This window comes from Pteronotus mesoamericanus, unplaced genomic scaffold (assembly GCF_021234165.1).
Source record: "Pteronotus mesoamericanus isolate MK-2021 breed Mesoamerican mustached bat unplaced genomic scaffold, CSHL_Meso_final contig_20, whole genome shotgun sequence".
Classification (NCBI taxonomy): Eukaryota; Metazoa; Chordata; class Mammalia; order Chiroptera; family Mormoopidae; genus Pteronotus; species Pteronotus mesoamericanus.
The window spans coordinates 20593436-20715331 of record NW_026555085.1 but is presented as its reverse complement, the minus strand read 5'-3'; the positions used below and the strand labels follow the sequence as shown (position 1 = coordinate 20715331).

At 40.2% G+C, this 121896-nt stretch overlaps 2 protein-coding genes across 2 annotated transcripts; both read right to left on the bottom strand.

Moving 5' to 3' along the window:
* Positions 1-399: 399 nt before the first annotated feature.
* On the bottom strand, positions 400-64592 carry EFHC1 (EF-hand domain containing 1). The gene is made up of 11 exons (XM_054568818.1): positions 64462-64592; positions 55443-55664; positions 47692-47979; positions 40179-40328; positions 38809-39001; positions 32048-32268; positions 23927-24067; positions 17616-17829; positions 17105-17243; positions 1857-2067; positions 400-477 (listed from the first exon to the last, which is right to left on the bottom strand). The coding sequence occupies exons 1-11, from the start codon at positions 64522-64524 to the stop codon at positions 406-408; spliced, it is 1914 nt and encodes a 637-aa protein (XP_054424793.1). The 5' UTR covers positions 64525-64592; the 3' UTR covers positions 400-405.
* A 9003-nt stretch (positions 64593-73595) lies between these two features.
* Positions 73596-77969, bottom strand: PAQR8 (progestin and adipoQ receptor family member 8). Its single transcript, XM_054569477.1, has one exon. It carries the CDS (start codon positions 77940-77942, stop codon positions 76878-76880), a length of 1065 nt encoding a protein of 354 aa, XP_054425452.1. The 5' UTR covers positions 77943-77969; the 3' UTR covers positions 73596-76877.
* Between the last annotated feature and the right edge of the window lie 43927 nt (positions 77970-121896).

The following is a 121896-nucleotide window of genomic DNA, read 5'->3' as shown; positions in this document are numbered from 1 at the left end:
AGGGAAGCGTCAGCCTTTTTGTTCTATTTGGGCCTGCAATGAGTTGGATGAGGCCCACCAACACCGGGGAGGGCAGTCTGCTTTACTCAGTCTACCAGTTCAAATGTTAATCACACCCAGAAACACTCGCACAGACACCCAGAGTAATGTTGGGCCAAATATCTAGGTACCCCAACGTCCAGTCAACCTGACACAGAATGAACCATCACAACATCCCTACCCCTGCCTCCCTAAATAAGGAACCAATCTTAGCTCCTACAAGATCCAGTTTAATTTAGACTTCAGAAATATAAGAGCAAAGCTCTTTTCAAGAGCTCTGTAAATGCCTCTACAAAGAATACAAGGTATATTTCAAAGTGTAGATCCAACCTCAAAAAACTGCATTGCATTCTCTCATCAGCCAGGTCAGTCTGAGAAAGCACGAACAAAGTGATAGTAGTTGATCTTGTCTTCTCCGTGAGAGCACCTCCTGATTAGCTGTGGAAGAGAACGAGAGGAGGTGAGCGGACGCGCAGGGCTGCCTTCAGTGTAACTGCCGCAGGCACATGGCAACCACGGTCCCCGGCCTTTTGACACCAGTTCAGAGATTTTATGCTCTCAGCTGGTTCTGAAATGATCCTGTGGACCCAGTAGGTGGGTCAGATGTTATCCCCTCTTAGAGTAAATAAAATCAAACCTCAGGTGGAATAAATGGCCTGTCTGAGATTTCAGGACTAACATTTGCATTTATAAGGGCATTATAATTTTTAATTTTTTTTTAAAAAAAGGCACTTTAATTGTTTGTATATCCCAATACAAGACTTTGTCCACCCAGCCTGTGCGGGTTGCTGTCACCATGGTCTAATAGCAGGATCTAGTTAGGTCACTGCTCAGACCATGGTCTCTGGAACTCGGCTGCGAATGGCAGCGGAATGATTGGCTGTGGTTACCTCCTAAGACACGTGCAAATCCACCCCACCTCACCGTCCCTGTCCCACTTCCCACTGACTGCAAGTCCTCTCATGTCAGGTCCACACACAGTACTCATGACTTAAAAATCAAAATCCGGGTGTGCTGTCAGTCTGAGATTTGGGAAGCAAAATGGGCTTCAGCCCATGTGAACAAATACTCTCATATCTGCCTCCCTTACTCCATGCTAATGTTCCTGTCTACAAAATATCCTTGTCTCCAGCTCAGTCACTGTAGCCCTAAATTAAAGCCCTCCCTAAATGAATCTTAACTCTGAACATTCCTTTTTGCTAAAAGATCTTTAAGGTCTATAGCACCTCAGTGTTTTTAATCAATGAGAGTGTCTCTAATGGGAATGGGTCATTGGTGAGGTGGGAGAAATTTTGTCCGACTTCTGGGGGAACCTTGGCTAAAGGGATTTATAATGAAGCACCTTCTTCAGCTCACTCATGGAAATTCTAGAAGGAGAAGGTCCGTGTCACCACGTGACCCCTCCTGACAGACACCACTGTCCCTGGGCAGTGGTGATGCCTTCTCCATGCCAGTTCTATAGGTGGGCTAACAGGGCTAACATGCTTATATCTCTGTGAAGGGTGTCAAAGGCTGCCCACCAACCCATTAATCCAGTTGCCTCTGAGTTGCCTCTTGGCGGCTGCCCCTCCAGGACCATATCTCTCCAGCCTGTCGGGGCTGTCCAGTCCCATACTTCTAAAAGAGATGCCTTGCAACAGCAATTAGAAAAGAATACCAATGGCAGAACCAAGGGGAAGACCACAATCAGGGCTGAATAGGAGATCTGATTTGAACGTCCCAGATCTTCCCCCGTTAAAATATATATAACTTTCTCTAGGGAGGAATGAACAGTGCTCAGCCTCTGCAGTCAGCCTGCAAGAATAACTCACACTGACCTCCTTAATCAAGGAATCATCAGTTGGGACATTGAGAGAGCCACAGATTTTAAAGAACTCCTCCTTGTCCACATATCCTGATGCTTCCTTGTCACAGATTTGAAATGCCTCACGAATGTTGTCTCTGCATGGAAGATCTTTCAGTTGCTTCTGGATTGTGTCTATTAGTGCTTCCAGTTCTTGCACGCCTGGATCCACTTCAGCTTGTTTGCTGTAGAGAAAGGAAGGACATGACAGAACATGGGATTTATTCTTGACCAATCTTATCTCAGTGACCAAGGCTCTCACTTTGTGCAGCAGAGGAGCTTCTAATGACAAACAGCTTTGATGGTGAGCTGACCAGCTGCTGAACACTTACCTACCTGCAGTGGCTGGCTGGTGGGTGACCTCCACGTCAAGCCAGCCTGATCAAGGGCAGCGTTTGCACGGAAGCTCAGCCTCCCTTGCTGCCATCTGTTAAATCACTACCTCACCAAGAGCCAAATCTGACGCCACCACCATCCCAAGTTCCTTGTTTGTGGGAGGCTCATGATCTACATCACCTATGTTACATCCATGATCTACATCCATCCATCCATCCATCATCTAAAAATATATGTCTGAATTTAAAAAAATATTTATTGATAACTATGCAGTCAGGGACCTCTTGTACTTTTAACATTCCCTCTCCAGTTCTCCCTGAAGTTTGTGAAAGGTTATTTATGGAAGTTGAGAGACTGCTCTATGTGGTGGATTGAGAAGTTTAGGCTTAGCATTTGCTGAAATGAAGAGAGGTTAGTAACCCAGAGCATTAGGAAAGGGGAGGCGTACCCCTCAAATCACAGCCAGCATAGGCAGGAGCCCTATTTTTATTTCCTCTGAACATGAAGGTACAGTTATAAAATTAAAGAATTTTAGAGCTGGAAAAAACTCTCTGATGTTTCATCTTCACAAATCCATTTTCAAATAAATTCAGTAAGCACTCTTCCCTTTTTCAACAATGAGGAAAGTCTGGGGGACCTTGGTGCCTTACCCCCGGTCCCCTGTCAGGGGCCAGGCCAGAACCAGCATCTCACTCGAGTGCACGCATGTTCCTTCCAGGACGCCCGACCACCTCTCACTGGACAGGACTTCGCGTACCAGCCCACCACTGCTTTTTGTCCCTATTTTTTCTCGTGTATAATATTCAAATAGTCTACTGTTCCAAATAGCCTTTTATTTCTCTTTAACCTGGTGGCAACCCTTGCTGGAAGAGATATAAATTGTTTAACCTTTCAGGCACATTTTGAAAATATGAAGCAACAGCCTAGAAAAGGATTTCAAATAATTTATCCTAAGAAAGTCATCATGAGTTGTATAGAGAGCTGCTTTGAGACAGCCTAAATAAAAAAAAAAAAAATTGTCCTGAAATCAAGAATTGGTTAAATAATATACACTACAATCAGGCAATGTAGTAACAATGCAGCATTGACAATATTGCAGAATGAGTAGAAAGATATATTGTTAGCAAGAAAATCAAAGTGCAAAGGTGTATATAGAATGCTACCATTTGTGTAAAAGTTGAGCAGGAGTAAGAATATATGTTAAAATGTGCTTATATTATACAATGAAAATCTGCAAATGGATGGTAACAAGTAGGTAGAAGGAAGGTGGGGAAGATGAGGTAGGGGCAAAACTTTTCTTTGGTCCCTTCATATGTGTGTGTGTGTACATATATATCCCATATGAATATAATGTCTACTCAGAAAATTAAACTATCAGTATACCATAAAATATTTTATGATGACAGAAATGTTCATGTTACACTATCAGGTGAAAAAAGCTGATAAACAGTAGTAGAGAATTACTCCATTTTATATGCATATTAAATAAATTATTAGAATTAGTCACCTTTGGGTTTTAGGATTTTAAGAAATATTTTTGCTCATTTCTATTTGTATTTCCTAATTTTTACTACTTCAATATATATTTTTTTCTGCATGTGTTTTACTTTTGCAGTAAGACAAAAACAGTAAAGTTGTAATAAAAAATATCCCCAGTACCTAAATGCTGTCTGGAATTACTTACTATATAAGCAGGATATGTTTACCTGATGGGTTAATGCCAACATCTATACAAAATTATGAAAGACTGCCAGGGAACTATTTCAGTGTCAGAAAGCAGTCAAACCTCAATCTTCTGTCTCACCCCAGTTATAGAAGGGCCACGGCCCATAAAAATTTAAAATGTAGTCATCCAATCATTTGTGGGGAGAGAAGACAACTCTCCATTCCCCAAATGAACCAGGTACCCATACTGCTTCACACAACAAGGGAACTGGCCATGGCGTCTGCTGTTTTTGTGTAAGATGGAGTGAATGCAGAGAGCCTGCAACAGGCGATACTGTTTAAGACAGAGCGAGTTCGAGTTACAACCCCTACTTTATCGCAGGGGCCCGTCAGGAGAGCTGCAAGCCAAGGCTTGTCCCATGGGTTACCAGGAACACAGGGGCTGGCTGATTGTCCTTAACAGGAACTGCCCACTGAGGGAGGGTGTGCTCTGTGCCAAGCCCTCCAAAGCCCTACCTTTACTTTCTATAAAAGTGAATGTGATTTTATGGAGCGATTAATCTCCCATGGGTAAGAGAGACGTCATGGTTGTCGGTCTGTTCTTAGACTATTTTACTATGAGCACTCTGGCAAAGCCCTTCACTTAGCAAAAACTAAACAGAATTCATATATTTTCTTAAAAAGCAAATAGTCTGCCATCTTGTTATTTCCTTAGGTTTTTTTTTGGGGGGGGGGACAGTTTGGTGATGGGCATTCTTTGATACCAAAAATGTGTTAGAGATTTAAAGTGTGGTCATTTCAATTGCAAAGGTTCAGCAGTGACCCCTTGGCCTGACCTTAGCTCATGGTCCATGATCCCGGGCCTCCAGTCTGTCCCACTGAAGGTAAACCTACTCCCAGGGCAGGCAGTCACTTGTTCAGAGAGCTTCAGGTAGTTAGGAAGCTGAATTGAGAACATACCTTATTTCTTGGTGCTTTTCCCCAGCATGGCAGAATAAATTGTAGGTAAGAGCATGGGCTCTAGAATCTGATTTCCTGATGCAAAATCTCAGCCTTGCCACTTAAAGGCTGCATGATCTTGAGTAGATTACTTAACTGCCTTGTCTCAATTTCTTTATTCATAATATGGGAGTTTTCTTTTTAAGAGTTTATTTATTTTTAGAGGTAGGTAAGGGAGGGAGAAAGAGAGGGAGAGAAACATTGATGTGAGAGAGAAACATTGACTGGTTGCCTTTCCTACACATACCTATCAGGGACTGAACTGCAACCAAGGCATGTGCCCCGACTGCAAATCAAAATGGCTCCCTTTCCCTCCGTGGGCTGACGCCTGGCCAACTGAGCCACACTAGTCAGGGCTGTAATATGGAAGTCTCTAAGGACAGCCAACTCATAAAGATTGCTGTAAGAATTAAATGAGTTATTGCATATAAAGCACTTAATGCCTGACACAGCAGACACACTCAATGTCAGCTGCTAAAGTTCTTTTGACAGTCCTAGTATCAGTATTCATTCACTCAGCTAACAACTACTGTATGTATTGAATATGTATGGCTCAGTGTTAGCTTTTGAATAAACTGTTGAGTACAACAAGGAACGTGTCTCTAGTAAGAATCTCTGCTCTCCAGAGTTAAGACACAGACTTTAAAACCACTGACAAGGGGAGAAAATGACCATTCCATTTAAGAGAGGTGCAAACAATGAGAGGATCAGGAAGGACCACACTAGGAAATGGCATACAACCTGGGCCTTGAAGGATGTGAGAGTTTGGACCATCAGAATAAAATAAAGAAACAGTAGACAATGCAAAGAGCCTATGAAAAGGCATAAATGCCTGAGGTTAACATAATAAACCTGTTTGTCTGGAGTGCAAAGTATATAGAAAGGTAAGCTAGAACTCTAAGGTAGATGGTTATTTGGAGCCATGCTATATAGGATGTAGCAAAAGCATTTCCAAGAAAAAAGCTTATAGCAATAAATGCCCACATTAAGAAATAATACAGATCTCAAGTTAATGACCTAACTTTATACCTTAAGGAACTAGAAAAAGAAGAAAAAACTAAGTCCATAGTTAGCAGAAGGAAGCAAATAATAAAATCAGAGCATAAATAAATGAAATAAATTATAGAAAAGTGATAGAAAAGATCAAGAAAATTAAGAGCCTTTTTTTTTAAAGATAAACAAAACTGACATACTTTTAGCTACACTAATTGAGAAAAAGAGGGAAGACTCAAAAATAGAAGACATTAAAACTGGTAATCAAAGGAATACAAGGATCACAAGAGACTACTATGAATAATTATGCATCAACAAATTGGATAACCTGAAAAAAACAGATAAATTTTTAGAAGTAAACCAAACAAACAATTCATTGAAACATACAACACACAAAGACTGAATCATCAAGAAATAGAAAATCTGAACAAACCAATTGAATCAGTAACCAAAAATCTCCCAACAAAGAAAATCCAGGACCAGGTGGCTTCACTGGTGAATTCTACCAACATTTAAAAATTAATACCAATCCTTCTCAAACTCTTCCAAAAAAGTGAAGTGGAGGGAACGCTCCTAAATTATTATAATAATACAAGGCCAGCATTACTGTAAAGCCAGACAAAGACGCTACAAGAAAAGAAAATTCAGGCCAGTATTCTTGGTGAACATAGATGCAAAAATCCTCAACATAATACCAGCAAACCAAATTTGACAATACATTAAAAGGATCATACACTATGATCAAGTAGGATTTATCCTTTGTATCAAAGATGGTTCAACATACCAAAATCAATAAATGCAATATATCACATTAATAGAATGAAGGATAAAAATCATGATTATCTCAGGCACATAAAAAACATTTGACAAAATCTATCATCTTTTCATGATAAAAGCTCTCAAAAAATTAGATATAGAAGGAACGCACTTCAACACTATGAACACCACATATGACAGGTTCACAACTAAGACCATATCTCACAGTGAACAAGACAAGGATGCTCACTCTCACCACTTCTATTCAACACAGACCCAGCCATCAGAGCAATTAGGCAAGAAAAAGAAGTAAAAAATATCCAAATAGGAAAGGGAAAAATCTGTTTTATCCGTTTGCCAATGACATGATCTTATATAGAGAAAATCCAACTTCTGGCTAAGATGGAGGCATAGGTAGATACACTTTGCTTCCTCACACAACCAAAAGAAGGACAACAACAAATTTAAAAACACAGAACAACCAGAACTGTCAGAAAATTGAACTATGTGGAAGTCTGGCAACCAAGGAGTTAAAGAAGCAACATTCATCTAGATTGGTAGGAGGGGCAGAGACAGGCAGCTGGGGTGGAGAGAATGCGTTGCAAGGAGGCAGCTGGCACACCAGGTGGCCCCACACTGGCTTGCAGATAAGCCAAGAGAACAAATGGGGAGCAAAATAGACTGCACAACCCACGGTTCCAGTGTAGGGAAATAAAGCTTCAAAACCTCTGGCTGTCAAAAGCTGTAGGGGTTGTGGTGGTGGGAGAAACTCCCAGTCTCACAGGAGAGCCTGTTGGAGGGGCCCACAGGGTCCTAGAATGTACACAAACCCAAGCACCTGGGAATCAGAACCAGAAGGGCCTAATTTGCTTGTGGGTAGTGGGGTAAGTGATTGAAAGTGGGGTGAGAGCTGAGAAAGCGGCATTGTTCCTTCTCTGACCACCCCCCCAAAAAAAACAGTGAAGTGGATTCCACAAATAAAACATTCCATGACATAAAATCAATATACAAAAAAATCAGCAAACTATCTGAAAGGTAAATTAGGAAAATAATTCCATTTACAATAGCATCTAAAATAATAAAATACTTAGGAATAAATTTAACCAAAGAGATGAAAGACCTGTACACTGAAATCAGTAAGGCATTAATGAAAGAAAGTGAAGACTTATGTTCTGTGGTTAGAAGAATTAATATTGTTAAAATGTCCACACTACCCAATCTACAAATAATGCAACCCCTATCAAAATTCCAATGGCATTTTTCACAATAGAAAAAACCTAAAATTCTATGGAATCATAAAAAGACTCTAAATGGACAAAGCAATGTTGAAAAAGAGCAAGCTGGAATATCACAGCTATTGATTTGAAACTATATTACAAAGTTATAGAAATCAAAACAGTATGGTACTGGCATAAGAACAAATACATAAATCAGTGGAACAGAACAGAAAGTCCCAAAATAAGCTCATGCATACGAGTATATGGTCAATTAACCTGGAAGGCAACCAAGAATATACAATGGTAAAGGACAGACTCTTCAATAAATGGTGCTGGGAAAACTGGATATCCATGTCCAAAATAATGAAAATGAATCCCTATTTTATTGAAATCAGAAAAATTAACTGAAAATGAATTAAAGATTTAACTATAAGACCTGAAACTATAAACCTCCTAGAAAAAAAATGTTGAAGCTCCTTGACATGGGTCTTGGCAATGATTTTTTTTTTATATGACCCCCAAAGCAATGGCAACAAAAAGCGAAAATAAACAAGTAGGACTACATCAAACTAAAAAGGTCCTGTGCAGCAAAAGAAATTACTATAAATCTACCCTTGTAATTTTATTGACCAATGTCACCCCAACACATATAATAATAATAAATACATAAATACATAAGTAACAGACTAGCAAAAAAAGAAAAGAATTAACAAAATAAAAGGTAACCTAGGAATAGAAGAATTTATTTGCAAACTACTTTAATTCGTTTGGACATCTATAACACATACCGAGACTAGGTGACTTATAAACAACAGTTCTGGAGGTTGGAAGTCCTAGGTTATTGCACCGCAGATTCCATGTGGTGGCTAGTGAGAGCTTTCTTCCTGGTTCATTGCCAGAGTTCCACTTAGAGGAAAGGGGCTAGCAAGCTCTCTAGAACCTCTTTTATAAAGGCTCTAGTTATTCTATTCATGATGGATTTGCCCTCATGAGATAATCACCTCCCAAAGCCCCCATCTCTTAATACCACCACATGGAGCACCAGAATGTCAACATATGAATTTTAGAAGCACACAAACATTCAGACCATAGTACAAACCATATATCTAATGAGAGGTTAATATCTGACATATAAGTATATAAGGAACTCTTAAAACTCAACAGCAAAAAATATCTGATTTAAAAATGAGCAAAGATCTGAACAGACATTTTCCCAAAGAGGACACACTAGGCACATGATAATATACTCAATATCACTAATTGTCAAGGAAATGCAAAAATGCAAATCAAAACCACTGTATATCATCTTGTACCTGTTAAGATGTCTATTATCAAAAAGACAAGAGGTGACAAATTGGTGAGGAAATAGAGAAAAGGAACCCTGTACAAGTATACTCCCACTGTGGGTAGGAATGTATATTGGTATAACCGTTATGGAAGGCAGTATGGAGGTTACTCAAAAAATTGAAAGTAGAACTACCTACTATATAACCCAGCAGTCACACTTCTGGATATATATTTGAAGTAAATAAAATTAGTATTTCAAAGAGACATCTGTATTTTTGTGTTCAACAGCCAAAATAGGGAAACAACCTAAGTGTCCATTAATGGATTAACAATGTGATTTTATTATATATGTGTGTATATATATGAATATAAGGAATATACATATGAAATATAAGAAATATATAATGGAATATGTGGAGTATAATTCAGCCATAAAAGGAAGGAAATCATGCCATTTTTGACATAGTGAACCTGAAAAACATATGCTTAGTGAAATAGCCCAGATAAAAACAAATACTGTATGATTTCATTTATGTGCAGAAACTTAAAAATGCCAAACTTACAGAGACAGAGAGTAGAAGTATGGTTGCCAGTGGCTACGGGTTGGGGGAAAGGGGGAGATGTTGGTCAAAGGGTACAAACTAAGTTATGAGATGGAAAAGTTCTGGGGAATCTAATGTCCGGTATGGTACCTATAGTTAATAATACTCTACTGTGTACTTGAAATTTACTAAGAGAGTAGATCTTAAACATCCTCACCACACGCACACACACACACACAAAATGGTAACTATGTGACATGATGGATGGATCAATTAACTTGATTGTTGTAATCCTTTCACAATGTATGAGGATATCAAATCATCACATTGTATACTACATACAAATTAAATAAATACAATTTTATTTGTCAATTATACCTCAGTAAAATTGGCGGGTGGAGGCTACTATGAGTAGTTTGGAGCCAAATTCCAGGATGACTTGTTTGGTAACAGTGTGTGAAGTGGATTAAGGAAGAGTGTGGAGGCGGGAAGATGAGTTAGGATGCACTGGGGAAGCCTGGGAGAGCAGTAATAGGAGTATGGCAGACCCTGGGGCTTACCTGCCCACTATTCATTCTTTCCTTCTTCCCCACAGAGCCCTCAATTTGTTTGGGTAGCAGTTAGGAGTGCCCATGTGATACAGAACAGACAGTAAGATATAAGCAGAAGTTGCTAGGTGGGGTTTCTGGAGAAGCCCTCTAAAAGCAGGGAAGACATGGTGAGATTGGCTTTTCAGCATTTTACCCTTTATCCTTTCCCTTTCTCCTGGCTGGAATGCAGATGTAATGCTGGAGATGGACCATTCACTCTGTGGCTATAGAGTGACAAAGCATGAGGACAAGAAGCTATCTGCTAAGGATGTCTGAGAAGAGAAATAGAAAAAGTCAGGTGTCTGTTGCCATCATAAAGCCATCACACCAGCTCCAGACTGCTTGCCACCAGACATTGTGTTCCATGAGGAACACAATACTCCACTGGGTTAAGCTAACGTCAATCTGTCTGTTGTTAATGTTGTTGATGTTACGTGCAGACAAATGCAACTCCTAACTGATTGAGTTCTTTAAATTGAGAAATTGTAGTGAGAATGAAAAGGAAAAGTCAGAGGCAAAAGATAGGGGAAAAAAAAAGAAACTAGCAACTTATTGAATATGGTGCAAAAAGAAGAGGTCAAAGGTATCTCCAAGGTCTCAAATCAAGGCAAATGGAACTCTGTTATGTTTGGGGGAAAGAGAGGAATTCATTGTTTGCCTCCTGTGTGCCGTACACTATGCTTTAGTACTTTATATCAGTATCACAACTCATTGTTGTCACAATTTTATGCAATAGATTAACAGAAGAAAGAAGAAGGAAGAGCAGGTGTGCTAGGATGATAAAAACAACGGTTTCATTTTTACTTGCACAAGATGCTGGTGACCCAGCTGGATGAAGACACACTCAGTAGACAGAAATCGAGGAATAGAGTCAGGAGAATGGACGAAGGAGAGTAACTTATTTAGACACCCTGTAATGAGATAAGATAAGATTTCAAGACAGTTTAGAGGAAGCAAACTATAGGACCAAATACAGGACCTTGAGAAACACCAACCTAGTAAATAGAAGTAGGAAAAAAAGAGCAGTACAAAACCGACAGAGGCTCTGATTTAGTAGAACCCAAGAGAGAGGGTTTCAAAAAGCAAGTGGTAAAGAATAATATATATGTAGATGAAAAAGGCTAAACACTAGACCAGGGAGTTGACAAACTACAGCCCACAGGTCAGAGCCAGACTGCTGCCTGTTTTTCTAAGTAAAATTTAATTGTAATATAGCCATACCCATTTATTTATTTATATTTGTCTATGGCTGCTTTCACCCTACAATAGTACAGCCTCTGCTCTAACTATTCAACTATTCAGTATGGCCTACAAAACAAATTATTTACTACCTAGTTCTTCACAAAAAAGTTTGCCAACTCCTCTTCTAGACTATAAGCTCCCTATTCTTTCATATATTTGCTTAAGCATTTATTAAGGTATGGCAGATGGTACAAGCTCAAATATCTGTTGAATTAATGAATAAATGACAAGAGACCATTGGATTTGGAAACAACCAACAACCTTTCAGAAAGCAATTTATGAAGAGTTATAAGGAGTAGTGAGACAGGAGGAGTTACAAACATAAAATAGACCCTGGCCAGGTAGCTCAGTTGGTTAAAGCATTGTCCCAATATGCCAAGGTTGTAGGTTCCATTCCTGGACAGGATACATTCAAGAATCAACCAATGACTGCATAAATAAGTGGAACAACAAGTTGATGTCTCTCTCTTCCTCAGCTTCTCTCTATAAAATCAGTAAACAAAAAATTCATAAAAATATAAAATGGAAGAATGATATTTGGAGAAATGGGAGCTACTTATCTTTGACAACAAACTAAGGAGAAAATGAGTTGATCATACAGAAATATTCTAATGTGAAGAGCGGGAAAACTGAAGAAGCTCACCTTTAATCATTTGTTCTCATAATTGAGACCAACTGTAAAGTGAATGTGGAAGAGCTTGGGGCATAAAGAAAATCAGCAATGAAATGAGGATATTTGGAAATGTCTATTGAGGAAGGTGGCTGGAGGTGAAAAAGAGAATTAAAAGGATCCTTGAACAGGGCAGGAGGGTTGAAGCTGAAGAGCACAAATGGACATGCTAACAGAACAAGAATAATATATATAAATGTGTGTTTTTATGCTATTCACACATGTAGATTCCCAATAGAGGGTTAATAAAGCACTTGTTACCTATAAGTCTGAGTTCAGTATATCACAATGAGGACCCAAAACCCAAAAAGAACTTCAGATAAAGTCAATACTCAGTTACCTATGCACTGTTTTAAATTTTTAGCTCAGAAAAAGAAAATGGCTAACTCCAAATTTCACCATCCTGTAACTGACACTTGATATAAAAAGTACTTAGGCTTGATAAGTGCTTGGGATCCTCCTTTCATTACTTTTACAATATTAGCCAAATAAAGGACTTGTGCATCCTTAGAGCACATGGACTCTTTACCAGATGGGAGGCATTAGAGGCCAAGGACCTAATGGCTAGAAGACATGGAAGGCGTGACACTTGGGTCCCAAGCATTTTCTCTCTCCCTCCTCTCTGACTCATCCCAAGAGGAGAGAGAAAAGGTGAGGATCAAAATAAGAGGGAAATGGATCTCTTAATCCAGATCTTGAATTTCTCTTTATTTGTATTGGTTATCTCATTCTAAGTGCCACAGTAGCATCTTTTTATCATTACCAAATCAGATTCTACTGGAAGTATGCCAATGCAAGAAATTTTTCAATGTTGTTGGTATGTGTATAGACATGAAAAAATTACAGAAAAAATGCTGAGAAGTGCTTGAATTAAATGTATAACCATGAACCTCAACTCAGCCCTTAATGCTGCCCAGCCACCAAACTCTGCTTCTCTAGTCCAGTCACCCTCCACTTTCCTAGATAGTTGCCATATTTCATCAGTGTTGACACATTTTTTTCCCCACATTCTTTACATCTCTGGATTCAGGATGCATTTTTTTAACTGATGGTGAATATCAGTTATAATTGACATTTTTCCTTAGTAGTAGACAAAAACTGCAATATATTTATTTTCATTTTATTTTTATATTCATTTCATGTAATTATATCATCAATAGAATAGAGCATTTTACAAATTTCCTTTCTCCTGAAACCTCTGTCTCCCCAATCTTATTCTTCCTATTATACAGCTACATCAGTAACAAGGAGACAATTAGCAAAACCCCTCAACCATATCTACCCACAACCAGCATCTGTACCCACACACTCCATTTTTCTAACTGTTACCACAGATCAGACTTTTAAAGATTATTCCCAGGACATCTGGAGGTTCCCGAGACCCTTTTGGGAGTTTGTGAGATCAAAACTATTCTCATAATACTACTAACCCATCATTTGTTTTTTTACTATTTTCTCACAAATGCACAGTGGAGTTTTCCAAAGGTGGTGTGATGCATGATGTCACAGTAGGCTCATTACAGAAGCAGATGAAAATAGAGTTGTCTTCTCTTAATGAAGTCAGATATTAAAGAGATATGCAAAACAATTTGTAAAGCAATGTCACTCTTTTCACTAAATTTTTTTGTTTGGAAAATATAGTTATTTTTCCTAAAATCATGTTAGTTGCATTAAAATGAAGTCAGTTTATTACTATTTTTAAAATATTAAAAAATATTTTAAATGTCAGATATAATTTCTAACATGGTACATATTAACAGATAGAAACCACATAAACAAAACCCTTTCTGGTATTTAAGAGTATAAAGGTCTTCTGAGACCAAAAATTTGAGAACTACTGCCCAAGATGAATGGTTGATGCTTATGTCTAAAGCTGGTTCCCCCACTTGTGTGCTAAACACCACCCTCTCTCACTTCCTCCACAAATCTCTCCGCACACAGTTATCAATAGTTATCCCCTCTCCACAGAATCATTCCCATTTACATGTAAACATGCTATCTTAAAAACAAAACTCTTCTCTTAACTCCACGTCCTCCTCTATCAGCTACTGCCTCATTTTTGTTGCCCTTTGCACCAAGCTTCCTCAAACAATTTATCTATCCTTCCATTTTTGAATTCCTTTCCTCCCATTTGCTCTAAATCCACTCCCATTAGGTTTTTGGTTTTCCTATGCTCCCATTCAACTGAAACTCTTCATTAAGTTCCCAATGTTCCCTACATTGCTAAATCCCCATTTGGCAAAATGAATTAGTCCTTGATATACAGGCAATTTTCTCTTTGCACAGTCCTGAGTTTCAGTTACCACTGTTTAAATAGCCCAGTCTCTCAACAACATGGTTCAAATTTCAGTTACCACAGCTTATTAACTGTGAGTAACTGCATAAAGTACAAATTCGTGGTCAGGTTTTCAGTCCACCGAATCACTACGTAAATAACAGATGCATACATATCATGAACAGTGACCATCATATCACTTCTTTCAAAGGCTGTTGGAGATTGGTCACTGGGTATCTGTTTTTCAGTTCACACACTGACACCAAAATGTGTAGCTAAGTGGCCCCGTGGTCTCTCAATGAAGAACCCATGTGGCATTTTACAAAAGAGAAAACTGGCCAACAAAGATGAAAGTGCAACAAAGAAATAAAAAGTGATAACACTAGAAGTAAAATTTGAATCAAATCTAATGGAGTTACAGAAGAAAGAGCTAACTGTGGGGATGCTAACCCTGCTGCCATTCAAGCGACTCTGGGTGCTGATAAATGTGGGTGCTTATTGACATGCAGTGAGGAAAGTGATTGTAATGAACAGGATGGACATATCCCAGATGCCAGCAAAAAAGAAAATGGACATTAAAGACACTTTCGGAGATATTTCACTGTCATTAAAGGACTCTAGTAGATATTTCACAACACTCAAAGCAAAAATTATAAAATTTTGGAAGTTGATCCAGTCTTAGCAAGGAGTATGACAATTTGGCAAGGCATAGAAAAGATGTTTGTTCAGTATAAGTTATATGATGAGAAAAAGGCAAGTACTGTTTGAACTACTACTCTTGATAAGTTTTTTTTTTTAAGATTTTATTTATTTATTTTTAGACAGAGGGGAAAGGAGGGAGAATGAAAGGAGAGAAATATCAATGTGTGGTTGCCTTTCACATGCCCCCTGCTGGGGATCTGGCCTGCAACCCAGGCATGTGCCCTGACTGGGAATTGAACTAAAGACCCTTTGGTTCACAAGCCGGCGTTCAATCCACTAAGCCACACCAGCCAGGGCAATAAGTTTTTTTACAAAGAAATGAAACACTTTAATTTTCCATGTTGTCCATGTTTTCAATTACAGTGTACTAAATAAAAATTAGTGTTACTACTTTTTCATTTCCCTATATATTTATAACCATCAGAACTTTTCATGTTTATACAATACTTTTTACAGTAAATTTTCCCACTGATTATTAAGACTGTTTTGTGCAGCCATTTTAATAGTTCCACACTACTGTGCAAAAGGAGACTGCACTCTCCTTACTTGGTTTCCAGGATACCACACCCACTTGGTTTTCTTCCTGCCTCACTATATGTCTTACTCAGTTTCCTCTTCTCAACTCTGAGTGTTGGAGGATCCCAGGGATCAGTCCTTCGAGTGCTTCTTTTCTTTATCTACACTGACTTCCTTAGAGATTGCACCCAATTCTGTGGCTTAAAATATCATCTATATGCCAACAACTACTGCATTTACGTCTTCAGCCCAGACCTCTTGCCTGAACTCCAGATTTATATATCCAACAGCCTGTTTGATATCTCTACGTGGATATCTAATAGCTGTCTTAAACCTTGTACAGCCAAAACTGAAATCCTCCCCTCCAACAGAAACCTCCTCTACCCCAGAGGAATATTGTGCTCATCTCAGATGATGGCAACTCCTTCCTTCCAGCTGTTCAGGCCAAAACCCTCGCAGTCATCCTTAACTACTCTCTCTACTATGTCCTCTAAGTAATATACCTTTAAAATATATACATCAGACCACTTCTCCCACCATCGTTAATACTACCCTGGTCCATGTACTATCATCTCTTGCCTGGATTATGGCAATATTCTCCTAGCTAATTTCTTTGCTAATTTATTCATGACACGATAGCTCTTTAAGACATGTCAAATCTTGCCACTTCTACTCAGAACACCACAGTGGCTTTCCACCTCACCCAGAGAAAAGCCAGCATCTTTCCAAAGACTTAGTAGTTCCTAGACAACCTGGTTCCTTGTTAACCTTCTAACTCCAGCTCCCACTTCTCTGCCTCTCACTCATTCCGTTCCCACCTCTCGCACTGGCCTACTTCTTGCCAGTGTTACCTGAGTAGTCTAGGCATGCTGCTACTTAGGGCCTTGGCACGCACCATTCCCTCTTTCTGGAAAGCTCTTCCTCCAGATACCCACATGGTTAATTCCTTTACCTTCAAGTCACCTTTCCAAGGTGTGATGTCCCCTGATCAATTGCAATCCACCGCCACTCTCCAGAAACCCTTATCACCCTTATTTTGCTCCATTTTTCCATAGCATTCATCAGCTAATATACTGTATAATTTACTTGTGCTGTTTATTGGCTATCTCCCTCTGCTTAGGTTAACTCCACATGGTAAGCAACTTCTTTTCTATGTATTTTGTTTACTAAAAAAGTCTAAGAGCTAGTGATTTTCTCTGACTCATACTTGACATTCAGTAATTATTTGCTAAATAAGAGAAGTTGAAAATGTTCTAAATTGTTAATTGTTATCTTGGACCCAGAAAACCTTTTGTGTATGACCAATAACTCTGCTTGGTGAGGAAAATCTGAAAATCTAAAATGTGATTACCCAATCATTTTTATCAAGAACTATTTTCTGAATATGTCATATGTGGCAAAGTCAAAAAGGACTCTAGACAATCAAACATACTTTTCTAATTCTGGTTCTTGCTTTCGAATACGGTCCTGAATTGACAAGAGTGCTTCTGGTGAATACTGGGCAGCATTGCTCTCCATATATTTCAAAGCGTAGTCGTCTATATCGAGGATGATGAACCGGTGGCCAAACACTGGGGAGAGGGTAGAAATACACTTAGCTTGGTTATGTTTTTATGACACCATCAGGTGTAAAATAATACTGATCCTGCAATGACAAATTCACAGACATGCATTTGTGACCTGGACTAATGAACTTTCGTAGCTCCCTAAACTTACACGCAGTCATGTGCTCAGTGTTAGGAAGCTCAGGGTCTGTATTTATAGCCCAAAAATGCAACCAATTTACAGTTTAATTGATAAGATAAGGAAGGAGAATAAAACACTGGACCACATATGCAAGATTAGTTTATTTTGGCTGGAATGGAGCCTAAGCGCCTCTTACAAGGGTTAACTGAATTAATTCACTTGGCCAGTTGGAAAGCCTAAACTGTGTTTCGACCTACCCTCAATCACAGCACCAATGAAGAAGTCACTAGGGCCATAGTAGATGGGGTTTTCCACTGAAGAGTGTGGTTTGATCACTTTTGTTCTGCCAAGGTACTTGCCCCCGATGATACCAGAGTTGCGAACAGGAGGCTCAAAGATGCTGATCATGTCAGTGGCTAGAAAATAAGAGAATACAAATCGACGGTCTTTGTCTTCTGGAATAGGGGATTCCTGGAAAAGTGAAAAAAGAAAAGGGATATTCTGAATGTACGTGAACTATCCAGATGCCCCCACATTAAATAACTATGGGTCAAGTTTTCTAATCTAAATCTATTGCATAAAGAATAATACAAATGAACAGCATGGCGGTCGGGGGGAACGCTGGTGGCCTGGAAAGGACACGTCGCAGCTAATGGAGGCTGCCCATCTCAACCCCGGTTGGTTGTTGCCTTGTGAGAAGGTGGGCCCAATGTTGCTAGATCTTCCGATTTTTCATGAGAAGACAGAAATCTAGATTACTGTATAAAGCCCTGATTTAAAAATGTTGACTTCCACTTTTTTAAAGCACTATGCAGGCCAGGCAAAGCGCATGTGTCGGACACATTCTGCCCACAGGCAGCCAGTTTGAAACCTCTTGGCCAACATTATGTTCAACTTGGTGGAGACTAAGATGATTATGCAAAGTTTAGTCCTTCAAACAAGTTCACTTGTATACGTAATTTTAAAAAGAAAATTTAAGAAGAGAGGAATCATAAAGTTGAAAGTGATTCTGAGAAACCACCTTGTAGATAAGACTTTTCCTATATCAAATTGCTGAGAATGATAACATAATCCTTAAGCAACAAATTTCAGATTGAACAAGCTTAAATACAGACATGCTTATGCTTGACTAAAATCTCATATCACAACTCCTGCACATATCTTCTCAGTCAGACCATGGAGTTATTTGTCTAATAATTTCTTGTTTATTGAAAAAAGACATTGGATATCCTTTTAATAAAATAATTACCTCATACCATTCCTTAATCTAATAGTCTCCAAACTGTTTTTGATTGAACACCATCACAAAATTAAAAAAAAAAATAAACAACACCAACCACAAGACAGGTAATAAAAATCAAACCACATCACTCCTTTTTTCTCAAAACTCTAGAGAATTCCCATCACACTTAGAATAGAATATAAAGTTCTGAGCAGTGCTACAGGCAGGGGCATGCCAAGGGACTTGGGGATGCATCCTTCAGAGCTTTTGTGATGAAGGAATATGCCCTCTATTTTACTGAACAGGTCAGGGAAAAACCTTTGAAGATTCCATGACCAGAATATCACTTCTTTTTTCTTGCTCATAGGAAGATACACATCCCTTCTTTATTAATAGTCCTGTTTGTGTTCTTTTAAATAATTTTTTACTGTGAGTTTTAACACAGAGAAACTACAGAAAAACAAAATGTACAGTTCAAAATTTTTCATAAAGTGAATATCCATGTAACCACCACCTGGGTCAAGAAATACTGACAGAATCTAGAGAGCACCTCCCCGATCAATATCTTACCCCTCCCCCACCAAGAAAGTCAGTATCTTGAGTTTTATGGTTTTCACTAGTTTTATTACAAAGGAGGCATCTCTAAACCGTTTTGTTTTTTTAAAATCTTCACATAAATGAAATTATATAATATGTACATATTCTTTTGTGTCTGAATTCTTACATTCAACGTTATGTTTATGTGACTTATTCTTGTTATTCGTAGCCATAGTTCATTAATTTTCATTGCTGAACAGAATTCAAATCATTGCATAAATAAGCCGTAATTTATTCCTCCGGTCTCCTATAGATAGGCATCTAGGTTTATTTTTGGCTATCATGGATTATGCTGTTATGAACATTCTTTATCTTTAGTGTACGTATGTGTACTATTTTGACACAACCTGGTATATCTGATTTTACCAAACTATTTTCCTGAGTGTGTCACTAACAGTATGAGATTTTCTCATTGTTCCATATTCTCACCAACATATTAATCATCCTGGTAGGTGAGAAAAGGCAATGCATTTGTACTTCCCTGATCACTAGAGCAATTATTTGTACTTCCCTGATCACTAGAACGTCTAAACACCTTTTGATATGTTTATTTCACCCTCTGGATATCTCTTTTGTAAAATGCCGATTTCAAGTTTCTTGCTTATTTTTAAAAATGATTTTAGTGCTTTTTAGACATTCTGGATATGAGTTCTTAGTTGAATTCTGTAGTAACATCTTCTCCCATTCTGTCCTTTCCTTTTATTTTTTTTACTCTCTCATTGGTGTATTTTGAGAAACAAACTCTTCACTCTAATGTAGTCAAATTTATCAGGTTTTGAAACAGTTACTGCTTTTTGTGTACTGCTAAATAAATCTTTCCCTACTACAAGGTTAAAATTATATTATTATTAAGATATTTTATTGCTTTGCCTTTTATATTTAAACCTTCAATTCATCCAGAATTGATTTCTATATTCTCTTCTCTTTTCCCTTATGGATATCTAATTGTTCTTATATTATTTATTGAAAGACATTCCTTTCCCAGCTCCTCAGCAGTGCCATACTTGTCAGGTATGTTAAGTGTGTGTGGGTCTCTTTCTGGACTATCTAATCTATACTATCGGCTTAGTTTTCTGTCTTTGCACAAATACTCTATTGTATTAATTACTTTATATGACTTTTTAATAATGTATTTTGATATGTTGTTAAGCAAATCAATCAATCTTGTTCTCCAAGAATGTCTTGGCTATGCTTGGAAGCGCTTTACATTTCCACATAAATAAGAGAATCAGTTTGTCAATCTGCACAAATAAAAAGCCTCTGGGATTTTGGCTGCAATTGCTTTGAAACCACAAATGCATTTGGGGCCATTTTTAAAATAATACTGACTTTTTTAACCAGTTAACATGGAATGTCCTTTCATTTATTTAGGTCTTTAATTTCCTCTCAGTAATGTGTTAGGTACTATGTACTTTATTTGATTCACTCCTTGGAGTTTAATATTTTTTGATGCTATGGTAAATGGCATTTTTCTAACTTAATTTTTGTGGGTTTGCTATTTTTATATTGACTCTACTAACATAAAATGTAGATTCTTTTTCATTTTCTGCATATCAATCATTCATTTAGATAATGACAGTTTTATTTCTTCCTTTTCAATTCTTTACCCTTTATTTTCCTTATAGTTTTACTGCTAGGACCTCCAGTACAATGCTGAATAGAAGGTGATAGTATAGTCTTGCCTTGTTCCTAATCTCAGAGAGTTCAATCTCAGCATTTCATCTCTGAGTCTGCTGTTTGCAGATTTTCTTTTATCCTCACGCCGAGGACATTTTCATTTGCTTTTGTTTATTTTTATTTTTTTAAGCGAGAGAGAGAAAGGAAGGGAGAGAGGAAGTAAGAGAGAGAAACATGGCCTTCGCATCAATTGGTTGGCTTCCCTCCTACACACTAAAACCTGGGATCCACGCCAGGCCTGGGACCCGAGATTGTAAGTGTCCAGACCAGGGTCGAACGTGGCCTCACAGGTACACGAATCCACAACCTAGATGTGGACCCTGATGGGGAATTGGACCCACAACCGTTTGGTTAGGGGATGACGCTTCAACCACTGAGCCACACTGGTCAGGGCTGCTTGCAGTAGATTTTTGATAGTTCTCCTTTATAGGACTAAGAAAATTCCCTTTTATCCCCTATTACTAAGAATTTTGGTTTAAGTCAATATTAGATGAATTTTATCAAATGATTCTCTGAGTCTAATTTTTTTTCCTGTATTCTATTACTGTGATAATTTATCAAAATTGAATAACTTTGTTTTGTTTCTAGTTTTCTCCTGAAATTTCTAATCTTATTCTTTATCTCTTTAAACATAGTAACTATAGTTTTTTGTTTTTTTTAAGTTTGATAGCACCAGTATGCCTCTATGGATATACTTCTATTGTCTGTTGTTTCTGCTCATTTTACTTCTATCATCTTGATTTTGTCTAGATATTGTATTATTAATATTGTTTTCTTTGAATGAGTGCTATACATTGTATTAAATTGTTTATAGAAATAATTGGAAGCCTAGGATGATGCTATCCTTAGAGAATTTGGATTTGCTTCTGCTAGGCATCTGGGGGCATTAGTAATCTAGGAGCGCCTTAATCTGATTTTCTGGAGTGGAGATAATTCAAAGCCAGAAAATAGTCCCTTCATTAGCACATAAGGTTTACCAAGTGCTTCTGTCTTTAATAGGCCCTAGAGTCCCAAGTGCGCTATCACAGGTGCCAGGCTCCACTCACGGTTTTCAATATTCTCCTGGTTCTTGCTCAGTGATTCTTCACATCTTGTTAGTTGTTCAGCACCCTCAAGCAGTAGAAACACACACACACACACACACACACACACAAGCAAGCACGCACACACACCCACCAGTTTTTATAGCTGTCTGAGTAAGTGGACTGATCCAAATTATCTACTCTTCAACCTTTTGTGATATATCAGATTTGCCTAGGTTATTTGTGAGCACAAAAGACTGTAGTCAATATAAATGTGTTCTTCTCACTTAGCAATATCTAATATTACTCATCGCAATTTTTAAAATCAATCATGTACTGATAATAATTTTCCCAGGATTTTCAGGTAGGGAAAGCAAGCCTACAGCTATGTAGTTTACAAACTCATGTGCGTACTTTTCCCTTTTCATAGCCTGAGCAGTATACTGATTCTTGATCAAAAGAAAGCTGCACTAAAGATTCTCACAGCTGAAGGAGTAACACTTTTTTCTAAGTTAACTTCCCTCCTGATGGTGACTCCTCAAGTCTCCTACTTGAGGGCTTTAGTAACAATTTCTCTGTAGTAAAAATACCTATGGTGCTCTTTTCTCTATTGTCTCTCTCACACATAAGATGGCCGTATTAGATTTGTTTATACTGAATGTACTGTCGTTTTCTAAATTATTTACATTGTAAAATAAAAATATATTCTTTAAATAAAAAAAGAATACCATTGAAAGTTAGAAAGTTGAGTTCTAGCCCTACCTCTGTCTGAGCTGCACTGAGATCTCTTAGCCTCTCTGATTCTTGTTTTGAAAGATTAAATAGGTATAATATTATATTTCCTAATTCATGGAGAGTGCATCTATAACTAAATCCATGTACACATCCAACCAACAGTTACTGAGAACCTATGAAGTGTAGGAAAACATGCTCCCTGCCATCAAGGAGCTTAAAGTTACTATACCAAATTTCCATGAGCCTACTGAATTTTAATGGTAAACTCAAAGAACTTAATCAGAATATAAAACTTTCATTAACCAGAATTCTTATGGTATAGAGTGTTCTAGTTGGTATAGAACTCCCTTTTTATTTAAAGCTTTGTTCAACATTTTTCTAAAATGTATTGTGCTTTGTTCAACATTTTCTAAAATATATTACTCAACTGTTTTCATTTAATTTTTATTTTTTCACATACATGTACATACAGGCACACCTTGTTCTACTGTGCTTTGCTTCATTGCACTTCACAGGTGCTCCGATTTTTACAGCTTGAAAGCAAGACCCTCCACCAGCAAAATGAGTACAATGGACGTTATTGCGATACTGGCTTCATTGTGGTGGTCTGGCGCCGAACCCGCAGTTTCCCCAAAGCCTGCCTGCAGTTTGAAAAATCATCTGGCCCACCCTTCCCATTCCCAATTCCTAGTCCTACAAGTAACTTATTTCAATCTCTGCTATTTATGTCCAGAGTTTTAAATAAAATGCTTCTATTTATTTTTCTACACTGAAAAAAAAAAATTAAAGACATTATCCTTTGAATTCCCATCCATAATTTGCCTCTGGTAATTCAGACTGTGAGTGAAGTATTCAAATTTGAATTTATGTTCCCAGATCTATGCTCTCAGCCACTAGCCATATGACTTCTCAAAGGCAACATCAATTCAACTGATGTCAGTAAATAATTCCATTTATTATATTTAATAAATATAAAATACATCAAGCTAGATATGACAGGTAATGCTAAAAATTAGTAAGACATAAGTCCCTATCCTCAAGGAAATCACAGTACACTGGAAAGGCGCACAGATACATAGATAAGTTAAATACAAATCAGGCTTTCAAGACTACTTAATAAACAAGGCAAAAAAAAGTCTATCAGTATTTGAGGACTAGAAGGGAGGATTAAAGATCTAAGAAAGACTTTTGAAGGAGATTGGACTTGAGCTAGGTCTTGGTTCAGGGGTTCCATACTTAATTAATACCATCCAACCTGCCTGAAGGCATGGCACTGAGACAGCACAGAATCTTAGTATATAAAAATTATCCTCACCAGTGAAGCCAAATAACGAAGCACCTTGTTATCATTCATCAGCATTTTAATAACATCTTTTTTGGGAGGTTTTGGAATGAGAGCAAAGCAGTTCTGAGCGGAGTCTTCAATTAGTCCAAAGCCATTGTAGGGAGGTAATTCCTGAAGAAATACAGGAAACAAGAAGTAAAGAAGATGCTATTTGTATTAAAAGTTACAAAGTAACTATGTTTCTTTGAAAAAATCTAGAAAACATTTATTTAAAAGAAATTTCAGTATTTAGAAGAAATGTAGTCATAAAAAGTAACACGCCGCATATTCCACTCTGCTTTGTTTATACATTTTATACCTTGATCATCCTCACAGATGTGACTAATGATGCTACCAAGTGACTCTCAGGGCTACAGTGGAACTTGCCGAGGTCCACTGACCCCTTACTGCCCAGGCGGGGCCTGGCCCCTTTCCTAGGCCCAATCCTGGCCCTTGTGATCATCCGAGTGTGACTTGGTTCATTTTTCCTATTTACCTCCATATTTCTAATATTTTTATTTCTTGACTTTTGCCTCACAGAAGGATGACAGCCATACTTACTGAGAACTCAGATTCCTTGTTCATACAGAATTCTCCTTTCCTAGTGAAGGAACAAACTCAACAAATTTCAGATGCAAAGGGTATTTGGTGAGTAGCGCAGAAGTATAGGATGAGCTTATATTTCTCAGTCAGTTTCCATGAAAGTATCACTCTAGGGTGCCAGGATTTGTTTGTCAAAAAAAATTGAGTAGTTTAGAGGCCGGGTTCCTCTCTGTCGTCAACGCTAGCCAGAACGCAGCAGAGCTCTTTTCCTCTGAGTCCTTGTTGCTGTGTTTTCTTAGCAAACGCAGCTTGTACCTTGCTTTTCACTTGTGGATATCTTCTCCAAATCCTTCTATAAGTTATACTTAGGAATTTTAACAGACTAGTCTATACGTTTCCTGGTTCATCTGAAACTGGACGCTCCTTCAACCAGTGCCTCTGCTACGTTCATACAAGGTGCGGTGACTGGAACACTGGCCCCGCACCCACTTTCCAGGGCTGCAGCAATGGCACCACCATGGCTGGAATATGCCTAGTGGATCCAGTGGGTGGGCAATGACCTAATTCGCTACAAGTGCAACACCACTGCTCAATGAATATACAAGTTGCCATGGACAGAGGGACCTTGGGTGAGACACTGAATACTAATAAGCTTTGCATTACTCTGGAGGCTAGGCAGAAACGCATCTGCGTCAACACACAAGGACAGCAGCCTGGTTGGGGGATGGGGGTGGAGGTTAAGAGATTTCGAAATACAGAGGTAGCTGTAAGCCTCTGAGTGCCTTCCTCTCACATTCCTTTTGTGTCTCAACAGGCTTCTACCTGCTTTTCCTGAATTGTACCTCATTTGCCCTGCTTGGAATGAAGACCTTCCCTACATTTCAGCCCGTATGCCTGGAGTCCTGGCACCAGGCTTCTCATACCATACTCCAAGCTACTGCCTGGGTCCTGTTTCTATCTAGATGAACCACCCCTCTGACTATGAACATTATCACTCCTAGATACTCCTGTTCGTATGACCTACCCACCAGAGTTTCTGGCCAGGCTTTCTTAACAAAGCAAGTACATGCAAAGTGTGATAGTCCCACAATCCTTCACATACTGCTTTTAGGGGCCAGCTACATAGCAGGTTAGCTCTCCCAGTTCTGTTTTCTTCCTCTTCCCCACCAGCATGTCTCCTTATGGAGCCAGCCTGAGCCAGAACACCTCTGGCCCTGAGGGCCATGTTTACAAATTCCCAATCTAGAGATCAGCCTGACCTGTAAGTGTCAATGATTCTCAAACTGAGTATGTCCATCTCACACCCACTTCTGTCCCTGACGATTAGCTTGGCTCTAGCTCAGGTGTGTCCAACCTGCAGCCTGTGGGCCGCATGGGGCCTAGGACGGCTATGAATGCGGCCCACCACAAAAGCATAAATTTACTTAAAACATTATGAGATTTTTTTTTTTTTTTGTGACTATGTGTTGCAATGTATTTAATGTGGGCCCAAGACAACTCTTCTTCCAGTGTGGCCCAGAGACGCCAAAAGGTTGGACACCCCTGTGAGTTGACCTTAACCCCCCAACTGGGTTTAGCATCCCATTTCTGCTTTACAATTATGTCATTCAGGATTCAAATGACTGAAGTGTAAAGACTAAGGAGAGCTAAGCTGTCCTTGCTATCTTGTAAGTGGAGCTCTCCTGCTCATTTCCAACACAGACTTTTACGGAGGCAGAGCAAATTTATTTGTAATATAATTATTTGTCATAGAGAATTTGGTGGGAAAAAACCCTGACCAAACACTACAATTAATGTACGATGTGCATGGAGGCAGAATTAGTTTTAATACCCAGAGTGGCTGAGATAGGGCCAAACAAACAAACAGAACAAAATCCACAGTGTCCTCTTCTCTCTGGTCTCTATCCAAGCCTTCCCCTCCTTTTTCTTTCTTTCTTTGGAAGACAGGTAAAAAGAACAAAAGACTATGGTAATGAGAATGGACAGGGAGAAGTATTCTAGGACTGAAAAGCTTTTATCAGCTCAAAAGATAGATCATAGCCATTCACTAAAAAAGTTGCACCACTCTGTAGCAATCCCTCCCCATCTCACCTCCTGGTTAGGTAAAACTCCTTGATGTTTAAAAGAATCACCCTTGTACTTCGCAATATGACCTTGTGCAAATCTCTTGGACCGCTATCTTACACTATACTTATCTATGATCTAAAAAAGGTGGAACAGTTTCCTTGATGAAAATCTAGATCTGTTCCCATAGTATTTTTTCCTTGTATACTCCATCAAATGTTGCCAAAAAATTTGAGGGTGAGGCTAGGTTTTTATTATAATTCTTAATGAGAACATTCATTGGTAAGGAATTCTATCAGGAAAAAAAAACAACTGATAGCAAGAGGTACACTCATGGATCCTTTAATGGCAGGAACACATTCTGAAAAATGCATCATCAGGCGATTTCAGCACTGTGTGAACATCATAGAGTACACTTGCAGAAACCTTGATGGTATAGCCAACACAGCTACGCTATACGGTACAGTCTATTGCTCCTAGCTATAGACCTGTACAACATGTTACTGTACTGAATACTGTAGGCAATTATAACACAATGGTACCTGTGTATTTAAACATTTCTAAATATAGACAAAGTACAGTAAAAATATGGTATAAAGATAAAAAATGGTACACCTGTATAGGGCACTTACCAAGGATGGGCTTGCAGGACTGGGAGATGCTCTGGGTGAGTCAGTGAGTGGGTGCTGAGTGCCTAGGACACTACTGTACACTCCTGAAGACTTTATAAGCACTGTACCCTTAGGCTACACCATATTTATAAGAAAGTATTTTTCTTCAATGATAATCTTAAACTACTGTAACTTTTGTACTTTATAAACTTTTGAATTTTTAAGAAATTTTCAAAGTTTCATAAAATTACTTAGCTTAAAACACAAACACATTATACAGCTATACAAAAATATTTTTCTTTATATCCTATTTTATTAATATAAGCTTTTTTTATTTTTACATTTCTTCAAAACTTTTTCATTTTTTTAATTAAAAACTAAGACGCATCACACACATTAGCCTGGGCCTATGCAGGATCAGGAACATCAGGATCACTGCCTTCCCCCTCCACGTCTTGTTCCACTGGCAGGTCTTCAAGAACAATCACAGGCATGGAGCGGCCATCTGTGAGAGCAATGCCTTTTTCTAGAATCCCTTTTGAAGGACCTCCCTGAGGCTCTTCTTGAGGAGGTGTCACTCTTTTCAGAAACATGTCCATGCTGGTTTGCTTGGTTTGTTTCTTTTTTTATATCATAAATTTGCTTATAAGCAGATAATGCACCATGAACATTCCTCTTCATTAATGAAAACCTTTTGGTGTTGTGCTGCATGTTTTCCAACTTTTAAACAAGCTTATTGAGATCTGCAAAAGCTTCTTCTAAACTCTTCACTGTGATTTTTCTTGGGGGTTCTTTTTCTTCTCCTGCAGTTTCCTTTCCTTTTGCCTCTTCTTCACCTATGCATTCCAGTTCCAGTTCCAACAAGTCTTCATTAGTTAATTCTGCGGGAACTAAGTCGAGGAGCTCCTCAATGTCAGCCTCATCCACACCACAGTCTTGTTGATTTTTGTAGCCTCTTCATTCTTGACAAATCCTTTGAAGTCATAGATGACTCTCTTGAGTGTCTTCTACCAGATGCTATTCATATACCCCTTGGTGACATCACCCTAAGCTCCAGTAAGGTTCTTGATGCGCTCACAGATGCTGTAATCCCTCCAAACTGTATCAGTGTCTTCTCAGTGTCTCCCTCAGTTGCAGCAATAGCCTGGTCAAAGGTCCTCCTCAGGTAGTAGGACTTAAAAACTGCTCTAACTCCTTGATCCACTGGTTGCATCAAAAGAGGGTTTTAGAGGGAGAAACACCACTTGGATATTGGGATGAAGGTTACCAATGAAAGGAGGATGTCCAGGAACATTATCAATAAGCAACATGTTATTCACCAAACAGTACTTCTCCATTTTGCTGGCATAGGAACTATAATTCAAGAGAGCATCCTGGAAGTGGAGCTGGGTCACCCATGACCTCCTGCTGCTGCTGCAGGACACTGACAGTGTGTGCTTACTGATAGGCTGAAAGGCCCCGGGGTTCTCACTGCGCCAGATCACGAAGGGTTTCAATTCATAGCTGCAACGTTGCCCCCAAGCAAGACTGTTATCTTGTCCTTGAAAACCTCAAAACATGGCATTGACTTGGCTTCCTAATAGATGAAGGTCTTTTCAGGCATCTGCTTTCCAGAACAGGGAGGTTTCGTCCATTCTGAATATTTGCTCTGACAGGTGATTTTTTTCCACAATCAGCTTATCTAGACTTTCCAAAAATTCTTCAGCTGCATTTGCATCAGCACCCACAGACTCAACACTCACTTTCACGTTATATGATAAATAACAATACTTAAATTGAATCGTTTAAACAAACCATTGAAAGCTAGCAGTAAATTCACCTCATAGTTGGGACCAGTCTTTTCTTTCAACATCACAAACAAACTTTTTTCTTTGGCTGTGATCCTCATGGTGCTGAGAGGGATACACTTCTGTGTCTAGTCTTAAATCTGGGTCATTAGTAGTTTCTCCATGTCTATTATAGGTTCCTCTCAAATTTTTTTAGTTTCATTGCTTTGTTCTTATTCTCCAAGACTGTAGCTATGGTGGAACAGGACATGCCTGACTGGAGAGCTCTAACCACCACTAATTTTCTACCTTCGTAGTCCTTAGTCATTCTTAATTTCATTTCCAGATCACTTGACATGGCCTCTTACTGGCAACATTAGCTGTGCATTTGTATGCTTAGAGGCCACAATGAACAAAACAACACAACATTAAATTAATCACAAGAGAAAATGATGCAGTCAAGAGATGCAGTGAACACCAAATGTAACAGGCTGCTGCTGACATAATACTGTTTTATAACGAACTTTTTTAAATAGGTAGAATGACTATACTCTAAAATAACAATAAAAAGTATAGTAAATACATAAACCAGCAACATAGTAATTTATTATCAGGTATTATGTACTGTCCATAATTGTATGTGTGATACTTTTATATGACTGGCAGCACAGTAGGTTTGTGTATACCAGCATCACCACAAACACGATTATGACATCACTATTTTTTCACCTCCACTATAATTTTACAGGACCGCTGTTGTACATATTGTCCATCGCTGACCCAAACATCATCATGCTGCACATGACTGTATTATTACCACCCACACTTGCTTCCATAAGTTTTATTGCCCCTGGGAACGCAGAGCATACCAAACTCCAAATTCTTTTTATGAAACCTTGGTTCTAATGATATCTCTTGTCTTTTGGGGAAGCAAATACAGTAGTACCTGGGTACTCATTGTTACCTTGTTTCTAGAACTCGTGATGAGTGCCGAAACTGATGAGTACTGAGTGATGAAGCATTTTCTTTTGCAGGGCAGTGTTGTGACTCATACGAGTTCTAGAACATGTGATGAGTCCTGAGCAAGCGCCAAGTGCTGAAACACTTTTTCTCATTGAAATGTGATGAGTACCTGATTTGACAAGGTCTGAAGCCAAGGAGTACCAAGGTATGATTGTACATACTTCACAGGCAATCTTCTTCAGACTAGTTCAAAAGACATACTGTATACATACCTCCTGTTAGCTAGGCACTGTGTTAGGTGCTAGAAGCACAAAGGTACATAGAATATAGTCCCTGCTCTCAAGGAATTTACAGTCTACTAGAGAAGATTCATGAACAGATATTTTAATGTAATAGATAAGTGCTAGTGGAGAGAGGCACAGTGTACCCCAGGAACCCAGAGGAGACGGCCAGTCTGCTGGGAGCTTCAGAGACACCCTCTTGGAAGACAGAAAGCCTACACTGAGTCTCGAAGAATAAAAAAAGAGCCATATGAAGAACGATGGAAAATAGTTTAAGCAAGTAGAAGACAGTCAGCAAAAGTCCAGGGGAGTGAAACAGGATGCAGCACCTGCAGAACCACACAGATTCAGTACAATGGAGGCTAAGTGAACATGGCACAGGCAGCAGATGAGAAGAGGCAGGGGTGTGGGCTGGAGCAATTCAATAATTCCATCCTTCTATTCATGTCTCTTTTTTTGAAAAGAGCCCAGTGACATTGTTTTACTGTGGCAACATGGCAACAGTACATCGTGGCCAACACGGAGATGAGCCAGAGGTATTAACACCCTACTTCATATATGGGCAACAGACAAAGAGGTTATATGAGTTGCTCCCCACTCACAGAGGAAGAAAAACATCAGTGTTTTCTTTCCATGATACTGTGATACTTTAGTACTTCAGATACTTCTTGAATTTGTTGTATAAGGTGTAATTTTTAAAGCATAAAGTTCCCATTTGAAACTAAAATACATGGCTGAGCCACTCTGCAGGCTCAAGTTTACCAGTTTACTATTTCAGTGCATTAACAGCACCAGGAACTTACTCTCAGATCGGAGTGGACTTTTGTGGTGCTCAGAACTGAATTTTTCGGTTCAGTGTGATTCTAAGGAAAGCTATGTTGCAATGAAAGAAAGTCACCTTCTAACATCTTCAATTAATTGGTTTTTGCTTTGCTGTCAACCTGTTTTTAAGTCAAAGGGTTTGATAAACAGGCACAAAACAATGAAATGCCCTAGGGGTCTGGAATAAAAGACGTCTTTTTAAAAAAATTAAGATGAAAAATACTATAAAAGTAATATGGTAAAAAAGTAAAAAAGGGTTAGCATAAAAAAGAGAAATTAAAACCACATAGAGTATAAAACAAAGGTCCCTTGTCCTCTCCTAGTTCCCTCCCACATTTTAAATTAACCACTGTTAATGGTACAAGTGGATATTCATCCTGTTCTTTTCCTCAGTATATATAAGCAGATATTGTGAACAGTAATTTATAAAAATAGCACCATATCATGTATACTCATTCGCTTTAAAATGTTATGGACATTTTTTTCATGTTAATATGCATAGTTGTACTTTCTCTCTCTCTCTCTCTTTCTTTTTATCAGTCTTACAGTCTTCTAATTATATGGATGAATATACTAATTTATTCTGCCAATCTCCTCATACTTTATCAAAAATGCTACAATACAATCATTACACAACTCTTTTTATAGTCCTCAAACCAGATTTTCTGGGTCAAGAAATAGGTAATACTTTATTTTGAAAAAATTAAAATGATGACAAACTGCCCTTCAGAAAGGCTTTTCTTATTGCCTTTCCTATTAACAGCATATGAACATGACCATTTCTTCACAGCAGGGCAAACATCAGCTATCATGAGTCTTTTAAAATCAAATAGATCCCAAACCTTATTATTTCATTCTATTTTTTTGTCAGATAAGTTGAGGGTCTTTTTTTATGTGTTCATTAGACATTTGTATTTCTTCTTTTGTAAACTTCTCTATTTCATTTGCTTTGTCCATTTTTTAAAACTGGGTGTTCAAACAAGTCTCCTCCCCTGCTTTTTCTTAAACTTTTACTTCAAAAGATTAATTCTCTCATTACACCCATAATTAGTGATCCATTACCTGTTTTATAGGAGGTGGTTCCTTCTTGCTCACATCAATCCGTGGTAAATCAGAGATTCCAAACTTTTCTTTGTAGTACTGTCGAGTAAATGGATCACAATCGTAAATGAAGAAAGTTCTCCCGAGGATGGTGAGTGGTTTCCCAACGATGAAGTCTTTGGCAGTATACCATTCCAACACCTCTTGATCAGAGATTTCTAGCACACACTGAGGGAAGTTCTCTAACACAAAATAGCAGAGAAGGAGGAAAGAAGAAGGAATGAGGATGGGACACACAGCAGAAGGTTATTCTTGAGAACCTGAGGGAGTGTGGTCCAGGGTCAGGGCCTCCTCTACATTCCCAGAACATAATGCTGTGTATTCCCATCTGTTGACAGGACAGATAAACAACATTCCAGATGGTTTTTGTAAAGTCTATCTCCCAAATTCAGCTCAGAATAACACTATGGGTCACTAATCTTAGCAGAATTAATGTTCAGGGGAAATCCCTGGAGGAAAGAATAAATGTCCTTCCATAGAGTATTACATATAGGATGAATCCAAGTCATTTAGTTCAACCTCCCACCCATTTATTGCTTCATCCAACAAACTATTAGTGACCACATATATCATGTACTAGGTATGCTACTAAATACTGAGATCACAGCAATCAACAGTATCAATAACATTCCTGCTTTGATGAAGACAACGTTCTGTTTGGGGTGACAGATATTAACAATTACACAAATGATGGTTTCATTTGTGGTTTCAAATGATGGTTTAAATTGTGATCACTGCTATTAGGACAGTCTCACCTAGTCCTATGGCTGGAAGCAGGGACAGTCGGTAAGATGATCATAGTAATTTGCATATCTGGGGATCAACACAATTTTCAGATGTAACTTGAAACTTGCATTTTTGGAATAAATCCAATTTTGTCACACTGTTTTATGAGAACTAAGGATTGACTTGTTTAGGACTCACTCCTATAGCCCAGCCTCCATGGAAACCATAGGATAGTCAATCAAATCTGGAGTGTGCCACATTGTATAGCTTTAACCACAAAGCTTGGCCCCAGAACTCTGACGTCAGGGGACACGAGAAGTAGCTGGTATTCTCCTGTTAATTGCTAAGATAGGAAAATAGGAAAAGAGGCTAAGGTTTTGTTATATAGACAGAAAGGTGTGCACTCCAGCACTTCATCATGCTAAAAGAACGGCTAATATTTTCTCAGTCATGTATCTCAAAAACCCCTCCTCCCAGTGTCTAGTGCCTAACCCTGCTACATTCCTTTGAGTTACCACAGGAAGTCATCGGCAATGGGGGACACAGCTCGTGGCTCCATGAGTTTCCCTCAGTAAACAATGTTTCAGAAGATCCGGTATGTATGTGCATTGTCCACCCATTTGTCTTTGTTTGCTCAACATCCAGCATTATATGAAATTATCTTTTTCATATAATGCTGGATTTCACTTACTTGATATTATATTTAGGTTTTTTGCGTATATGTTCATGAGTGAAACACTGTAGTTCTTTTTCTCACAGTGTCTTTAATTTTACTGGTCTTTTTAAATGAGTGAATTAAGTTCTTTTTTCTTCTCTATGAAAGAGCTTATATTGAGCTTGAAATTCTATATTCTTAAAATATTTGGCAAAAATGAAAAATTATCTGGATCTGGTGTTTTATTTGTAGGAAAACTTTTAACTAATTCTATTTGTTTAATGTTAGACATTTGATTTTTTTCTTCTTGAACAAGTCAATTTTTTCTAAAAATCCGCTCATTTAACCTAAGTTTTCAAATGTATTGGGATAAGGTTGTTAGCATTATTCCCTTGTTTTCTGTTTACTTCCTATTGCCTCCTTTTTATTTTTAATACTGTATATATGTGCCTTCTTTCTTTCCTCCTTTGATAAATTTTGTCAATGGTTTGTCATTTTATCCTTTCAAAGAAACTTTTGACTTGACAAATCTGTTACATTTTATTATTTCCTCCATTTTAATTTCTTTAGATTCATTCTGTCATTCTTATTCTAACTTCTTAAGAATATCTACCTTATTTTTTCAGTCTTTCTTCTTTCTTAAATAAACATTTAAGGCTATGAATCTTCCTCCAAGTACTACTTTTGATGTATCTAAAAGACCAGAGGGAATTTTTGCTGTCATTCAGTTCTAAGTATTTTCTGAGTATATTTTTTACTCATGGACTATTTAGAAATGTGATTTTCAATTTTCAAATTATGTTTGTTTGTTATATTTCCAAAACTGAATGCTAATTTAATTGTTTTGAGATCAGAAAATATTGTATAAGATGTTCAGTCTTTAAAATTTGTTAAGAATTTGTTTAAAATTTGTTTTATTTGTACTTGAAAAAAATGGAAATTCTCCAGGTGTTGATGCATTTACATATTCATTGAATGAATATTGATAATTATATTGTTCACCTATATGCTTACTGATTTGTCTTTTTAATCTAGCTGTTATTAAAAGGCGTTAATGACTCCCACTATTTTGATGGGTTTGTTCATTCTTTGCATAATAGTGCTATACATTTTCGCTTTATATATTTTGAAGCCATGTTATTAGCTGCATACAAGTTTAGACTATTATATTTTCCTAAATACAATTCTTGCAATGTGTAATGATCCTCTTTATCTCTAGCAATGGTTTTTGTCTTAATATCTATTTGTATAATAGTAACATAATCTTATCAGTTTCTTTTGCTATTTGCGTCTTTTTTGACCTTTGTATATCCCTATATCTTAAGTATGTTCTTAAAATAACTGTTTCAAAATGCGTTTGTTTTTTCTTTTCCAAATAAACTCATAGATACAGATAACAATATAGTAGTTTCCAGAAGGGAAGTGAGGTAGGGGAGGATGAAAAGGGTTGAGGAGGTCAAATATATGGTAATGGAAGGAGACTACATTTTGGGTGGTGAGCACTCAATATGCAGAACATATATTATAGAATTGCATACCTGAAACTTACATATTGTTATTAACCAATGCGACCCCAATAAATTTAATTAAAAATGTTTTTAAATGTTATCACCTCCTCCTATGCCATTTTTGTAATGTATTTAATTCCACCTTGATATTTTTAACCTCCACAAATTCAATATTGTTACTTCAGTTTGTATATTCAATGTTCACTTAGATTTATCACACTTTGTCATTTTATTTATTTATCACTTATATCTAGATCTTACTTGTGGAGTTATTTTCTTTCAACCTGAAGTGCACTCAAGAATTTTCCTGGTAAGGAACTATTGTCAGTAAAATCTGTTTGGTTTGCCTGGAGATGCTTTTCACCATCTTCTTGAAAGGTAGTTTCTCCAGATATTAAATTCTATTTTTTCCTCACACTCTAAGGATATTATTAAACTGTGTTCTTGTGACTACTGTTGCTACTGATATGTCAGCTGTCATTATAATTGCCATTCTGTGAGGGTAACTTTGTCTTGGGGGCTGTTTTTACCATCTTTTTGAATTTGATGTTCTTAAGTTTGACTCTGATATATGTAGGCATGGACTTATATTTTTACAACTTTCATGAGGTATAATTTACTACAATAAGCTGCACATATTCAGAGTGTAAATTATGGTGTTGTTTGACATATGTGTTTATCCTGGAAAAGGGAAGATCAAAGAATAAAAGCCATTTTAAAAGATAATGACTAGATTTTCAGAGCCTACTGACTTGGATTCAACAGCTGAGAGTAGAGGGCTTCTGGAGCCAGTACACTTCTTTGGCATTACTCACCACATACTGGTAACCTGCAATTATCTTCAACAAAGAACTTCTATAATGTATAGAATTAGACCTTTTAGATATTTTAACTCTATGCATAATAAAAAATATAATTTTGATTTATCTTTACTTAAAAGAAGACTCTTGCAGAGAGAACTTTGAAAACATACTCCCATAATTTCCTATTACTGTCCAACACAAACTCTCTGCCTCGTCACTGTCTCTTGGACACCCCCAAATATACCATAATTATTCTTACTTTCCAATCTTTGCTGTTGTTGTTCTCTCTAAATTGCTCTCTTTTTTCTCTGCCATCCTCTAGCAAGGCTAGGATTGGCCCTCGATATAGACTCTGCCACAGAGTCTTCTTTATTTGTAGTAGCTCACATCTCTTCTTTTGGGCTCTGTCTAGATGACATGTCTAGTGATATAATCAGATAATCTGGTACACTTGTGTTATTGTTTAACAGTTTTTGCATACTTATGTGACTTGTCTTCCCAGTGACTAGAATTGACCTAAGAACAGGGATTTTAGGTCTGGAAGTTACATTTCCATTTTATTCTCCAGAGCACTTAGCACATGAACTAGTTCCCATAGCATATGTTTAACTGTTTATTGAATTTAACAAAAATCATCCATTGGATAAATGACTTTGAGAGTCATATAAATGTCACCTCTTTAACACCACAGTTCTAGTTAAAGGAATTATTTAGCTGATAGAAACTTAGCATTTTCTGTCCTTCTACTGTATGATTAACAATAACTTCCCCCAAAAGATATGTTTCCTATCTTTTTAAAACATTTTTTAAAAATTTATTTACTTTTAGAGAGAGGGTAAGGGAAGGAGATAGAGAGGGAAACATCAATGCGTGGTTGTCTCTCACACACCCCTACTCAGGACCTGGCCCGCAACTCAGGCATGTGTCCTGACTGCGATCAAACTTGTGACCCTTGGGTTCGCAGGCCAGCACTTAGTTCACTGAACCACACCAGCCAGGGCTCTTTCTTATCTTTTAAAAGAACCATACATATGTTACCACACTGCCTCTCCATATAACTGATGAAAATTTTGTTAAAATTTGGGAAGTTACAGAACAGGATGATAGCATATTGAAAATTTTAGATGTAGGCCACGTTGATAAAGGCAGAGACAAACAGGGAACCTGAGATTTCAAGGAATTCAGTTTTAGGACACTATTTTTTTTCATGTTACCCTGACTATATTCCCACCCTTTCTTTTAATCTACTGTAAATGTAACTTTTATTAGCTCCAGATGGCAGGGATTTCAGGCTCATTTAAGTAACATGAAAGGCCAAAATTAGTATATTAGCACCAGTGTCTTGGAATTCTCAGAGGGTTGTATAGGAGGCTAAGTATTAAGAATATGGTAGGCAGCAGCTGGATGTTGGACTAGGGTATAGATTCGGTTGTTGCTAGCTGAGACTACAAGCTGTTTTAGCGATTATTCTCATTTTTCAGAAAAAGAGATTTTTAATGTTTTTTCTCTTAATTTAAAATGCTGACAATTTTTATTCCCTTTTGTTCTTTTCCCAATCTCATTTTCCTCTACCTCACATACAACTATTCTAATATGTAGCTTTTTTATTATATGTGTATTATGTGTATTGTTTTGTATGCATTTTACTTTATGTAAATGTTATTGCATTATACATCTCTTTTTAGTTCTTTTTTTCTATACAGCACCATGTTTTTGAGATGCATCCATTTGCTTTCTTGAGCATTTTATTTATTGCTTCTAACTACTATATATCTATTAAGGTATACCTCCATCACACTTTGTTTATCCACTCTCCCAATGATAGAAACCTCCAATTCCTTGTCCCCAAATAACACTGCATATTTTTGAAAAACACTATGCAGGCCAAGAAATACATGTGGGCAGGTTGAATTTAGCCTTCAGACTGCCACTTTGTTTCTAGCCTCTAATTTCAATTTGTTTATAATCTCTAAGACAAACCTCTTGCTAAACACCTGGAATTTCTTATCTTCTAGCTACAAAAAAATAAATAAATAAAATTAAAAAAAGAGTAAAGGGGAAAAAAATCAATGAAAAATTTACAGAGTTCTGTCAGCCATTCAAGCACGAGAGTTATCATTACACGACACCAAGATGACATTTTTGTAAGAGAAAATTCTTAAACTACTTAGCAAGACTAAGTGTCCCAGGGAAATATTGATGGATGGCAGGTGTCACCTGTGTTTTGTTGCATCCTCACTCTACAATCAATTAGGTTATTTTATTCCAGCAAAGGAAGAACAAGTGTTAACACAATGAGGCTCCACCTCAATGAGTTACTGACATGGCTTTTCCAATCTTAAGTTATCCCGCACAGAAACTTCGTTTGCCACATAGTTGAGGCAAGAAGCAAAGTCAAGGAAACCCATTAGGAAGTGGTAAGCTATATCTTTGAATGAGAACAAACTTGTTTTAGAAATGCATTAAAAATCTGATATTAAGTTGCTTCAGTTTAGAAGCCTTGTTCTTTCATACTTTAATGAATCTCCCACAGCTGTTTTGGTGATGTTTTCTGATTTGGGTATCAGTCATCGCCACCTGACCATTTCACAGGCAAGCCTGGACCAAGGGGACAAGTAAAGGAGAGGAATTAAGAAAAGCAGGGGGTTTTTTTGCCCTGGCTGGTATGGCTCAGTGGATTGAGTGCAGACCTGTGAACCAAAAGGTTGCTGGTTCGATTCCCAGTCAGGGCACATGCCTGGGTTGCGGGCCAGGTCCCCAGCAGGGGGTGCGCAAGAGGCAACCACACACTGATGTTTCTCTCCCTCTCTTTCTCCCACCCTGCCCCCCTCTAAAAAGAAATAAATATAATCTTAAAAAATAAACTAATGATATTAAAAAAAGAAAGAAAGAAAAGCAGTTCTTTGAGTCCTACAAGGACACAGCAAGAGCCTCCTGAGTGTAAGGGGGAATGACCACATTGATTAAGTAACTCCTTTGAGATCCAAAAAAGGGTCCCAATTATCAGAAGGTAAATAAAATCAAACATACTTGCATTCTCCACCAAAACCTTGGGCATGCGCTGGCGGTTCATCAGGAGTGGGAAGGGATCTCGCCCATCATTTTGTTCATGGACCTCTCGAATTTCTACTGTATCATCCATAAGATAGTAATGAATGATGTAGTTCCGACATTCACCGAACATGTTGTCTGTATCATCCCAGATTGCATAGAATCGAAGAACCTTTGAGAAATCAAAAGTAGTGACTTGTAAAAGTAGTGAGTTCTACAAGTGGAGAATTTAACTTAGTTTGGCATTTATATATCAGACAATAATAAAAAGTTAGCTAGAAAAGACAATGAACAATCTCAGATGATTCATAAAAAGGAAATATTTACCAAACATACAAATATATCTGAAATTATGTATCACATGTCAAAAGCTCGAAAATATTAATAGGCTTATAAATTTGTGCTGAGAAAGAATTCAGCTTCTTCCAAAATATTAGTCAGTGGAAAAGAAGATGAATTAAAAGAGCAATGGATCCTGCATACAGTGGTTTATATGTATTAACAAAGATCCACGTGAATGGTTTATATATAATTAGTATGGAAAGAATTTTCATTGATCAGCCTTTTTTTTTTTTAGTTCCATCAACACATATCTTCTAGTAACAGTATCAGCAACATAATCTTTAAATACAATAACAGATATATGAGTGATATAAGGAACGTCCTTATACAACTGTAATTGCGCTACGTAACATTTTCTGAACTAAAAGGAATTACATTTCTGAGAGGGAAAAAAAAAAAGCAGCAAAGAAGCATTGAGGGTGATCTCTCTGTTTTCTCTTTCCCTTTAGTACACAAAGGAAGACTGAAATCTGCTTCTCTACACAAGCCCACAAGGAGGACAGTAGGATGGCTGGACAGAGTTAGAAAATACCCAGGGCATTCTGTACTCATACATTAATAGATAATTTAACAAGAAAGCATCTGCAGTGGGATAGCTTTGACATTACTATTTTAACATTAGAAAACTACATATATGCAACACCTTTGAAATTTCCCAATAATTCATTTAAGGTTTCCCAATGGATTCTATGAGATTAATTCATATTTGGGAAAAGAAGTAGCTGGTTGTAAATGTAAAGTGGGAAGCAGATGTAGCTCAGGAATGCTTTACGATTTAAAAGTTTGATGGAACTCACAAGACAACTCCACAATCTTCTTTGAACCTCTAGTACAAAACTGAGGCATTGCTATACCTCTGAGTCTAGATGAAACCAGGAAAATGGCACTGTATCCAAATGGTTACATTATAGATAGGTTTCAAAACACACATCTACCAAAATAGCTTACTAATAAACGCTGCCACATTTGGCAAGGAGTAAACTTACTAAGGTGTCTAGGTCACTTACTTGTTTGTCAAAGGTGAGAAACTGCTTGAGTTGATCAAAGTCGGAGGGAGTGACATATTTACGAAGAGGCTGTTTGCGGAGTTCAATGTAAGGATCGAGTGCCATCTTCTCAGGTGGATTTAATTCAATTCCTTGACTTTCCAAAAATACCTAAATATTTCAAAATTAATAGTGATAATCTTTCTAGGAACTTCTTAAAGTAAGTTTTAACTGATGGAGTAAAAATAAGTGTATTCATTTCTATACCACGGCCCAGGTTAACCATTAATTTGTGGTTTGAGCATGTCTTAGAAGTACTGAGTCTCCAATTGACCCAATTCAATAATGCAGGTAATAATTGTTAATTACCTTAAGTATTCTACATTATAAAATTGATAGGCAATATGATAAGCTCCAAATATGAACTCAGATCAATGACATTTAGTTAGGTGTCCAAGCCAAAGAGTAAGTCCCAGGATTACCCACATGCACCAATCTGAAACCTAAAATTTCAGACAATATGGAATTGACATCGGGTATAGGGACAGGCTGCACAATGGCAAAGTTAAGCTCAAATCAAATTCCCAATTTTCCAACTCCTTTAAAACAAGTATATAATTAAGTCTTCCCTGCAAAATGAGAAAAGAAAACATACCCACTCATTTAGACCACAAAATGTGTTAGCGAAAGAGGAAAGGCAAATTAAGTGTTCAAATATGACTAGAAAAAATTAAGGAAAGCATTTGAACTTGACATTATCTTAAATTTTATTTTGCTAATTATGAATAAATGTATTATTTTCAGTCATTATATCTTTAAATACTTGATATTTTTTTTCTTCTTAAAAGCACCACAATGAACTATGCCTTTTTTGATAATCTGAAAAAAAAAGTTAATGAGATCTGCTTACATTCTGGAACTGGAAATTAACCTGAAAACAGAGTTTCTTTTGGGAATTGTGTAGTTTGTTTTTGGAGAATTCAGTAGAAAATATACAGAACACAGGGCCAAAATATTTGGTCCTAGTATCAGCTCTGCTGCTAATTTCTTGTTATCTTAGTATTTCAAGTTTTACTAGGCAGTCTCCAATGTTCTTCAATATTAAAATATGATTTTTAATGTGTATTAAAACTACTGAGCTGGAGATAATGACTAGCAATAACAATTCTCCTCTCCCTTGAGTGTAGCAGGATGATTGATTTAAGTATTTAATGGGTGTTTTACTCCTTTCTGTTGCTTTCAACAGATAATCAGGCCCTTTGTAAACCTTACCTTAGGGATTTGGGCAGGAATGTAGAAGCTTCCTGTGGTTGACTGTTCTTCCCAGTCTCTTAGATAAAGCCTAAACCCTTTGAAGAGATTGTCCTAAAGTGTCCCAGAAGGAGGGAAGGGAATGGCTTTGAAGGCACAAGGAGAGAAAGGGGGAAATGCTCCCAGACTGGAAAGTAGACACAGGTTGGTGGGTCTCAGAAGAGCAAGACTTTACATGTGATCTGTAGGGGTGCTCTGAGCAGCCAATGAGGTGCATTCAGTCTCAGGCATCCAGGGTCCCAATGTCTTACCAAGCACCTAAACGTAAGGGGGGTGTCCTTGGTCAATGGACAACCTGTGAACCCTGCCAAATGACTCCTTTGGGTCTGGGAGTACTTCTTTGTTCTTAGATCTTGGAATCTTTGGCAAAGCTGAGGGTGAATAGAAATGCGAGCTCATTTGGATTGGGGCTCAAGTAGGTTTTAAGTCATTTTTTAAAATTGTATTTTACTGACTATGCTATTACAGTTGTCCTGACTTTTCCCCCTTTGCCCCCCTCCACCCAGCACCTCCCAGTCCCTCAGGCCATCCTCCCACCATTGTCCATGTCCATGGGTCGTGTGTGTAAGTTCTCTCTGGCTACTCCATTTCCTATATTGTACTTTGCACCCCCGTGGCTATTTTGTAACTCCCTATTTGTACTTCTTAATTCCCTTACCTCTTCACCCATTTCCCCACAACCTCCTCCTATCTGGCAACCATAAAAATACTCCCTGAATTCATGATTCTCTCTGTTCTTGTTTGCTTAGTTTCTTTTTTAGATTCATGTTGTTGATAGACTTTATTTTTTGCCATTTTATTGTTCATAGTTTTGATCCTCTTCTTTTTCTTAAATAAGTCCCTTTAACATTTTGTATAATAATGGTTTGGTGATGATGAACTCCTTTAGTTTTCTCTTGTCTGGGAAGCTCTTTATTTGCCCTTCAATTCTAAATGATATTTTTGCTGGGTAGAGCAATATTGGCTGTAGATCTCTGCTTTTCATGACCTTGAATATTTTTTGCCAGTCCCTTCTAGCCTGCAGTTTCTTCTGAGAAATCAGCTGACAGTCTTATGGGAACTCCCCTGTAGGTAACTAAGTTCTTTTCTCTTGATACTTTCAAGATTCTCTCTTTATCTTTAACCTCTGGCATTTTAATTATGATGTGTCTTGGAGTGGGCCTCTTTGCATCCATCTTGTTTGGGGCTCTCTGTGCTTCCTGGACTTGCATGTCTATTTCCTTCACCCAAATTAGGGAAGTTTTCTTTTATTATTTTTTCAAATATATTTCCAGTTCCTTGTTCTTTCTCTTCTCCTTCTGGCACCCCTATGATGTGAGTGTTGGGCGTCTTGAAATGGTCCCAGAGGCTGCTTACACTATCCTCATTTTTTTTGGATTCTCTTTCCTTCTTGTTGTTCTGATTGGTTGTTCTTGCTTCCTTATGTTCCAAATCATTTATTTGATTCTCGGCTTCATCCACTCTACTGTTGTTTCCCTGTAATTTGTTCTTTATTTAAATTGGTGTATCCTTCATCTGACTAGGTTTTTTTATGCTGCTGAGATCCCCACTAATTTCCTTGAGCATCCTTCTAACCAGTGTTTTGAACTCTGCATCTGATAGATTGCTTATCTCCATTTCATTTCGCTCTTTTTCTGGAGTTTTAATCTGTTCTTTCGTTTGGACCATATTTCTTTGTCCTCTCATTATGGCAGTCTTCCTGTGTTTGCTTCTATGTAGTAGGTAGAGCTGCATTGATTCCGTGTCTTAGTAGTGTGGCCTAATGTAGTAGATTTCCTGTAGGGTCCAGTGGCACAGCCTCCTCTATCACCCACACTGGGTACCATTCATGTGGGCTGAGTACACCCTCCTCTTGCAGTTGAGCCTTGGTTGCTGTTGGCAGATCAAAGGGAGGGATTTACCCAGGCCAGTCAGCTGCAAGGATTGGTTATTACTACTTACCACCAACCTCTGTCCTCTGTGGAAGATCAGCTGTGCAGGGGCAGGGTGGTGGTACTCTGACATCATCTGTAGCTGTCCACTGGGTGTACTGGCCCTAGGGTTTCCTGGGTGATGCAGGCCAAGTTCAACCCCAACCTGTGTTTTGCCTGGGGCCACCCTGCCTGAGCTGTAAAGCAATCTAAGATGGCTGCTACTTGTGCTGGGCTTGGAGATTCCCCGGCAAAGCCAAGCAGTGAATCTAAGCTGGCTGCTGCTAGTGCCAGGCCTGGGGCTCAGAGACCAGCTGTTGCTTGTTTGATAGGATTTAGGAAGCTGTGACGCATGAGCCATGGCCAACCATTCACGTGGAAAAGCAGCTTGAGTGGGCTCCTAAGTTGAGTGGGGTAACATTTCTAGGGATCTCCAAGGAGGGCCAAATAGTGTTAGCCAGGTTGATGGAGTCTCAGATTTGGCACTAGCTTACCGGCTCGATGGGGGAAGGGTTTAGCAAGGGACAATGGCCTCTGCTAGCCTTGATACCAGATACTTCAGTTTCTCCCTGTATACCGCTGGTGTTTTTCAAGTTGCTACCCTGGGGATGGAACTCAGAGAGAGTGAGTCTGAATAGGTGAGTCCATCTGTGTGCTCTTTAAGAGGAACTGCTTGGTGCTCCAGAAGTTTCTTCCATTGACTCAATCCCCACTGGTTTTTGCAGCTGGAAGTTGTGGAGACTTATATTCCTGGCACTGGGACCCTAGGCTGAGGGGCCTGCTGTGGGGCTGGGATTCCTTGCTCCCAAGATTTCCCTCCCAAATTTTTATCCACCATACGTGGGTGAGAGACCAGCCCATTGTGCATCTGGACCCCTTCTACCAGTCTGGATGGATGCGGTTTCTTTAATTCCGTAGTTCCATTCAACTTGGTTCTGAGTGATGGTTGTCCTATATTTTAGTTGTAATTTTGATGTGGTTGTGTGAAGAGGTGAGCTGTGTCTGCCTACTCCTCTATCTTGACCAGAAATGTTATAAGTCATTTTTAAAATTAATATTTTTGCTCCCTGGCCGGTGTTGCTTAGTGGATTGCGTGCTGGCCTGCAAACCAAAGGGTTACCAGTTTGATTCCCAGTCTAGGGCACATGCCTAGGTCATGGGCCAGGTCCCCAGTAGGGGGTTCGTGAGAGGCAACCACATTGATGTTTCTCTCCCTCTCTCCATCCCTTCCCCTCTCTAAAAATAAACAAATAAAATCTTTTAAAAAATAATATTTTTGCACACCTGTATTTATAGAGTAGGATTCACATCTGCTTTACTAGGCTTACTACTTTAGTGAAGATAATAAATTCTAGATCTCTGTTTCTGGAGCTTTATTTTTTAATATGTTCAGTTTATTCTGTGTATAGGACCAAACATTTATTTGGCGTAATGAGGAAGGGGTAAGAAGTGATGGTGGTGGTGATATATTTAAAGAGGGGTGGCTTCTTGTTCAACTTACACCCTAAAGACAGCTATCTTTGTTATTCACTCATAAGTCCAGCCTTAATGAAAACCATCAAGTTAGATAAGATGTGTACAATTTTATACTGTAAAGGAGCCAACTTCTAACCTGATAGATGAATTACTGAAAACATTAATTCAATCTAATCATCAGTGTCTGAAATACACAGCGTTAGTCTATTATCAGTCATTAAAATACAGTTGGTCCTCATTACTCACAAATTCTGTATTTGCAAATTCGACTACTTCCTAAAGTTTACCGTTAATCTGAAAATCAGCATTCGCAGTGCTTTTGAGGTCCTCCAAAGATGTGCATGGAGTGATGAAAATTTGAGTTGCCTAATGCTCACATTCCTAGCTGAGGTTGAACAGGATAACATTCTGCCATGTTTCAGCTTTTGTACTGAAAAAGTATCCTTTAGTGCCACTTTTCCTCACTTTGTGCTTTTTCTTGGTGATTTTGCTTTTAAATGGCCCCATCCTTAGCGCCAAAGTCTCATATTATACATGAAAGAAGGCTGCGATATGTACTTAATGCCACTAAACTATACATCTAAAAAGTGTTAAAATGCTAAATTTTATGGTATATATATTTTTCCACTTAAAAAAAAAAAGGCAGGTGTCACGTCCCTGAAGGAGAAAACACATGTGTTAGATAAGCTTCATTCGGGCATGAGTTACAGTTATAGTGCTGTGGCCATGAATTCAATGTTAATGAATCAACAATATATTTTAAATATTGCATCTTGAAACAAACACACATAAAATAAAGTTATATATTGATTAGTTGATAAAAATGTTGTGACCAGAGACTTATAGGAACCTAACCCTGTATTTCTTCTAGGAGCAATGGGGTAGTGTTTGCTAATTAAATGTGTGTGGGAACTATAAAGAACAATACTACCATGAATAATAAGAACTGACTTACATCAACTGCTCAGTGATCAACTTGCAAATGTTCAAATTGTCCATAAAGACACAATTGTAAAAATAATTTTAATACCTCAACTTAATGTAACATTTTATAATTTCTCATTGTTGGCACAAATCTGAAATTGCCTTTGATTAAAAGGTCCTCCAAAACCTAAACAATGACAGATCAAAACATGTTTGAAGGGGACAATATCTCAAAGATGGTCTAGCATCTGTACCTAAACAGGGATTATTTTTCCCTGTTGCTTTAGGATGACACAGATGCTGTGGCTCCTTTCCTTACTTCCTTGCGGTTTTTGTTCATGTGTCATCTTATCTCTGAGGCCTCGCTGATCAGCCTTTATATATAGCGACCTCCTCCAACTCCCATCCCCTTTACTCTGCTTTAGTTTCTTCTTAGCTCTTATCAGAATCTGACATAAATTTATTTATTTATTGTTTTCTCCTCCAACTAAAATGTAATAAAAAGCAATTCTTTATACTTGGCACCTAGAACAATGTCTGGCACATAACAGGTACTTGATAAGTATTTGCTAAATAAGTAACTTAAAAAAATAAATGAGTGAATTCATAGGAGCTCAGTGGATGGTAAAAATTAGTCTCATCTGGCATTAGGTAACATGAGATTAAAGGCAAAAATAATTCAGATACTATCTTTGTTTCTGGAAAAATTTTTAACTAAGACAAATTCTGAATTGCCTATTACCTACATTTTGTGCTAAAGAAAAAAGATCTCTCTCTCTCTCTCTTTTGCAATTTTAAGAAAATCCATATTTATAAAATAGAGAAAGTGGAGAATTTTTGTTAATATAAAAAAGTGTTTTCCTTTTAAAATTTCTTTATTTAAGGAATTCTTTAGACAGCAATTTTCCCTATTATATAACAAGTATGATTAACAGAAAAAATATAAATTGCACAACAAAAATTTTAGGCTCATATCTGCTAATAGAGGGAGTACTATTTTTGTGAACTCAGACTTCAGATAAATTGTCCAATGCCTCTTTCATAGTTCCACCCCATGAAGTGTGCTACCTCCCCTACTCTCTATTTGAAGTGGCATGTGAACTAGTTTCTTATCAAATGATGAAGCTATGATAGGAGTTCCATTTTATTTGAATGGCTATGTATCAGTATCATTGTGAAAAAATGACATCACTGCATAGTGTTGGCACATAGCACATATGAGGGGTGACCCAAAAGAACCCCTGGAATTTATTTATAAAAAATTGTCTATTGATTCTTACATGTATAAACTTCAGTCACCTTCAGAGTACTCTCCATTTGATGCAATACATATTGGGACTTTTTTCCACTGCTCAAAACAAGTTTTTGAACTCATCCATTTTGATGCCTTTTGTTGCTTCTGCCATTTTTTCTTTCAACTCTTCCACATCAGCAAAATGTTTCCCTTTGAGGACTTTTTTTCACCCAAAGAAACAAAAAAAGTCGCTCGGGGTGAAATGAGGTGAATAGGGAGGGTGGAACATGACGGTCATGGCATTTTTTATTAAAAACTGCTCAACACTCAGCACAGTGTGGGCAGGTGCACTCGTAAATCACCAATCATGAAATGGGCAAACGTGCTGAGTCTTCAAAAAAAATTCACTGAAGCCGAACATGGCCTCTTAACAACACTGCCAGCTGGCACACTGATACAGATGGGTTCCTAGAGCACTCACCTAGTGGGGGAAGCCTATACAACAAGGGGCTTACCCTCTAGGAGATAATTCTGGATTTTTTGCCCTCCCCCCTGTATACAAATACCAAACCAATCTATGTAATAATCTCTACATGACAGATTATCTAATCCTAACAAATATATCCTTCATAAATTAGAATGCCTCAGACACCACAACTTCCCAAAACATATACTATACCTGAGTGAATCGGTCACATTCAACAATGCGGAAAGTTCTGCCATAAATTGTAATGTTTATTCCTCGATTTAGGTCTTTCCAATGGTAATGGTCTCCCCGGTCATTCTTGGCTAGCCGCTGGCGTTTGATTAACTTGCCTTGAGGGATCCCAGAGTTTTCCACAATGGGCTCTATGACTGACATGCTGTCATCTTCTAGGTAGTAGTAAATGTTCACTTGACGAATCCTATAGTGTTCCTCTGTTGACATAGGAACATCTTCTTGGAAATAGGCATCAAATTTCAGTACCTATAACACGTAAAGAAAGAAGAAATCGTGTTGCATTAGTTTATCATCCAAAAAATATCAAGTACCTCCTATAAAGAGAATCACTCAGGGCGATTTCAATATTCATCATTTCTTCCTCCTAAATCAAAGAGGGCCAAACCATGGTCCAGCAGATAAATCTACCCCTGCCACCTGTTTCCGTATACAAGCTAAGAATGGTTTTTTACATATAAATGGTTTTTAAAAAATCAACAAAGTACAGTTTGACAATATATGGAAAATACATGAAATTCAAATTTCTGTATCCACAAATAAACTAATTACATAAATAATTAACACTTATTTGCTAATGGCTGCTTTCCCATTACAAGGGCAGAGTTGAGTCACTGTGACAGAGACCATTTGGGCTGCTGCTACATTCTGAATTGTGTCCCCCCAAAAATTCATGGTGAAGTCCTAACGCTCAATGTGACTATATTTGGAGATAATTACCTCTTTACAAGGTAATTAAGCTTCAATGAGGTCCTTAGAGCGGGGCCCTAATCCAATAGAAATAATGATATTCATTCTCTCTCAGCATGCACTGAGGGAAGGCCGTGTGAAGACATAGAAAGAAGTCAGCTCTCTGCAATTCAGGAAGGAGCCCTCACCAGAAACTAAGTCGGCCGGAAGCTTGACTTTGGTCTTCTAGACCCCAGAACAGTGAGAGATAAACTTCTATTGTTTAAGCCACCAGTCTGTGGTATTTTATTATAGCAGTTCAAGCAAACCAAGACAGCTGCTAAGCCCAAAATATTTTCTATTGGCCATATACAGAAAAAGTTTGCTGACTGCTACTCTAAATACTCAGACTATGTGTAGACTATTTACTAATGTGTTGCTTAATGAGATGGTTTAAAGACCTTAAGCTTCACTTCCATATCAAAAATCCCTCAGAATTTTTGGAAAGACTAAGAAATTTGGATAAGATTATGGCTTTTCAGTTAAAAATGAAAATGAAGGCTCAAGTCCATTTCTTTAGAAATTGAGTTCCTTGCAAATACATACCAATGATATAGTCGTTATTAGAAACTTTATACTAATAACTCTCAAATCATTAATCCCTCAAAGAACCCACCATTGGTGACACATAAATTGTGCTCAGAAATATGCATATATATGATCGAACAAAACCTAGGTCCTTTGGAGAGCATCAGTATCAATGTGAAGTCAAGATGGCATATCTAGAGTACATTTAAAAAACATTTAAATTATTATAAAAAGCTTATGTTGGCACGCTTTGGGATTTTTAAATTTGTTTTTATTTTAAATATTTTTTTAGAGAGAGAATGTATTAGAATGATATTAGGTATGCAAGTGTTAACCCAAACCTAACCTAGAATAAGAGCAACAAAACAAAGAGACCCTTTAGTAAAGACACAAAAATGGCTCAATGAATAAAAAGGATGAGTTAATTTTCATCCTTTTAGAGTATAGAGTCTACTGTGGAAGAATAAGATAAAAACCAAAAGAGAACCAGCAATTGCACAAGAGAAACATGAATATAATGGAGTGAAGGCCTTAAAACTCATAATAAAATAATGGAATGAGTTAATATAATAGAATGTTTGAAGGAAAAAATAATACGGTAAAAGCAAAATATAAAAATTATTTGAAAGTAATGTTTTAGATCAACTGTAAAGAACTGAAATGGGGACATGATCACTAAGTGGGGACAGAATCAGTAATTCATATATGAAATGGTCCGTATTTGAGCTGCAGGTTTATAAATACACAAAATGTTAGAGCCAGAAGAAATCAGGTATTCAAACCCTCCTCGTTTTACAAAGGAGGAGACTGGGACTCAGGGTGGTAGAGTGGCTTGTCTGAGACCACAGAAGGGGTTAGGGGTATAGCTAAGCTCAGTCACTACTACTTAGGTAATAGGTGCTATAGTGGTTCAGAAAGATGAATCTGCATGAGCTAAAGTAGTCAGAGAAAGTTTAAGTGGAGGAGACACGAGTGGGTTCCAGCAACAGAAGCACAAAAAGCAAACCCAGCAGCAGTATGCAGACTATGATGAGGAGGAAGGTGCTAGGCATGGCAATCACACTAAAAGCCCCTCTAGTAGTCCAGGTTTACAGTAGTAGACTAATCAGCAATGGAAAAACAAAGAGATTGATTGGACTGATAGTGAGGAAGTAGGAGGATGGGAGCCAGGTGAGATTGAGAAAGTGCAGTGCAGGAAATATAGTGATGATTCTCCCAGAAAGAAGATAGTTTTGTAGGGTAGATGGTGAGCTTGACTTTAGACTTGCTGAGTTTAAGCGACACCACAAGTTGATATTGCAGAGGGCAACTTGGGATGTAGCACTGAGGCTGGGAAAGAAGGCAATATTAGAGAAAAATCAGGATGACTCAAACAATTTGACCCAAACAAATGAAAGCATGGAATTGCTATCATGTTGATATGGGAAGACTAGAATGGAGCAGTTTTAGGGATGTGGAGGCAAATCAGGAGTTAAGTTTTGAACATGTTTAGTTTAAGATGTCTGTTAAACACTAAAGAGGAGATGTCAGATAGGCAATTACAAATTCCAGACACAGCACATCCTCATGTAAAGGACATTTCGAGCCATGAGTCTGGACCCAGGGAGGGAGCACAGGCAGGGGGAAAGCCCGGGCCCAAGCCCTGTGGCACACCCATGTTCCAACGCTGGCTGTTTCCTGAGGTTGGAAGGGACGAAAACGACTGCAGCAACAAGAACTTGGCCTCAGAATGGGAGGCAGGAAGGAAATACACACACACACTTTGAAGATTAAAATAACCAGAATCTCTTATAGTCTATTTAAAAATTTTAAGTAATAATAAGTTATTTAAAAACAAATCTTCTAGACTATGCCGTATGATCATTACAGGTGAATCCTAACCTTTGTCTACCTCCGTAATGAATTGTGACCACATGATCATTTTGTAAAATCTAAAAAATTCCTTTTGAAGCAAAATGACAAATTAAATCAGGTACAGCTCAGTCTTGGTTTTATATTCATTTTAGTACATTCAGACTATGTAGAGAAAAGAATTAACTGATTATGTATATTCAGATCTAATCAAAGAGACTGATTATTCAGTTAACTAGGGCACTAAATTCTCAAGTTCCCTGGTTATTTGGAAGTTTGTTGTCTGACATAAATGGTAAAAATTTTCTGTCAAAACACACTCTAGAAGTTTTTCTGTCTTCCCAATCATCTCTAATCACTTAATATGGATCAGTTTGTCCAATAAACATTTGGATTTACTCGGGCATATGATCTACACATATAGCTAAAACTACATGTTTTCCAATATATACTTCAGTGTTACAGAGAGCCAAGCTAATAATATGTGAGGTCTCAAATAAATAATACTCTAACCCCTAAAATACTTATTTATTTAATTGTTAATCAAAAAGGCATTTATTAAGAATAGAATCAAGAGTTCTGTGCTCCTCCTGTGAAGAAATGGCTGGGAAAGAATATAGGAAAGCTCTTCAGCAAGTAGTTAGGATAATATTAGCTTTCCCAGGTAGAATAGGATCATAATATATTATGTAGAAAGGAAAGAAAAAATGATATTGAGACACTGTATATAAAAATGTATTTTTCATGGAACTTTACAGTTGGATGGACACCTAGTTATCATGTAGTCTAACCTAATTTTATACATGAGGAAACTGGAGAATGTGACTCCCTATGGCTGTAACACTAGTTGGCAGAAGACCTAGAATTGGAATCGAGGTCTCCTAATACCCAGGAAGTGCTCAGAATGCCACCATAAATGTGGAAATATTTGCAATTACTTCAAGAAATGCTGAATATTTTCATATCACATACAATTATAAAAAGCCAAGTCACAGTTTTTCTATTTTTATTTTATTCTATTGTATATGTGGGTTGCATGTTAAGGTTCTCAATTTTTAGCAGTGACACAGATGATAAATTCATTTTATTTGTTAAAAAATAATTCATCTCAGTTTTAAAACTAATATTTATTGAGTACCAATCACACGAAAGCTAGTCCAGGTAGGAGGAACAGCATGTGCAAAGGCCCTGTAATGGGGGGAAATGTGTTACAGTTTTGAGAAAATCAGGAAACTAAGTGTTTTGTGATTGAAACACAGTGGGTAAAGAAAAGACAGGCCCAAGAGGAAGCTGAAGAAACTGCAGGGAGGGCCGAACCCAGCAGGTCTATGCGGCACCTGTAGAGCAGAATCTGTCTACCACTGGGAAAGTCATGGAAATATTTTTGGTTGGTATGTGACTTAATCTGATACCCATTTTTAAAATATAAGCCTGGCTGCTCTATGGAAAATTGTAAGAGTGGAGATGGAAATAAATGAACTTAGCTATACATTTTAGAGATGGAAATGAGAGACCTTGTTAAGATTGGAGATGGGTTGTGAGGGATGAGAAAAACCAAGGGTGACTTTCAAGTTGGGGGATTAGAGCAGCTAGGTAGACAGACAGTGGTAATGCTTACTGAGCTGGTTAAGACAGTATGAAGGCATTTTTGCAGAAAAAAATGACATAATGTGTTTTAGGGAATAAACTAAGCACTGGACATGTTATGAGCATAAAATTGAGCATAAAAAACAATTATGGAACTATTACAACATGTTTACATTTAACATAATGCTTGTTTGGACTATGATAGTAGGAGAGGAAATGGAAGTGGGAGCTATTTGACTTGGCAACTCACTGAAGGGGAAGGAAAGCCCAAAATGGCTTGGGTTTCAAGCTTTAGTTACCTAGTGGAGGCATACGGAAACAGCATATCTATGAGGAAAGGTGATGACTGGGGTTAAAGGCAGTCAGAACCTGAGGTGCCAACAGCTCATCCAGGGGAAGATATCCCATGGCAGTTTCAAAAAGTTCAGCATTGGGAATACTGACAGTTGTCAACACTGAGATGGTAGCTGAAACCATAAAAGTGGGTGAGATCTCTGAACAGACCCTTTAAAATGCTTACCATTAAAAGTGAGAAAAGAAAGGGAGGCCAGAAGAGAAGCAACAAGACAGAGAGGAAAACCAGGAGAGTGAAGAGTCAGTGGAGCAAAAGAAAAGCAAAGATTCAAGAAGGAAGAAAGGGTCAACAATGTCAAATACTGTAAATAGGTCAAAGAGAATGCTGGCAAAAAAAAGAAAAAAGAAGTTTGGGACTTGAGGGCAGAGGGAAGCAAATTATAAGTGGCCTGACAGTCAAGTGAGAAAGAAAGTTGCTTAAAGGGGTCACAAAGTAGAAAGGATATTTAGGACAGGATAGTATGACCCTAGTTAGAAGTACTTACTTCGATGTTTGAAATGGAAGTTAAAGATGAAAAAGATAAAAGAAAATAACATCAGGAACACAGAGAGGGACAGAAGCCTGGAAAGTAGAATATAGTAGGTGATGATGAAGAGAAATGTACAGGAGCAAAGGGAAAAGATGAGGACACTTATAGCAGATGTCCTGGTTCTTATCACCCGTGTAAGAAATAAAACTATACTCTAAAGATGGGGGATAGTATAAAGAATGTCTAAACTATGGACAGTTATGTTGGCTATTAAGTAGACTCCGGGCATTCCTAAAAAAAATTTAAACAGATTTAATTCAGAAAAACTATAACTCCATATTGTTAAAAAAAAATCTTAATTTCAAAACCATGCAATTAACGACTCTACCTCAGTATCTGCAGTAAGGATCTTTTACCTAGGAATTTTGATGATCCAAGGAAAATGAATAGAAATATTAAAATGTAAGTATACTTCTTCATGTCCACTATCTTTTAAAAAAATGAATTATGAATACTATTTTAAAAGCATAAGTTAAGTAATGACAATTAGCATAAAATAACAGAAAAAAATAAGAAGCTTCATTTCCTATTCAGGCACAATTTCTCTCTCTGCGTTTCATTAATATTTTCTCATTACATATAGGACTTTATAGACTTTACAGTTCATAATAGTCATTTACTGTTCTTTTCAATAAAAATTGAATCTGCCAGGATTTATATGTTGATAAACTGTTAAACATCTATCCCACTCCTCTCTTTCACCCTTTCCCTTATCTACTGATTTTGCAGTGTCTGTCACAGGTGTGAATGAAGAAGAAAAACAAAGTATAGAAATATTCAAAAGTGTAACTGATATTATTCAGTGGATTTTTAGATTTAGCCCATGAATCGATAACAAGAATTGTTCCTATCAAATGTGTTAATTGAGATGGGGAAGAGGGGATTATATAGATTCTGGATGATAAATTAAAAAATTGTTTAAACTAAGTGATTATTAATGGGAATGAAATAGTTCTATCACCAGACTATTTTATATCTTCAAACCTCCAGCTTCAATAGCTACTCAGTAAAGGTTGACTAGCTGGATGAAAATGGTATAGGCATTTAAAAAAATAATAAAATTAAAAGACAGAGATATTGAAATAAAGAACAAACTGAGAGTAACCGGGGGTATGGGAGAATGATAATAGGGGGCAATAGGAGAAGGGTCATCAAGGAACATGTATAAAGGACACATGGATGAAGCCAAAGAGGTAGAGATTTGAGGGTGGGAGGCGGGGATGGGTGAAGTAGGGGGAGTAGGGGCTGGAAATGGAAATAATTGTGCTTGAACAACAATAAAAAAAAAAAAGAATTAATTAATGAACAAAGAAATAAAACAAGTCTCTCCTAAAAAAAAAAAAGAAAGACAAAAAATAGGCTAGCAGTAAATTAGAAAAGGTAACTTATAAAATCTGGTCAGTAGTTCTCAGACCCAGCTATACATAAAAATCATCTGGAAATCGGAATCATTGAGGATTGGGGAAGCATCTTCAAAGGCCCATCTGTGATTCCACCGCATGGCCAGAGGTAGGACTACTTCACCTTAGTGAAAAGAGACTCACTGATGAGAAAGATCAAGGATGATGTGGACCTGCCAACAGGTGAAAATAAGGTAACTCTCCTTACAAAAGCATAAGGGTAAATGACACACACACAAAAAGGTTATACCTCACTTTGGTTATGCTATGCCAAGCCCGAAATGTTCCCTGAAAAACAAAAACTTATGAAGACAGCTGGGCGAAAACAGACAATAGACGGAGCTGTTGTCATGATGACATTTTGCATTTCATGGAGATTAAGGATTTGTCATCATTACAGAATAGAAAACTTTTAAAAAGTAGAAAACACAGAGCAGGTAAACAGAACAATATGAACTCAAGAATTCAGAATTCTTCCAATTTTTCTTTAACTGTATTTGGAAAATATTTCAGTGAAGTCTATGGGGAATTATTTTCTGTAATTGGCTTCCTGTCTAAAGAAAGGCTCTTTCAATCCTGAGTTCAGCTGTCTATGACTAAGGGTTGAGGCATTTGAGCAATTTTCTCCCTGTCGAGTACTCTGGAAAACCTGTCGTTTATTGTTGACTTTTCTGGAAACAGTTGGCTCTCAGAAATTTGAATTCACAGGGTACCCTAAAATCCCAGATGATACCTTTTTGTCAAAAGCCACATGTGCAGGAATAAAATCTGACGGTGGGGCCTGCTTAGGTTGGCCATAAGTTAGAAGTGACGCCTTACTGGCCAACTCATCCAGGTCAGCCTGGGACAGCTGGTTGAACTGAAGCCGGTCCCCGCCTATCCCAACCGTTGGACGTCGAGCGGTAGCATAGCCGTTTCTGTAGCCCAGTGTCTGGCTTCTATGAAATGCTGTTTTCTGAAGAAGAAAAGAAGTGTGTTATAAATAAAATTTGTTAGGTAAAAGGGCTAACTCTCAAAAATATTGTAACTTAAACCTTTGCTTATAAATATCACAAATCTTGTATCAAAAAGTGTACCTATATGATAAGGTTTTCGTACTTTAAGCTAAAACATTTGGCCAGAAACAAGGATGAATGCAGCATCCTGAGTTTAAAACATCAAGCCCTGCTCCAGAACACCCAATTAATTCCCAGCTCACTTCTCACAAGAAACTAAAATAATTGTAGTTTCTTAAAATAGTAATTTCTCACTAGTCTTCCCATGTTTTTCATCTTATCTAGTGGTCAGAAACCATGGAACCTAGAGGAGCTGGTTCTGTGAAAACAATTTTTAACTGAAATGAAAGACCTTTCCTATTACAATGACACTAACACGTTCACACAACTCTTTGAAAAGGAAGTAGATATTATACACGTAGAGTGCTGAGCTCAGTAATTCCACCTCATCTTTTAAGGATATAATACGAAATTATGGGAAAAAACAATATGCCTAAAGTTGACCATTATAATGTTAGTTACAACAGTAAAAACATAGGAAACAATAAAAAAGACAAACATATAAGTAAATAATGGAAAATTCACTTAGTGGAATATTACACAATCATTACAATACTGGTTTTAAAGACTATGTGACAATTTGAGGGGAAATCATTGATTTAATAAGCGCCCCAAAATAGCATATGAAATTGTATGTGCACTACAATTACAAGAATGAAAACAGGTGCTTGAAAAAAGACTAGATTTGGTGAATGCTCTCCATCTGTACTATACATTTCTGAATTATGTTGGCTTTTTTCCCAGTGGACTGTCATTCTTACTGGTAATTGGGGAAAAAAACAAATATTAAATAAAAAATAAAAAAATGTTAAGAAAATAATTTTGAAGACATAGGAGACCAAAATGGTTACATAAAAGGCCCAAGACTCCCCGTCCCTGCACAAAGATCAATGATTAGACGGCTACCATAAACAAAAAACGGCTCTGGAAGATCTCTAGAGTCTACTTAGGAGGTTTTAGCAATAGAGTGCAACAAAAAAAGTTGACAATAATCACACAAAATGAGAAGGAAGAGAACTTCATTTGGTTGCATCGTCCCATCCCCCAAGCAGGCCTTGTTCAGCGCCAAGAGGGAGTTTCCCAGACAGAAAGAGTTCCCCTCACCAGGAAAAGAAGAGATGGTGAGCAACCAGCTTCTCTAGTCTTTTAAGGCACAGCACAAAGGTCCCACTTCAGTTTCACCCCACCCAGACCAGTTGAGCTGAAGTGTACAAAGCCAGCTAGGAACAAGTAAGAAAACCAGGTCTGCTAGGAGTAGCCATAAGTGGGAATTGACTGTGGTTCACAGAGAACTGCTCAGTGGACAAACCCAGAAGATTCCACCACTTACCCGAAGCCACTAGTAAGCATAGCGGTGACCACTGTGTACTCCCCGAAGATTTCATTGGATTTCACCTGACAGGTATTGATGTTTGCTGTGACCCTTCACACTCCCCTTTTCCCTGTCCTGGCCAGAGGTAGCCAGCTCAGGCCTGAGCAGCTGCTCAAACACGAGATACCAGCACAGACTCCAGCCCGTAGCTGACCTCTACTGCTGTGCATGAGCCTGGAGCTAGCTCTTCCTGCTGTGCACCTGCATGTAACTGGCCTGACCACTATAACAGGCCCCATTACTTCAATGTGCATGCCCAGCAGGAGAGTGTGCACCTGGAGAGAATGCACAGCCACGGGAGAGCACACTGGCAACTGGGGCCTTTGTAGCTGCTAATGAGTCCATAGTTGGCCCCCGACCTTGCTGCTTGCTCTGGCCCCCACCACTTTGCGTATGTCTGCAAACAGCCCCTGCCATTACATTGCCACCTGCATCTAGCCCCCTGCAGCTGAGAAGGTGCGCACAACTGAATCTGGGTCACCAATGGTGGCCGTCCTGGTCCCTAGCTGCTGGACCTGGGGATGCCACTAAAGACCTGAACAGCCCTTGCAGCCACTGTAGAACACTTAACAGTGCTTGCCAAGGCCCACATGGTTGGCAACATTGGATACCCAGTGGCCTGAGCCCAAGAGACATCATGTCCACTCTCAACCCTGCCAGGCCCGGTACTGCTACACTACCTCTCATTTGGTGCCCTGCAGCACTAGACACAGGAATGAAGAGCCAGAAATTTCCTGATTAAAGAAAATCAAAATAACTGTCCTAAAGATTTTCAGAGGGCTACAAGAGAACACAGATAAATGATTTAACAATTATCAGGAAGACAATACAAGAACAAAATGAGAAGTTCAACAAAGAGACAGAAAATATTGAAAAGAAACAAAAATAAATTTTGGAGCTGAAGAATAAAGTGACTGAACTGAAGAATTCAATAGTAGCTTCAATGGAAGATTTGAATAAGCAGAAGGAAGAATCTGTGAGCTAGAAGGCCAATCAATTGAAATTATCCAATCAGCACAGCAAAAAGAAAAAAGAATGAAAATGAATGAATAAAGCCTAGGGAATTTATAGGATATTAATAAGAAAAATAATGTGTGCATCTTGGGAGCCCCAGAGGAGAAGGGAGGGAGAAAAGGGTAGAATGTTGACTTAAAGACATAATGGCTGAGAACTTCCCAAACCTAGGGAAGATATCCAAGCTCATGAAGCTGATAGACTACCCATAATTTTCAAACCAAAATAATTCTTCTCTAAGACACATGATAATAAAACTGTCCAAAATCAAAGACAAAGAGAGAATTTTTAAAAACAGTAAAAGAAAAAAGAAATCTTTCATACAAGGGAACCTCATAAAGCAATCATACATTTCTCAGTAGAAACCTTGCAGGCCAGGAGAGAATGAGATGATATATTCAAAGTGCTGAAAGAGAGCAACTACCAACCAAGAATATTTTACCCAAAAAAGTTAAGATTAAGAAATAAAGGCGAGATGGAAAACTTTCCCTAATAAACAAAAGAATTCATCACCACTAAACCTGAGGAGAAATACTGTAAGAAGTTCTTCAAGCTGAAATAAAAAGGCAGTAATTTGTAACATGAAAATATATAACAAACAGGTAAAGGGAAGCATATAGTTAGATTCAGAATACCTTGATACTGTGATATAGTGATGTGTTAACTACTTAAATTTAGTATAAATGTTAAAGGACAAAAGTATTAAAAAAGATATATGTTTTATGTAAGAAGCCTCATGGTAACCACAAAGCAAAAACCTACAGTGGATTCACAAAAGATAAACAGAAGGGAATCAGAGCAAACCACTACGGAAAGTCATCAGTTCACAAGGAGTGGCAGCAAGGGAGGAAAAAATAAACAAAGGAACTACAAAACAGCCAGAAAACAAAAGATGGTTTTAGTAAGTCCTTACCTATCAATAATTACACTAAATATAAATTAATTGATATCTCCAATCAAAAGGCAAGCTGGATTTTTTTTAAAGACCTAACTATATGTTGCCTACAAGATACTCACTTCATCTTTAAGGGCACACATAGGCTCTTAAATGAAGGGATAGAAAAAGATATTCCATGCAAGTGGAAACCAAAAGAAAGCCGGGGTAGCTATACTTGTGCTAGACAAAATAAACTTTAAGACAAAAATGGTAATGAGACACAAGGCGGTCATTATATAATAATAAGGGGTCAATTATTAAGAAGATATGACAATTGTAAATATATATGCACCCAATTTTAGGTGCAATTCAGAGCACCTAAATATATTAAGAAAATACTAACAGATCTGAGGAGAGAAATGTACAAAAAAACAATAATAGTAGGGAACTTCAATACTCCACTTTCAACAATGGATAGATAAGTCAGACAGAAAATCATCAAGGAAACACTGGATTTGAACTAAGATCAAATGAACTTAATACACATATAGAACAACCCATCCAACAGTAGCGGAATACCCATTTTTCCTAAGTACACATAGTAAATTCTTTTATTTTTTAATTTATTTTAATTAATTTTTTCAAATACATTTGTCTCTACCTACCCCCCTGTAAATTCTTCAGAATGGACCATATGATAGGTCACAAAACAAGTCTCAACAGATTAAAATCATATCAAGTATCTTTTCTGATTGCAATGATATGAAATAACAGAAAGCTAGAAAATTTACAAATATGTTGAAATTAAGCAAAACACTCCTTGAACAACCAATGAGTCAAAGAAATCAAAGGGAAATAAAAAAATACCTTGAACAAATAAAAGTGGAAACACAAACTATGAAAATTATGTGGATGCTGCAAAAGCAGTTCTAAGAGCGAATTTTTTATAGCAATAAATGTGTGCATTAAGAAACAAGAAAGATCTATACATATGGTGTCAGAAGGGTACTAGACTTATTGGGGTAATTATTTCATAAGGTATAGAAAGGCCTAATCATGATGTTATACATCTGTAACTAATAAAATATCATACTCCAACTGTAATTAAAAAATAAATTTTAAAAAATGAACAAAGCATCTCAAATAAACCACTTCACTTTACACCTCAAGAAACTAGAAAAAAGAAACAAGCAGAGTTAGCAGAAGGAAGGGAACAGCAAAAATCAGAGCAGTAATAAATGGAATAGAGACAGAAAAATGATAGAAAAGATCAACAAAACTAAGATCTGCTTTTCTGAAAAGATAAACAAAAGTGGAAAACCTTTAGATAAATTAAGAAAAAAAGAGGATCCAAATAAATAAAAACAGAAATGGAAGGAGCCATAACTGATACCACAGAAATACAAAGGATCATGAAAGACTACTGTTAATAGGTATACACTGACAAACTGGATAACTGAAAATAAATGGATAAGTTCCTAGAAACATGCAACCTATCAAGATTGAATCATGAAGAAATAGAAAATATGAACAGACGAATAATGAATAAGGAGATTGAATCAGTAATCAAAGATCGACCAACAAGAACAGTCCAGAACCAAACATTTTAGGAAGAATTAATCCAAATCCTTCTCAAACTCTTCCAAAAAATCGAAGAGAAAGGAACACTCCCAAATTCATTTTATAAGTCCAGCATTACCCTGACCCCAAAACCAGATAAGGATAATACAAGAAAAGAAAATGAGAGACCAATATCCCTGATGAAGTAAGTAAGCAAAAATTATCAACAAAATACTACTAAACCAAATTCAACAGCTTATTAAAAGCATCATATACCATGATCAAGTGGGATTTATCCCTGAGATACAAGGATGGTTCAACGTAGCACAAATCAATAAATGTGATACATCACATTAATAGAATGAAAGATTAAAATCACATGATCCTTTCAATAGATGAATAAAAGGCAATACGACCGACATCCACTCAGGATAAAAACTCTCAACAAATTTGATTATAGAAGGAACACACCTCAACATAGGAATGGACATATATGAAAGGACCACAGATAGTTAACATCATACTCAATGGTAAAATGTTGAAAGCTTTTCCTCTAAGATCAGGACCAACACAAGGATGCCCACTCTCAACACTCTTATTCAACATAGTTCTGGAAGTCCTAGCCAGAGTAATCAGATTAGGAAAAAAATAAATAAATAAAAGGCATCCAAATAGGAAAGCAAGAAGTAAAACTCTCTTTGTTTGCAGACAATATAATCTTACCTTTAGAAAACTCTAAAGACTAAACAAAAAAAACCCTGTTATAACTAATCAACAAATTCAGTAAATTTACAGGATACAAAATTGACATACAAAAATCATTGTGTTTCTATTCATTAACAATGAAATATATCTGAAAAATAAAAAAAAGATAACAATCCCATTCACAATAGCATGAAAAACAGTAAAATACTTAGGAATAAATTTAACCAAGGAGGTGAAAGATCTATATACTGAAAACTACAAGACTTTGATGAAAGAAATTGAAGACAGAAACAAATGAAAAGATAACTTGTGTTCATGGCTGGAAGATTTCATATTATTAAAATGTTCATAATACCCAAAGTAATCTATTTATTTAATGTAACCTCTACCAAAATTACAATGGCAGTTTTCACAGAAAAAAAATATCCTAAAATTTGTATGGTACCACAAAGGACCCGGAATAGCCAAAGCAATGCTGAGAAAGAACAACAAAACTGGGGGTATCACACATCTTGATTTCAAATTATAGTTACCCTTTAACAAAACAGGTTTGAAATTTGCAGGTCCATTTATATGTGAATTTTTTTCAGTTGACCCTGTGGTTCAAACCGGTATCGTTCAAGGGTCAATTCTGTGGTTAGGAATCCATATACGCAGAGGGCTGACTGTAATCATATGCAAATTTTCAACTGTGCAGGAGGTATGCACCCATAACCCTGAGTTGTTCAAGGTCAACTGTAGTTTGTATATTACAAAGCTATAGTAATTAAAACAGTGGTGGTAATCATTGTGCAAAATATGTGTATCAAATCAACCAGCTGTACATTTTAAACTTACACAATGTTATGTCATTATAGCTCAATAAAGCTGGAAAAGAAAATTGAAAGAAAAATTACAAGTTTATTTGATGGAATATTTTTTCCTTTTCCTGTTTTTTGTAACGGTAGGTTACTTTCAAAATCATATGTGTATGTGTGGGTGTGTGTGAGCGCGCGCGCGCGTGTGTATATATACACATATACATACACACAAATACAAATATATACACACGCATACACATAAAATTTAGGTTAAATCATAAAATATATTTTTAATGAAAGAATGGCTTATAACCTATCTACTAAATTGTTTGCAGCCCAACCTACCATTTTCATGATCTTTACTAACAAAAAAGGTACAATGGGGTAAATTTCTTTTGCTAATTTTTTTTGAGGGTCACAAATTCAGGGTCACAAGTCAGTTGACAAGAGCTGCTCCAGATGCACAACACACATGACAGAACAAAATGGGCTCAGTTGACTTCTTGACTAATTTGTATAACTTCAAGCTCCTCCTCTTCCATCTCTAAAGACAGAAGCAACATCAGCTGCTTCATTTGCTTTCCTCGTTTCAGACAGACATGGTTACCATCACTCAGCATATGGCCTTTATTAGTGGATCCTAATGGGCACCCCAGGCAAGGCAACCTAAGTCCCGCCCCCCACCCAGCCCTTCTTAGTCATTATGGTTCTTAATGCTGTGAGAGTTATACACGTGTAGTCAGTCCTTCAGTGCTGAAGACAGTGACCAGGTTTTTCAAATTTCAAGTAAGGCAAATCAGTTGATATTTGCCCAATGTATTTAAAATATGAAATATATCCAATGCATAGTTCATGTTAATTGTAGTATGGCAATATGTCTTAGAGCTTGGCACCTCCAGTCCACACCTTGGAATCAACCCTGCCTTGTGGGTAACCTGCACTCACCAAGGCCAAATGCTTGGGCTGCTCCTGCACAGGGCAGCAATGTGCCTACATGCTGAAGTGAAAAATCTATGATGCTGTGTCTTATTGCAGGAATAATTTGAAAAAGAGATTCAGAATTCAAATTTCCTCACCAAACTTTCAATTTCAATTCATTCTTATCCCACCCCAATAAATTGACTATGTATTTTATCTTACCTTTATGACCATAGAGAGGAACTTCTAGCTTAAATTATAAATTATTTAAATATAAATTGTTATCATCCCATCTATGATATCAGCCTACTGAATCTTAGTATTGATCTTCCAACATATATTTCAATAATCCTGCTAGAATTAAAACAAATACTAAATAATTTTGTCAAGGGCTAAACTATGTTAGAAGAGAAAAAGCTTTTTTCTCTCTTCAATTGTGTCTCTTCAATTTTTAAATACACTTAAGTCAAGAAGGGGCAAAACAAAATCTAAATATGAATCTTTTGTTAAAAGTTTAGATTGAAAATAATAGGACTACAAGGAGAAAAAAATTAATTGTGGTTGAAGGAACTGGAATGGAATTATCTTCTACAAAGCAGGCAAGGATGGTTTGGGGGGAAGATGGGCCTGAGTTGAGAGTTTAATTTTTGGAGAAACAATTGAGAAAGAAAATAAAATGGGAATGGGAAGAAGGTGGGACCAAACTGTGCCACCGAAAAAGCAGAAGTGCTGGACAGAAAAGGAAAGGGGCTGGGCAGAAGCATAAATGAGAAGGGTGCAGACTGCGGGAAAGGACCTGGTGGAAAGAAGAGGAGGAGTTGAAATGATATACAAGACGGAAATAGAGCTGGGGGTGTGAAAGGTTACTTGATCTAGGATTCGGGAGGAGGAAGGGAAAGAATGATTGGCCTGAGGAGAAAGGATGGGATGGGGCTGGGGTAAAGAGGAGGAGGGTGTAGAGATGCTGAGTGGGAGAAGGGGCTGAGGTTAGTGGGGAGGTGGCAAGGAGTTAAGGATGGAGCTGGGAAGAGAGGGGTACAGTGTGGGAGAATGAGCGTGGGGGAGAACCTGGAGAGAGAGCTTGGGAAGAAGGCGGGGCGGGGGCAGTGATCTAGAGGGAGAAGAAGCAGGGGCTACAGCAGCAAGGAATAGCAAGTAAGAACATGGCTAAGCCTACAGACCGAATGAACGAAAGCAGCAGACGGCCGAGGTAGAGTGGAAAAACTAGAAAGGGATGGAGCGGCGAAATACGGATAGGAGAGAGAGGGTGAGGCTGAGTCGGGGAGGACGACAAATTGCGGCGGGGAAAAGAAAACAGGGTCGGGGTAGAGGACGGGTTTGAAGGCAGAGAGAACAATCTCGGCTGGAGAAGAGAGGGCAACGAGCTCTCCGAAGCCTCCGAGGATGGAAACAGGTAGAGAAAGGTAGGAGCTGGGCGGAGAAGTCCTCACCGTGGAGTCCGTAAAGGACGTGCCCGGCAGAAAGGGCAGGCCATGCACGGGGTTGGACACCATTGCAGCCGCTATGCCACTACCACCTCGGATGGGTTTTTTTTTTTTTTGTCCTCCCTGGTTGCCCGGGAGACCAGCCGCGTTCGTCGGCCACGTGAAGCACCATGGTAACGCCAAACATTCCGAGCTTCCGCGAATGGAGGGCGGGGCCTGAGACTCCAGAGTGGCAGGTCTGCGCGTGCGCCGCTGGCGGGACTTTGTATTCTCGCGGTGAGATGACCGCAACGAAAGGGGCGCGGTTAGTGGTTATTGAGGAACTGGCCCTGACCCTCTTGTCTCCAGACGCTGGGACGTGGGAACTGGTGGGCGGGGTGGGAGGAGGTGATTGAGGGGACGCTGAAGTTCACGCAGTGAAGTCCAGTGGTCGGAGCGGGCCCTTTGATGAGTCAGAGTAGAAGGGAACTTCCTTCCTTCGCTCCGCCCCAGTCTTCACCGTGCCCACCGGCTTCCTGGGCTTGAGCGCTTTCTCTCAGCTCTGGGAAAAGGGCTCTCGTCCCAGTTCACAATGAAGTGTAAATGGACAGAATAGTCAGAGATGTAAATTACAGCATATGGAATAGTGTCAGTAGAATCATAATAACTATATATGTGGCCAGGTGGATTCTTGAAATAACGCGGGACCACTCTACAGAGTACTCGATTGTGTATGTCGTACATTTGAAACTGATGCAGAATAATATTGAATGTAAACTAAAATTTAAAAACTAAAAAAAAAAGATATTACCCACCCTGATATCTCTTCTTGGGGGCAGGGGTTAGGACTATTCATGGTTATCTCTCTGTTGCTCAAGGACGTTCAGAATGCAATCATCTTGTCCCTAATTCTTCTTCCACTACATTATCTTTTTTTCCACATTCGTTTTTCTTCTACTATCAATTCCTGCAGTTCTGCACCCTCTCAGTTCTTGCAGGAACCTAGCATGTTTGCCTCAGGATACTCAATATTTGTTGACTGAAAACCTACAGGACACTGAGGGCTGCTCTCTAGTTTGTGCCTACCTGCAGCAGCAATGAAAAGAGCATAACCACAAGGGGAAACACATCTTCAAAGAGAAAACTGTAAGTCAGAAGACTACAAATAAATGAGGTGAAATACTCTCAGAACCATAGCTATTCTCACCTTTGGTGCTTTTTACATAACTTAATTAAATTATTATTCCATAAAAGAAAATGTAACCCTCTTAAACATTTGCAAAAAGAAAAAGAAAACGATTCATCAGCACTGCAGAGCTTAAAAGAAAATTAAAAAGCAAAAAAAAAAAAAAAAAAAGAAGAAGAAGAAGAATCCAGGTGTTGGATTCATTAAGTCTGAAATGGAGCCCAGGAACCTGATTTTTATAACACCTCTTTCTGTTCATATAAAAAATAAAATAAACAGAGCCACTCTGAAATGGAGGTGGAGCTGCCACATCAGAGGAACTGCCTTGTAGTTCTTATGTCTCAGATCTTTGGAATGTTAAACATGGCAAAATAACCTTTGGACTGGGCCTAAACAACCTTGTGCCTTGCAAAAGAACTGTTTGCAAAGGTAACAAGAAAGCAATTATTACGGCTACTGAACTGCTAAACTACTGAGCTGAAAAATTAAAAACACTGTATAGGATTAGCATCACTATGTTATCTGTACTAATAGAAATGCTTTCCTTCTATTGGTGTAATTGTTCCCCTTCTCTTTCTCATAAATACCCATTGCCTTTGTCTCCTAGTTGAAACATTATTTGTGCTTCTGCGTCAATTATTGTTTCCTGAATAGCTATCTTTATTGATTTCAATAAATGCTTGTTGCATCTCACTTTGAAGGGTCTTTTTATTTTTAAGTGAACAATAATGAGCCAATTTAAGAACACGATAGAATAGCAAGCCTGGCACAGAAGGCATATCTCCGTGTCATGAGTAAGTGACTACCAATACAGACAACAGCTTTAGTTTCATTGCTGTGTGTCAGAACAAATCCCCCTGTTGGGTTTCACAAATGGGCATGAAGCTCAGGGGACCCAGGACATGAATCCATTAGTGGCACCTGAAACAGGTTTTGGTGGTTTCTGCCACACTCTGCCCTGAGAGTTTCTTTTCTACTAACTATTCCTCTCCCCTCACTATTTCTGTCTCCTGTTCTCCCTTCCCCTTTAAACCTTTTTAAGTTTTAATTTTCTATTGGTATATTACCTTAATGCAGGCATTTAATACATTTTAAAATATTAATGAATGGATTAGCATTGTTGAAGTTACTGAAAACTTTCAAGTATCTGTCCATTGCATTATATCTTAGTCACTGACCTAGGATGGAAACCAGCCACTGGGAGAATATTTCAAGTTGGCAAGTTCAAACTTCAAAGAGAAGATGCTTCTTCTGCTTTTCTCTACCTCATTGATGCTAAGTACCCAGAATCACTGAAAACTAGAATCATTGCTGGCTTTCCATGGTAATCTGAAACCATTACCACTTATATGATCCCTTTCTCTGCTCTCTTAATAAAACTAAATCCATGGCATTAGGTTATACTTTGAAGAGCCCTTCTGGCCTAAGTGTGTGGTTGCACTGGAGTCCAAATTCCCTGAGTTGGGTAGGGAAAAAAGTCCATGGGGGCTGGAAAGGGTGAGTCATGCCTAAACTTACCTTCCATTATGTCATCTCTTTGTCTTTAAGGAGTGTCCTCTGCTCAAAAGTCTTTTTTTCCCCCAGAATAGCACATCAGTTAAATGGTCAATGGAGTGCTTTTAACTACTATCGCACCCTAGAAAAGCATGGTGAAGAAAACTTCTCTCCATCTATGACATCATAAGAACGCCATCCCCTCTGTTGAGGGAAAGTCAGGCAGTGGTGAGTCAGCACTAAAAAAGCACAGGCACAGGTCTGTGAAGAATGGGGGTGAAAAAAAGACAGGGTTTTAGAAAACTGCTTAAGCCCTTGAGAAGGTTTGGCATAATTAAGAGTTTATATCCCATTTCTCCCAAACGTGACTTCTGAAGATGGATTGCACTTCAGTCTGAACTCACTATTTCCTGCTTTGTGGACCAAATAGGAGAAGACAGGAACCTGACCGCTTCTGTTAATTAAAATAGAAAGTGCCATGGTTGTAGACTGTGCATAAAGCCTGGACTCAGAAGACCACAGAAGCATTGCATGACCTTAGCAGGTTGTTTCAATGCTTCGGAAATGAAAAGTATGGAAACATCAGGCTGCCAGGAGGCCATGCCTGAACCAATGTCATGCTGAGTGACATCTCTCAGGGACTCCTGAGGAGTGGTAGAGGCAAGCAAGGACCTACTCAAAATAAACATCTCCTTTTTCAGCATTTGCCCAGAGCTGGCTTTATGCTGAATTTATTTTCAATTCTATGACATTATTCTTCAGTACCTAAAAATCACTGGACAAATATCAAATTGAATAGTGGGTGCACGTGTGTGCACACGGTCGTGTCCTATTTCTGCACTGATTTGACACTCTACCTCCCTCTGCTGGGTGAAAATGGTACACCCAGGTTTCTGAAAAACCCAATTACACACCAGCAAGTTTGAAAGGGTTGGGGGTGTGACTAGTGTTTGAATATGGAAATAAAGCTTTGCAGGGGAGTGTTCTTGAGTCTGAGTGCTCTCTACCTTTCATTTCCATCACTCTTTGGCTTATCTCTGGGATCTCTTATCTAAAAAGAGTGAGAAGTAAGTAAGTAAGTAAGTAAATAAATAAATAAATACAGTGCCCAATAAACTACTTTGATCTTTAGGAAGTATGGATTCCAAGCACATTTAGGACCCACATAAAAATCTTCATTTGACACAAAGTCACACAATTTGGATTTAGATTATTTTAGTCTTGCCATGGGCTCCAGCCAAGCATTTGAAAGCTTGTGTCTCTGCTGCTTTTTCTTCCCTTAAGTCAAACCCCCAACCTATGACTTTAGCTGATTGATTTGGAATTCCCTTCCTGCTGAAAAAGCCTATCAAATTTTACCTAAGTTTATTGTGAGAGCTGAGGAGTAGAGGCAAGAATCCAGGTGGGCTATTGCCAAGGCTGGGCCCAGGAGCACCGGCTTCAACAGGGTGGTGTCAGATAAGAAACATTTTTTTTTTTTACCACACTGAAACTGACTGCTCTGATTTTTTCCTCTGTATTTAACATCCTCCCACAGAGGTTCTACTACATTTACACATGTGATAAGCTACCCATCAGTATGTCCTCTGGGTTTATGTTTGAGGCCCACAAATCCCATTTCTCTCTTTAACGCAGTGTAGGTGAGGGGAGGAAGGTGCCCGCCAATGCCGGTGATAGTCCACAACATGCAGATAGAGTATTGAAGAAGGAATGTGGAGGAAACCAAGAAATTCCCTGCCACAACACATGAAAAACCCTGGCAAAATAAACCCATGGTAATCTGTTATGAGTGGAGAGAAATCCCTTCCAAGGGCAGAGAGCACTCACTCTGGCGAGGGACTTCCAAGAGCCCATAGAGAGGGTGCATGCATGTGTGTAGAACCCACAGTGTCCTGCTTGGAGTAAAGTGATAGAAATAATAATGGTGCCAATGATTGCCAGAGCACTTATGGAACACAAACTTTGTGCTAAGGTATATATTCCCACAGTAATATCAATCATATTTTGAGATAATTTGTTCTTGTTTGAAAAATAAAAAAGCACTGAATTGAAACGTTCGTCTTTAAGAAATTGTTTGAGCCCAAAACAGTGCTCAAATTCACTCGCATGAGGCAGAGGCTGTATTTAATATGTCCTAAAGATGAGGAAAGACTCACCAGACAAGTGTAGGGAAATAATTTGAGGATAGTTGGTCGTTTTTAAAACTGGTTTTGAGTCTTTGAAGATCTTTCAAGTGGTTACAGGTGGCTTCTGAGAACATTTGTAATGTAACTAGGTCCACATTGATTTCTAGCACAAAATACAGTTAGGAATCTCCCCGTTGGTAATATTTCACAAGTAACAGTGTAAGGATGGTTGCTTGGTAAAAAGGTCTAGAAATAAACCAAGAACTTCACCTTTAGTTTTATTTCATTTATCAGGGGAAAAAAATCGTATTACACTTCCCTCTCGTTTCTACACTTCTAATTCACACAATCAGCAATGGAGAAGTTAGACCAAAATACTTTCTATATTCACTTAATTTTGGTGCTTCAGAGTGTGGACTCTGGATTCCAAGGCCTGAGTTTCTGTTAGATTCCATGACATACTAGCTGGGCAGTCTTGGGTAAATTTTTCTATTAATTTCCCCTTTAGTAAAATTGGACAATAATAGTATCTGCTTCATAAGGTTGTATGAGGGTTAAGTGAAAGAATCTAAGGAAATAGCTCAGCTTAAGACTTGGCAAGGAGTGAGCACTAGATAATGTAAGCTGTTATTATTTTTATCCCTAGTTTACAGATGCTGCCCTGGATGTTTCAGTGCATTTTGCCCAGATAATTACCCAAAGTACAAACCAGTGCCAGCAGAACAAGGGAACATTCACTGCCTGTCAGGGAGGTGGAAGTCAGCATTCTGGGCATTTAAAAAATGATCTCTGAAAAGAATCTGGGAAGAATCCCTGAGCACAATGTGTCTGCTGGCCAGGCTCACTGATTGAATATCTTGATGATAACCTGGTTTTGTGTAGATTACATGGAAAAGAATTTGCTCTATTTTCTAAAGGAAATCTAATAATGCAGTTAATTAGTCCCATATATTGATAAATAAACAGCTATCCTGAATTTCCTTGGGCAGAACTTTTCCGCAGCATAACTTGTCCTGAAATCACAGTAAAAGCAAAAGTCCTTGTAAGGCTTTCACAGCCTGTCTCCATCTCCTCTTCTGCTTACCCTCTCTGTTCCTGCTGACCACAGACAGGCCCTTTGCATTTCTTTCTTCTGCCCGGGAGAGAGACAGCTGGCTCCATCCATAGCCTTTGTAGTCTTCCCTGATCCTGTTTAAAATTTCTTACTCACCCATCCCTCTGAACTATTTTTCCTTGTTCTGAATTCCTCCTAGGCACCATCATCTCCGAACATAGTGTATCATTTATTTGGTTCATTGTTTGTCTCACCCCCTCACCAACCCCCATGTAAGCTACCTAAGGGCAGGGATTTGTGTGTTGTGTCTGTTGTTGCATCCCTGATGCCCAGAACAGGGACTGGCAGCTGGCTGCATTCAGAGTTTGTGGACTGACTGCCAACGAATCCACACACCAACAGGCTGGGCCTTGCCTCCAGTGAAGCGCTTTCCAGTGGAGTACTCGCAGAGGGCTGAATTCAGGAGAGGCATTTCAAGGAATTCTTTCAACATGAGATAATGTTATCATTGGCTTTGTTTCCTGAGCTAGCATCTCAACCACAGCATCATTGAATTGCCTACATAATGTAATGCCAGAAGGGAGTGTAAAGTAACCATCTTGGTATTCCTGTGCACCGACAACCAAAGACTGTTGACCTTGTGCTTTATAAAGTAAAAGTATTAGGTTGCTTAAAATTTCTAGTTCTCAACTTATGGTTCGTCACTGCTAATTTACCTATCATTGACAATATTTTGACATAGACCTTCATTTCTCCTGAAGGTGTTTTAGTGATGAGTCCATAGATTATCTTTCCCCCTATTTCTGCATTTTCTTTAATAAGCATATGTTACTTAAACATGAGAAATAACCAATGACTTTTGGGAGAGGGCTTTCTACTAAGTCTGCATGACTCCATTATAAAGCAGAGAAACATTATTTTTTCTCCAAATCCCTTGTTTAAAGTCCTATCAGTTGTCAAAAATCCCTGGAGAGCCAATTGTTTGAAGAACTGACTATCATAGTGAAAGACAAGAAGGAGGGTTTACATAATCTTGGCAAGATTATTAATGCTAGATGAGTGTCTTGTCCAAGGATTTAAAAGTATTTTCAAGACACCATGACTGGAGGGTGAAATTTGACTATATAATCTAGGCCAAACAAGGGCCTCTGGCCAATGGAATTTATGGGCTTCTGAGAAGAACAAGAGGTGCAAAGAATGCTTTATCTGGCATCCAAGGAGATGATATGAAGTCACTTTTACTCAAAAAGAAATGACACAACCCTGGCTCTTCATGAGATACTTAGGATCAAAAGTTAAAATGAGATTAGGTTAAAGAATATACAATATGTAAAAGTGCTTTACATACTGAAAAGGGCTCTGCAAATATTTGGTGTTGATGTTTCTGATTAGCTGAGCCACGAATTTATCTGAAGGAAAAATGAGTTTGTGTTTAAACATTACAACTAGTTGTGTGCCTTAGAACCAGTCATTCCATTTTTTGAAAGTGTTTCTTAGTTTAATGGAGATCTTTTTGGCCTTACATCACATGATTAGTAGAAGCTCAAATGAATGTGGAAATGTTCTGGAAAGCATGATAGGATCTAAGGTGTTACTCTTTTTTTTTTTTCAAATCCTCACCCATGGAGGTGCTCACTGATTTTAGAGACAGGGAGAGAGAGAAACATTGATGTGAGAAAACATCACTCAATTGCCTTTCACACATGCCCTGACCGAGGACTGAACCTACAGCCTAGGCATGTGCACTAACTGGGAATCAAACCCACATCCTTTCAGTTTACAGGGTGATGCTCCAGCCAATTGAGCCATGTTGTCCAGGGGCTGAGGTGTTTTTCTGTAGACTTTGAGTTGGTAAAGGCCTCCTGGAGTCTAAAATACAGTGCATACCTCTTCCCATGAGAAGAATGTTAGGTAAGAAAAGCCCATGCTTTAGATAAATATGCTCCCAAAGTTAATATTAAAATTAATTTTTTAATGTGACTTCCCTTCCATATTATTTCTAAAAAAAAAATTCCTTATGGGATTAGGTGGGGTTTTGTTTGTTTTTTAAATTTAAAAAGGAGGCAACCAGAGTGCATGAAGCACTCGGTTTCCAATTTACTAAATCAGGAAGCTCTACACAGGTTGGAACCCTACATTGTTTTCCTGAAGATGGGACTTTATGTACCTGGGAAGTTTATACTACTTGTGGAAATATAGGGCTTTTCTGTGTCCGGATTATCAAGGATATCTAAGATGTAATTAAAACACTAGACAACAGTAAGAAGGGCTAGAGAAGTAGCAGAGTTAACAAGGACTGAGGTGGCTACAAGGTGTCTACTTTGCTAGGGAAGGGACCGGTGTATGGGGAAGGGATGGTTCCAGCATCTCTGTGGGGAAGTTTCTGGCCCAAAGCAGGTCCCAGCTTCCTGTGGTTTTGGCAGGCCACCTGGCCCTGGCTGTGATTGGGACCAAGACCTGGAGAAAGGAACCCTGTCTTGGCCCAACGTGCGAAGATGCTGATCCTCATTCAACAGACAGCAAACTCTGCATGCAGTTCCCTGTGTTTTTTCCTCACTGTGTAACTGCCAGAGCTAGCACAGTGCCTACCACCCACAGGTGCTTATAAATATAATACTTGATGAATCAATAAATGAAGAGTGATTAAATCATTCACGGTGACAACAGACACGTTTGCAAGCCGCCTAGTGCCCCTGCTGGTAATGAAAAGGGTTTGTTTGAGCAAGAGGGACATCCATAGTTCTACCAGTGATGCCCAGAGCCAGGGAAATGCTGTCTTCTTACTGTTATTGTGATAGTACTGCACGTAAAGCTAGAGTAGCCTAGAGAATCACCTTTTTAATAGCTATTTAAATCTAATAGTTGTGCTACAAAATCTTTTGGTTGATAGGTACCACATTTCACAATAGTACTTGTGATAGTATTATTATAATTCATACTTTTTAAATTTCAAAAATGTTGTCTATCAGTTAAAAATTTCCAAATCTTTAACACTACTGCCTGTGAAACTAGGAGCATTTATTCAATTAGAATGAAATCCTTAGGGAAATCTACTCCATAGCTTTTTTGGGGGAATATTTGATCTGCTCACAAGTGAAGATTTGGGGTGTGTGTGGTTTTGGGGAGGTTTGGAGATTTAAAAATTCCTTATACTTTCCTACTCCTAGGTGGGTATAAAGTGACATGACCTCTTCCTCCTGGCAATGATTGTGCAGATAAAACCTTTCTTTAAAATGGCCCTTGGCAAAGTAGCCCTTGCCAAGGGCTGTGTCAAAGAAACCAGATAGATGTTGACAGTACAACAATCCATATACAAAATCAGTTTAATGGTCATTTATGTAAGTAGATTTATATAAACAGAAAATAGTTCCCATTTTTTCCTTGCCAAGCAATCAAACAAAACACTAGGTTGAACACATTTAGTAGGCTGAGACCTTGAGGACAACGCCGGGCCCTCTCCGAGAAACACACGAGCGCCATCTGGAGGGCCTACTTGAAACTACAGTGCAGCAACTGAAGAACCTAATGGTTTTAAGCAGTAAGGTACAATTTGTGAAAAGGGGGGCAACACAGGCAGGCATGAATGACCTTCATCCTTCATTCTTCTTCTCATGGCCTGAGCTCCTGCTATTTTTCAAGCTTCCAGTGGAGGATTGAGAATGTTGTTATTGAATGAGGTACTTTCGGCTGAGGTGAGAAATGAAACCCTAGTATCTAAAGGGTATCAACATCAGCTTGTGAATTAAGGAGAGGTCAGGAAGTACTAGGCAAGAGGGAAACAGGCATATGTGTCCCCAGTCTGGTGCATCCTGCTCTCCCCTCACCCTACTCTGAGTAGGCCCTGGTATAAATCCACTAGAATTTTTATTCACAAGATGATAGTTTAGTTTTTTCAGAGGCATTTACATTTTAATAGGTTTAAAACATTAAAAAAAATTAGTTAAAAAAAGAAGAGAGATAAGGAGAATTTCCAGTAGATGTCAACTGTTTGCAGGGGTATAGTGGAGAAAGATAAATATCTCCTTTATCAAATACTTAATTATTCCTTTTTTAAAAAACTAGGTCTGTTCCATAACAATACACTAATTTTAATGAAAATGTTTTAAAAAGAGTATTTAATCCCTCAAAAGTCTGAGTAGTTAAAAACATCTGCATTTCCCATATTTATATATTGCTAATGATATGCTAGTATTTTTAATGAGATAGTAGTCTCCTACCCCAATGTTTCTCAAATATCTCTGGTGAAAATATTTTTTAAAAAAATTTTCAATCACTTGAGGGACTAACACTTGTGTAAATAAAACTGAAAATTTTATGACAATATCTAAAAGTTTAGTCTATCTTGTACTTATCTTGTTATAGACCATTTCATTTACAGGGCGCAGGCTGCATTGGTCTACATTTGAAGATCACTGCTCTACTTCCTGTTTTCTCTTAAAAAAGAAATCTGCATTTGGCCTAAAGATCTCTGCCACCAGTTACATTCAAGAGATGGACTTACGTCTTCCTTCCAACTTTTAAAACAACCTGGTCTTTGAATCCGTACTCATGGACATTTCAAACACTTTCTAATCCCCATTTTAAACTGATCCTCTGCTTAGAACGTGTTTGCACAACTCCTCTGTTCCCTTGCTTAGTTCAGCCCGATTCAGTTTGCTCACTGTATTTGTGATAATTTGGCCTAGACACCAGAAGATTGTGTAAGACACTTGGGCAGCACAGAAGTTCATGTATTTGAGGATTAAAGGGGAAACCTAGGAAAATATCTAGGAAAACTATGTAGCGGTCCAGATGTACATTTTCTTGATATAAAGATTATAGGAAAGCTTCCGTTGAATTTTTTCTTTTTCTTTTTTTGTTTTGCCAAAATAAGCAGGTTCAAAGAATCTTTTGATTGATAAGCAATTCTCTCATCCACTGGTTGAAAAGCAATGAATTCTTTCTTTCTTATCCCAATAACCCGAAACTGCAAATTCCACACGCACATATACATGTATACATACATATACATATACATATATATGTGGTAGTGTTCATAAATTTCCATTTATAAGGCACAAAAACCACAAATATCTCAGAGAAAGAAAGAAAACAAAGATTTGAAGACAACAAAATAATCTAGTAATAGAAGATGTTCATCAAACTGGAGTGAAAGCAAACCACTTCCCTTTTCAGGAAATAGGAACCTTATACTACTGATAGGAATTGCAGCCTCTGAGAAGGCCTCCATGGCTCAGCTCCTCTGTCAACGCAGCCCCTTTCACTGGATTAGTGTGAAGTCAGTCCTCAGAGGGGCTGCGTGGCCAGAACACATCAGTGCCAAGAACCACCTATCCCATAGCAGCTGCCGACAGTGATGCCCTAAACAGAAAATTCTAGCTACAGGGTGTGCTGTTCACCATTCTTACCCAAAGGAGCCATTAGGGACCAACCCAGAGTGAGCACACACACTCACCTCTCCTGGGGCTTGATTATTTGAAGGGTTCAGCTCTAAGTTGAGGCATAAATGCCTGTCTGAGGACCCTGAACTAGCGTAGTTATGTGGGTCCTTTGTGGGGTGGCATATATTTAAAAGGCTGGACCTTGGCCTCCTCTTGAAATAATTAGATCACTAGAGGGACCCTTAGAACCAATTCACTCTACCAGGGGCTTTTTGAACATGCTCGTCAAAATTTGGAGATTTCCTGGAGCTAACCCCAGATCTTCTGGCCTCTAAGGCAGCCCTAAGAGATCTCAAGTAATCTTCCAGTCCACAGGTATAAAACAGAAGGTCCCCTGATACCCAGGAGCATCCATGCTTGTTGGCTGGGCTCCTGGTGGCTCTTGGCACTGTACTTTCTAGTACCATTTCTAGTATTATATGAGAATAAGCTTCCTGGATTTTCACACGGATCTAAGCAACTACTGAAAATATGACTACTCCACAGTCCTGTATATTACCAAGGTATGGATGGGAGTGAACAGCACTGCAGAGAAAATAGCCAGGGGATGGCCTCCTGAGAAGAGGATCAGGGTTAGAGTAGATGACAGAGGTGGGACCATAAGTTGTATGAAATGAATAATTCATTGTCTAAGGGTTTCACTGAATCTTGAAGATTCTGAATTCTCCACCCTGGACAAGCTGAAATCCAAAGGAGATTGGGTCCTTGGGTCAATTTACCAATCACCAAAGACCAGCATAGGAGGATGGCCATTCCAACATGGTGTGGACTAGCCACCTACTTGTTTTCCAGGCCAAGTTTACCACCCCTTCAGCTCCAGGACGTGCCCCTGGAGGCCACACTCAGAATTCTGCTGAATTTTCAGGTATGAAGATGATCCCTAATTCAGTGTCCCATGAATCTTAGCCAAGGTCCCTTCTTTTCCTGTGCCTTGAAAGGCTATGTCTAGACGAAAAAGGAACATTCTTTTTATTAACAACTATAACATAACTCTCAAGTCTTTTGGCTTCCCAAGGCCATAGCCTTGGAAATATGTCTTACTGCAAAAGCCAACTCTTAAAAATAAAGTCAGCCTCTAATTTTGCATCGCATTTTCCCCGAATCAGAATGGGGTGCCTCCAACCTCGCCCCACCTGCCAGCCTCAGGACTCTTTCTTCATCAGTCTGGCCTTGACTTTGTGCCTCAGGAGAGCTGCAGTGGTGGCGCTGCAGGCGGTCAAGAAGAAGAAAGACAGACAGGCCATGTAGACAGACAGGGAACTGTGGCGCTGCAGGAAAATCTCTTGCCGCCCCTGGTAGTCCAGGAGGATGGCCTCTAGCTGGGAGAGTGTGCAAATAGACAGAAACACGTGGAAGAGCTGATGCCCATGGCCTACAATATCGCAGGAGCCTGGGAAGTACTTCTCAGGAACTGGGCAAGAGAAGAAGTAGGCGCTGACCAGGAAGAAGAGGATCTGGAGGGTGTGGTACCAGGCAGCCTGTTCCTGGCAGCCAGCCAGGTGGCACAGGGCCACTCGGTGCGCCACGGGGCTGATGTCTAGAATGAAGGCCAGCCCCGAGGGCACCACTTGACATATCTTCTTCATGACTGGGTAAGGCCTCTGGTAACGATACTTGGCATAACAACAGCCAGCGCAAGACAACCAGCCACAGAAGGCAGCCGCTGGCAAGAAGAAAAGCCAGAAGCGCTCGTACCAGGCCTGGTCAGAGGTGTAGAAGAAGTGAACCAAGGCACTGCCATACTGATAAACGCTTACGCCAATGTAGTCCACAAAGTAGAAAGTGTAGTGGGAGAGCTCCGACTTGGACTGCAGCAGGTGGGCCAGAACGCTGAACATGAGGTAAGTGATGGAGGACAGGACATAGAGGAGCAGGGGCAGGGTGCTGGCCGAGGTCCATGGCAAGGCCTCGGCCTCAGCAAAGGCCCAGAATCGCAAGAGGACGGCCAGAGCGGCCAACAAATGGGTCCAGACGTTGACCACCTCATTGTGTTTCTGAAAGAGGCTGAAGAAGTAGTAGCGCCACTTGTGTCCCGTGGGGCGGTAGCCGGTGCGGATGTAAGGCTCCCGGAAAAGCTGAGGCACATCTGTCTCTGGGACGGTGCAAGGCATCTTGGGAAGCCCATTCTCCAGAATCTTGGGCAGGCGACGCAGCTGCTGCCCACTGACAGACAGGGTGCTCAGGTGCTCCAGGATGGCCGTCGTCATGGTTGCCCAGCACAGCCGGACAAGGGGTGCGACCTAAAGAAAAGAAAGAAAAATCAGCAAAAATGTAATGAGAGAGGGACTGAGCTAAGAGAGCAAAGGAACTATGGGTTTTCTTAATGAAACATAGCTTTCTAGTGCAATAGGGGAGGCAGGGAGCTGCAGGCAGCTTCTTTGAGCCCTTTTTCCCATCGGCAGAATGACAGAGTTGGACAAAGTTCCCTTACAACCACAAGCACCCTGATTTCATCCCTACTCCCCACCACAGTATAAGGCCAAGTCACACTTATAAAATGGGAGTGTTAGCCACCCTGTTAAAATGATATTTAGAAAATAAGTAAGGGTAACTTTAAAGGCTTTGGAGTTTTCTAGATGCTATTAAAATGTAACTGTCAGACAGGCTTTAATAGTATGAAATATTATAATTACAAATACTGAGATTACTAATGATGGCCTACATTTCCTAAGCACCTAATCTTAAATTATTCACTGATTTCACTAGTAACTTGAAAATCTGAGACAAGCAATAGTAACTTGAACCTCCAAGTAAAGGCAAACAAATGAACATTAATTAGGTTGGCAGAGACACCTGTATATTCGGGGAAATAGTTTAACAGTTAAACAAAATTAACACATGGCCTAAATTTAACACAAACTCTAATTGCAAAGATCGGGTTTTTGTTTTTATTTTGTTGTTCTTGTTTTTAAATTATGCTCTGGAAAGGAGGTGGAGTTTTGGATTTGTCTCTTCTGGGTACCTAAATCTGTGATCAAGGAATTTCAGGCCTTAAAAATGCTGAACTTAATACTTGGAATCTTTGGTTGGCAGGTGAGCCACATAAGCACAGTGATTATTTCATAGAATATTTCATAAAATAGCTGCAAAGTTTCATGTAAATTATTGAGTCAACAAATGGATTTTTAGCATGTCTACAGCTACCTTCTATACTTCATATTTCCCAGACCCTTTTCCTGAGAAAGGTGCAAAACCTGAGTTACTGAAACGGTCCCCTGCCTTCGGAGCCCTTCTGCTGGGAGAGAGGCAGCAAGTGCTTCTCGGGGCAACACTGATTTTAATCTTCCTACTCACACATCTTAATCAACATCGAAAATGTAGATTAGACCGTATGTAATCAGGTCTAAAATGTAGGGCATGAAAATTAATAAAATGTGCAAAAAATTCAGGGAGACTTAGAGTCAAGTCCTGGTTTTTGGCCACTTATTGGGTAACCTTGGGCAGCTTACAGAACTCACTAAGTTTCAGTTTCCTCATCTGTAAGATGGGAATAATAATTTTATGTTGTCATATAGGTGGTTGTGATGGCTAAATGAAAGAATCTAAAATAAAGTGCTTAGCGCTCTGCCCGGTCCAAGATGGGTGTTCAGTAAATATTAAGTTATTGCTGTTATTTTTTATTACTCTGAACTGGGCTCTGTCTTAGGGATGCAAAGACCAATAAGCTATGATATCAGCTTTTCAAGGTCAGAGTCTGCTGAGGCAGACAAGTGGGGAAGTCATGACCAAAACCTGGGATGAGTGCTCCACTGGGGGCGGGCACTGGTTCACAGCATCTCTGCAAACACAAGCAAAACAGACAGCGGGACAGGGAGGGCTGTGCAGTCTTCTCCAAGTGACCCCTGAACTGAGGCTTGAAGGACAATCCAAACCTCCAAGAGAAGATGAGGGGAAAAGAGACCTCTAGGCACAGAGCAAAGTCAAAGGATGTACGCCAAAATAAGGACCCATAAAGCCTGGAGCACCCGAGGAGGGAGGTCGCACTGTGTGATCTGAAGGAGGACACTGGCATCAAAGACCTGTGGGCTCCAGCCCCGAGCCCCACCCTCAATGAGCCATGAACTCCAGCCTGGGCTTTGTCATCGGAGAAGCGGGGCTAATGATAAGGAGAAGCTGCCTCACAAGGCTGATGTAGGCCTATCATGACTATAATGCCTGTGAAGTGTTAAACGAAGTGTTTGGTTCCAGCTCTGCAAAAACATCTGCCATTATTATGACCATCACCGGTGGTAGAGGTGGGGGCACTTCATAGTGGATGGCCTAATGCCCTCTCCGTTCCTTGTACCTACTTGCACGGCACCCTCTGTAACCCTGGACTGAGCCCTTGGTTTAGCCAGGACTGACCAGTGGTTCCCTACCAGGAACGGGCCATCAACTAGTGCTCAATATAAAAATTAGAGAAACTTACTAAGAATTATGGTGTCAGTCAGAAAGACAGAAAAATAAGGGGAGAGAGAAAGAAAACTGTCATTAGAATACCTTAATTCATTTAGAAAGGAACAAAAAAGAAAAAACTAAGTAGTGCTTTTGCTGTCAGCCAGCAGGGGGATCCAAGAGCCTGGGTGATCTGTTTTGGACAAGGACTAACTGCCCTAGGTGGCAGTTGGTGACAGAGCACAGCAGGGGTAATGGGGGAGGACACCAAAGGTGGGAACAGGTGGGGTGCCCTGGTCCCAGGACAAGGGGGACCCACTGTGGGGCTGGGCTTGGGGCATGGGACATTTCAAATTGTCCTGTTGCTGGTGGCTGAAGAGCATGTAGTCTAGTGGGGCTGGGCTTGCAGGAGCTCTGGGGAATTAAACGTCTGTGTTCTTTAGACAAAGCCTTCTACCATCTCTTGTGAAACATATAGGGAAATCAGGTGAAAATATCATTCTGATTTTGTGGTTGAGTGAAATAGAGGTGAGTCCCTGGAGATACGAGCTGTAGACGACACTTCCCAGAATGCCCCACCTGCATCGACCAAGGGTGTTTCCATCATCTCTGGGCCCCCAAAGCAACTGGAGACAATTCTGCATCCAAAATTAAATGATATATGACTGCACAACTTCTGTTCACCTCTGCATCCTCAAAAATAGGGTGCCTAGCACAACAGCGGGCTCTTACAAACTGATGACACAGCTGAATCTCTAAAGAGAAAACCTTGGGTTTGGGTTGTCCATTGGTTGGAACCAAGCCCAGTTCAGACCAGGGAGCCAACTAGCATCTGTGTGTTTTAAGGAAGAAAGGACAGATCATGATGCTGCTTTATTGTCAATTTCCAGAAAACCCAGGAGGCAGAGCTCTGACCCCGAGTTCCTTCAGCCCTTGTATCACCAACCGAGCCTCATGGTTTTATGTTGACAAGCACTTTTCAGAAACTTACTTCCACTTTTATCTTAATTAGGAAGAGGTTTATAGAACTAAGAAGCAGAGAAATATAAAGCCAAAATGATATACACTTTAACTTCAAAGGAAAAGGTGCACAGGAAAAAAAGTTGGCAGAATCTACATTTCCCTTGTAAACGAGACTTCCTTTTTCAAGGATCCTTAAGATCACACCAGTCTCAGGGTCTCCCTAGCTCCATCCTCTGGAGTGTGTAACCCAATATCTACAGGGTGACCTTGAAGTTCCAGGGACGTGCACTCCATGGCCTTCTACTCAGGACATGATCTCTTATCTCCTTCAGCAATGTGGGTGATAAAAAAGGATGTAGATACTCTATCTGTGGGAGAAAACGACCTCAATTTCCCTTTGGAAGTCTAGGGTCAAAAAATTCTGAACCAATGATCAGAAAGAGGGGATTTTTTTTTTTAAATCCTCACATGGGGACATTTTTCCATCGCTGAGAGAGGCAGGGAGAGAAGCATCAATTGGTCGCCTCCCATACCTGCCCCGACCCAAAAATCTAGGTTTGTGTCTTGACCAGGAATTGAACCCATAACCATTTGGTTACAGGACAACACTGTAGCTGAGCCACAGCAGCCAGGGTGAGTGGATTAATTCTTAGTCCTTTGCTCAGCAACTACCTCTTCCACTGCCATAAAATTCTCCCTTTGTTTGAGAGCAGCCACCACAGCCACGATGATGGTAATAAATTATCATTCTTTATCATCATTAACTTCAGAACCTGCTGTCTAGCGGGGTCTGGCCACCCCCCCTGGACAGGCCTTACTTTCACCAAATCAGAGTGAGCAGTGCTTGCAGATGGACTCAAAAGGCCAGCTGCAAAGTTTGAGAGCCTATTTTGGAGAAGGCATGTATTAGCATCACGATGTTGGTGCAGAAACACATCCCTCAGCCTTCCCAGGCAGGCGCTGAGTAAGGCCCCTCCCCCAACCATGGCCTCTGTCTCCACGCACTCCTCCCCAAGCTCAGGTGGCTGTCTGCCAACTAAGATGCTCCCTTAGAATGATCTCCTTGCCAACTCCTCTGCTGAGACAGCTGAACGTAAATCTTCCTGAAGAACCCTCGAGAACCACATAAGCTCAAGTCTTAATAATTCCAATCATTGGGAGAGCATTTCCAGAGCATGGATTATCTGCTCAACAACATGCAAAGGAAGAATAAGACCGCTTACCTCAAAGAGCTTACAAGAAGAGTCAGACTTCATGAGTCAACAGCCAGCACCACCAGCCTGCACATCATCAAATGTGATGAAGTAAAGTGAAACACCTACAGGTCTCTACAGAGCAGAGCACGCTTGGGGCCCACCTGGGCACCCAAGGAGGGAGAAACAGGACTTGTGCTAGGCCTCGGAGGCTGGACACGACTTAGGCAAGTGAAGGGGTGAGTTGTAGGATGTTCCGGGAAAGGGGCAAACTATGAGCCTGGGAAGGGTGTGGCTCCTTCCTGGGCCCAGGAGCAGAAGGGTTGTCAGGGAGCAATGAGGAAGTGAGTGGGACAGAGGCCACAGCATTAGAGAAAGGAGTTTAGGTTTGATGCTGCCGAAAGAAGACGGGAGTTCATTTCTCATCCTTGAAGCTTTGAGCTTGTTCAGCCTTTATCTCACCTGAGCTCTGGGGGATCCATAGAGCTGATCAAGGCTTTTTGTTTTGGCTTGAGCGACACTACCCTCTTTGGTCTCGCCTGTTTTCTCCTCCCATCATCCCTGCCACTGTGGCGTTTTCCCAGGGTTCCACCATCTGCCCCCTTTTCCACATCCACAGTACTCCTCACAAGGTGCTTCTCCCATACCCTTGGCTTCGGCTAGCGCCCGTATCAAGTGATTCCAGATGTATGCCTCCAGCCAGATCTCTCCTGAAGTTTCGGTTCAAATATCCAACGGCTCTGGATTTGTCCAACTGAATATCCCACAGGCTCTTCACAGACCTCCTTTAGCCCATGCTTGACCCTTCTCCCCTATGTCTAATCAGTCATCTGGGCCAGTTGATTTTATCTCAACAGTTCATTCACCCTTCCCATTTCTACTGCTGTCTCTTCATTCAGGCCTTTGAAATGAACAAATGTGGATGATAAAAACAGCAGTCTCGTAACTGACCCTTCTTCCTCAGCTGATGCTTCCCATCCTCTAAACTCTCACTTCTCCAAACTGCTTCAGGGTTTGACAGTTTAAAAATGGAAATCTGATCACCACTTCCCTCTTCAAAATCCCTCAATAGCTCACCTTTGTTTGTTTATGACACACACTGTGAGCCCCTAACATGCAAACAGGCCCTTCTTCTGTTGACCTCCATGCTATCCCAGCCTCCTCTCCCAGGAGAGGGGCTGGACTCCCAGGTCACTATGAGGGCAGGATCATAATACTGGAAATTTTCAAAAAGGGCCACACTATCTCCAGTGCATGTTTCTGCACACCGTGACAACCCCGGTACCCTCGGACCCGCAACCCCAGCTCCTCGACGTTCGGCCCAGGAGCGAGCTAGGCCAGGAAGGCTTTCCTTACCCCCAGCAGGCATCAGCCCTGGTCCTGCCACCGCCCCCAGCACGTCCTCTCCCGAAGCCCTGACCACTGGTTTACGCTGTGCACTTCCCCAGTTCCTTCAGGGACAGGAACTCTGCGGTGCACAACTTCCCATGTCTAAAATGGTATGCGGCGTATAAAATAGTTACATACCTAACAATTATTTACTGAATGAGTCAATCCTTCAGGCCCAGACATATGGCCCCAATTTCTTTCTGCTTGGCAAGATAGAAGGATAAAGGAGTAATGGCTTGGGAGTCGGGAGGTCTGGCTGTTCATGTTGGTTCTACTCACTTAGCTGTGCGGCCATGGCCCAGACCTTCGCTACCCAGTGTCATTTTCCTCGCTACACAGGGAGGGTGGGAGGAGGTGACGTCCTGTCTCTCCACCTCTCAGCAATAAATGGGAATTTAAAAAAAGAAAAGAAATAATCATAGAATGGGCAGTGGGTGGGTAATACTTTGATAAGGCAAAAGACGCACATTGACGTACTAGTAATATTTAAAATAAAGACCTTGCAGAAGCATTATAAATTAGTCACATACATGTATTTTTTCTGCCTTATAATTGATTTTAATGCATTATTTGAAAATGGAACAGGAATTCAATTTAATTTAATCCTCATAACACCCACCCCAACTACTTTATATAAAGTGTTCATTAGACTCGGATTATAATAAAATTGTAATTAAAAGTTCTATTTTAATATGAACTATTAACTCTTTTTATAATGAGTATGATATCTGTACCATGAATTCTGTTAATGTTTATAAAAAAGTGCCATAAAATGTCACAGCATGCTTTGGATTGTTTAGGGGTACAATCTTAAAATTTTGTCTGACACTTCTTTAAACTAGAAAAATTAAAAACAATTTCTCTAAGAAAAAGTGTAAAGAGAAAAAGCAGGGTGAGACCTATGCTCATGGCAATAATTTGACATTTTTGCTCACAATTGTATATTTAGATTTCCTTTTTTAAAAAATCAAAACTAAAGTATACATTTTCAAAGTTTGGTTTTGTTTACCTTGCTTTGACTTATGGCAACTACCCAGGATGTATTTCCTTTTCAATGACGTTAAATGAAATAGTGAACCGACCTGTTGCTGGTGACTGCTGTGGTCCCCTGGAACCACAGCAGAAACAGGTTAGGCGCCTATAATTAGCCATTTTACTTTCCAAGAGGAGCTGAATGGGCCCGTGGCGCAGCGTGTCTACAAGGTCCTAGCAGCAGATGTAACCACCTACGCCGGGTACGCCCATGGCCCTAATTGCTCCTCGAAACCTCTTCCACTTGCTGGGCTCCCCTCAGAAGGGGATCCACAGTGCGGGGGCCCACTGCCCCACTTAGGTCCTCGTTCCCTCCCACAGGCACCTCTGTGGGCTTTTCCTCCTGCCCTTTCTTGTGTGTCTCTGTGACTGTCCCCAACCATCCTCTACCCCTGCCCCTTTTATTGTGTGTTCTATTATCCTGCTCTCTTCTCAGGCCTCTGTCCTCTGCACATGCCTGGAGTGCCCGTGGCCCGGATGAGCACCGGCCAATCCGTTCATTCTTCACGCGCCAGCTCAGTGTCCCCTGTGAAGCCTCCCCCTCAGGTGCTTTTTTGCCGACACTGCCCACGGCGCCTGTCGTCCTCCATCACAGCACTCTTCCTACTGGGTAGCTAGTGTTCTGGTTTATACTACATATCTCTCTATCGACTACACTGTAAAGATCCCTCGAGGGCAGAGAATCCGTTATCACCTACCCCTGTGTCTGGCACATGGCAGATGTTCCAAAAAATTGTTGTTGAATAAATGAATGAATGGAATGAAAATGTCAGAATAATAACAAACACTTACATGGTGTTTCGTCATGTGCCAGGCAGTGTTCTAGGCTCTTCACATATTAACCTAAAAACTCTCTGGCGTTGGGACTATTTCTTATCATCATTCTCATTTTACAGATGAGGAAAGGGAAGCACAGTGAGGTTAATTAACTTGCCCAAGGCTACACAGGAAATCACAGAGCCAGGAAGTAACCTGCAGCAGTCAGCCGTCAGGACTGGGCTGTTACCCATCATGTCTTCAAAAAATGTACTCCAAGACTAAACCCAAGTATTTTTCAAAAATATGCAACTTCAGAGTTGCTACTGCAACACTGCTTTGCTCCACTAACAAGGATAATTTGCAGTTGGCCCTACAAAAGCAATCAGGATCTCAAATCTCAGTTCTTTGCCACAGAGTCTATTTGTCAGTCAGATTTCACAATTCTCTAAGAGAAGGAAATGAGACCGCCACAGAAGCTAAGTGGCACCTATCAGACAATCCATGTGAGTGTGTAGCCCAGATAAAAAGTGGTCATATAACCCACGGGCCTCTTTCATCTTAAAGAGATATGCACATCATGGCTGGCTTTGCAGAACTGGTACAGTGAGACATTCCAATCCTGAACCTAAAGAAAAGGTTGTTTATCAGCCTGTTGGAGAAAGGCACACTGACATTGAGAATAGTCATTGATTCTGTTGCACTTGTAGCATGCTATCCAAAAAACCTTTCCCTGGTTAACAAAGCAGAATTAAGTGAAAAGCCCCATAGTTGGGAAACGGACATAGTTTGGTCCTGATGACATTTTTTCCGAAGGCCAAAGAGAGGCACTTCAAAGCAATGGTGTTCCCTGGTATAGTACAAGGACCCTACTGGAATGGACCGCAAACTTGATTAGCTGATTCCCTGGAAAAGCACTGGATGAAGAATTAACAGTCCCGACTTCTAGTTCTAGCTCTACTGCTTCAGGCAGATCACTCACCCTCTCAATGTCTCAGTGTCCTCGTCCATAGGAGTACCACCTCTACTAACCCTAATACCGTAAATTCTATAATTCATCGGGGCTATCTTTTGCTTTGCATGGAAGATCAAGCAGTGTGCTAAAATCACCAACAAACAAATCCTGTGACATCACCTCGTGTCACTGTGTGAAGGCTCACACAGATGTCAGGAAGGTGCCCTGCTGTTTGCTGGACAGAGAACAAAAGAGCAGCAATATCCATCAAAGAAGGCAGAAGAAATGCTTCCAGAGTCCACAGAAGCCCAACTCTCACATCACTGCATGACCATAAATGGCTGAGAAGGAACAGCAGCCAAAATGCCAACATGGTGTCCGTCTGTAAGGCCTGGACGCGTGCTTTGAGCAGGCTTTGGCCTAAGCAGAGACAGAGGTGGAGTTGCAAACGGCCTCAGACGCCGCCAGGATCTCCACAGCCATCCATCAAACGAGACGCCTCTGGGCCTGCACCAAGTATATCACTGTTTATAAAGTCACATTTTAAAGTGCGAAACCACTGGCAAACTCCTCTAATTACCAGCGATAATTTTTAACGTGGATGCAGATTCACCAATGGAAAACACATATCCTCTCTATATTTAAGAAAACCTAACAAACATAAATAGCATCTTGATATCCCAAAATGGGAATTATGATAAATCTGTAAAATAGGATACTATGCACATATTCAAATAATTATGTAGATATATTTACATTTTTGTTATAGAAAGATGCACGTGAAATACGTGTATGCTCCATTGCTTTTTCACTGTAGTCTCCCCTTCACCTAGAACTGTCATTGACTGGCACATAGTACAACAGACGCTCAACAAAGGTTTGCCGGATAAATAACAGAATGGAAGATATTGTTACAAGGAAGAAGCCAGTTAAAAGTATGTGTCCCATTTCCATGAACACATACATATGGCACAGAGAAAATATGGAGTTACATATAATCAAAACATTAGTATAGATGTGGGTAAGCGGTGGGACAATAGGGAGTTTTACTTTTCTTCTGGGGTAGATACTAGTATTAGTGTACTTTTAAACAATGAACTTTTGCTACATTTGTTCTTGGAAAAATAGTTACTGTTATTCTACAAATAACAATATGTGACATAAATATGTAAAACTTGGTAAAACATGATTAATTAGCACAATGGCTATGAAGACACTCTCCTGTCCAAAAAAAGAAAAAGAAAAGAAAACCTCAGCATTGTAAAGGAACACATACTTATTTCCATTATTCTATGTATGTTGAGTGCAGCTACATACCATGCTAATAAAATTATTTTTAGGAGTAACCTAGCAACTTGCCATAACATAAGCTAATGGTCACGAGGGTTTGAAGGGTAAAAAATTAGGTAACATCTACTGTTAAGGCTGCAGCCATGTTCTCTTAGGTTGGGAAAGCCAACATACACAATACTGTCAAACCCAGACGGCCTTAATAAGCGAGTCAGTCCCTCACCATGTGGGCACCTGACATGGTTGAACCCTGCCAATAAAAAAGGTACCCTGTGTGCCACAGATGTGCCAAGAACACATTGTGACCTCCGAGACTCAGTGACCTTTCCACCTCTGAATTTTCTCCTCTCCAACTCCCCATAATATTTATAGTAGGAAGAAAAGACAACCTTAATTTTGCTGCTGTGCCCTGGGGAAGATGAGTAGGGGGTATTTCCTCTGAGTGCCTTTTTCTCTTTTTCCAGCTGGAACTCTCTGGCTGGGATACCTGATATTCCTCCTTCCCTGCCCCCTCCCCCCTTCCCCTTCCTCCCCCCTCCTTCCCTCCCTTCCTCCCTCCTTCCCTTTCTTTCTTACATGTGCATGTACTTTAAAAATAGACTTTATTTTTAAGGTTCACAGCAAAATTGAGACAACGCAGAGAGTTCCCATATACCCTACCTCCACGTATGCATAAGCCTCCCCAACTACCAACATCCCCACCAGGATGGTGCACCTGTTACAATCAGTGAAGCTACATAGATACACCATTGTCACTCAAAGCCCAGAGTTTATACTAAGTTTCGCTCCTGTTACTGTACATTCTATGGGTTTGGACAAATATTTAATGACAGGTATCTACCATTACAGTTTCATACAAAATAGTCTCACTGCCCTAAAAATACTCTGTGCTCCGTACCTTCCTATCTAACCCCTGGCAATCACTGACCTTCTTTACTGTCTCCATAGTTTTACCTTTTTCAGAACAGCATATAGTTGGAATCATACAGTAAGAATGTAGCCTTTTCAGATTGGCTTCTTTCACTTAGTAATATTCATTTAAATTTACCAGTTTATTTATCCATTCACCTACTGGAGCAGCTCATGGTTGCTTCCAAGCTTTGGAAATTATGAAGAAATCTGCCATAAACATCCATGTGCAGGTTTTTCTGTGGACAAAAGTTTTCAACTCATTTGAGCAAATACCATGGAGCATGATTGCCGAATCTGAATTTTCTTAACTGTTGTGTCCTATACTTTCTACATCTCTGCTAATCGCCTCACTTCAGCAGGTACTATTTTCCAAATGCAGCATTACAGACTGCACCTTCCACGTGGAGTAAATAGTCTCTGTGTTTAATTCTGGGAGCTGGGAACTTTGGAACACATTGAAGCAGACTGAGTTCAATCAACAGGTTAGCTGAAGGTGATGATCATTTTTCTTCAGACTTCCTGTTTGGGCAGAAGTAAGCAGGGCAACCTAAAATGCCAGTTAATTAAAGCCTAGGGACAGGAGTCTCCCTGGACTTTCCCTAAGAGCGTAACCACCAGCTTTGTTAATGTGGGTTGGCTTCAGCAGCACGGCCTCTCCGCCCGATCCAGCCTTCTCCTGCAGGAAACTCTGTCACCCATCTGCAAAACTCCTGGGACCCAGGCCAGCCCAGGTGAACCCTGAAGAGACCTGCAGATTTCCACTGGCAGGAAACCAATCTTGGAAATGTACTTTCTATAGCAGAAGAATCTGATAACAAATTAAGCCAGGGGTGGAGCACATGTAAGGAATGCAGTTTCCTAGCTACCAACGGTTAACCCTTTTGCAGCTAACGCAGCGCACTCTCTGGGTGGTCGCAAGACTAGGGCTTTTTATTTGCTACTAAGAAAAAAACAAGTCACTGCTTTCTCAGTTCCTGTTTATATATCCCCAGGGACTTAGTCATATTCCATGTTGGCCATGAAGAAGTCTTCTCCAAGCCATCATGATTTCTTTTCCACCTTAACATTTATCTACCTATCCTACATGTTTGGTGGCAGAACATCTGGAATCGTGTGCTACTCCAATGCTGTGTGTGCAGAGAGCCTCATCTCACCTGCGGACTGGTTTGCAAGCTCCCCGAGACAGGAACACTGACTTAACCATTCTCTCTTTCTCCTATCAGCAACTGTCAGGGTAAAGGTGCCCCGGAATGTGTCAATAGATAACTGTTCAAACACAAGTGAAATAAGACTCTCCTTTGGCCGTCTTTGTTTCTAAAGGTTAAAACTGGGGAGGTCTGAGATGATGAAAATGTGAGGCACTTTTCAAAAGGAAACAACATTTGAGTTGGATGCTGTTTATCTGTGTGTGGTTCACTTACATGGTAGGCATCCTTAACAGTATTTAAGTTGTTAACTGATTTCCAATCATCAGCTCACTTTTGGTCTCTCTCTCCGTATCATTGGTACTTTTGTGCCCAAGAATGCCTAAGCAGAGATGCAGGAAATAGAGAGGCCAGGCAGGGAAAAAAAAAAAAAAAAAAAGTAAAATAACATTGGAGCAGGAATTGGGAGACCTAGTTTTTTTGTTTTATTCTTGTTGCATAGAAGAAGGCAGAATAGACTGCCCTGGTTCTCTGAACAAGCCACACACATCACATTGCCAATGTTAATTGTACCCCTCTATGCCTGGCAAAGCCTGCTTCTCTCTCACATTCAGGCTCAGATACAATCTCCTCTGTGAAGTTTAGCAACAGCCTCAAGCAGAATGAAACATCCTGTTGCATTAAGCACATCCAATGCATTCCCTACCATTACGCGGTAGCTGGCTCTACGTGCATCTTCTTTTACAACACTTTTTAAAAAAATGTTTAGTTTGTGTTACTTGATTGTGAGAATAACTGAAGCACAGGGAATTTAAGTGACCTACTCAGAGCCCTAACCCAAATCAGCCCTGAAGTATGCACAGACCTCTCTGCTCCTGACTTCTGTGTCCCAAGAGCCCCGCACCCCGTGTCTCAGAAAGAGTCCATCAAACATGAATGGAAAAGAAAGAGGGATGGAACATCAGTGTCTGTCTGCCTCCGAGTTGATGATAGACTAGGAATCCTCGCTCGAGGGGTATTACCCAAGCCACCCCTCCCAAAACATTCCATAAGGGCTCTCCTGAGGGCACCCCTGCAGGCCTCACTCCACTTCCCAGTGTGGCCTTTTTGGCCACGTGAAGCAGTCATTCATCATCAGTAGCCGATCTGGCCAAAAATCATTAATTAGCCCATAACTATCACACAGCTCCAACTGTCACCTCCACTGTATTACAGCCCCCCACCCCAGCCGGCAAGTGCCACCACAGCAGTGATTACTCATCACTCGGGATTACTCTGACGCGCAGATCTCAGCTTTGAAGCCCTTCCTTCCCGATCACAACTCCCCCCGACTCCCACCCGCACCATTTCCTCACATTGGCTAGTGCCCTCTGGGCTCCTCAGGACCTCGGGTGATTCTTCCTCTCTCAGTCCACCTGCTACATCTGGGGCCGCTGCCACCTCCACACAGTCTGGGCCAGAGCCCCTTTCATCTGCCCTGGCCAGCACTCCTCACCCTCCACCCGTTCGCTGGGCCCACCTGCCCAAGCCCGCCTTGCTTCCACCTACCTTCTCTTTCTTCCTCACCAGGTATTGTGTGCTATCGTAGAGCATCATAAAACACGCTGAGACCATGATAAATTCATGTCTTTTAACATCTTCCGAGACGTCACCTTACTCATTTGGATGTCCCATCAGCACCCTCAGCACTGTGTGAACAAAAACCAACTTTCTCCTGCTGTGCCTGGTTCTACTTATTGGTATGACCAACCTCCCAGTCACCGAGCCTTGAAAACAAAGTAAAACCTCTCCTTTTCTTTCTCCTTCTCTCAAATCCCAGATATCAAATCCTTTTAAAAACAAAACAAAACAAAACAAAACAAAACAAAACTGCAGCAAATCCCAAACCTATTCCTTCTTTTTACTTCCCCCGTAGGTCTGTGTACTGTCCCAGATATGCGATGGTGATAACCTCCTTTCTAACTGACCTTGCATCCTCCAATCTCTGGCCCCTGTTTCATCTTATTTAATTGGGCTAAAGTTCAGCTCTGATGATGATGTCCCAAAGCCACCAGTGGCTGAGGCTGGCAGCTAAGCCTTTCATGCCCTGGTCCTTATAGGCAGCTTCGAACATCAACCTGCAGCCTGATTTCATGAAGGACAAAACAGAGTACATGGACTAGAACATGTCAGGGTACATTCCACATATTAAAGTACTGTCATGAATCTCCTGGTTCCTAAAATAAATTTCTTAGCAAGGGTCATGGTAAAGTTGGAAAACCACTGATCTATCCCATTCATTATTCCTAAACATGCCCTGTGACTTCCACTTTCATTTTGAAAGTATGAAATACTTCAAGTATATAGAAAAGTACAGAGGATAATACAATGAACAGTGGTTTGACAACTCCTTTTTTTTAAAAAAAGATTTTATTAGTTTTAGAGAGAGGAGAAGGGAGGGAGAAAGAGAGAGGGAAACATTGATGTGAGAAACACTCATCAGTTGCCTCTTGTGCGAGTCCCGACTGGGGACCAAACCCACAAACCAGGCACATGCCCTGACCAGGAATCGAACTGGCGACCTTTCACTTCGCAAGACGATGCCCAACCAACTAAGCCACACCAATCAGGGCTGGTTTGCCAACTATTAACATGTCATATTTACTTGAGATTAAAAAATGTATATATATGTGTGTGTGCATATAGACCTAAGTGTATGCACATATGTGTGCGTGTGTACGTACACCCAGATCTACGTCTATAAAAGAAACAGGACTGCGATGCGCCACCCATCCCCTTCCCTTCCTCTCCAGCAGCAGTCACTACACACTGCATTTCGAGATTTTTCATTCTCACTAGTGTTTTCACATGAAAACATTATGACACTCTTAGAATTATATAACCATGTGTAACACTGTAATAAAATCATAAAATTCAACATCCATAAACATATATTTTTATGTTTAACCTTTGTACAAATTTTGTATCTAACATTCTGCAGCCTTCTTTCTTTAATTCAATACATGCTTTGTGTTTTTTCCACATTAATTGTGACATGATTCTCTACTTGATTTATTTTCTCTGCTGAATAATTTCCAAATGCCATGATTTATCTGTTCCTTCTCCTGGGGATGGACAGGCGGGCTGTTTCTGTTAGTTGCTGGGACAAGCAAGGCTACTCTGTAGTTTGTCCATGTATTCTTGGGTATATACCTAGAAAGGGATTCCTCTGCAGGTTTTGGTCCAGGAGGCTGTTGCCTTCCCCCATCTCTACCTCAGAAAACTTCATCTGTCTCTGATGGGAACTCTGAGATGCCGATTCCTCCATGCTTTCTAATTCACCCAGTCAGACCAATAGCCTCTGTCCATTCTCCTGCAAACTTCAGTTTGTACCACTTAAACGATGTTGTTACACATAACTTTGTCCTGTAGTTGTTTTGGTACTTTCATATGTCCCTAGCAGGCCATATACGTCTTATGAGCAAGTACTGTATAACATGGTATTAAATTTCTTTTCCTCCCCACTTGGAGCCTAGCACATATATTTGCCCAGATTAGACCCTCAATGAATATCTAAGGAGAAGCCGGCCTTTACCATCAACTCATTATGTTGGGAGAAACTGTAGGTCCAGGGGCATATTCTCAGCTTGATGACCACTTGGGGCTAAATGACTGTAAGCAGCTGTGTATGCGTAAAGATCAAGCAAAATATTCTTCCTCTTCTCTTTGTTGTCAAAGCACCCAAAATATTACATTTATGCCAAAGACTTTATAAGAATTTTGTTCAGAATTAAAATAAATCAAATATTGGGCAGATAAGAATGTTACCAAAAAATGGGGTGGGGGACAAAGGGCATATTCAAGTTTGGTGCTGTGCTTTTTTCAGTCAACTAATATTTATTGCCACCAGTGTAGACAGGACTTTAAGAGGAAATCCGTTCCTCTTCCCTCTACCTCATCCTGTGACCTTAGCAATTATTATACAACTTGAACCTGGGAATAGAGTCACAAATAGCTATGTGTGCATTAAATGGCTATAGCGTAGCTTCCGAATCCGTAGCCAGGACAGGCTTGTGGAAGGGCAAAAGTGCCTGTCTACCCATAGCCGTTCATCGCTCCTCCAGGTTCAGTGGGGTGGGGGTGGGGGTGGGGGTGGGGGTGGGGGTGGGGGTGGGGGTGGCGGCGGCGGCAGCACGGTGAGAGATTTCTCCCTGATTCCAAAGTAGAGATTCATGCTCATTATACTTTTTTCTTGTTAGATCTGGGAAAGGTTAAAAAATTAGATGTGGAAAAATCAGTTCAAGAATCCAGTGCTGCAAACGTCTTTCAATTTCTTCACGAGTAAGAAGTACTGGCTTAAGTGACCGGAAGTTGATGTCTGTTTATCTCAGACTCCTAAGTTAGTAATAAAACATGTCGAGATCACAGGATTTTTACAAAGAGCTTACATCCCGTGCCATATGACCTACCAGATGGAGAATAACTGAAGTAAGTACCCTCGAGTGGCCCTCTCTAGTTATGGGTTGACAGAAAGGTCAGCTGAAGCCTTGAAAATCCGAGTCTTAAGAAGGAGTTTAAAACTCATATTGGAAATGGCTTAAAGCAACAATATGCACACTTAGGACTAACTAAAAAGTCAAACTCCTGACTGTTGTTTCTATGTTATAGAGTTTCATTTTAGAAAGGGCCAAGTACGAAAACAACCATTTCTCTTTACTGTAACATAACCTCAAGTCTCAGATGACACCTGATTATAATCTGTGCAAGTGCTACCTGAGGGCCCCGATTGTTTTTCCAGTCTCCAGTCGAGCTGAAACGCCCATGGCCATGGTTTCTGCATCAGCTGCACACCTACGTAAACTTTAAAGAGATATACCACTTGATCATTGCCGCAGCACTGCTGTACAACACCGGTGGGCCCTGGAAGAGTCAGACAGTGATTATAATGGCAGCCAAGAGATAAACAGCTCCTTCCAGTCCTTGCTCAAATCGCACCTTCTCAACAGCGCTGTTGATCTAACAACATATTTGCACCCTCCCCATCCCTCTAGAACCCCCTTACTCCGCTCTTTTTGTTTTCTGTAGTGCTTTTTACCTTGTGACTTATTTTTCTTATACTTCAAAAAAAATGTAGTAAGATATACCTAACAAAATTTCCTATCTGGACCCCCTTTGTGTATATAGTTCAGTTGTGTTAAATAATCCACATTGTCATGCAACCGGTCTCCAGAAAGCCTACCCTCCAAAACTAAAACTCTGTACCTATGCAACAACTCCCCATTCTCCCCTTCCTCCAACCCCTGGCAAACATCCTTCTATTCTCTGTTTCTATGAATTTGACTTTCTCTGGATACCTCAAATAGTGGAATCATTCATACAACATTTGCCTTTTGATGACTGGCTTAGTTCACTTAGCATAATGTCCACCAGGTTCATCCATGTTGTAGCATGTGTCAGAATTTCCTTACTTTTTAAAACTGAGTAATATTACATTGTATGTATATACTATACTTTGTTTACCCATTTATCTGTTGATGGTCACCTGGGTTGTTTCCGCCTTTTGGACACTGAATAGTCCTGCCGTGACCGTAAGTGTTCAAGTATCTCTTCAGGTATCTCTTTAAGACTCTGCTTTCAATTCTTATGGGTATATACTCAGAAGGGGAATTTCTAGATCATTGGTAATTCTATTTTTTAATTTTTGAGTACCTGCCATACTGTTTTCCATGTGGCTGCACCATTTTACATTCTTACCAACAGTGCCGCATTTCTCTGCACTCTTGTCAACACTTCTTACCTGTTTTTTAAATTGTAGCCGTCCTAATGGGTGTGATGTTAATATTTCACTTTTATTTGTTGTTTATTCTCTCTCCTCCCTAGCACTGCTGCTGGTCCAGAATATAGACCCCATTAGCCTATGAATCTTTGTCTATTTTGTTCATGGCTATATCCCCTGCACCTAGTACAGTACTTGGCATATAGTAAGTGCTCAGTAAATATTCCTTGTAAGAATGAATAAATGAATTGGAGAAAGAAAGACACACTGAAAGTACACTGGCCTTTACTTTTCCTGTTTCTATGTCAAAATCTTAATCTGGCTTTGAACTAACGCACATGTGTATGCACGCACACCTGTGTGTGTATACGTTATCTTTACCCAAACTACTTAGGACCTTATGAAAGCAATTATCCCTTTAACAAATATTTGCTGAGTGTCTACTGTGTGCCCTTATTATGTTCAATATTATCCAGACGGAAAATCTGTAGCACATGAAATTTAGGGTGTTTTTTTGTTTGTTTGTTTTTTGAGTTTTTTTGCAGAGCTCACAAGAAAACCAAGGAGGGAATGTGCAGTACAAAGAAAACTTAGTCACTTTCTGACATGGGGCACACCCAATGCCCATTTGGACACAACCAAGAGACCTGAGCTTCCCCCAGCGAACCTGCTTCTGTCTTGTGCTCCCTGTTCCTTTCTCAGTAAACGGCAGCACACAGGTCCTCAAGTCAGAAGCCAGAGATGCATTTTTCTTTCATTGTAACCTGGTACTCTTCTTTATCTAGTCGTTGATAGTATTATAGTGACTCGCACATACTGAGCACTTAGTGTATGCTAGGTACAGTTCTGAGTTCTTTGCATGCTATTAAATAATTTATGCCTCACAACTCTATGAACTGGAGTTGAAGGTGTTCAGAACAGGCCTCCCTAAGACATGCTACTTTGTATGTGGATATTTTGAGCTAAAGGAAATCAAGACTCTTCAGGCTCATGAGACACTTTTATCTCTCCCTTAAAGAATTTAAATTAGGAGCATTATCCACCATAAGAGTTATTACCAGAGGTAAGCTTTTAGGACCTAGCTATAGGGCAGGGCAAACATCTAATTACTGAACATCTGCTCTTCTTACTGTTCTGAAATTACCCTCCACCCCGCTGAACATCCAGGACACCTTACCCCATTATTGGTATGTCACGTATAGCTCATTTTTACCTTTCTGCCTCTGAAATTCTTTTCTTATGTAGGTCACTGATGTTGCAACTCTATTTTTAATTTTTAAAAAGATGTTTTCCAATTACTGTTTACATTCAGTATCATTTTGTATTAGTTTCAGGCATATAGCAATCCTATACTTTATAAAATGTTCCTCCTCATATTTCCAGTAATCACCTGGCATAATATATAGTTATTAGAATATTACTGACTATAATTCATATGCTGTACTTTACATCCCCATGACTATTTTGTAACTACCAAATTGTACTTCCAATCCTTTCACCTTTTTCACCCAGTTACCCAATCCCCTTTCCCTCCGGCAACCATCAGTCTGTTCTCTGTGTGCATGAACCTGTTTCTGTTCCTGCTTTTGTTTGTTTATTTATTTTGTTCACTAGATTCTACATATAAGTGAAGTTATGTGGTATTTATCCTTATCCAACTTTTTCACTTAGCATAATACCCTCTGTGTCCACCCATGCTGTCTCAAATGGTAAGACTTTGTTCTTTTTCATGGCTGAGTAATATCCCATTGTATACATGTATCACAGCTTTTTTTATCCACTTGTCTCTTGATAGGAATTTGGGTTAATGCCATATCTTGGCTATTGTAAACAATGCTGCATGAACGTCTTATGTATATGGGGTTCCCATACATACGCATGTAATTAAAGTTGATCATTTTTTCTTGTTAATCTGTCTCAGGTTGGTTTAATTATTGGACCGACTGAAAAGGCTAGAGGAATAGAGGAAGATGTCCTCCTCCACCACAGAGTATAGGTGAGAAAACAGGTTAAGTCCCTTGCCCAAAGTCACCCAGCCAGGAAGTGGTAGAGCCAGAATCAGTACACAGGAAGTCTTGCTCCAAAGGCAATGCCCTGAGCTACTATGCTATTCAGGAAATGCTGTTTCAGCCTCATTTATTGAGGCAAAGAAATAATTTTGATAATTCAGAACTGTCCAAGTCCTTTATCTCCTTCTGGGTATCAGTGGTCACCATGCAGCTTGGATAAGGGAGGTACCAATGGTCAAGAAGATTGGATGGTGTCTCTGGTGAGCCTAGAGTCTGACTGCAAAGTTGCTCTTAAACAGAAGTTCCAGTAGGACTTCATTTTCCTGTGATTTGATGTGGTTTCTTTTTTCAAAATGGATTATGTCAATAAAAATTAGCTTAATTGAAGGCTTTGATTAATCAAAGCTATATTGTAGTAGATACACAGTAATTAATATCAATAAGGCACATCCGTTATAAACTCCATTTAAAAATGGATAACTTTTCTTCTTTGAGGTTGTATTGATCTTGGAGGCAAAGCGAGCTGGAAGGCAGAAGGCCCCAATCCTACTCTCATCAAATTAAATGAATCACATACTTAAAAATAAACCACAGTTCTTCTGGCACCCGCAGTGCCATCTGTAAACCGAGAATAATAAAAGCCAACAACTTAAGATTTTTGAATTACAGTTGAAAAAAAACCGAATGTAATTACAAGCCTAAGACAAGATGACTGCAGTCCAGAAAGCATGGCTTCTGGGTTTTAAGCCTGTTTAGCATGTAAAAGCCGACATTCATTCAGTAAGTTCACCACGAAGTTGACATTCAAATAAGATGCTTTTCAATAAGATGATTTTAACCCCAAAAGGCGCATTTTTAAAGTCCCTGGGGTATCTTTAGAAAACAAAAGATACGGTACCAGCCAGAAGCTATTCCAGCAAGTTCCACAGATCATATGGTCTTGAGAAGAGACAAGCACTTATTGTTACCAGAGAATTCAAGATCAGTACTTACAGTTTCATTTCCAACACCCCGGCACTCCCTTGGACAAAGGGTTGCAGTATCTACTGAAGTTGCAATTATTCCCCAACTCACCCTTTCAGGCTCACCAGCCATTCATCCCCTTCAGAGAATTCAACTACTTTGGACTACTTGTTATTCCAAAATAACATCAGCAAGCGATGTTTTTTTTTCTCCTTTCATTGCATATTACATCAAAAAAGGTGGAGACAGTAAAGAATAATAATAAGCCAGAAGTGAGTTCAGCTTACGTATGATTTTTAGATAAGCATTGCTGGGTAAAAGTACACATTTAAAGGGAAGGGGGGGCTCTAAATCTAACCTGATTTTTTTAAAAAAAACCTTTAAAATGCTTGGCCAATCTAATGCCTGTTTGACCTATATGGCTCCCTTTGTCTTTCTCCCTCTACCCTCATATTCAGCTGAGACTTCTGAAATGGAAAAAAAAACCTCTGCCAGTCCTTGCTGGTAAATCTGAGCATTTCAAAATACATCTTGGTTTGACTATTTTTTTTTTTTTTTTTTTGGTAAAAGCATGTTCTGTTGATTAAAATAAGAGAAACCATACTTGCGCACACACAGCCTGATCCTAACCACCCAGACAGCAGCCTGGCTTCCTCTGTCAATCTTCCTGGGGACAGGCACCGGGAGCAGCCACACAGCTTCTGCCAGCACAATTTATCAGAAAGTAATGACTCTGGCGACGACGGAGTGGCCCAAGCCATTCCTACAGCCTGGTGCACTATCTATAATGTGGCCATGAATAAATAAAACATCTGTCAAGGAAATCCTGTTCCTTGATAGGCATTATCTTAATACCCTCCAAATTTTCTTCCAAAGTAAAGGGAATTGCTAGTCATCTGAGAGTAATTTAAACTACACTGAATCTAAATTCAGTTTAGTACAACTGCTACACCAGATTAGGAGCTCCTTCGGACAGGCTCTAGCCTTCCGTTTCCTTTACATTCCTCTTAAGCATTAAGCACTCCTTTTCTCCCATAAAAAGAATGAATGTAATTAGTCTTACTGACTAACCAACCAATCTACAGACTTACTGTGCGTTGAAAAGGGAGCATCACGACAACCTCCAAGTCCTCCAGGGACCATCACCGTTTAAAACACTTTCCCTTGTCATCTGCTTTCTAGAAGGGCTTAGCATTCTTGGGTGGTAATAATTCCCCTCCTTTCAATCTGATTCTTCGTGAAAGAGGAGAGAGCTGGTCCCTAGCTGTTAGCGACTGAATGGGACCACAGGAAAGGCTTTGGGGATTTTAGGGGCGGGTAAGGGTTGTAGAGACCACTTACTTAGGAAACAGCAAATGGGTTTCAGCCCTCATGTTAATCTGGTTGGTTTGGGCTTCCTGGGCTCCTGTGTTGAGAGGCCTGGGCCGAGCGCAAGCCAGGAGGTGCTGGGAGGCCCTTACCACATCTACCACAGGCCTTTGAGGGACACCAGGCTCAGGAGAGACCTGTGGCCCAGAGCCATGTATATGCCATCCCCGAGCAGGTTCTACTCCAGTGAGCTGAGCGACTTGCAATCCACTGTTTTTCCCCCTTGAATTTTAAAAAAAGTAGAAGTAACATCAATTAAAAGACTATTTTGAAATATTCACAATAAATGTTTTTAAAAAATACACAGTCCCTGAAAAAGGACAACAGCTGAGGTCCTCGCTGGCAAGTCCCAGAGAGAACCAAAGGTGGAATTTGGAAGCTCTTCCTGACAAGTACCTCAAGGACACCCCAACAAGTCCCACTTTTTAGTGTTCCCATGGGCAAGAGGGTTAGCAAGGAGCTGGGAAGTTCTCCAGCTGGTATGTGGCTTCTGTGGTGGGACTGCCTCGGGAAGAGGGAAGGAAAAGAGACAGAGGTTTCAGAATCAAGCAAATGTCAGCGATCCCAAAGACAAGCAGCTAAGTCAATGCGATGCTTGCATCAGTAGGAAAAATGGAGACTCATTCTTGAACTTGAACTAGCAAATCTCTCCGGATTCATCTGTAGTATTCACTTGCTTTCTGCTTTGTCCTTAACACTGATGGACCAAGTGGTATATACAAGGTAAACGACAGGGTCCCTTTCACAGCCAGCTTACATAATCTCTCTCCTTCTCCCCTGACGTGGACTTGGACACCAGAGGCCAGGTCAAATCTCTTGGAAGGACAGAGTTGGCCCCCTGACATCTACTCTGTGTTGTCAGCCAACTGGCTCCCAGGTGAGGGGAACATCTTTGGCAGTCACAGTAGTACACAGCAGGCAAGGGACCTTAGAAAAGGCAAGGGACAGGAGGCAGCCATGTGATTCCTGAGACAAATAAACACAATTAGCTGTGCTAGAAACAAACTGAAAAGACTCAGTGGGAAGTCTGATTCTTTCTGCCAAGAGAGAAAACCAAAGGAAAATTCATTTTAAAAGAAGCCTTTTACTTCTCTTGGCAGCCATGACCCAATGACTGTCATTTTTTCTGTCAAACCCTTTTCATTGTGGGTTTCTCCAACATTTCAAACACTCTCACAATCATGGCACTTTATCAGTTTTTCTGCCCCAATAGGATCTGCTAACATTTCAGGCCATTCCTTTCATTCTTGGAGCTGACAGTTCCAAGACTTCCCCCAGCCATTCAGTCCGTGCACCTAAACAGGCTCAATTTGCTGTGATGGCCAGGTGGTTGCATTCGCAGAAATCATTAGTCGTGTTTCTGGTAGTGCGCACTTCTAACTCCGGGATCTAGCTCCATCCTCTAGGATCAGCAACAGCAGAGGGGTTGGTTGCAAGCATGGTGGTTAATACGGTGGGCTCTGGAAACAGGAAACTTAGGTGTGAATCCCAACTCTGCCCCTTATAAGGTGGGTGACCTTGGGCAAGCATTTTAACCTTGTTGTGTCTCATTATCTTCATCTATAAAGTAAGGATATAATGGTACCTGACTGATAGGATTGTTGTGAAGTTTAAAACAGTCCTTATCTTTTAGAAATACATTCTGAAATGCTCACAAATAATGATACGATGTCTGCAGTTTACTTCAAAATCATCTGGAGCTAAGGTGGATATAAAGAAGTTGGCCCTAAATTGATAATTGTTGAAGTTGGGGGGTGGGAACATGGGGGTTTATACCATTCTGTCCACCTCTGTCTGTTTGAAATGACCTATTACAGAAAATTTAAGAGAGAAGATAATACAGGTAAAACTGCTAGCATGTGCTCAATATATGTAATCTGTTATAAATCAGGTTCTTGGTCAAAAAAGCACCTGGACAGCAGCCTGTCTCTCTCAAGACCACGGAGGTTCTGGGGCCAGCGACCTGTGTTGGGGGGGCGGGGAGGAAGAAGGGGGTTGCACTGAGAACTTTGCTAGGCCATCCATTATTGCCCAATCTTTTCACAATCAAACCTACTTTAAATTATTATTATTAGTTCTCTATGCTTTGAAAGTTTTCTAAATCAACCACATCCATTAAATATTCATTATTCCATATCTTTTAGTCAGATACACATATCTGAGTTTAGATGAGGTACTGGGCGGCTCGAAATTGAGCTTTTATTGCCCCAGTTGAAAGCAAAGCACTTCTAAGTTTTAATGGCTTGTGCAACTATTTGACCCACATATAATCAAATTTGTAAGCATATGAAGTAATGAAAAATAGTTCAACATACCTCTCCCCCCTCTCCACCCCCACCCCCCCAGCCCTGGTCCCTGCCCTCTGCCACCAGAGTATACGCCTCCAATAGGTTCAGGGAGCCACATATGTAAATCCAGAGCCGGTCCCAGGAACTCGCAGCTTATGGAATTGCTTAGATAAGATGATGAGGTGGAGGGACAGGAAATCCCACCCTGGACCATCTCAAGGCTAGATATGTGCTCTGAGAGAGCCCTTAATTAAATCTGAACTCACCCGCCCCATGCCCTCTCATAGGCAAGGAATCTCCAGCCTTAGCTCTGACACTTACAAACTGTATCGGCCTTGGGCTAGCCACTTCATCTTAGTTTTCTCCTGAGTAAGCAGGAATATCTCCCTCCTAAGGTTGTTGCAGGGATCAGAGGGAATGTAAATAGAGTGCATTGCACAATGCCTGGCACATAGCAATTGTTCAATGCACAGCGATTTTATGTCTCTGTATGCCTTTAGGTCTCCATGGATGTATCATAATTATCTCCTTTGGAATTTGGTTAATATATTTAGACACAGTTGTTTTCCAGGTTGTGAGGCATATCACAGACACATAATTATAAATGGCTTAAATTTATTTATTTTTAATGTGAAAATACTTTAATGCAGATGTATTCAATCTTCTTCACAGAGCCGATGTATAAATAACAGCTATTGCCATCAGGGCCTGCCTTCCTATGTGGTTTCTTCTTCTCCTTCCATAAACGTCTTGTGACAGACAGTTAAATTTTAAAAAATTATAAAAAGTAAAAAGCCATGAGCAAAATACGGCCACATTCAATTCTAGCAAAGCCATTTGCTGAATGTCCACTGCATATACGAGGTCTGTTCAGAAAGTATCCAGCCATGTGCTATGAAAAAGACATTTACTGAAGAAGATACAAGAAACATTGTACACAGGGCAATGGTGCCTCAGCCCCCTTCAAGGTAGGCACCTTGGGATCACACACAGTTCTTCCACTGTCTGTTCCACTGTTCAAAACACTCTGAAAAATCCTTTGTTGGGATCGCCGTCAGCTGCCTCATCGTATGCCCTGAATCTCTCCAATGGTCTGACATCTCTTCCCTTTCAAAGGTGATTTTAGTTTTGGGAAAAGCCAGAAGTCGCAGGGTGCCAAATCTGGGCTGTGGGAGGGCTGAGTCACCTGAGTCTTTTGATGTTTTGCCAAAAAACGGTGAAGGAGCTGTGATGCAAGAGCGGGGGCAATGTTGTGACACAGCTGCCAATCACCAGTTGCCCAGAGCTGCAGCCTTCTAAATCATCCAGATACTTTATTAAGAGGAATATCAAGCTTAACACAAAATTTGATGCAGATTCATCACTCCATTCGCTCAGTCACTTTGAATGTGATGGCCACACAGGACACACGCTCACTCAAGGTCGTCTACCTCCCCGACTGACCAGTGCAGTGACGTCAGGGCTCACTCCTGCACATTCCCGGCCACTCTCCTAGGCTGCCAGGTTACATCAATGTCACTCACGCAAACCATTCTCACTATGTTAACAATGGCTGGCCTTTTTTTGGACAGACCTCGTATATTGTCCAGAAGATCAGTGGATGAAGGGTATAAATAATAAAGCCAGAAATCCATTAGCAAGGACTTCAGGGGAAATCCAGGCTTTACTCAGGAAGTTTAGGGCTAATCTGAAATCTTTATCTTATCCTTACCTAGCCTTAACCTTATCTAAAACTGTCACTCTCTCTGCCCTTATCCTGATTTACTGTGCTTCAAAGCATTTTTTTACTACCTAAAATTATACATTTCCTGATTTCTTCATTGTCTGTCTCCTCTGAAAAGAATATATATTTCATAAAAGCGGGGACCTTGATCATCTCCATATCCCCAGCACCTAGAACTGTGATAAGCATGTATTAGGCCCTTGAGAAAAATTTTTAATGATTTCATTTCCTTTTTTCCAAAAAGTCAACTGCAAAAGAAATCTAGATCTGAAATTCTGTCGTATGTATTCCTTATGTAGCTGATCACTATGACCCAGTGCAGAAGACAGAGTCTGAACAAATAAATATGTAACATGTGAAGCAGTGTAGTACGATATGGAGAAAACTGAAGCAGAAAGAAGCGATTTCCTTGCGGCCCCACATACACATATGTCATTCTGACTTTTGCCTCTGTGCTGTTGCTTAAGTTGTTTATCCATGAGAAATGCCCATCTCTTCATCTACATGCTGCTCCTCTTTCAAGATCTCATGCAGGCTGATTCTTCTTACACTCTGACTGTAGGAGCTCATGTTGACTTTGCTCTTTTCATACACCTACCTACCACCTGTGCTCCAAGGTCCAGCACTTAACTATAAACAGTCTAAAGTTTTCTATCTTTTTTATGGGAGAAAAATGTGATGCACCAAATGTATTATTGGCTCCTTAGGCACAGAAACTATGCTTTACGCTGCTCTTGCATGCCTCAAAGTGTCTGGCATAGTGTTGGGCACTTATTAAATAGCAAAAAAAAAAAAAAAAAAAAAAAAATCAGTATAGATGAACTGACAGATTTCCTCTTTGAACCCCACCTCTGCTGCTCTGGCATGATTCCATTTACACCCCCAAGAATACCTATTTCTTTTTTCTAGCTTTTCCTCCCAAGTGCTCCTCCGTCAGAGTGGCTCTCCAGTTGCAATGATCTAAAAATGATTCCATCCCAGATGAGACAGAAGATTACCAGGGACCCTGTGAAGTGACAGCAGCAACTAAAATGTGGCATTACTTCCAGGGACATAAGCCATAAGCAACGAGTCACCACTCAGGATGTTTTAAAGAGAGAGAGAAAAGGCCATGCAATCCAGGAAATACCTACAACACTTTATGAATGAACCTGAACCTCTGCACCAAACTGAGATTTGATGCATCAGTTTCCAACTTCCTGAAATGCTGTCCAGTTTCAATGTCATAAAAATGACTTTTTTTTTTTTTTTTTTTTTTTTAGCTTTACCTGAACCTGTCTGTCTGGGTGACATTTGAGTACAGCAGCCAGTTCCAACCTCAGCATTAGCCAGGCAAGAAACTGACTGACTCTGCTTTCTAAAGTGCTCAGGATTCCTGGCAACCCAAGAGAATAATAATGCCTTTTTTTGGTTTAAGGGCAGGAAAAGAAAAGCGAAGATGGGATTCCTGGAATGAATTCTGTGAACAGAGTTTACATATACCATGGAGAATATAAATTTTCTAATTCAAGAGCCATTACACTCCAAGGCTGATTTTACATCATTTTCCCTTTTCTTCTATATTTTATACAACTTTACAATTCTCTTTAGAATGAGCCTAAAATGAAAATGAGAAAGTTTTACTAGCAAAAAGTTTCATTTGTCACGTAAGTATAATCTACAGGCAATATTCAACAGAGTAAGTGTATTTTAATTCCATCTTCAGCTGGTTTAGCCCAGTGTAGCCATCATCCAGTTCCCTGACTATACACTGATGCTGAACTGTGGGAACCCTCTTAGACTCCAAAGGACAGGCGTAAGCATAGGGCAAATACATAGTTGCAACTATTGGTTAAATGCAACAAATTCTCTTCTTTGTTCTCCTTAATCTTGAACTACATCACCCTGGAAGGATACATGTCACTGCCCTTAACCTAACTGTGTCTCAAGACCAATAAAAACCTCTTAAATCAATAACCCTACCTCTAGTCTCCTTCAAATTCTTATAGTCCGAGGAACTGGGGATTAGTTACAGCCAGGAACCAGCTCAGCCTGGAAAAGCGGGAGAGCTAGACTTGGTTCTCCTCTGGATGTACTTACCTCGAAATATTAAAGTTTCCCATTACCTTTATTATATATTAACATTTATCATAATTATTATTAAGTCGCTCATTTGACAGCCCTCTGATATAGTACGGAATTCCCCTCCCATAAGAAAATAGACAGCTTGGAAGTTGGTACCCTCCCAGACAGGCAAAGAAGTCTTCCTGAAGCCCTAGGCTTAATTGAACCTGACCATCCAACCCAGGGGACTTACTACAGCAGAGAGCACTTCCCCACCTTTGGGGAACTGTGGTTTCTAAATATCATGTGTGATGATGTGAGGTCTAATTCTTTCACTCTAACCTTCTCAGCAGGTAACCAGCCAGTGTCCTTCTATTGACATGTGGCCTGAGCTTTGCTTTGGCCCTGTGCACAAGTACTTAAAAGCCATGATAAATACTTTTCGCACCTATCTTTCAGGTGGAGGGCCACCTCTAAAACTTACCTCCTAAGTGTAGCCTCTGCAAGTGTAGTGGCTGCATTTTTGCCCATAATGCTTTCCCCAATATATAGCATAGACCCTGGCCCTTAATATTTGATGAATGGATGGATGGATGGATGCATGGATGGATGGATGGATGGATGAATGGATGGATGAACAAATGAATGAAAAAGATATCCTCTTGTTCCCAGGCCATTGAGAAGCCCATCAAGGTCTCATTCCACATGGGTTAGTGTTCAGGTTCCTCCTCAGCCAGCACTACCCAAGCCACACCATGAATTTCAGTAATTCATGCCATTAAGTATCACAAACAGCCTGAGAATGTTTCCATAAAGTAAATCTGGGAAGCAGACAGGGCTTTCCTCCCTTAATCACTGGGTGGTGGGGCTGGGGGTGTCCAGCCACACACATAAGGAAAGGTGAGTGGAAGTTTCCAGTACTAGGGTGTTTTGAACTGAATGTTTGCACCTTCCCCTGCTTTCCCAATGCTTATAGTGAAGACTTAATCTTCAATGTGGTGGTCCTTTATTTGAATCTGGGGCCTTTGGGATGTAATTAGATTTCATTGAGGTCATTAGGGTGGGGTCCCAAGATGAGTTTAGTGCAGGAAAAGGGACACTTGGAGCTAACTCTCTTGCTCTCTAGGGGAATCCACTCTGTGTTCACTGTCTCTTTGTCTCTTTCTCTCTCTCCCCCCACTTCTCTCTCTCTCTCTCTCTCTCTCTCTCTCTCTCTCTCTCTCTCTCTCTCTCTGTTACATGAGGACACAGCAAGAAGGTGGCCATCTACAAACCAGGAAGAAGGCCCTCACTGGACCTAAACCTACTGGCACCTTGATCTTCCACCTCTCAAACTCCAAAACTGAGAAATAAGTGTCTGTTGTTCAATCACCCAGTCTGTAATATTTTGTTATGGCAGCCTGAGATAAGACATAGGGCCATTTCCCTAATATTTAAACTGTCCCCAGAGGCAGGAGTCTAGAATTTAGAGAAATGCCAACAAACTGGTACTGGGGCAAGAGAAAGCACAAACAAAGAGTGTGGCCTTGCTGTCAGAACTCTGCTCCGTGGGCAAGTCACAACCTCTCTGCACCTCAGTTTCCTCCTTTGTGAAAGGGAACTATTAACACTAATCTCCGTGAGTTGTTCTGAGAATTAAATGTAAGTATATTTCCTGACACTAGTAAGTGGTCCATCAATAATGATTTTTACAATGCCGAAGCCAGACTCATGCAGTGCCTTTGCACAGCGTCTGCTAAATCAAAGGAGATAGAAAGATGCTGTCAGCAGAGCCCCGTGGCAGTAACCAGAAGCCCCAGGTTTGAGTCCCTCTTTTTACCATTTTCTCATTGTGACTTTGACAAATTTCTCACCCTCTCCAACTCCAAGTTTACTTCATCTGTAAAAAAAAAAATCAGTATGATGATATCTGCCTCTACGCCTTGTAGGGTAGGTGCAAAAGTCATTGCAGATGCTCGCAAAAAAATACTGCAAGAGGTAAACTTGTCAACATGAATTAAATACCCCTATGGCCCTAAAACAATGTTTTCCAAACTTTTTCTGACTGTAACCCATTAAAAGAAATATTTTTTACATTGCAAACAGGCATACTCATCACTCAAAAACAATAGCTTAATGAGATAATGTCACTTTGATATTTTAATTTGGTCCTATTTTCTTTTCTTTTTTTTTTGGTGTGTTTTTAATGCAGATCATGCACTTCACAAAGCATGGTCCTGACCCTTGACTCTTATTGGGCTTCAGAATCGTCTGAGCATTTTAAAAATCTGGTGCCCAGGCCCTACCCACTGCGATTCTGAATCAGTGATATGGTGTGGGGCTCAGGCATCAGCATTCTTAGACAGCCAGAACGGAGCACCACAGAATTGATTTCTATCTAGCTCACAGCTGAAACATCACTGGGTACATTATTTATATCCCTGTCTGCTAAACACTCTCTGCGTCCGGATGTCTCCCCACCCCCACCCGTTCAAAGCTCCACTGGTAACTGTGAGTGGATTACTTACTCATGTGGCTTCAGCGTGCTGCAGGAAAACGGAGAAAGGAATGAAGATCAAAGTGGGGCCTGGGCTTTACGGGAGGCCTCCCTTCTCCTCCCAGATGGCTGGGTAACTCCATGCTGGGCAAAATCTGGAACGGATTTGGAGGACTGTGCTAAAAGGGAAGGGACCCCTGCAGGAACTTTTTGCTTGAGTAGGCGGGGCTAAGGAAAAGTAAACGGAGGCCACCAGACCTCCTTGCCTGCGCTGACCATGCACAGACAGGGGTTTCAGTAGAGCTTGGAGAGAGGTTCAGTCAAAGGGGGCTTCATGGCCTGGCTATCTCCTTCCAGGTAGAGCCCAGATGAAAGAGAAAGTTCCTCCATCTATATGCTACAGAAGAGAGAGCTGGGGACAGTCCTGTTCACCTGGTTGGAGTGATGCGAAGCCTACACTTAGCTGTCGGGCAGAATCGGGCAGAACCGGGCAGAACTTGGGCCAGAATGCAGAAGGTATCAGAGTGCTGGAGGCTGTCAGCTTATGTCCCTGACCTTTCCTTGGACACACAGATGGGATCAAGAAACCTGCATTAATTCTGTGCACAACTGGTTAAAAAACAAACACTGTGTCTGTTTGAGGCATTTAGTCCTGGATTTACTAAGAGTTACCATTTCCTGGGTGCTTTCTGTTTGCTAAGTATCTCATTTAATTCCACAGTATCTCTTGAGACATATAATTTATAGATTCTCAGGTTTAAGGTACACACCCAGGATTGTGCATTTAATAACCGAGGGTGCTAGAATGCTAATGCAGGTTGACCCCGCGCTCCAGATCCCCTGCTGTAGCTCAGGGTTTCTCGGCACTACTGACATTTGGGACTGGATCATTCTTTGTTGTGAGGGGTTGTCCTGCGCAGTAGAAGATGCTTAGCAGCATCCCTGGCCTCTACCTATTGGAGGCCAGTAACATCCTTCCCCCTCCAGCTGTGACAACCAAAATGTCTCCAGACATTGCCAAATGTCCTCTGGTGGTGTAAAGCAATACCGCTTCTCCACATTGAGAACCACATAGCCTAACCCACCACGCTGTATTATTTTCTGGTTCTTTATAAGTGCAACAACAATGTCACCCTACCCTACAGTGAGGTACTTTACAATTCACCAAGTACTTTTATAGCCATTATCACCTTCCATGGCATTTGAGTGCATGGCAGGATTTAATCCTGAAAGTTAATCCACCTCAAAATTATGAACTCTATTAAGGGATATATATATATATATATACCTTTCTCCAAGAAATTGAGAGAAAACATAAGTGAAATCCCATTTAATCTTTGGCCCCACAAGCTATTGGGAGGAAAAAAAAATTTGCTAATGCATAGCCCTATGAGAGCAGGTTATGTGAATTTCTGGAGGATGAAGTCTATTTCTTGTACATCTCTGTCTCCTGCACAGACTTGCTTAAAGCAGAGAAGTCTTCTTAAATGTGAGAACATTGTATGGAACATCTACTTCATAACAGCCCTTAAGCATTTGATGAAAATGAAATTAAAATTACACTCCCACAGTTTGTATCTTCTTAATTTACATATAAATTTTAATAAAATTCATATTCTGAAAAAAAGTAATGGCAATATCTACAGAAGTGCAGAGAGCTTAGTGCCAGGTTCTTCTTCCCTGTCAGAAAAAACAAAGCAGTGCAAAACTCAAGCTCAGCTAAAACAAACGTTCACCAGAATCATCCCTTTCAACAAATGCCAAGAGAACTGTAACTATTTCACTAGAGTGATATAGTATTGGATCAAGGAAAAAAATTATGGGAGAAGCTTTTAATTTTTTCCTTCAGATTTTCACTAACCTATTATACCTAATATACAATAAAGAAAGGAATGTTTGTTTTTTAAAATGTCTGAGTTAAAAATAAAGTAGCTAGCTACAGTTACTTTCAAAGTCGCTCTTTAAAAACTCCTTGGAGGCCAGGAGAGTAAAAGCAAAATGTTCCCATTCACATATCCATTTGCAAAGCCCAGCAGAGGGGAATATCGTTACCTGGGAAATGATAAATCTGTACATGGCTTCAAAGGAATTTTAAAATAACTATCAATAAGAAAATATTAATAACATAACTAGCTACACTCTGTGGAGCACTTATGTGCCAGGCACCGAACTCAGTGTTCTACATGCATAAGTCTTATTAAGTCTTCATTCTAGCCCCATGAGTACATACGCATTAGCATCTTCTTTTTCAGGTACGAAAACTGAGGCCAAAAGAGATGTAATAACTTGCCTAAGCTCACAGCCAGATCCAGATTCAAATGATGGTTCTATAAAGCTTTTGGCTATAGATCCTGAAAAAAAAAAAATGGGAATTGAGGAAAACAATGGAAGAATAGGGACATGTTAAGTCAGTTTTTCACACTGGGTGCCATGCAATCCCAAGACCACAATGGATTCGCAGAAATCATTCTCTTCTCCTTGCTTCTATACAGATCCTTTTACATGAAATCTCAAGTACAAGGCATTAATTACACACATGTTAAGTGACTTTCTGGGTATCTTTTGTGTGTGTGTGTATGAGAGAGAGAGAGAAAGAGAAAGAGAGAGACAGAGAGAACAAATCTTTTGTTTGGTTGGTTTGTTTTCTGCAAGAATGCAGCAATGAAAAGGGCCTGGTAAAGAGAATCTGCAAGGGAAAAGAAAGGCTTATTTTCTCCAGCTCAGTACGCCATAAAGTACAACAATAAGGTGATAGGTCCAATATTTTAACACACATAGCAGATCATAAACACCCAAAGGAAGGTGAACTTTGATGGCTTTCAATCCTAAACACACACACATGCCTCTACTGGATGCCCATCTTGGAACTGCCAGTCCTTCAAGAGGAATCTCATTACTTTAATGGGCATACTTCCTATTACAACCTTCACTCCCCACCTCAGAGGCTACAGTTGGCCCTGCACGGTATTTGGCTCTTCCCCAACTGAGGAAGGTTTGCCATCAGGAGGCAATTCAGTTAAATGTGTTGCAAACTCTGAAGGCAGTGCCAAAGCACGAGCTTCAAAATTATTCTCAGCAATGACAGCATCACCAGAATTAGTACACAGCTTGCCAAGATGAGGCTTTTGAAGGGGAGAAATACTCACTTGAATGTATAAATACTGGCATATTTCTTTTAACATTTGGATAAAGAATTGGAAGGATCAGCTAACTTTATGTCCAAGTGAATAAATATTCTGCTGCAATAATGATCATGCAGATTTTGTGCAAGGATTTGACCACCCTCTTAATGGGGCGGCGGGGGGGAGGGGGAAGCATGTCCCGAAATGATACTTGTAAAAAGCATAAATCACTCGCCCATTATCTTGCATAATTATTGAAGAGATTTCCTTTTCATGAAGAAAGAAAAAAACGGGCCCAACAAATGCTACTTGCCCCCATAGTCCTTGATCCTCCCAGGAAACTTAAATCTCAATGTTGTCAGAAGATGGATCTACATCCAGGACAGAAGGAGTGGGAGGCATCTCTCTCGGCCTAGCCCCCCAAAGTCTGGTAACCTCCCAATAGAGAAATCCACATAATAGAATCCTGGGCCCTGGATCCTCCTGAATTAGCTGTTATACCAAATTAATTATCATACATAAAGGAAGCCAGCACTGAAGACAAACAACAGGAAACAAACAAACAAACAGACACTACACTGGTCATGTGTTTATCTTTAGACACACACTTGGAGAGCAATCCACCGAGGTCCTAAGCAGCCCTGCTCCCTGCCAGGTGACCTGGACACGTCAGGGGTGGATACAGACTGTGGACACTTTATGAGGGCAAAGCCAGTCCACCTTCCAAGTAGATACCTTCCTATTAACATTAGTAAGGGAGTCATCATCAGCACAAACAATCCAAAAACTGTACCATACTCCCGGTGTTTACTTGGATGAGGAATCCAGTGCATTTGCGGGGCGGGAGGGGGGGGGGATGGGTGTGTGTGTGTGTGTGTGTGTGTGTGTGTGTGCGCGCGCGCGCGCGCGCGCGGGCATATTGCTGATTTTCCTCCAGATTTTATTCAGAAACAGCTTCTCACAGAGTACAGAGTGGGGAGCAAGTAGCACATGTGAATCTAAAAATTACACACCCCTTTAGTATGAGTTATGCCTAAGGCACACACACAGGTAGACCTTACCTACACAACTGCAATTCCACTCCGTAACTATTCTTTTAAACCTAGACTTTTTCTCATCTCGTCTCTGACCAAAATCACTTCTAACCTCGTTCAGCAACAGAGTGCAACAAAGAGCCCATCTGGGTCTCAACCTTGTTAGTCGGTGGCTAGGGGGGCTGAGGGACCACAGCTGCCTTCAGGTCCGCGCACCAGGTCCGCGAGGTGGTCCCCGCCACTCCCCGAGTTTGCTGGGTGCAGAGTCTCCATCTGCCTTCTCTGGGTTGCCCAGTCTTGCTCTCTCGAGTGGCTGCCCTCTTGAGGAGCCCATGACCCCATTCCACTGAAGGGGGCAGCGTTCCCTTGGCGGAGACATTCCCGAGTCCCTGCCCCACCACTCACCCAGCCACCTCCGGATCCCCCGCTGCAGCGTTCCTTCCCTCCAAACCTCCAATCTTCATAAGGTAACCAGCCGCACCCAGGCTTTGCGCAAAACTCCGCTTCTCGCGCCCACCCTCTCGGAGAAGCCCCTTCTATCAGTCCTCCGAGCAGCGGTAAGCCTCGCCCCACCCTATCCTTTTTGGGGCTCCCGTCCCTCGGGCTCCCCCTCCTGCCCCACCCGCCTCGGGTTTCCTCTCCTCCGCACTCCCCTACTGGGTTCTGCTCTCCGCCCAGCGGAGGGCGCCCCGAGAATACCGACAGGGCACTCCCGGTTCCGCCCCCCCGGGTTCCCGCATCGGCGATACCCTAGGTCGAAGTCCTGACCTCTCAGCCCTCCTGGTGCTGGTTCCGAGACTCCCCACCTTCGCGATCCCGATCCGCCCCCTCGCCCTCGGGGCTGCGGCTCTGGGAGTCCCCCGCATAGGTGCACTGACACTCCGTCCCTGGGTTCGGGTTCCTCAACCCCGCGACTCAGAACGCCCCTCTGGGTTCGGGTTCTGGGGCTCCTCTACGTCGCGATCGTGACACCCCGCCCCGCGTGCTAGCGCCCCGGGACTCCCGAATAATGCTGTCCGTGTGCCCCGCCGGACCCACTCCGTGCCTCCCGTGATGGAACTCACTGTCAGGGGCGGCTTGTGTCCGTGAGCGCAGCCCAGTCGGCGGAGCCCGCAATAGCGCACAGTTCCCAGCGACCAGCTTCCCGCAGGCGGCTGTGACCCCGGCCCGCGCTGCACTGGGGAGCGGCCGGGAAAAGGGGACGGCTGGGGGCGGGCACCTCCCGGCTCCGCCCCTTCCCGGCCCCCGGGCGGGATGCGCAGACCCGGGCACCCCCTCCTCCCACTGCGTCCCTGGCCGCCGCGGCGGAGGAAGTTGGCTGACGCCTCTTCCTTCCACCCCGGGCTCAGACCCGCACAGCCCCCTTTCAGCTGCTGAAGGCCCGAAGAGCTGAGACAAAGAGACACGTTCACCGCTGTCCAATTCTTTCCAAGAACCCACTCTGGGGGCCTCTCCCAAGTCTTTCGGGGGAGGGGACAAGCAGCAAACTTTACCATTAATCTTAAGACTGATTCAGATCCTGGCCTTCTCTCTACATTGGCATCTGCACATGCAGGGTCATTATGCCTATGAAGTCATGTTATAACACACCCAGGAGGGCCCTCGCAAACACACACACTTTCGCACCCCTGGTATACGCTCATGAAGGGCTCTCTCATGACTTAGGAACCACACAAACACATCTCTTGCACTGGCGCTCTGGGAACCCATTTCTATACCACTCTATTTCCATTCCGCAGCACTCTAGCTGGCCCTTACATAGCAATGACCTACACATAGAAACAGCAGGCAGGAAGAGGAAATTCCACATCTAGTCTCAGACTTGCTCCTGACCCACAGTCTATATTTTACCATGAGAAAAATACTGTCTTTGGTATTTTAAAAAATCGGTCTTCATTATCTGGAAAACGAGAAACTGTTCAGATCCTGGGAAGATGGTCAGCATCAGCGCTGCTGTGAGAGGTTCATTTAATTCATTTCATGGCTTTTCTGAGACAATCAGGCCTATTTCTGGTCTGTTGATACCTGGCACTGGTCCATTACACCACCTCACTTCAGTGACATGTCTAACAACACCTCACATTTGTACAGTGTCTTCACTTTCCAAAACATTTGAAAATTCATTATTTTATTTATCCACAGCAAAACTTCATGTAGCAGTGACAGTAGGTTATTCAGTGGTCTTAAAGGCTCCTCCCCAGCACATAGATACTCATATAAATGTCCTGGCAAGCCTTTGAAGATTTGCCCTCTCGGTTCCAAACATGTCAATGAATTCACCCATATTCCCGAAATCTTGAGCCACCAATATTAACAAGCATTTATTTTCCAGCCAGAGATCATAATTGCACAACAGAGCTGATTGAGAAGAAGGAAAAAGTCCCTTTTCTTCCTCTGCCACTCTCGAGACAAAATTACAGGTCAGCAAATATGAGGTTCCAACCACAGGCTCAATCCAACTGAAGCAAGCTGTTGGGTGAGCTGACTAAGTCTGTACAACACATGTTGATTATTCTTGCAGCTTCTTTTCTCCCAGAGAGATTCTCTGCCTGGTGTGTGGAGAGGGTTCTCCTGTTTTAAAAGAAGATCAAGTCTTTTAATGCTTTTTCAATGTCACAGTAAAAAAATGGTAACTGTTCCTTTCCACTGAAACTTCCTCTTGGGGCTGGTGTGAAAGTTCAACATGCACAGGCATTGTTCCCTGTGGGGACAGACTGCTGTCCAGAGCCACCTCGGGAAGAGGGGCAGTTGCGCATCCTTCATGCTTTGTTTTTGTGCGGTAAAATACACATAACGCAAATTTTACTATCATAACTTTTAAATAATATTTTTAATTGTGGTAAATATGCAGAATATAATTTTTTCCCCTGAACCACTTCTAAAATGTGCAGTTCACTAGTTTTAAGTACATTCACATCCCTCATGCCTTTTAAAACTACTTGAATTTCACTCTAGATATTTTGGTGACTCTGGAAAAAAGAATCCTAAAATGAACTTACTATTTTTGAATCATAATAAAAGTCTCTTGGATCTTTCATAAAGGACAGTTGGGATGGCCTTTAGAAGAGGGAATTCACAGCCAAATTCCCTCCACGAAACACTCTCATCTGGCAACAAAATTTTGACTTGTGGTTTTTCCAAAAGCTGGAAATAGGCAAGATCTTGGATATTGCAATATTTCCTCTAAAAGAAGAATGCTAAACTGCTAATCAAATCAACATCTTATCAGACTTATTTCCCTTTCAGATTGCCCTTGAAAGCCACAGACATGGGTCAATATGCAAACATGATTAAAAAATAGACATGTTAGATTAAGGAGCTATTTTTGTCTCAAACTAACAAAATAATTTGATATGTTGTATACATACCACAGTGACAGTGTTTTTCTATCATTTTTGCTGTGTGTTTACATAGCATCCCTTTCTCAAGAAGCTCAAAGTGCATGTGATAATATCATATTACTAAACTTCATATTTTCTATGTGAGGAAGGAAGAGGGTAGTAACTGTCAGCCTGACTATAACACTGGTAAATGGCAGTGTGAAGCAGTTAAACCATTTTCCTGAAACAACTTGGTATGCTGGTTTATAATGGTGTATTTTAAAAGACCTACTCATGATTACTCATAAAAGAAACAGTTGTTTAAAAGCCCTAGTTGCCCTGGCTGGTATGGCTCAGCGGAATGAGTGTGGCCCAGCGAACCTAGTTTTGATTCCCAGTCTAGAGCCCGCCTGGGTTGCAGGCCCGGTCCCCAGTAAGGGGCCCGCGAGAGGCAACCGCACATTGATGTTTCCCTTCCTATCTCCCTCCCTTCCCCTCTCTAAAAATAAATAAATCAAATCTTTTAAAAAAGGAAGCCCTAGTTATTAGTATTTTTTCTATATCTAATAGAGAGACTGAGGGCCATCCTTCACCATCTTGGCAGAGAAAAGGAGAGGACTTTGCACTGTGGACTTGGGAGTCAGATCATCTGGAGTCTGAGCCCCAGTAACACCACTTAGAGCTTTGGTGAGTTACTTAACCTTTCTGGGTTTTGGTCTCCTAATCTGTAAAGTGGAAATAATAACCACATCCATTTCATATAGTTATTTCTAGGATTAAATAAAAAATATGCATTAAGCACTCAGCATTGTACCTATCACATAATGAGGGCTTGATGAATGTAGGTGGAAAAGTACTGGCTTCATATAAGTGGTTGCTTATAAGATTCTATTTGAAGAAAAGATGTACTATCCCTGCAGGCTGCATGGGAGGAACTGGGAGAATCTTGAAGGTTTATATTTCTAGCCCTTAAACCAAGTCTCTCCATTCCTTAACATTTCATCAGAAGGCAGCCATCCATACTTAGCTTGTCTATTAGAACCCGCTGCCAGCTCGCCAACTGGGAAAGCAACCATGACACCAATGTCCACAGGAAGCTCTAATGAGCTGTGGTTGAACCAAATTAACAATAAAAATAAGAATAATGGTTTTCTTGTGTTCTATGTCTATGCTATCTCATTTAATGGTAAGGTTTTATTAAAGGCTAATTTGATCCCATCTGGAGTGGTTTATTGCTTTTTTCCCCTATTTTATTTCTTAATAATAATTAATTACTTAACAATTCAGGGAGCAAACCAATTAACACATGTAGATAAGAGAGACAAAATGTAGAAACTGCTCCTGGGCCTTCAGCAAGCCTGCGCACGTGTGAGGTTGCACCACCTTGCATCTCATCTCCTGCTCTCTGAGTTAGCTAGTTCGTGGTTGATGAGTGGCAGGTGGCAAAATGTGAGGATGAATATACAATGACCAACCAGGAACCCTTTATATTATTAACTAAATAATAAGAATTCCTAAATTCCAAAAATATTCGATATGTAAAATGTTAACACTAGTTTCTAAACAAGACCTACATTTAGGAAGTGTATCATTGCATCCTAGCAATTTAACAGCCAATCAAAGCGTGGATATTAAAATATGAGGCCTTTCCTTATTCTTCAGCAGGAATTTGCAACTAAAAAACTTCAATAAAGGGTCCTTATTTCCCCCCTCTTCAAAGTTTCTAACAATTGTGTTGATTACTTTCACTTTGCTCCTGATTCTTAGTCATTATGTCCTGAAGGCAGTGTGGTCGCTCCCCAAGCACAGAGAAAATCCGAAGGATTGAACTTCCAAGACCGATGTCAAAAAATTTGACAAGCAAACATTTTTCAGTCTGCCCAACTCCAATTCAATCTGGACTGTGTTTTAAAGGAAGATTTGGGGAGGAAATGTCTCAGATTTAGGACTAGAGAAGGAGAGCCATGTGTGGGGGCCCAGGATGGTGTAGGAGAGGAAAAATAATGTCCCTTCTACCCTTCTAAGTTCTTATATCTTGTCTAATGATCAAATGAACATGAGATAGACTAATGGGGAAAAATGACCAAATTTATTGTGCATGTATATACAGGGGTTTCCTAAGAACATGGAACCCCAGGACAAATAAGGCAGTAAGGTTTATGTGCTTTTTTGGTCTAAGGAGAGGGAGACAGGGGTTTGGACTGCAAAGGGAAAGTAGGCAGTGTACCAGTAGATGGGAAAGAGCAAACATTTGGTAAACCAACTGTTGCCTGGCTGCTCAGACACAACGGGGTACAGTGGGGAATCCAGCAAACATGTTGCTAGGCTCTTCCTTTTTTGCCACTCTTAGTTTACTTATTTCAGCAGATTTTTCTAGCCATTTCTTCAGGCAGATAAGGGGAAGTGTTAAAGACTTTCTGAGTTTTGTTTCTAAACAATAACCAGCTTAAAATAATCACTATCCCAGAAGGACATACTTTAGGGTGACAAACTCTATTCTCTCACAGTGGAAAACTGAGGCTTGAATCTCTAGATTTTGCCACAACCCCCGTTGGTGTGTTGCTGAAGGAGGTACATGACCATTTACAGCTAATTCCAGCCTATCATCTATCATCTACGTTAGGCTAATGAGTAAAGTCAGAGACAGTATTCTGTTGAACAGTTTGGGCCAGAATCCCCAGTAGTGTTCTGTCCATGACTTTTTAGGTGATGTCTTTCAGGAGGAGACTTATCTTGGCTCTCAGTTCCTTTAACTAGGATGGAAAGATGAAAATGGCCGTCTTGGACAACGTGAGTAACAACTGCATTATTCATGCTTGATTCTGGCTTGGTTTCAGGGTTTTAATGATTGTAAAAAGAAAAAAAAAATCAATGAACAATTGACCAGTTTAATTCAGCCCATGTTTACTGAGCCTGTTTTCACTGCATAGGGGTGTGCTAGGGGGCCAGAACTGGCTGTCCCTGAGGCCATCTGGGAGGCCTCTCAGAATAGGTGAGACCTGGGCCATATGCTGGCCCAGACCTCAGGACTGGGGGAGATAAATTGGAGTCTTCTCTAGTTCATATATATACCTCTCTCTGAGTGAGCTCAGGGACACAGGTGTTGGGCCAGGTTTTAAGGTTTAAGTTTGTCAAGAGTGACCTGTACTCTGGTGAGACATAGCATCTTAAGCTGACCCTCTCGTACATCATTTGATCATTTTGTAATTCCCTATTTACTTCTTTGGCTTCTGCACTAGACCTGGGGAGCAAAATTTGCATACATGTTATTCATTGTCATGCCATATGACCTAAGACATAGTATGTGCTTAAAAATATTGTTGAATGAATGAACTTAGTAATGTGAATGCTTAGCATATTTGGGATTCGGTTATTCCAGGAGTCCATGATCATTTACTCCAGAACCCTTAGAGAATGCTAGAATAATCTAGAAATGCACTAGAAGAGAATATGTTAGGGATGGAAATAATGAGGATAAGAAAAAACAGTTGAGGAGAAGCATGCTTTCCTACCTAGGAGAGAGGAGAGAGAAGAAAAAAGAATGAACAGGAGTTAATTCTGGGTTCCTAGCAGGATATGCTGCAGAAATAGACCACTTAATTGTTTTTAAGGATCAAGATGAATTGAGTTGTAGTAAACTGAGTTGCAGGAACTTGGCCTCCTGAAGATGCATCCTGAAGAGTTCAAACTAAAGTAAAATTCACCTTCTGCTTTATTCTCCCTCCCAATTACATTGAAAATCTCTGATTGCCTTCCTGCTAGAGCTGGGATCCTTTGGATCTGAGGACACCTAGGGAAGACTCTGGAAACTACTCTGGGTGTAGAGACCCAACTTTATTGGATCTTTCTCCCCAAATGTCCCTGAGAAAGCCTCCAAGAATTACCTAACAGCTTAGGAGTTTTGACCAGAGCCTTAGAATCCTGGCAGTGCCAACTGGAAATTCCAGCAGGAAGCTTATGAGGCACATAGTCCCTGCGGTAAGATATGATGGCTGAGGCCTGACCAAATTAGTTGGGTCCATGCATGAGATGGAATACTGTATGGTCTTTAAAAATTACAGAGACCACATGGCACAGAAAAGCATGCAATGTGATCCAAATTTTTAAAAAAGAAATATATGACCTAAAAAAAAAAAAAAAAAAAAAAAAAGAAAGAAAAATGAAGTTGTATACTCACAAGGGTTATTTCTAGATGTTGATATTCCAGGAGAGCTTACTTTTATTTTTTTAATCATTTATGATTTAAAAAAATATTCTAATAAAATACATAAACATGAATGGCTGTTGTTCATTGTCCTGTACATAAGTATAACTCTCATGGACTATAATTAACTGTAGATTATTACAGGTGAAAATAAAATGCAGTAAATTATAGCATTTGTGATGTGTGCAGTGCTTTGTGAGCACTGTGTGCTTCTGAGCTCATAAGAACAAACAGGAATCTTTATTCTTTTTTTTTAAATATATGCATGACCCGTGGACATGGACAATGTGCGGGGATTGCCCGAGGGAATAGAAGGGCTGGGTGGAGGGAGACAAAGGGAGAAAAACTAGGACAACTGTAATAGCATAAACAACAAAATATAATTAAAAAATAAAATATATGTTAAGAGAGGTAACCTGCTCAAGGCAACCATAAACTGTGTCATGGTCACTCCATCATCGGCAGTACCAGGAGCAGGTGGCAAGGAAGTCAGACTCCCTGTGCTCAGATTCCAGGAACCTGGGGTTCCTCGAGAGGACACTGAACATAACAGGCAATGTGCCCCTTCTCCTAACTGCTGCTAATGGACATGACTGGCTGCTTTGGATCTGAGCAGTCTCCCTCCCTCCCATGCTCCTCTTTATGGTACATTTAACATCTCTTGTCCCTTCTATTAAATCAGGGCTGGAAGAGAACTGTGCAGCTGATCCAGTTTTATTAAGATTGATTTCAGTAAACTTTGCAGCAAGATGAGACCTGTCTGCATTACATCTCTCTGTGCCTTTCTCTTTAGACAAACCCAATTAGCCTTGATCCTTCTATATTTCTGACAAGGGGGTCAGCAAATTGTTTAGGTCAGAAGCAAAATACCTTATTAGGTGGCCGTGAGGGCACTAAATAAGATTTAGCCTGAGGACAAAGGGACACATGGCTATTATTCAATATGCAGTATTCTATTATTAATTCCTTCATCCATTTAAAAATATTTATTGTATAGACACACAATGATATGTAGAATGATGTACAATATTATGCAATAGAATACTACAGGGGCTGTAAGAGAGGTACACTGGGTGTTAATGGAAAAACAGAAGACTAGTTGTCTAGTCACTTGGCTTTTTAGTGTTGGGTAGGTTAGCAAATGTTCCCAGGTGAGTCATGAAGAATGAGATCTAAAAAGCAAACAAGAGCCCCAGCCGGGTGACTCAGTTGTTTGGAGCATCATCCCATATGCCAGAAAGTTGCAGGTTTGATCCCTGGTTGGGGTGCGTGTGGGGCGGCAGCCGACTGATACTTCTCTCTTCTCTCTCTCCTCCTTCCCCTCTCTCTAAAGTCAATGAACATATCCTTGGTGAGGATTAAATAAATAAATAAATAAATAAATAAATAAATAAATAAATAAAAAGCAAACAAGAGGGGAATGAAGCATTCCAGGCTGAAAGAATAGCAGGTTCAGAAGCTCAGAGGCCCACGATGGCGTGGCACTCAGAGGGCATGACAATGGCTAGTGTCCATGCGGGTGCAACCCCTGCCTACAGCCCTCCAGACAAAGGGAAGAGATGTTACAGTTCCTAACCACAGGATTTTACTGTCAGTCACTATTAACACACAAAGGATATAAAAGGAAGTAAAGGAAGTCCTTAGTTTGGGTTCCAGTGGCATGTTCTGACTCATATAAAATCCTCAGGGGGAGAGGTACTCAGGAGAAGTTCCTCTTGCCCCACCAGTCTCACTAGCACCAACACTCGCAGTGCCCACGTGGTCGCGCCGTCAGTAAGCAAGGGCAGGCGAGTTGTCTCTCCCCTTTGTGCTCTCTCTCTCTCTCTCTCTCTCTCTTCTCTGCTGCC

Bases quoted from the DNA above. Each gene is read 5' to 3' on its own strand.
- EFHC1 (XM_054568818.1), bottom strand. From the start codon at position 64,524: ATGGTGTCCAACCCCGTGCATGGCCTGCCCTTTCTGCCGGGCACGTCC. The intron at 40,329-47,691 runs GTATAGTATATG...TGAAATATTTAG, and splicing joins AATGTGACCGATTCACTCAG to GTATTTTTGGAAAGTCAAGG. The intron at 2,068-17,104 runs GTATGTTTGATT...CTTTCTCTACAG, and splicing joins CAAGAACCAGAATTAGAAAA to CAAACAAGCTGAAGTGGATC.
- PAQR8 (XM_054569477.1), bottom strand. From the start codon at position 77,942: ATGACGACGGCCATCCTGGAGCACCTGAGCACCCTGTCTGTCAGTGGG.